Below are 144,179 nucleotides of genomic sequence, written 5' to 3' on the forward strand. Positions count from 1 at the left end.
ATAGACAAGATTCTTGTCCTCATTAGGCCTACCTTCTAATGTGAGAGGCAGACAATAAGTTGATATTTTATTCAGAATAGGCTAGATTGTTCTGCAATGATATAGAAGCCCCCAGATCTTAGTAGCTTAAAACAAAAGGTTTATTCCTCACTGAAGCTACATGCCTATCACAGGTTGAGAGGGGAATTCAGGAACTCAGGTTGAGGGTTGCCTATTGGAAAAAGTACATTGGAGGAGGTAAAAAAGGCATTTAAATGTTTAAATGTTCTGACCTAGAAGTGATTTAATAGCATTGATGTTCATAAGTCTTTTGCCAGAACTAGTCATATAGACCCACCTAACTACTAGGGGACCAGAGAGAGTTCCAAAGTGGGAAACATGAGCAGATGAGACTAGTGACAACAATCTGCCCTTCTGATCATTAGATATTAGGTTTATCTTTCTTCCCATTTGCAAAATATATGCATACCCTCTCCAGAGAAATAACCCTAAAAGTTCTATCACAGTGTCAAGCTCAAAGTCCAAGAAAAGTCCAATACTTAGGCTTAGATATATCTTCTCTTGATCTGGAGACATATGAATTAAATAAAATATCTGCACTATCCTCCCTACCTCTCCACCCAACTCCTAATATAAAATGGTAGAATACGAACAGGATAACTATCATAAATACTCCCATTTGAAAGGGAGAATAGTAGCCATTGTTGGTCCATGGCAACTGTGGAATCCTGCCAGGCAGACATTGAGGGTCTTAGACACTAGGGTGGGGAATGTTCCTTGGTTAAGTACCAATTCTGATTCATGGTAGGCTCTTCTCTCCCTCTGTATTGCTTTCTGTGGTCCTTAGCTCTACCTTCTACCTTCTAGAAGAGTTCATTTCCATTATCCTCCATGTCCTTGGATTAAGTGAGCATTGGAGAATATGTCCTTCTCAGTTTTTGAACAGCTTTCTCAGACTACTTTCTGCTCATCCTTACTCACAGAAAGTTGAGGCCCAAGGGTCATTTCAAGTCTCATTTACAGTTTCCTTTAGTACTCACTGCAAGATATTTTGGCACCACCCTAATAAATATAGCCAACTTCTTTTACATTTGAGTCAAGTCTGTTCCATGTGCCATAGGCACAGCCACTGTGCTTTCTGGGACACACATTTTTCTTTAATGTCTCTTGTGGGAAGCTTGAGCCCATCAGCTTTTGTTAGTGGGAAGCCCTGTATCATTTAATTCAACTGAAAGGATTTACTGGCACCACTTCACTCTACTCAGAGATTTTAGTCATGAATGTGGCTGTCATATCCTTGATTTGATCCTTTACACAAGGCTGAGTTCTAATCAGCCTTTCTGCTCATCTCGGTTATTGACGAGAATTGTTTATATCTTCCAATGATGTAAGTCTCCAAATCTCTGAACTTTCTATGATCACTTTTAATTCTAATTGCAAGCTGGACAATTATTTCTGTTTCATCTCTCCCTGTAGTATCTTATGTAATTAGTAGTTACCAACACCCAAATGGACATAACAGACACATACAGAACATCCCATCTGACAGCAGTAGGAGATATGTTCTTATCAAATGTACATGAAACATCTTTTAGGATAGATCATATGTCTCAACAAATTTAAGAAGACATAAATTATATGAAGTATCTTTTCCAACCATAGTGGTATGAAACTAGAAACAAAAGGAAAGCTGGAAAATCCACAAATCTATGGGAATTATACAATGCACTCTTGAACAACCAATGGATCAAAGAAGAAATCAAAAGAGAAATTTAAAAAAAACTTGAGACAGATGAAAATGGAAACAAAAATACCAAAACTTAAGAGATGCAGCAAAAGCAGTTCTAACAGGAAAATTTATGGCTATAGATGCATACGTTAAGAAGAAAGAAAGATCTCAAATAAACCTAATTACACCTCAAGGAACTAAAAAAGAAGAATAAACTAAGTTCAACATGAGAAGGAAGGAAATAATAAAAACTATAGCATAAATAGAGAACAAGAAAACATTAACAAAATAAGAGTTGACTCTTTGAAAAGATAAACAATCTTCACAAACCTTAGCCTGACTATCCAAGAAAAAAAAAAAAAGAGAACTCAAATAAATAAAATAGAAAGGGGAGAGGAAATGTTACAATAAATACCACACAAATACAAAGGGTCATAAGAGACTGCTATGAACAATTATATGCCTAGCTTGTTCTAGAATAACATAGAAAAATGGATAAATTCCTAGAAAAATACAACCTACCAAGAATAAATCATGAAGAAATAGAAAATCTAAATAGACCAATAATGAGTAAGAAAGTAAGAGACTGAATCAGTATTCAAAAAGCTCCCAACAAAGTCCAGGATTTTGGTTTCAGTTGTAAATTCTACCAAAATACTCAAAAGATTAATAACAATTCTTCTGAAACTTTTCTAAAACATTGAACAGGAGGGAATACTCCCAAACTCATTTTAAAAGGCCAGAATTACCTGGATGCCAAAGCCAAATAAGGATACTATTAGAAAAGAAAACTAATAAGTTTTCTATACTGATAAGTATATAAATATAGAAATACATATAAATATAAATAAATCTATAATATATAAAAATTCTCAACAAAATATTAGCAAGTTGATTCAATAGAACATTAAAAGGTTCATACACCATGATCAAATGTATTTATTCCTGGGATACAAGGATGGCTCAACATACACAAATCAATAAATGGGAAACATCACATTAAAAGAATGAAAGACAAAGATCATGATCACATTAATAGGTGAAGGTGAAGCATTCAACATCTTTTCATTACAAAACTCAACAACTGGGTGTTAAAAGAAGGTACCCCAATATAACAAAAGCTGTATATGACAAGTCCAGAGCTAACATCATAGTCAAAGATGAAAGATTGAAACTTTTCCTTTAAGCTCAGGAACAAAATAAGGATGTCCACTCTCACCACTCATTCACATAGTACTGGAAGTCCTAGACAAAATAATCAGACAAGAAAAAAAAAAGGCATCCAAATTTGAAAGGAAGAAGTAAAATTGTTTACAGATGACATAATCTTACATATGTAAAACCCTAAAAACTCTACCAAAAACTGTTAAAATTAATCTTTGAATTCAGTAAAGTTGCATGATACAAAATCAACATATAAAAATCAGTTGCATTTCTATACACTTAACAATGAACTATCTAAAAAACAAATAAAACAATCCCAATAACATCAAAAAATAATTTAATTAGGAATAAATTTAATCAAGAAGACAAAAGATCTGTACACTGAAAACTGTATGACACAGCAAAAGAAATTGAAGAGGATACAAACAAATGCAATGATATCCCATGTTCATGGATTGGAAAAATTAATATTGTCAAAATGTCTACCCTACCTAGAGCAATCTGTAGATTTAATGCAACCCCTATAAAAATTCCAACAGCATTTTTTACTGAAATAGATTAAAAAAAAAATCCTAAAATTAGTGTGGAACCACAAAAGACCTCAAATAGTCAAAGCAGTCCTCAGAAAGAACAAAGCTGGAGCCATCACTCTTCCTGATTTCAAAACATATTACAAAGCCATAGCAACCAAAACAAATTGTACTGGCATAAAGACAGACACATAGACCAATGCAACAAAATAGAGAGCCCAGAAATCAACCCACAAATGAACTAACATTTGAAAAGGAAGCCAAGGAGACTCAGTGGGGAAAATACAGTCTTTTCAATACATGGTACTGACAAAACTGGACAGCCACATGCAAAAGAATGAAATTAGACCAATATCTTGCACCACTTAAAAATTAACTTTGAGTAGATTAAAGACTTAAATGTAAGACTTGAAACCATAAAACTCCTAGAAGAAAACATAAGGAAAATGTTTCTTGACATTTGTCTTGATGATGAGTTTTTACATATGATGCCCAAAACACAGGGAACAAAAGTAAAAATAAACACATGGGAATGTATGAAACAAAAAGCTTCTGCACAGAAAAAGAAATAATCAACAAAATGAAAAGATAATCTACAGAATTAGAGAAAATATTTATAAATTATATATCTGATAAGGGGTTAATATCAAAGTATACGGAATTCATACAACTCTATAGCAAAATAACAAAGTATCCAATTTAAAAATGGGCAAAAGACTTGAAAAAACATTTTTCCAAAGAAAATATGCAAATGGCCAACAGTTACATGAAAAGGTGCTCAACACCATTAATCACCTGGGAAATGCTAGTCAAAACCACAGTGAGAGATCTCCTCACGCTGTTAGAATGGATATTATGAAAAAGCCAAGAGTTAATAAGTGTTGGAGAGGATGTGGACAAAAAGCCACCCTTGTGTACTGTTGATGGGAATGTGAATTGAGGCAGCCACTTGGAAAACAGTATGGAGGTTCCTCAAAAAAACTAAAAATAGAACAACAGTATGATCCAGCAGTTCCAATTCTGGCTATATATGCAAAGGAAATGAAACCACTATCCCAAACTGACATCTGCACCCCCATGTTCACTACAGCATTATTTACAATAGCCAAGAGATGAAAAACAGTTCAGTGTCCACTGACATGAATGGCTAAAGAAAATGTGGTACATACACACCATGGACTATTATTTAGGCATAAATAGGAAGGAAATCTAGCCATCTGAGACAACATGGATGAATTTCGAAGATATTATGCTAACTGAAAGAAGTCAGGCAGAGGAAGACAAAAACTCTATGATCTTGATCTTACTTATATGCAGAATCTAAAACACCAAACAGAAAAAGAGAATAGATTGGTGGTGGCCAGAGGTTAGGGGTTGGGAGAAATGGGTGAAAGTAGCCAAAGGGAACAAAATTCTGGTTATGAGGTGTTACATTCTGAGGATTTAATGTATAGCATATGACTACAGTACATACTGTATTATATACCTGAAAGGTGCTAAGAGAGTAGATCTTAAAAATTCTCACCACACACACACACACACACATCCTTACTAAGATAATCATTTTTGCAATATATGTATATATCATATCATCACCTCATATACCTTAAACTTTCACAATGTTATATGTCAACTATATCTCAGTTAAGCAGGGAAAAATAAATAAAAATATGCCCCCGCCCGACAAAAACATAGTTACCAACATGTGCAACCAGCTTTCCATTGTCCAGCCTCTTCCACTAGAGCTACAAATGTACAGGGTACATTATCTGCCTTCCAGACTTCACTATGCTACATGGGAGATTGTTTTTTTTTTTTAAAGATTTTTTATTTCTTTGACAGAGAGAGATCACAAGTAGACAGAGAGGCAGGCAGAGAGAGAGGGAGGGAAGCAGGCTCCCCGCCGAGCAGAGAGCCCGATGCGGAACTCGATCCCAGGACCCTGAGATCATGACCTGAGCCAAAGGCAGCGGCTTAACCCACTGAGCCACCCAGGCGCCCCTACATGGGAGATTGTTTTGCCAAACGTTTCACTCCTGTGAATATGAATCATCATCCTTATGGCTTCTAATATCACTTCCTTTATTGTGTACTGTTTAGTCCATAAGCCAAAGTCGTCTATTTAAGACTTTTGTTCTAGTAACAGCTCTCTTCTGACAATAATTTCTGCATCAGTCAGATTGGCTCAGTGTTACTCACTAATAAATATTAAAATCTCAGTGGCTGATAAGTTTGCTGCACATCCGTTGTGGAATGGTAGGGGAGCTTTGTTCAATAGAGTCACTCAGAAACTCAGGCTGATGATAGCTGTTGTCTTGAGTGTTGCTGGTGGCTGTAACAGAGGAAATCAAGAGCTCTGAAGGGTCTGGCATTGGCAAGACTGAAAGTGACTCATATTACTTCTGCTTATAACTAATAGGCCAAAATTAGTTACATGACATTATCCAACCACAAGGAAGCCAGGAAGAGCCATTCTCTCTTGTGCTTGGGATGGTAGACAAAAGAAAATAGTTTTTGAGCACCATGAATACCTAGCAAAGTAGGTCAACAAACAAAAAGAAATGAAAAATCTGTGATAAGTGAGGTAAAAGGGGAAAAAACTGGGCTATATGCTAGAAGTAATTGAGGGAGCTATTTAAAGTGGGTGGTCTGGGAGGTCTGATGATGTAACATTTGCATTGAGACCTTGAAGTTCAGAAGGAGTAAGCAAGAATGAAAAGAACATTCTTGTTAGGGAAAAAGCACATTAGCCCTTGGGTGGAATGAGATTGATTTTTCCTAAAACTGACAGAAGACAAGATTTTGAGGAACCCAAGAAGCAATGAGGATAGGAGCGTTGTGTCATAAGATGGGAGAGACGTCAGAATCAGATCACAGAAGACCTGAAGGCTGTAGAAAATAATTAGGATTTTATCCTAAATGCAATGGGCAGCCATTGAAAGGTCTTAGGGTGAAAAGAGCCTGTTTGATTTATGTTTGAAAAAGGTAACTCTGGCTATGTGAGGAATTACTAGGAAAAGAGAGGGAAATGGGAGACCAACTGGGAGGGTACTGTAGCCACGAAGACAGGTGGTGGGGTTGGGAAGGTTCATGGAAGGGGATCAGTAGTGAAGACCGTAAGTGGTGAACAATTTAAGATATATTTTGGAGGCTTTACTGTTGTATTAAGAGAGAAAGATCAGGAATGATAGGAGTTATTTATGACTTCCATTGTCAAAAATAAATAAATCCGGATACTAGTAAAGTGGTAGGAACAGATTTTTATTGGTAACAACTTGTTACAATAAAAAATGGAGACCAGCCTTGAAAAGTCCCTGAGCAGACAATACCAGTTCAGTCATACAAACAAAGATTAATTTAACTTATTTTGCAAGACTAACTTGACCTTGGTCATTTCTTACTTATGCCTCCGAAAATCACAAGTAAAGCTTGAACTGTTTCCCAAGGTTGATAAGAGCAGTGCCCTATCATTTAAGAGAATTCTAATATTATAACCAGCCACTGTGAAGAGTAGTCTGCTTTTCCACTACATACGCTGCTTTTATAGCAATATACCCCTGAGCCTCATTACTTGCTTTGGTTTGAGTGCTCCTGGTTTGCAACTGTCTTTTTGGTATGTGCACAATAAACTTTGACTAATTACTACTTCCGGTGATTCATTCGCTTTGCTTCTGTTATGTCTGAACTTCTGACAAACTATTACGTAGGTAAAAAGAATCCAATGTGAAATGAACTCAACTTTGATATGTACAGAGATGAATGGGTATTTTAAAGGAAGAATGAGAGGAAAGCGGAGGCAAGTGGGGGCTCAACTGAGTAAATGCAAGTAGGCCAGCTGTGTATGCTAGCTGGCGATCACTGAAGCTAGGGTTCTACCTTCCAACAGAGACTGGGAGACAGAGGCCCTAACCTCAGGTATCAGCTGAAATGAAAAGAAAAAAAAATTGGCAGCCTTGAGTTTTCTCAGGCAGACACTTTAAAGGGTCTGGGGTCATCTTAGGATGTGGCCTTGATCTGTTAGAAACTACATTAGTGTTGGTTCAAGTTTTTATACGTCAAGGTTGAGGCCCAGCTGAGAACAGGCTCTCAGAGGAGGCTGGCGTCAGTTTGGTCAAGGAGAGAATCTTTGTTTCTGATTCTAGTGACATGTGGTTGGTGATGTCATTCACAGAGAAGGGGAAGTCTACAGGGACAACTAGGTTTAGAATCTAGAGGAGACCAAATCCCATGTTAGTTTTGAAACATTTGAATGGCTAAGAAATTAAATATAAGAATGGTTCGTAGGGGCACCTGGGTGGCTCAGTGGGTTGGGCCACTGCCTTCGGCTCGGGTCGTGATCTCAGGGTCCTGGGATCGGGCCCCACATTCGGGCTCCCTGCTCAGCAGGGAGCCTGCTTCCCCCTTCCTCTCTGCTTACTTGTGATCTCTCTCTCTCTCTCTCTGTCAAATAAATAAATAAAATCTTTTTTTAAAATGTTTTAAAAAAGAAAAGAATGATTTATAGAAGTCTGAGCTAGAGATATAAACATAAATCAAGAGCTGTCATCATGATCTAACTCGAAGATCACACAGGTGGGAGTGGGAGATCAAGAAGATGTAGGGACTCTAGGATTTACCTTACAAATTATTCCTTGAGATTTTTTTTCCAGAAATGTATCACCATTAGGTTGATGGATCTGTGTTTTTGTCAGAAAGTCAAATTAACAGAACATCAATCAAGGTAGCTACTAAATATTTGATTTTTCTTTTGATTTGAAACCTATCTCCATTTACTATTTCTAAACCATAGCAAAAAAAAATTACATTTATTGAACATTATTGTTCACATTAAACATATGTAGCAAACTGAACAGAGAAGGGTTAAATAACTTTTGCCTTACAAAATTAGTAAGGATTGGGTCCTGTATACAAAACCAAGCAATCTGTTTCCAGAGGCTATGATCTGAACCCCTATACTATATGGCAAGCATAGTTAGTAGCTTGGCTTATTTACTTAGTGGGCCATAAATAATAGTCTTTTATATACATGTAATAGTTCCAGTAAGTTTTTATTGGATCTATGTTTATGTGTGCATGTCTGGGTCATAAGGGTTGGGCACAATTCACCTAGAGGCTATGCCCTATGGTAAAACACACCCAAACTCTAAGAAGAGTAGAACTGGCTTCACGAGAATGGCCCTGAAGCTTCAACCCATTAAAAACAAATGAACAAACAGAAAATAAAAAATAAATAAAAACGCAAATTGTACAGTTGGGTTTGCTTTATCCTAAGGCATCAAGCCGAATTCCTAGTCCTGGACGTAATTTGTTAGTCTGGGAGATGAGTAAAAATTTTCCCCCACCACACACTGAAGTTTTCTCTCTCCAAACAACATCATACATGGTTATTTTACTGAATTCACACGGTTATCTTAAGTATTGAAGAGGTCTTTGACGGCAGGCATTGGTTTATCCATCTTTCTTACTATACCTTCAGTGGCTAACAGTCTAGCATGAAGGAGGAGCCCAGGGATGCCTGACAGTGTAAGAAGAAAGAGAAGTAACAGAAAAGGAAGGAAAGAGGGTAAGAAAAAGGTAAAGGAGGGAACGAAAAGAGAAAGGAATTCAAATCCAACGTTCCTACAAGACACTTAGAATGTGAGCAAGGTGCCCTCCAAGGCTGTGTTTTAAAAAAGTTTTTCCCCACGTGTGTGGTGTGCAAAAAACATCCTGGTTCTACCTGAACTAGCCTAACCGGGCCTCCGCCCTGGGCCCTTGCAGCCCACGGACTCGCTTCACTGGCCTCTCAGTCCCGCCCACTCCCCCCCGGACCCGGTCCGTCAGCCTGCCTCGCCACTGCGCCTGCGCACGTGGAGCGCTCCGCCGCGGGCCGTCAGGGCGGGGTCCCGAGCGGGGCGTTCCGCCCAAGGGAAGAGGAAGAGGAAGTTGGGGGAGGATCCTAGCTGGGAGTGAACCGGAAGTGCAAACGCTCCTGCTTCTCTTCGGCCAGGCGGAACCTGCTTTGCTGGGCCCGGTGGCCGCAAAAGAACTTTCTTTCTCCCGCCCCAACGGTCGCCGCGGCCAACTGCCTCGCCCGCCTGGCAGCCTTCCCCGCCTTCTCTTCCCTTCTCCAGCTCCGCGCGGCCCTGTCTCCCTCTCGCCCCGCGGTATCCGCTTGCTGCTACCACCGCCTCCTCGTCTTCTACCCGGCCAGGCTGCTCGCCCCGCTGCAGTGATGTGCGACAAGGAGTTCATGTGGGCCCTGAAAAACGGAGACTTGGATGAGGTGAAAGACTATGTGGCCAAGGTAAGCGGCGACGAGTGGAGTGCGCGAGAGCACGGAGGTGGGATGCCGATGAGGCTCAGGAAGCGGACGGGAGCTGGGCCGGCGGGGGTGGGGGTTGGGGGAGGAGAGACAGCCTGGATGGAGGTGGCACCGAGGAGAGAGGGGAGCCTGGGAGCGTCTGAACTGAAGGAAGGGTCCGGATACCACGGTCGCGTTCTGTCAGGTAACTGGTTGGTGTGATACAGTCAGACTCTTCTTGTCCGCCTGCTCCCTGGGGGAGGGGAGGAGTGGTAACCCTCTTTGAGAGTCACTTCTGAGCCCTGGTCGAGTTTGGTCGTCTTCTATGGTGGAGTTACTTAAATCTTTCTTGAATGGAGGTAATTCTCCATCTTGGACCTGCCGGTTGCTGAATGAAGTAACTTAAGTGATTAGAATCAGAGGAACGTTTTCTTGAACTTTGAACCTGTTGAGAATTTGAAGGATACATTGACCCTGGAAAAGAGTGCCGAAAATAGCAATGGTTGAAATTTTGAAACTCGGTATCACTTCACTGTGAGGTCTTAACTTTGGGTGTGGCCTTTTTCCTCTCCCACACTACAACAAATAGGTATTTGCTTCAAGTGGTGAGGGTGTCAGTCAGCACCTGGCAGTGTTTAAGATAATCAGAATAGTTTTCAGTCAAGCACGTTGACTTTAGTTACTCCATGTTTATCCTCGATCCCATCTGAAATACTCAAACATGTAATAGATAGTATGCAGTGTAGTCACAGTGTGTTTAGGGGTAAAATCGTGATGAAGAAAGCTCATCTCAAACCTAAACTCAAAATAAGAAGTTGAATCTGCTTTGTGATGGAATGGTAAGCTTAGAATCCCAAGCTGACCTGCCTCTGGACCCTGAAACTGCCTTTTGTAATCGTTAGAGAGCTGACCTGCGATTATAATATGATGGTAATGTAAAAACAAATCTCCCAAAACAGAAGTATAACCTTATGACGTAACCGTGGAGGGTGTCTTCTGAAAAATATAATTTTATGACATAACCAAGGAGGACATCTTGCTCACCTTCTAAAAGTGTGAGAATTGGATCTGGATTTTAGTTCTTCAAAGGATATGACCACTGGTTGTTTTTGCTTCAGAGATCTGTGTTAGGAAGGAACTAAGCAGAAGCAGTGTTTCTTAAAACTTGCAGGATTGTGCAAGGCAAACCACTGCTAGTTTTTACTCATTTAATACCATTACAGTTTAGACTTTCGCATGCAGAATATGTGTTTTGTTGTTATTTGCAGTGGATTCGTAGGACACCATTTGCTGCCTTCTCAGTTAGTGGGAGTCTGAAACCTGACTTATTGGATGTTTCAATGTAAGATTGAAAGGAAAACATTACTGGGATACTTTAATCCATGGTACACTTTCCAGTGATGGGACACTACGGTACTCTGGAATCGAGTGGGCTTTTGTTTTTCTGTTATGGCAGAAGCTAGGTTATTTGATATACCTGAAATATGAAAAGTTGGTAAATATTAATGGAGCTTGCAGCTACAAAACAATACCATTTATGTGGTGTCTTCCTGATCCATTATTTTATATCATCCTTGTGAGTCTTGTGAAAGTCCTTTTATTAATCCCATTTTACAGATACATTTTACAGTACTGAGATGCAGGGTACTTAAAAATCCAAAGTTACAGAGATAACAGATAATGAAGCCAGAACTGCTGACTCCAAAACTTAGGCTCTTTTAACTGCTCCATGCAGTCTCTCCCAATATAAACTGTAATTGTGAAAGTATTTGATATCAAGATTCTAGTAGAACATTACCCAATTTTTTTTTAAGAGTATCAAAATCAGGTCATTATGTTCAGTTTGATTTTTGTTCTTTCCCTATTTACTACCCTACTGCCTATTCTTATCAAAAGAGAGATGCATGAGAGGGAGGCTAGGCCTTCAAAGAAAAGCAAAAGGAAGTATTAAGAACTGGCTTATCTGAAAAGTTTGACTATAATGTAATCCTATGAATCCCAAGCTTTTTCCTTAGTTTTATTGAGTAACTCGAGTCTCTTAAAATATCTTTTGTTAGTGAAAAATACCCCCAAAACCCAAAACCGCCAAAACCCACCACTCCAGTGTTTACTGACTGCGTTCCCTTACAGTGCTATTCATACTCTCAAGTGCTTATAACATGGTTTCTTCTGCTCAGCAGCCATCTTCCCTGCTTACTCATTGCCTCATCCTTTTCATCTACCAATTTATGAACACTCATTATGATACTGAGTTTATGTAATGTGCATTTATCTGAGTAAAAGTATGTAAACAAAATACATAAAGGAAGTTTGGACTCATCTAATTTTCCTTCTAAGTGGTGAGTCTTTAAAAATATTCTCCTCAGTACTCCTATGAAGATCTCTCACATTGTTGATACATAAGAATGAACCCTTAGGTGAAGTATTTTAGTATTTTCCCTTTTTAAAACTAATATTTTAAATAAATCAATAATCTGGGGACCCTGGGTGGCTTGGTCGGTTAAGCGTCTGCCTTTGGCTCAGGTCATGATTTCTGGGTCCTGAGATCGAGCCCCACATCAAGCTCCCAGAGCCTGTTTCTCCCTCTCCCACTCCCCCGGCTTGTGCTTTCTCTCTCTCTCTTTCAAATAAATAAAATCTTTTTTTTAAAAAAAACAATAATCTTACTTTTCTACCTGCTATTGACTTCTATACAGAAATCAGAAATAAGAATAGGCATAAATTACTGGTTTTGAGTGAGTTCTTAACTCTGAAAAGTAAATTCAGAGTCTCCAGATCATTGAAAAATCTATGTTACTAAATGTAAAAAGCAGCATATAAAGAAAATTTTAGGTTAATCTGTATTAAATGTTCATCTGGAACATTGAAAGAGTATCTAAGACACTGGCTTCTTGATTGACCTAAAGACTACTAATTAGGCATCTTTCAGGTCCCAAGCACTCTACTAGGTCTGGCCGGATAATGAAGAAGCTGGACACGGTGCTCAGTAGACTTAAGCATCTACATTCAGCAGACTTGTAGGGGGCAATTTTCATGCTTTTAAAGAAGTATGAAAACTATAAGTAACATCTCACTTACATAAAATTTAGTTTGTCCAGTTGGAAAACAAGCGAAAGCCAGAGAGTGAGATCTTCATGAGCCGCAGTAATAGATACTCGTAGCCCCATCCTCAATCTCTGTACTTGTTCTGGGTGACATTACCTTTGCCTCATCTGCCATTTCTACCTCTATGTCCATTTCTTCTGTCGCAGTTAATTCTGCTTTCACCTTAGCTCCCATCTGCCAAATGGACGCCTTTGTTCACATAAAATCCAGATTGAGCCCACACTGTCTTCTCAGAAACTTTTTCATTTTTGTTGTCTCCATTTTGACTAATGACCTCCTGACCCAGCAATTTGCCCAAATGAGAAATTGGGGGATTTTCCCCAACTACTCAGTGTTGTCAAGACTACCCGCTTCATCTCTCTCTTTACTACCATTCTTATCACTACTACTTGTGATTAATTGCTGCATCTTTCCCGCCTGAACTGTATTTTCCTTGGCTTTGGTAGTCCTCTCTTTCCTCGTCAGTTTGCACATCTTAGTTGGGGAGATCTCTCTGTATTGTGAATTCTGACCATGTTACCTTTTTCAGCCAACCACCTCCACTGTCCTTAAAATACTTTGTGATTCCCCATTATTATTTTTTCCCATTAATTAATTTTAAAAAGGGCCAGTTACTCCTTGGTTTGGAGGACTAGGCCATTATGATCTGGCCCATGCCTACCTTTCTAAACTCTTCTCTCTACAAACGCTCTGCTCCAGGCTGTGCCAGGCTGTTTCTTACTTGTACATCTTTACATGTGCTCTTTTTATCCTCCCGAACCAAGTCTGCGCACCTCAGTCCCTAACCCCCAACCTGGTGATCCCGTTTATCCTCTGAGCTTAAATTCCACTTCTTCCAGAAAAAAAAAAAATTTGACTTCAGATGGTGCACTGCTTCTTTTACCGTTTGACTTATCAAATTGCTGTGACTTTGTTTACATGTCAGTCTTTAATTAGGCTCTGAGCCTCTGGAGATTCGATACTATATTCTTTTTCATCTTTGTATCTCTAGTACAGTGCCAAGGAATTTCACACATTAAAAGCATATGTTCCAAGAAATTCTTTTTATTCTTGACTTAGCTACAGTTTCAATATACTTCATTAGCTATATAATAAAGATTACCATTAACAGAGTGATTTATATTGCCGGTTACGAGAAGACACTCTGCACGATCTTTACCTAAGTTTTCATTTGCTTTTTACGCCAGCATTTCAATATAGCTAATAGTATTCCCATTTTAAGGATGAGGAAATTGAAACTTAGAGAAGTTAAGCAACGTAACAAGGTCACAAAGTCAGTAGCATAAGGATTTAAACATAGAGCTGTCTGAATCTACCGCCCGTATTTTTTTCACTGTATCAGTCTGCCTTGAAATGGTTATCTGGTTTCTTAGCTCAGAGTAGCTTAGCATCAGCACCTTAAGAAAAAGAAAGGGGCTTGGGGCGCCTGGGTGGCTCAGTGGGTTAAGCCGCTGCCTTCGGCTCAGGTCATGATCTCAGGGTCCTGGGATCGAGTCCCGCATCGGGCTCCCTGCTGAGCAGAGAGCCTGCTTCCCTCCCTCCCCCCCTGCCTGCCTGTCTACTTGTGATCTCTCTCTGTCAAATAAACAAATAAAATCTTTAAAAAAAAAAAAAAAGAAAAAGAAAGGGGCTTGCAAGAAGGAGGCACAAGTCATCTCTGATTATGAATAAAGACATAGGAAAAATGGCTATAATTTTTGAAATTTTTAGCTGTAACAATATAGAAATAGCATAAAGACAGCATCTCTTATAACTTTAAATCTCCTCAGAGGCTCTCTTTGCTCAAGGTACTCTCTGAAGAAACTGATTATTTGATAGATTGTGGAAACTTTTGTATTTATAGTCACACGTTCTTTTTTTGGTTTTGTTTTGTTTTGTTTGTTTTGTTTTTAAATATCTACACCCAATGTGAGGCTTGAACCACAACCCTGATTCAGAGAGTTGCACACTCTACTGACTGAGCCAGCCAGGTGCCCCTGTAGTCATACAGTGTTATAATTTATATTCCTAGTGATGACCCTGTGCAGTGCAGAAAAGGTTAAATTGTGTCTGCGTTAAGAAACAAAGTAAACTAAAGTACTGAGATCTCTATTCAGAATGGTTTCAATTAACAAATAGCACTTTTTTCCCCAAAAAGTATGTTCTTAAAATTTTACTTGAGCACTGTCATGCCATGTATAAATATAATTTCATTTACTTATCATATCAACCCATGAGCATAGTTAATGGTGTTAAATCCCCATTTTAGAGATTAAGAGACTGAAGCAAAGATTAAATAGCTTGTCTAAGGTCATAAAGCTCTTGAGTAGTGAAGCTGAGATTTGAACTCTGACTTCATAGCTCCTTGCTATATACTTCAGCATACCATTGACCTTCATTTCTCAAGAATGCTGTGTAATTCAGGGGATACAGTTTTATGCAAGTCTTAAAAATAATCACAGCAGGGTGGTAATTATCCATTGAGACTACTTAGAGGTGAACTTTGTGGTAGATGTTGAGGATCCAACTATCCTAGGGGTGAACGTCTGTGAGTTGTATTACTGGTCCCTTATAACCTCCAGTAGGACTGATGTATGTACTCTCTTGTTTACATGTGCTTCTGTTTCACTTGCTGTGAAATACTATACATCAGGTCTCTAACTTCCCTTTCTCTATGGTTTCCTTTCCCTCTTCCAGCCCCCATTCTAATTACATCTACCTTTGACACTCTGATAGGTTTGAAAAGCCACAGTTGTGCACACTTTGAAAGGCTAGGATCTCTTGAACCTGAGAAAAGTATCAACTCTAATCTTTAGAAATTGCAAGACTTATTGGGATCGCTTTTCACTTTCCTAATAAAATAGGCGACTTAAAAGCTGTCTTATTTTAATCTGTCTTGCATTTATTTATTTTAGGCAGTTTCCAGTTTTTCCATTCCTTTTTTAAATTACCGGCTTCTTTCTTATAAAGATTTGTCACTGTATTCTGCCCTTTCTGCATCAGGGCTAGTGACTCAGTCAGAAAGCAGATATATCAGCTTGTATAAATAAATATAGGTACCCTCAGAAGATAGAGAAAATTTAGTGTAGATACACTTTTCTATTAGGCTTTTTTTTTTTAATGTAAAAGAAGATCTTTTTATATTGGAAGGCTAATGTTCACTCTGATATATATATATATATATATATATATATATATATATATATAGTTTGGTTTGAAATTGTAGACGTCGTCCTTACACTAGTGCAGGCAGTTAAAAATATATTAAAGCTGATTTGATTATAAAAATATAAGCTTTTACTATGTAAAAGATAACACTGCACTGAATAAAATAAATTGAAGCTAAGTGTCCCATTGCCCATTTCCCCTGCCCAAGTAGTTTCTTTTTTTTTTAAGATTTTATTTATTTATTTGACAGAGAGAGATCACAGTAGACAGAGGCAGGCAGAGAGAGAGAGAGGGAAGCAGGCTCCCTGCTGAGCAGAGAGCCCGGATGTGGGACTCGATCCCAGGACCCTGAGATCATGACCCGAGCCAAAGGCAGTGGCTTAACCCACTGAGCCACCCAGGCGCCCCCCAAGTAGTTTCTTAAATATGGGTTGTATTAGGTATTTTTAAGACAGAAAAGCATAAAAAAGACAAAAATTGCCCCATTATTCTACTACCTAGATAATTCCTTTTAACTTTAAAAAGTGAAATTAATTCAGGAACAGATTAAAAAATGCAGCAGCTCTGATTTCCTTCTCTGGTTTGTGTGAACAAAGTGAACCAACAGTTTCACGTAATTTCAGAAAAACACTGGGAATTCAGTTACTCGTCTATTTCCCCACTTAAAAACAATTCTGTACATACTTCTATACTTGTGTTTTTAAATTCCTTGATAATTTAAGTTCCACAGTGAAATCTACTCATTCCCCCCCCTTTTGTTCACTGGGGCATAGTATTCTATTTTATGGATATACCGTAATTTATTTGACTAGTGTTCTATGATAAATATTTTTTCCAGCTTATTTTTGTAAGTAAACAGTGCTATCATGATTACCTTTGTATACATACCTTGGCACCTTTTGAGGTTGTATCTGTATTACTCTCCTGATAAAGTTTTATAAACTTAGGCACACATCAGTAAGCACATTAGACTGATTATTCCGTGACAACATCAGCAGCATTGGGCATCATCACACTTTTAGTTTTTGCCATTTGAATAAGTTGCTTCAGATTCCATTTTTTAATGAGGAAATCAAACATCAAAACTTTATTAGCATTTGTGTTCTTTCCCCAAAATTTTTTGTTCATATCTTTTGTTCATTTTTCTATTAGGTAGTTGGTCTGTTTTTTATTGATTTGCATGAGCCCTTTATAAATTAAGGAAGTTTGTTTTCTCCCATACTTTGTAAATTTTTTTTCCATTTTATCTCTTGACTTCATCTATTTTGTTGTTGTTCTATAACAGTCCTTACTTTTTATGTGGTAAATATATCACTCTTTCCCCTTTTGTGACTTGAATATTGTCTCCTACTTACAGAGACCTCTTTCTTCTCTGTAAGATTATAGATAAATTTGGTCTTCTAAAACTTCTTTTTTCTTTCTTTTTTTGGTATTTTAGGCATTTGATCCTTCTGCTATTTACTTTAAAGTGTTTGTTTTTTTAACAGTTTGTTTCCATACCATTTATTGTGTAATTCTTCTATCCTTACTAATCTAAACTATTCATTGGCAGAATTCTGTGCTTGAATTTCTTGCTCTGGTTCTATCTATACTAAATTGTTTTAATTACTGTAGCTTCATAATATATTTTAGCATGGAATGAAGCCATTTTTCTCTTATATTCTCTTTAGAATTTTTGCATGAGGGTTCCTTTAAGATTTTTTTTCCTTTTTTCTGTTGTCTCAGGGAAAATATGAGCATTTTTGGAACTACCTCAAGTTTAACCCTTATGTCTCCATAAGCATTATACATTTTTTTCTTGCATGTTGACATCATGTAATGTGAAGAACATAATCTTTTAGGTAGGATCAGAGGGTATAGTACAGTGTGGGAATATTCTGTATGAAGTATTTGAAATAGTGAAGTTGTGTTGAGGTAATCCGATCATAGCTGAATTGATAATTTTAAGAGTTACTCTAGGTACCATAGCAAAGGCCAACTTGTAATGAGAAGTAAGACAAGAATTAATTTTTTTGCAGCTGTATCTTTACTATATTAATAGTTTTGATAGCTTGGAAGCTTGATTTTTTTTGCGGGGGGGGGGTGATCCACAGAACACTACCAGGGGTGGAGAGGAGCTGTGATTATTGAAAGCAATGAAAGAGGAAGCAAACGTAAGCTTACCCTAGAAAATGAAGGAGCAAAGAGTCATGTGACCTTAAAGTTCTAGAGGCCCATACAGTAATTAACATGTATGGATTTAACCTTGAGCTTCAAGAAAAGTTTAAATTTAGTCTACTTTTCTCTTACTTAAAAAGTCAGAGATGTGTAGGATATATTTTGGAAAGATTTCTATTTGACTGTACAAGATAATGAACATTATGATACTTAGGTCTAAATTCTTGACCTTCTGGGGGCACCTGGGTGGCTCAGTGGATTAAAGCCTCTGCCTTTGGCTCAGGTCATGGTCCCAGGATTCTGGGATCGAGCCCCGCATCAGGCTCTCTGCTCGGCAGGGAGCCTGCTTCCTCCTCTCTCTCTCTCTGCCTGCCTCTCTGCCTACTTGTGATCTCTATCTGTCAAATAAAATAAAATAAAAATCTAAAAAAAAAAAAATTTAAATTCTTGACCTTCTGAAAAATTTAGATATCAAAGAAAGGGGGTTGTAGATAATGAACACTTTACCCATAGTATAATAGAAGCAATAACAGTCTCCTTAGGGAATTTGAAATTTCATTGTTGGGTTAGCCGTAATGGCTTTGGAATTACACCCTCTTGGCTCTGCCTCTCTTAACTTACTGGATTGTGTTGAGCAAATTAGTTCCTCGCTCAGAACCTGGGTTTCCTCAACTGGGGAAAAATGAGGCTGTTAATAATACCTACTTGGTATATGTCAACTGTGTAACATTTTCCCTGGCATGTGGTGATTGTTAGCCAAGAAATGTTAGCCACTGTTACTCATAATAATAACCATAAATTTTTTTAGAAGCAGAACTATGTAAATATCATGTAGTCTTCCTCCCTTATTTTGTAGATGAGAAAAAATAAGTCATTAAAAGACTTGACCCAGATCATACTGCTATTTAGGATTAGGACTTTATGGCAGTTTTCTGGAACCAGAACAGGTGCTTCCACCCCGCCACCACCACCAAACTATGGTATTTTATAATAAAGTATTTTGTACTTTATACTAGTTACTACCTCTGTTGGAATGTTCTTTTTTGCCCCACCCTATCTGCGGAGTAAATTTCTACTTATTTTTAAAGTTCTTGTTCTGTATAGCACTCCCTATTTGTGCACTTAACTCCTCATTTATGCCAGTGTGTTATCTAACATAGAACTTTTTTAAGGTGTTTCTGCTATACTGCAGTTTCTATAACTGGAGAGCTATAGGCTCCTGATTTGACGGACAAGTCCCTGGACTTGAATTAGAAAAATAGTGGTTTAAGAAATTCAAATCTTGTTCTATGGAAGTCTTGCTCTTGTCTTTAAGTTTTGAATATTCAAAAAGAGTTTTGTGTTAATGACTGATTAAAAAAAAAAAAAAGTGCCATGTGGGAGTGGCTCATTTGTTACCATTTAGATGTTTGAATAGTTTGTCTCAAACTTGAGAACTCGGAGATCACCTCCCCCTGAATATTTCACATCTTGAATTAAGATACAGTGTTTGTAGTGGGGCTTTTATCTTTGGGGGGGTGGGGCTTCCCAGAATTTGAAGGCCCTTCCTGTGTTTGAGGAGTTCACTCTTATACGGTATGAATCTTGGTGAAATGCAAGACCTACCACACCAAAAGCCAAAAAATACAGATAAATTTCTTTTTCCTACCTGCACTTAAAAAATAGACCCCAAATTCATAATCCTTATTGGATGCTTTTTTCCTGGAGCTGATACAAAGATGCTGGCACTGTAAAGAATCTAGCAGCAGCAGTAAAATATGCAGTTTCCAAAAACAGAAGTCATGCTATGCCCATTGTGGTATCTTCAACGCAGGTGCTTCTTGTGACAGATTTTAGTTTTATTTCTTGTTTTGAAGCCTCCTTCATGCCTGCACATTTACTGAGCTTGGATCTTGCTTGATTTCCAAACTGTGGAATCTCAAGAGAAGGCTAGTTACTGCAGTTTTCATTGGTTCATTCATAATTCATTCAGCATATCATTTGGGCGCCTGTAATACCAGCCAGTGTATTTAGTAAGCCTAGGAATACAGTGATTGTTTCTGAGGATCCATTTTCTTTAGTAGGCTCAGTTAAAAGGGTATACACGACAAACAATAAATAAGATACTTATATGGGTTCTGAATAAATTATTTTCTTTCTTAAAACATGACATGAAAAACACTTAGAAAGCAAACATACAAATATATTAATGTTAGGGAATATACAACCATATAAAAATAATAGACTGCTATAAGAGCCAAGAAAAAGTCATATTTGATTACAGTATAGAGGAGAATCAATGCTATAGAACATCAGACTCAAAATGGAAGATAATGGGAACAGAATCCCTTCTCTTTGAGGGCTTTCTCTGTGTCAGGTATGGTCCTGCAGAATAAGGTAATATACATGTAGATAATGCATATAATTTAATCCGTATCTGCCCAGGTAGGCTTTATCTCCATTTTATAGGTAGAGAAATGAAAATTAAGTAACTTGCCTGAAATCCTACAGCTAATAAGTGGAAGGACAAGATTTGATCTCATTCTAAAAGAGTATTCTTTTCCATCATTTGCACTGAAAATTTTCAGAACTACAAATGGAATACATAGATGGAAAAAATTGAAGATTATTATGATATGTAAAGTGTTGAGATCGAACCAGCAAAAGATAGCATAAGCAAAAGAACATACAAGTTCGAACTGATAAATAGAAATACAGGTTTTCACAACTGAAAAGAACACCCACAATTGGAAATAGAGGGTCCCCACATTTTATTCAAAATCAGTAAGGAGCATAACACATCCTGACTAAAATGATTAACTTATGAAGGGTTTTTTTTGTTTTTTTTTTTTTTTAGTTTGTATGCTTATGGGCAAAATAATAACGTGGATTTTAAAGTTAAATTGTCTTACCTTTAGATTTTCTGTGATAGTACTGGAAAATAGTGAAACAAGCAGTTCTGTCAGGAATAAAACATATAATCAAGTTGTCACTCATATATGATCGTGACAGAAAAACAATCTTAAGAAAATATATACACCCCCTTCCCCACTCAGTAGATTTCTGCAGAGATCGTATTTAAAATTTTAGAAATTGAATTACTTTTCCCTTCTGTCTGTCTTCTCTCTTGCCCCCTCTTTTCCTTCCCTTTTCCCTCTTTCTCCCTATTGTGGTTTTATTTGCAGATATAAACTTTAGGAATGCAAACCATTGGATCCAGACACAAAGATATTTCCCAAGCTACGTAAGGTTTTAGGAATAAATTCCAGCTGTGGAGCCATGACTTAGTTTCCTGAAAATGAAGCTAATTTTTTATCATACTAAGCTTTCTAAATTGAGCTACCACCATAATATTTTGAATGGGTTTTTTTAATTTTGGTAGTCTTCATATAAATGCATGCATTCTGTTAAATTAAAATTTTAATTTTATACCACCAGTAAGAATTTTAATACTTCACTATTTCCATCTGAAAATTTCTAAATGTGACTGATTGCTTTAAAATCTTCCAAAGAAGAAAAATCAAGTTAGCTTTTAATAAGTAAATCAGCTATATAAAATTAATTTCAGTGCCAGAAGTAGTCATCTTGAAGAAAAAAAAAAAAATGAACCTTATGTTGAAAGTTCTGTGTAGTGTACAGATGAGGGATTATACCATAAGATTTGAGCTCTTAACTCTATGGGCTTTCATTTAAAAACTTTTTTGTTAGTAAAAAAAAGTAGATGCTTAATACTTATATTAGGTAAAAAAAAAAAAAAATACTTAAAAACAGTTATGCATTATGTTTGCACTTAAAATTTTTTCCAGTTCACATTTTGATTTTCATTAGTTTTGTGGGATACTAGTAAGTAAATTAATGAAAATGAATTATAATTTGAATGTATACTTCCAGAACCTTGAATAGTCCTAAATTAAGAGTCCTGGAGACAGAAAAACATAGTTATTTGCATAACTATTTTAAAAACACAGAACTTTGTTTTATTTTGTAGTTCTCATCTTTACATAAGGTATATGTGGTTTTTTTCTGCTAACAGTTTTTTTCAAAATTTCTTTGCCAGATTCTCAGGCATCCATTAGCCATTGAAATATGTTAAAAGTACTACCATTTGTAGTAATTTTGTCAATGAAAATAACCCACAGTTGGGAATGTGTCTGGGGTGACTGATCCTGGTAGATTTTAGAAGGTGATTATTTTGGTCAGAATCAGCATAGTAAGGATTTTAACTAGTAATAAAAAATTGTTCTTCAAAACAATTTAAAATGTTTTCTGTGGATGCATTATTGTTTATGTACTAAGTAGGTGCTCATTAAATGAATGCTTATTATGGGTGTTATTCCTGTTCATTACTTTGAAATGAGTTCATATTTATAATATTGAAAGTTTCATGCATTTGGTATGGCAGACCTTTACTGAAAACTGTAGAAAATATGTAGAATTAAGAGCAAGTGATTAAATATTTCTCAGACCATCTACCTTTCTCCTGTGCTGTCTGCCTGTGTTACCACCTTTTTTGTTTTCTTTGCTCCTCAGTGGTAAATTATACATTTGAATCCACTGCTATGTAATTTATAACTCTGGTACTTTTTATCCACTAATATCACTGGTGCAGTATTACATAATTTTTTTGGCAAAGTTGTATCCTGAGGCAAAGACTTGTACCCTCAAGGGGCAAGAGAGAGGACAGAGGGACAGTTGTAGGAAAGAAGAAGCCATAGCATTCATCCAGTTCTCAAAAGGCTCTGTCATTATGAAAATACTTAATACTACAGTCTTAAGGAAATTTTGAACTCTGAGTGGGGAAAGGTAATACTTAGCTGTAACTGAATTACCGGGTACATTGACTCAACTATATAGAATTTGTTAAATTTAATAGTTTTACTGCATTCTCCTGTCAGTCAGGTGTCCAGTATTAACTTACCTGCTGTGCTACAAAATGGTCACACAAATGCTAATTTAGTCTACTCTTTGTTGAGTAGCTTTTGAGGACACTGGTTTCCTGTGACAGTACAGTATGTTCTTATGCCGGTGGAACTCAATTGCAGTAACATCATAGGTATCTTGGAGATCAAAGGAAGCAAATTACCTGTGTATTTTCACCTGAAAAAAGTCCTTGAAAAGAGTTCTCTCCAAGAGTCAAATGACCATTTTATTTGGAAATACTGTAAAGAATGCTATCCCAGTCTGAATGTTTATTATTCAAATGAACCTAATGTGTTGTAGAGAGCTGCAGGAAGTACTGCATCTAATAAATACCACGTCCAAACCACAGTTCTGCAATGCATATAAAAGGTTTTGCCTTTGGGGCACCTAGGTGGCTCAGTCCAAGCATCTGCCTTCAGCTCAGGACATGATCCCAGGGTCCTAGGATCAAGCCCCACATTGGGCTCATCCTGCTCAGCAGGAAATTCATCTGGTCAAGTAACAGGTGTTACTTGACCTTCTCCCTCACACCCCACCCTCCTTGTGCTCACTCACTCATTCAGATAAATAAGTAAAATCTTTAAAAAAAAAAAAAGATTTTGTTGGGTTATGGACATTGGGGAGGGTAGATGATATGATGAGTACTGTGAAGTATGTAAGCCTGACGATTCACAGATCTGTACCCTGGGGCAAATAATATATTCTATGTTAATAGAAACAATTTTTAAAAATTAATAAAATTTAAAAAAGATTTTGCCATTAAGGAGAGGCAATCTGAAATTATTCAAAGTATGCACGTATTTGTAAATATGTTTTTATTCTATATTAAAACCATTTAGGAGAGTAGATAAGGAGAATATTGAAAAAAGCTGGGGAAATCTGGTGAGAGGAAAATATAGAAAAATAGAAATACAAAGTGAACTAGATTAGGTGAATGGACCTACTCTCTGTTTGGACTGTGAATGATAGAGATAGAGCACTTCATATCACAAAGCTCCTTGAAGTGATTTTTTTTTATTCACTATTGTACCTACCTTTTGCCTTAAACTTATTTGCCTTAAACTTCCAGAAGATATACTTAACAGTGAGGTAGTACTAGCACCCACCAGAAGAAAAATTACTCTCTGGACCATATAAGTGATTAAAATGACAATATCTTTAGAATATAGGTTTTAAGCAAACCAAAGACCTCATACTTGTTCTGTGTTACAAATAAATGTAATGATGTTCTAATAGCCACCATGTAATATTAAGTTATTTGCAGAGTGCTTTGTCTACATTTTCTTATTTAATTCTCATAACATTTGGTTTAAAAAAGACACCATGAAAGATTGTTTTGACAGATAAGGTAAATGAGAATTGAAGAAATTTAAGTAATGTGCCCAGGTTAACCAAGCTAGTAAATGGCAGAGCCAAGATTTGTCTCTGGGTGTTTGATTTCCTAAACCACTCTCATTCCATGTCATGAACAGGAGTATTTTTTTTTTTTTTTTTTTTGAAAGACTGAGGGGGTAGAGAAATGGAATTTCAATTTTTTTTTTTTAATGACTTAACACAAACCTGTTGTCAAAAGAGAAACTTGTAGAACCACAGTGACCATAGTCCAGCTCATGCTATGCAAATTACACCTGTTACTTGACCTGATGAATTTGTGTCTTTTTGTTCACTTCAGTACTTTTCTACCATGTAGAGTAATATCTCGCTCTTAGTGGGAGCATACAAATATTTGTTGGATAAATGACCAGATAAATGACTAAGGAATGAAAAAAAGTTTGAAGGTCTTATAAAAGATCTAGAGCTGTGCATGTGATGGTAAGAGTTTATATAGAAAGAGCTTGTAGTTATTCTCTCTCCAGAAGATGAAATCAAGATCAGATTAAGGATTATCAGCTTGAGCTGAAAGGCACTGGCAAGATTTGAGTCTCTAAATGGCAGGAAAAGAAGAGCATCCAAAATCTAGACAGGGAATAAAGTGTTAACAGACAGAAACCAGGTGAACCAGTTCCCCTTCATGTTGGCATTAGCAAACTGGCAGAAAAGGGGTCTGAATCATGGTGAGGGGGAGCTACAGTATTGTCTTGGGATTTAACTCTTGTCACCCAGTACATTATTAACTAGTTTCTAAGGTGTAACACAAAAGATAAGGAGATCAAAAGTTAGATGCCGGGCCACTTTGAGTTACTCATGTAAAAAGTCATTTAAATAAATGACATCTTTAGAGACAAGGACCATGAGAATGCGCTCTCGTTTTCTGAGAAAAAGCCGCCTGGGTGGTGGCTCAGTGGGTTGAAGCCTTCGGCTCTGGTCATGATCTTGGGGTTCTGGGATCTAGCCCCGTGTGGGGCTCTCTGCTCGGCAGGGAGCCTGCTTCCTTACCCCCTCTGCCTGCCTCTCTGCCTACTCGTGATCTCTGTCTGCCAAATAAATAAATGAAATCTTTAAAAAAAAAATCATTTATTTAGATCATTATAAGACTTCTTTACCTTTGATAGAGAACATTGCTCATTATTTTTTTTATAATTTGTTATTCAGGAAGAAACAATCATTATTCCACAGTACCACCAAAGCCAGGTATTTGTTTGCTGGTTTTGCTTAAAATAAATGATGAATTCAGCACCTCCTTTGGCTCCTAGAATTTGACTCAAAATATTAAGACTTCTTTAAAATAAGAGTTGGAGATTTTCTGCAGTTAGTCCTAAAACTGCTGTATGCTGTTAATTCTTGTTTTCATTCCAAATACTCATTTTTTATAAGGATATATTTTGACCAGATTTGTGGATAATTATTCTAAAGGAAATAGTGGACTGTGTGTGTGTGTGTGTGTGTGTGTATACACACATACATTATAAACACTGAGGGTTTTTTCCAAGCATTGAAAACTCTTAAATGCACTCTTATTACTGATATTTATGAAACTAGAAAAATAGATTTTTGAATTTGAAATCAGATGTTCTGAGGTTAATTTTCTTTGGAAGCAAGATGGATTGGATGATGTTTCTGTATAGGTTTTTCTAATGGATTTTTAAGTTTATAAAAATTGTCATTACCTTTTAGCTAATATGGAAAGTTACCAGAATTAGTATACTTAAAACTTTTGTTGTTGCGAGGTCTAGGCAAAATAATAAATGTTTTTAAAGTCTAATGTGAAAATAAAATTAAGATTTTAAAAAGCCTATAACTTAATATTAACACTCTTACAAAAGCTGTGGTTTTCCACAGTTTTGGGCCTAAAGGTAATATTCTTACCTTTAATATAATAATTTAATATTTTTATCTTTATTTTTAAATCAGTAATTTTCCAGTCTTGAGCTCTTCTTTGCTTCACCAGTAATTTAGGACATTCACTATTGGTTCCATTGTGTGTGTGCATGTTTATGTGTGTAAATTGGTGTGTTTTGTGTGTTATTTTGTTGCTTCTTCCTTCGGTGTTTTTTTGGTCCTGGTTTGTGTTTATGTTAAAGTTTTCGGTATTACTTTATAGTTTTATTGCAGTGGGGTTAGAGAATAGGTTCTATAAGATTTTCAACTTCAGGAGGTACTGAGGTTTTCTTTGGTCTATTACATTCAAGTTTTGTTAATCATTGTAAGTTAAAGGTGTAGTTTCCATAAAGTTTGAATTTCCACAAAATTCGATGTGTATTAATTCAGTCTTACTGATTGTTAATCATGCCTGCTATAGTCTTACCTGCCAAAGTCTGATAATATTATATTAGTCTCTCACTACGGCGCTATTTTGTCAGTTGTTTCTTGCTATTCTTTGGTAGATTCATGACTAACATACATAATTTTTAAATGTAAAATGAACATCTCTTTCACATATACTCTTTGCCTTGAATTCAACTTTGTCATGTATTAATATTACTCATTAATTTTTAGATATATGTGCCTGATATATTTTTGCCCATTTGTTTCTATTTTTCACATTTTCTCACAGTATTTTGTTTTTAGGTGTGTCTCTCATTGGATTTTTGTTTCCTTTTCTTTTACCAATGTTACTTAACAAAACCCAAATTCATTCTTCATGTTTAAATTTGATAATTAAACCTATTCACATTTGTTAACATAACTGATCAGTTTAAATGTTCTTTTTAGACTTTGAATTTATTTTGTTTAAACTTATTTTCATTTTTGCTTTTTTTTTTAAGCCATAGGAATTTATTTTCTTGGCTTCCTTTTCTTCCGTGACTTGAAAGATACTTTTTTTTTGGTTTTTTTGTTCTACTAGAACTTAAATTTCATCAGAAAGAAAGTGTTTCAGTCTAAATTTTGCTAAGCAATAGCCTTTTTTGTTTTTGTTTTTCAAAACAAAAATCTGTGTTGCTTTAATTGAGTAGAAAAGTAATGGATTTTTAAATTTTAAAAAATATAACATTATTACAACTCAGAAAATGAGAGTGTATTCTCATGGTCCTTGTCTCTAAAGATGACAACTAATAGATTTATTGTATATATTCTTTGAAATTTTTTATGATTATAGATAAACATTTTTCTGGGTTTTGAAGTAAGTGGGATCATTCCTTTATTCACTCAACAGACATGGTCATCTCTGCATGTCAGCAGTACAGATTACTTTCATTGTTCCTCAGTGTCCTTGTAAGGGAATAGTGGTACTAATTTCCTAAAGCTTTTGTAATAGTTAAGTGAATTAATACCTGGAATGTACTAGTAACAGTGCCTGGCCACATGGTAAGCATTCAAGAACTATGTTATTTTCATCTTAAATGATTCTGCATAGTATTTCATGGAGGATATGCCAGCATTTATTTTAAAGTCTTCCATGTACAGTATTTAGTTGTGATTGTGTCACTTAATAAGGCTCAAGTTGGATAGAATCTAGTCGATTTTTATTTCCTCATCTACTTTCTATTTTATATAAATGTGTGATTGTATGTGCATGTTAAATTAAATTCTGTCTTCTCTCTCGACTTCTTTTTGATATCTGTATTATCTAGTTTTTAACCATATTTGCTTAAGTAAGGACTTAATTGGTTTTTTTCATCATTAATTCTTTGATGCCCAAACTCCCTAATCTTGTGTTCTGACTTTGAATTCATTTCTATTTCCCTAAAGCAGCAGTTCTCAAAGTACTATAGTTCTCATAGATCTTGGCGGGGGGGTGGGGGTGGGCGGGCGTTGGGCCCCTCTTCAAGACATCCGTGAGGTCAGAATTATTTTCATAAGAATATTAAGACTTTCTTTGCTCTCTTCGCTATGCTGACACTTCTACTGACGGTGCAGAAGCAGAGGTAAGTAAAGCCGCTGTTAAAATCAAGGCAGCAGCGCCAAGCTGTATGGCTGCTAGTCATTGTGAACTTTACCCCAACACATGCACAATTACATATGTGCCAGTTTCCCTTCAGGATGCCCTTGATGAAATGCTAAACAGTGCACTTTCATTAGCTCTTGGTTGTGGTGTACACTTCCTTCATACTCTGCGTGAACAAGTGGGAAGTGTTCGTAAAGCACTTTTGCAGTTGGAGCTGCAACCTGAACTCGCTGCCTATTTGATGGAGCAAAACCCTGCAGATTATAAATTCGGTTATTCAGTCTTGGATATTTGGCAGGTATTTTCTTGAAAATGAAGTTAGTGAGCCGAAGAAAAAAGTCAAAATTTGGAACATTTGCATCTGCAATGAAGTTAGTGAGCCGAAGAAATAAGTCAAAATTTGGAACATTTGCATCTGCCATTTTGAGCTTGACAGCCTCCCAGTACTTAATGGCTTTACTGATGAGATTGGAAGTATAATCAATGAATGTGATTGTTTTGATATTGAGGAAAAGTGTGTCAGCATTTGGAAGATCTGTGAAACTCAGTAAACCCGTACTTTCTAAACGACCTATTCATTACAAAATCATGCATATTTATAAAAGATCCATTCAAAGTGTAAATAGACTGATGGGTTTTAATGTAACAGTATGAAGTTCATTGCTACAGTGAGATTCCACATTGTAAGTGATTTTTAACAAGCTACCACTTGTTGAGTTTTAGTGTAGAGTCAAAGAAAATCCATAATTAACTAAAAAGGCTGTTAAAAACATGTTAAATATGGAGTGCCTAGGTGGTTCAGATAGGTTAACTTTTGCCTTCAGTTCCTTCAGCTCAGGTCATGATCAGGATCCTGGGACTCAGACCCTACATCCTGCTCCTTGCTCAGCTGGGAGCCTGCTTCTCCCTCTCTGTCGCTCTCCCTGCTCGTTTTCGCACTCTCTCTCTCAAGTAAAATTTTTTAAAAAGTTATATTTTTTACTTGTTCAACTACATATCTGTGGGAGGCCAAATTTTCTTCATATATTTTGCCCAAAACAGTATGTCAGAACAAATTGAATGTGACAGCAGGTATGAGAAGTCAGCTGTCCCCTATTAAAGCAGACATTAAAAAGAATTGGAAAAAAAGAAGTGTAATGCAGGGTCACCCTTCACATTTTGGGGGAGAGGGGAAGAGAAATATATAGTTACTTTTCATTTTTAAAAATCCCATTTATGTTAACATGCAGTGTATTTCTTTTTGTGATTTCTAAATGAATTACTTTTTTTATTTTATTTTATTTATTTATTTGACAGAGAGACACGGCAAGAGAGGGAACAGAAGCAGGGGGAGTGGGAGAATGAGAAGCAGGTTTCCTGCCTAGTAGGGAGCCAGATGCGGGGCCCAATCCAGGACCCTGGGATCATGACCTGAGCCAAAGGCAGACGCTTAACGACTGAGCCACCCAGGACCCCTAATTAATAAATATTTAAAAGACTGTCTGCCTTAACAAATACCCATAGATAGAACCATTATAAACAGAAATAACTCTGGGATGCTGAGACTAAATGTTGGAGAATTTACTGCACTAGAAGTCCTAAGATACTGCTCACCTCCTCCTCCTCCCCTCATGGGAACATCAGTGGTGTATTTTCTGATTTGCTGGTGCCCAAGACTGCCTTTGCCTTTACACATGAATGTTGATTTGCTTGGTGTGGAATGCGTGAGTCATAATTTATTCTCTCTCAGCTGCAGACCAGAGGTTCTGTAGACCTTCTGCCTACCTCCAGCATATTTAAAGGCCACTCCTACATCCCCCAGTAGTGCCAGTGTCAGGAACTCTCCTCAGAGGCTTAGACCTGATCCCCAAGTCCTCTCCACAAAGCATTACTATAGATAGTTTCTGCCTCTTGTCCTCTGGAATTCAGTGTTGGAGAAAGAGACTGGGCTAATTTAATTTTCGTTAGAGTTAACATATCTTTTATTTTTTTATTTTTATCCTTGTAAAACAGAAATTGCAAAACTATACTAATGGGCACTGGGGGCAGGTGGTTCTGTTGAATTTTGCCAATGGGCTTTTAGGATCTGCAGGTTCAGGTCTTTTTTTTAACTCAAAAAGTTTACTTTTATAACTTTCAGTTCCCCTTGTTTTGACAATGTATTATTTATAGATTTTAGCTTTACTATCATTATATCATGTAAATCATTTTTATTTATCAGACCTCAGTATTCTGGGAGAATTTCTTAAGCTTATAGTCAATTCTTTATTTAAGTTTTCTTAATTTAGGCTTTTACCCAGCTCTGACTTTGGTGCAGATTTTAATCTTGCAATTTCAGTTTTAATTCTCCTGTCATACTTCACTTTCTCAACCAGTTTCCTATTCCCAAAAACCTGGATCTCTGTTTGTTCGCTTTGCATATTTGCTTATTTTCCTCTTAAGATACTTTTTTCATAGAAACCATGTCTTTTGGATTCCATCTTGATCACTCTCTGAATGCTTTCTAAAATTTTGAGTTTTCAGTATGATTTTTTTTCCCTTTGTTATAGTTTTCTTATAGTTTTCATACACCCTGATACTGTTTTTTTTTTTTTTCTCTAAGTTACCCTTTAAAGGGGAAAGCTGTCCAGATTGAGGGTATGCAAACATGCCCAGAGTGGAGCTTGACATGGGGCTTGATCTCATCACCCTGAGATCATGACCTGCACCGAAATCAAGAGTCACATGCTTAACCAACTGAGCCACCCAGGTGTCCCCATTCTGAGCTTTTTGAGTTGTCTTTTTCTGTTCATTTTCACAGAAGTTGAAGCAGACATATCAGGAATGTGACCTGGTGAATGTATCAGTTAACACTGGAAGACAGTTTGCTTTCTGTTTTAGTTTGTGGACACAGTTTAGATGAAGTGCGAACTTCTAAACATTTAGTATTAGCATTAGGATTTAATGTGTTCCTACTAGTTTTAATTTATTTAACATCTTTATTACATTATTAACATATGAAATACTCTGAACTAGAATTGATGGCACACTCACCCATTTCCCATGAGAATACTATGAGCAGATCTTGCCTTCAGTGAATTTTGCCATTTTCTCTTCCCCAACTTTTTTTTTCCTGTCTTGTAATCTGATTTCAGAGATGTTAAAATACAGGAAAATGCATGCTTTGGAATAAATGAAATATATGATAATAAAATAAGAACTTTAATGGTACAGGGTATTTGGTATTAAACTACATTTCCAGAATTAAAGTAATAAGGTAAACTATGGCACATCTGCTCGACAGCATATTCTGTAGCTGTCAAGAATGGTAGCAAGATAAGATACTTCAGGGTTAAATAAGTGTTATTTACTTCCATAGCAAAAAATTAAACAGAAGGACAGCAAAGTAGTAATAATTGTTGTGTTTCAGATGGCAGGACTCACTAGAAGAAAGATCGCTTCTCTCCAAATCTTACTTAATGAATGTGTTACTTTTTAAGTATTTTTGTGGTGGCTGTGGGGTTGTCTGTATCACTTACGAAGGGATCAGTTAGATTATTTATAGATTTTATTATTTATGCTATGCTAATTTCCCTTTTTTTGCAGTTCCTAGACTAATATTAGATAAAGGAAATCTCAGTCATTCCATTGAAATTTTTATGTTTTAATGTTATGCTTTGGGGAATGATGGTAAAGGATGGTGGGATAAGAATGTCATGAACTAAATTCAAGACTACTTGAATGGCCGTATCCAAATACTCTGCCTATTTCTTTATGTAGTAAGCTAAAGGAAGTTTCCTGAGTACTGGTGGGCCTCCTTCCTCATCTTTTCTCATTTTCGAATAAATGTCTTAGGTCACCATAATGAAGATAGGTGAGGTACAACTAGAGGGAGGTTGGGTATCAGAACTAACAAATTCCTTTTAATACGAACCTAGAAAGAACTTGGTAGCCTAGGAAAATAAAATGGCCATTTTAAGTTGAAATTTAATAGCAATTAATGTAATAGCCCAGCGTGTATGCTCAGAAAATCTGTAACTGAAGTTCAGGGTAACAGCAAATCATATAAAAAGATTTCATTTTAGTTATAATTTGATGTGGCTGGTAAACATAATGGGTAGTCTGACATGAAACCAGGGACTGCTTGTTCCATGTGTCCCCAAGGGGTAGAACCAGAACTGTAAAGTGGGAATGAGCTGATCAGTAAGATCTTGAGTTTCCTTTCATTAGAGAGGTTCAATTTTAGGTTGGACATAATACAAACACTGATTCAAACAGAGTGAGGAGTTGGGTTAGATGACATTCAGAGCCCTTTCTAACACTGAGACTCTGTGACTTTCAGACCCACTGATGATATTTTTAAACTACCTCTTTGGGGAGTAGAGTTGTTATGGTAAGCAGCGGGTTCCATAGTGTGACAAAGATGCTGTAAATGACTGCACTAATTCATTAAATTGGACTGTTGGCACAAGTCACCCATAGACGTTATAGGCAATATGTGTATAAGTAAGACACTCTCCTTTTTTTAATGGAGTTTTTATTGAAATACGTAAATAACAAATACCTAATTGAAAAAAGGTAAAATATAGTAAGAGACATAAACTAAAAACTGTGAGGATTAAAAGAAGGGAATTAGATATCAAGAGTATCAAGGGGGGTAAGAGTATCGGTAAAAGTTTTATGAGAGAAAATAGGACTCGAAAAGTAAGTGGAATTTCAGCAGATCAGGACATGAAAAGAAGTGTGGGTAACCCTGGCAAAGAAAGGCAACAACATGAAGTTTCCCAGAAGCAGGAGAGCACTGATGTGTTGGGAACGGTGTAGTATGAGGTAAAACGGCCAGAAAGGCAAGTTGGGGTTGAAGTGAAGAGGACTTGAATGTCATGATGAGGATTTTCTATTCAACAGAAGGTAGCAGTTGAAATTTTTTGAGTGAAGAAGCATGATTGGTCTTACTTTTTAGGAACATTGATGTGCTTGATTGACATTTGCTGAATTGTTGAAGGTGGAGAAATTGAGTGGAAAGGCATCAAATGAGAACCATTGAGGACTTTGTTAATAAAAGCGTTTGGCATTATTGAGTGCTCACTATGTGCCAGGCACCTTAACGTTATTTCAGTGCAACCTCACAACTATGTCGTGTGGTAGGTACTTTCCAAATAAACACTTCCTGGATTTCCAGGAGGAAATTCCTATGAGAAATCCATACACCATAATTAATTTCTGCAGGCATATTCTCTTATGTGCACGTATGCTGTGTTCACCCACACTCTCCAAATCACCTTAGTGAATACTGTTACGTCTTAGTATAGCATTTTATAACTGCTGTCATAACCAGCAATCACAAATTATTGAGGTTTAAAAGTACCATATTAGGTATTGTGGTAGTAATAAAAGAAGTACAAGATATAGTCTCTGACTTCTAAGGTAGGCACACCTACCTTAGGTATTTATGGTATAAATTTAGGTAAAAATTCTACTTTTTTGTACCATTCACATGCCCAGCACAACATGGCTGCTCAGTTAATAGTTGATTTATTGATATTAAAAGTAGAACTAGGCCATTACACCAATAATTTTCTAGTCAGATAAGAATTTATCAGTATGGCTCAGGCTCTTAGTTATTCAGAACAGTGATACTTGAGGGCGCCTGGGTGGCTCAGTGGGTTAAAGCCTCTGCCTTCGGCTCAGGTCATGATCCCCGGGTCCTGGGACTGAGCCCCACATCGGGCTCTCTGCTCGGCAGGGAACCTGCTTCCTCCTCTCTCTCTCTGCCTGCCTCTCTGCCTACCTGTGATCTCTATCTGTCAAATAAATAAAATCTTTAAAAAAAAAAAAAAAAAAAAAGAACAGTGATACTTGAGAAATGAAGCATGATTAGCCTTCACAAATGCCAGTAATGTTATTTAATTTTCAAAACCACCCACTGTCCAGCCCTAAAATGTCATGCTTCAACATAGGAATAAAGGATATTGCTTACAGTTTACTTGGTTCTCCTCTTAACATAGACCTCACTGATTTATTGATATAAACTAGTCATGCATTATCACATCTTTTTTTTTCTTTTTTTCTTTTAGTTCTATGAATAGTTTTGATTAGGACCAGGGAAGAATTGGAGCAGGTAGTCTGCAGTTGCTGGAATATGGAATAATCTTAGAACTCTTCTTGGGTTCCATTCAATTTGGAATGTCACATAGACTTTCTCCTCCCACCATAATCTAAACCCCCTTACTTGAGAGGCACCAGGAGTCAACCTATCCTAAAGCATTTCATAGTCACTGTAGTGCTTCTGGATAGAATGTATTTAATTTAAACTGCTCACCAGAAAATATTGTGAAGTTAATTATATCTGCCATATTACATATCTGGAATATGCCATGTTTAGAGAAAATAAGAATAGCTTAAAAACAACTTAGAAGAAAAATAAGTCAAAATATAATTGTAATAGAATAAAAATCTGTGTTGTATATTTAACAACCAACAGGCTTCCTGTTGGAATGAAAGAGTAAAATGAAACTGGATAGATTATTCTTATTAAAAGGGAAAGGAAAAGCTAGGCAAGCTTTGATGTGATTACAAATTAGGTATGTCAGTTTGCATTACTTCACCTGTGTATGAAGATGTGTGAAGAGTTGTGTGTGTGTGCAGAGCTGTTATTTGTGACCTGCATAATTACTTACACACGTATCCTGATGAGAAACAGTTTTATAATCACAGTGTTACTGCATGGTAAAGCCTTTAAACACATGTAAACTTTATCCCTAAGGAAGCATTTGTTATTCAAAAAAATTTCTAGTCAAAGTATTTTGATACAGATATTATTACAGGACTGTATAAGGATGGCTGAACTTAACAACTGTTTAAATTACATGTGATGAAAATCGGAAATTATAACCAAGATCCCCAAAATTTGTTTTAACCACCTGGTTGTCCTGGGTAAGTCAGGAGAGGTGACAGAGAAGCAGTAGTCAGTAATGTGGTGTAGCTGAAGCCAGGAGAGAGTGTGTTTAAAAAAGGAAGAAAGAGGGGCGCCTGGGTGGCTCAGTGGTTTAATCCGCTGCCTTCAGCTCAGGTCATGATCTCAGGGTCCTGGGATTGAGTCCCACATCGGGCTCTCTGCTCAGCAGGGAGCCTGTTTCTCTCCCTCTCTCTGCCTGCCTCTCTGTCTACTTGTGATCTCTCTCTGTCAAATAAATAAATAAAATCTTTAAAAAAAAAAAAGAAGAAAGATCAACTTTGTCACTTCTGTGAGGTCATTTAAGGTGAGGACTGAGATAACCTTTGCATTTTGCAACGTGGAAGTCATTGACCTCAGCGAAAATGGTTATGGTGTAGTGTTGAGGGTGGAAGTCAAATTAGAACAGAAGGTGAGAAGTTGGGGATAGCAAATATGGACCGTGTTTTTGGAAAGCTTAGCTGTGAGAGGGAGGAGGCGAACGGTAAGTGAAAGGTCTAAAGGAGGGTCTAAGGAGAGCTTATCGTGTTGTATTTTGCTTGTTTAGTGGAAGAGCTGTGGATGGCACATACTGATGAAAAGGAGACAGTCCAGCGGGAGAGGTTGAAAACACAGACAAGGGGCGCCTGGGTGGCTCAGTGGGTTAAAACCTCTGCCTTTGGCTCGGGTCATGATCTCAGGGTCCTGGGATCGAGCCCCCACATTGGGCTCTCTGCTCAGCGGAAAGCCTACTTCCCCATCTCTCTCTGCCTGCCTCTCTGCCTACTTGTGATCTCTTTCTCTGTGTAAAATAAATAAATAAAAATCTTTAAAAAGAAAGAAAGAAAAGAAAACACAGACAAGAAAAGGGATAAACAAGGGATTAAATTTTCTAAGAAAACAAGAAAGGTTAATATACAAAACACAGGTGAGAGTTTGGCTTCAGATAAGAGGAGAGATTTGTCAGTTGTAGGAAGGTGTGGTGGAGGGAAGTTCCTGAGGGAGTGGCTGTCTGAAGGTGTCTTCTGTGTACAGAGGGTGTGATGAGGTTATCTGCTGAGAATGAAAGGGAACGAGAAGATAGAGAAGTAGAAAGTCGATTAAAAAAAGTGGAAGAATGGGGCGCCTGGGTGGCTCAGTGGGTTAAGCCTCTGCCTTCGGCTCAGGTCATGATCCCAGGGTCCTGGGATCGAGCCCTGCATCGGGCTCTCTGCTCAGTGGGGAACCTGCTTCCTCCCTCTCTCTGCCTGCCTCTCTGCCTACTTGTGATCTCTGTCAAATTAATAAATAAAATCTTTAAAAAAAAAAAAAAGGTGGAAGAAACTTAGTCTCTGTGGAAAGTGGAAAAGCAAGAGAAAAAGGAAAACATGGTCAGATTGTCATTTAATGCTAAGGGACCCCTTGAGATAGGATATCTTTCTTTAATCCCAGAATCTGGGAGACTGAAAATTAGGGTTAGATTTTTCTTTGTAGCCAGCAATGTTTCATTAAGTTAGAATCAATATTACAGAACAGGTGTCTAACTTCCTTTCTGGTGATGTCACTAACGCCTAGAGCATGGGCAGAGGGTAGGAGAAAGGAACTAGATAGAGCACTGTCTTCCTTCCCGTATTTTTATCACCACTGCTGCAGTTAAACCTATCAGGACTGGGGGGGGGGGGTGAAATTCTCTCTACTTTGCTGAACACACCATTGATCTCAAGTTACTGCTGCTGTTACTAGATAGTTAGCTAATCCCTGTTTGCTTGAAATGGAAGGTGTCCTGTATGACCTGCTTCCAAATCTATTACTTGAGCAACCTCACCATTTCTTCAACCAGAAGCTTTATCATATCAATATTTACCATATGTCAGAAACTGTACTAGGCCTTGGAGATGCAAAAGTAAGTAATAGAGTCCAGGTACCTACCTGACCTGTGTTCATAGCGGATACTGATATAGGCAGTTTGAGCACAATGTGATAAATGTTAATGACAGAGAAATGCAAGGTGCTTTGGGCACACCTGTGAGGTTCACATTACTCAGAGCTGAGCTGAGGTGGTTAGAGATGACTTTCCACAGGAAGTTGTATTAAAGCCTGCTTCTAAAGGATTACTAGGAGTTAACAAAGGAGGGGAGGGGAGAGGAGTGGGGTGCTGGGGGAGGAATGCTGTGGGAATTGAAGTTGGAAGGGCAATCACCGGATAGATGACTCTAGATCTTCTAAACTGTGTTGTTTAGACATTATCCTCTAGGAGTGATGAATAGCCTTCAGAGGACTTTTCTTTTCTCTTTTTTTAAAATTTTTTTTAAGATTTTATTTATTTATTTGACAGACAGAGATTACAAGTAGGCAGAGAGGCAGTCAGAGAGAGGAGGAAGCAGGCTCCCTGCTAAGCAGAGAGCCCGACGACGACGACGACGACGACGTGGGGCTTGATCCCAGGACCCTGGGATCATGACGGGAGCCGAAGGCAGAGGCTTTAACCCACTGAGCCACCCAGGCGCCCCTCTTTTCTCTTTTCTTTTTAAATTAACATATAATGTATTATTTGTTTCAGGGGTACAGGTCTGTGATTCATTAGCCTTACACAATTCACAGCACTCACCATAGCACATACCCTCCCCAGTGACCATCACCCAGCCACCCTGTCCCTCCCCATCCTCCCCACCCCACCCCCAGGCCCAGCAGCCCTCAGTTTGTTTCCTGAGATTAAGAGTCTCTTACTGGTTGACTCCCTCTCCTCCCCCTTCCCATCTTGTTTCATTTTTTTCCCCCTTCCCTCCACAAATCTCTGCCCTGCCTCTCAAATTCGGAGGACTTTTTAAAAGGGAATGATGTGATCACATTTTGTGTTTAGCAGGTTCTCTGTAGTTGCAGAGTAAAGAATGGAGTAGGCAAAAGAGTGCTAGAAGTTGGGATCTTGATAAGGATGTTTTTTCCAGCAATTCAGACTATTGTTTTGATCTCTGAAGCCTACCCAACAGGTAGGGGTCACCTTGATCCTCTCTCATCACACTTTAAAACTGGTTCCATGTAGTTAGTTGAGGTATAGGATATAGAAGGCAAGAGGGAGCTGTGAAGGAGCTTGACTCAACTAGCTATTGCTCTTTAAGTCTCCCATGAAGATTGTTAGCCCTGCTCTCATCCTGTCTCAAATATTGCTTTGTTAGCCATTTTGTAGGAATAGAGCCACAGAGATTTGGTTTCAGGAAAATCTGTTATTGAGGTATAACTGAAAGTTTTGACATGTATATACCTGTGAAATCATCACCACAATGAAGATAATGAACAGATCTGTTACCCTGTGCTCTTTTGTAATCTCTCCCTCCTGTTGTCCCTTCCCTCCCTCCTCTTCCCTCAGGCAACCACTGATCCACTTGCTTTCACTATAGTGATAAAGGTTTATGTATTTTGGAGAGCCTGGGTGGCTCAGTGGGTTAAGCCCTCTGCCTTAGGCTTAAGTCATGATCTCAGGGTTGTGGAATCGAGTCCCACATGGCGCTCTCTGCTCAGCAGGGAGGCTGCTTCCCCCTCTCTCTCTGCCTGCCTCTCTGCCTACTTGTGAATTCTGTCAAATAAATAAAATCTTTTTTTAAAAAATTATAATTTTACGGCAATGCTGTACCTTCTTGATTACTTCAGTTTCTAATAATTCTTGAAGTCATGTAGTACTAGCCTTCCAAATTGTTCTTTTTAAAGTGGTTTTGGCTAGTCTAGATTCTCTACATTTTCAGATCAAATTTAGGTCAGTGTGTCAGTTTTCTAAAAAAGCCTGCTGTGGTTTTGACTGGTATTGCATTGAATCTATGCGTCACTTTGGGGAGAATCAACATCTTTACAGTCCTGAGTGTTCCAGCCAACAAACATGGTATATCTCTCCATATCTTTAGGCACTCTCTAATTTCAGCACTTTTTAGCAGTTTCGGTGTATAGGTATTTCACATTTTTGTTAATTTATCACTAAGTATTTTATATCTTTGGATTCTCTTGTAAATAATACTGATTTTAGTTTTGATTTACAGGTACTCATTGCTAGTATATAAAAATGCAGTGGTGTCCTGAAACACCACTAAAGTTACTTACTAATTCTAGTAGCCTTTTGGTAGCTTCCATAGAATTTTCTACATAAATGATCATGTCACCTCCAAATAGAGAGTCTCTTTCCTAATTGCACTGGTTATGTTGAGTAGAATTGGTAAGAACAGAGATGTCTTGTTCCTGATTTTTAGGGGCAAAGCATTGAATATGTCACCAATGAAGTGTGATCGTTGTAGTTTGTTTGTTTGTTTATTTATTTATGAAAGCCCCTTATTACACCAAGGAAGTTTTCTTCTTTTCCTAGTTTGCTGAGCTTTTATCAGGAAAGAGATTTAGGGTTTTGTCAGATACTTTCTCATTTACTAAGATGATCATATGCTTTTTCTTTTCTGGTTTGTTGAAATGATGAATTATGTTGACTGACTTTTCAGATATTTAACCAACTTTGTATTCCTGGGATAAACTCCTTTTGATCATGGTTATAGTCTTTTTTTTATATCTTTGGATTCAATTTGCTAAAATTTTGTTTAGAATTTGTGTTCATGAGGGATGAATTCCTGTAGCATTCTTTTGTTTTGTTTTGTTGTAGTGATCTTCTGTATCATCATTGTCGCATTTTGAAGAGTAATGCTGACCTCATAAAATGAGTGGAAATCTTCCCATCTTCTGGAAGAAGATTGGTATTACTCTTTTTCTTAAATGTTTGGTAGAATTTACCAGTGTAGCCCTCTAGGGCCTGGGAGTTTCTTTGTGGAAAGGTTATCAGTAAAGTCTGATATTAGCACTTTGTGTATTCACTTTTTTTTTTTTTTTTAAAGATTTATTTATTTGACAGAGAGAGACACAGTGAGAGAGGGAACACAAGCAAGGGGACTGGGAGAGGGAGAAGCAGGCTTCCTGTGCTGCTGGATCTCAGGACCCTGGGATGCTGACCTGAGCCCAAGGCACTTAATGACTGAGCCACCCGGGCACCCCCAGTCTTTATTTTTCTGATCACTCTGGTTAGATATGTATCAGTTATATTGATCTTAGAGAATCAGCTTTTGGTTTCTATTACTTTTTTGTTTTCTGTTTCGTTTGTTCCTGCTCTTTTATTTTTCCCTCTGGCTTACTTTGAATTTTCCTTTTTATAAAAATAAACTTTATTTTTTGGAGCATACTTAGGTTCACAGCAAAATTGAGCAGAAGGTACAGGGATTTCCATAAACCTTTTTTCTTCTCCCTAGTTTTAAGTTTTTATTTAAATTCTAGTTAACGTACAGTATAATATTAATTTCACATGTACTGTACGGTAATTCAGCATTTCCGTGAATCACCCTGTGCTCATTCCAAGTGTGGTTCTTAATCCCCATCACCTGTTTCACTCATTCCCCCCTACCTCTGCTCTGGTAACCATCAGTTTGTTCACTGTAGTTAAGTGTCCGTTTCTTGGTTTGCCCCCCCCCCTTTTTTAACCTGTGCTCATTGTTTGTTTGCTTGCTTGCTTGTTTGTTTCTTAAATTCCACAAATGAGTGAAATCATACGGTATTTTTCTTTCTCCAGCTAGTTTATTTCACTTAGCATAATACTCTCTAGGTTGGTTGTGTGTGTGTGTGTGTGTGTGTGTGTGTGTGTGTGTGTGTGTGTAATACTCCTCTAGTTTCTTAAGGTGAAAGTACAAAAATCATTATTTTGAGGCCTTCCTACTTTTCCAGTACAGATCTTTTAGTGTTACAAATTTCTCTGTGAGTACAGCTTTTGCTAAGGCTCCACAGAAGAGGATCCTTTTTTTCCTGTCCGTCATACAAAAGTCTTTCTGATACTGTCATCTTTTATCTGCTAAAATAAGAGTTGTAAAGATATGTCTGCAGGGATAAAGGATAAAGTTTAAACTTACAACTCCATTTCATGTGCATTTCCATACTTAGACTAAGTGGGAAGATGCCACTTACTTTGATTCAAGAATGTATCTTTTTGATGAAGTCATCTTATTGATTACCTACTACAAGCAGTACTTTCTTTTCATGAAAAAAGCACCTATCCAGTTAATGCTCTCTAGCTAATATTAGTAATGGAAAGGAAATACTAATAAGGAAAAATATATTTGAGAATCACTGAAGCAGTATTTCCGTTTGCCTCAAAGCCTCTCATTTGTGCAGTTGTGAGTAAAGGCTAAGGCGGCATATCAAGTTGCCCTTACTATTTAAATTTGTTTCCAAATAGCAAGTATATTATATTAAGTCATACCTTTAAATCTCAAGCATTATGCAGAAACCTGCCTGTACTCAGTTTGGATAGTCTTTTAGTGCTAGTATAAACCAACATCAGGGTCCACAGAAATAGTAGCTGACCTTAATTAAACATTTTATACTGTGTCAGAAACTATGTTAAATTGCATGGAGTGGCTTAATGATGCACTAAAACCTTGTGAGGTCTAAGCATTTTTATTCCCATTTTACAGATAAGGAAACGGATTTGGAAAATAACCAGTCTAAGGTCCCATACTACAAATAAATAGAGTTGAAGCTTCAACCCCATCTCCAGTGACTTTAAGCATGTTGTACACCTTTCTTCTGTACCCATATAGAGTGTGTTTGAAAGAACAGCTTGTAATGGCCATGGAATGATAGGGTTCTGAACATCTTGATTCAGAATATGGTTTGATAAGTAGTTGACCAAACCAGGGTAAGTTGAGAAAATAAATTCCTTCGGACATGTTGCTACTCTGAAAATCTGAACTTTGCTTAAGAAAGATGGGCAGATACTGAGTTGGAGGCAACATGAGTTTAGATCTCACTTGTTAACTAAGCCACAGTAAATTAATTAGTTAACCTAATTTAGCTTCAGGCTTTTCATTTATTAGATAGAGACTTTCTCCTTTAAGGTTGGTTTAAAGATTAGAGATTATGTGTCTAGCACAGTACCAAACCCATAGTAGCTGGTCAGCAAAGAGGCTGGTTGTATTTGTTACTCTTAGAATCTTCTCAGTGAATGAAAAGTTTTTTTGAGGCCTTAAGTTCATTCTCCAACATGACCCACTCCCCATCCATCACCAAGATTAAGTCCTGGTCTTCTTCTTTTTTTTTTTTTTAATTTAATTTTTTCAGTGTTCCAGGATTCATTGTTTATGCACCACACTCAGGGCTCCATGCGATACGTGCCCTCCTTAATGCCCACCACCAGGCTCACCTAACTCCCCCACACCCCTCCCCTCCAAAACTCTCAGTTTGTGTCTCAGAGTCCACAGTCTCTTCATGGTTTGTCTCTCCCTCCGATTTCCCCCAACTCCCTTCTCCTCTTCTTCACCCAGTCCTCTGTGTTATTCCTTACGCTCCACAAATAAGTGAAACCATATGATAATTGACTCTCTCTGCTTGACTTATTTCACTCAGCATAATCTCCAGTCCCATCCATGTTGATAAAGTTGGGTATTCATTATTACTAATGGAGGCATAATATTCCATTGTATATATGGACCATATCTTCTTTATCCATTTGTCTGTTGAAGGGCATCTTGGCTCTTCCCACAGTTTGGTGACTGTGGTCATTGCTGCTATGAACATTGGGGTACAGATGGCCCTTCTTTTCACTACATCTGTATCTTTGGGGTAGATACCCAGTAGTGCAATAGCAGGGTCATAGGGTAGCTCTATTTTTAATTTCTTAAGGAATCTCCACACTATTTTCCAAAGTAGCTGCACCAACTTGCATTCCCACCAACAGTGTAAGAGGGTTTCCCTTTCTCCACATCCTCTCTAACACTTGTTGTTTACTGTCTTGTTAATTTTGACCATTCTGACTGATGTAAGGTGGTATCTCAGTGTGGTTTTGATTTGAATCTCCCTGATGGCTAATGATGATGAACATTTTTTCATGTGTCTGTTAGCCATTTGTATGTCTTCTTTGGAGAAGTGTCTGTTCACGTCTTCTGCCCATTTTTTGACGTGATTATCTGTTTTGTGTGTGTTGAATTTGAGGAGTTCTTTATAGATCTCGGGTATCACCCTTTGTACTGTCATTTTTTAATATCTTCTCCCATTCCATTGGTTGCCTCTTTGTTTTGTTGACTGTTTCCTTTGCTGTGCAGAAGCTTGTGATCTCGTTGAAGTCCCAAAAGTTCATTTTCGCTTTTGTTTCCTTTGCCTTTGGAGATGCGTCTTGAAAGAAGTTGCTGTTGCTGATGTTGAAGAGGTTACTGCCTATGTCCTCCTCTAGGGTTTTGATAGATTCCTGCCTCACGTTGAGTTCTTTTACCCATTTCAAGTTTATCTTTGTATATATGGTGTAAGAGAATGGTCAAATTTCATTCTTCTATACGTAGCTGTCCAATTTTCCCAACACCATTTATTGAAGAGACTTTGTTTCCACTGTATATTTTTTCCTGCTTTGTCAAAGATTAGTTGACCACAGAGTTGCGGGTCCATATCTGGGCTCTCTACTCTGTTCCACTGGTCTATGTGTCTGTTTTTGTGCCAGTACCATGCTGTCTTGGTGATCACAGCTTTGTAGTAAAGCTTGAAATCAGGCAATGTGATGCCCCCAGTTTTTTTTTCAACATTTCCGTAGCAATTTGGGGTCTCTTCTGGTTCCATACAAATTTTAGGATTGTTTGTTCCAGCTCTTTGAAAAATGCCAATGGAATTTTGATTGGGATGGCATTGAAAGTATAGATTGCTATAGGCAGTATAGACATTTTAACAATGTTTATTCTTCCGATCCATGAGCATGGAATGTTTTTCCATCTTTTTGTGTCTTCTTCAATTTCTTTCATGAGTGTTCTGTAGTTCCTCGAGTACAGATCCTTTACCTCTTTGGTTAGGTTTATTCCCAGGTATCTTATGGTTCTTGGTGCTATAGTAAATGGAATCGATTCTCTCATTTACCTTTCTATATTTTCATTGTTAGTGTATAAGAAAGCAACTGATTTCTGTACATTGATTTTGTATCCTGCCACGTTACTGAATTGCTGCATGAGTTCGAGTAGTTTGGGGTGGAGTCTGTGTCCTGTTCTTCTGATAGTATTTGTGCAGCACTGAGTTCCTTTCCTTTATATTTTGATTTTTTTTTTTTTTTTTTGGTGTAAGTATTTTGTGTGTGGTCTTTTTTTTTTTTTTTTTGTTAACATTGTTTAATTATGTGACTATTTGATTAATATCTTCCTCCCCACACAAGATGGTTAGTTCCATCCAATCAGAAGCCATGTCTGATTTTGTTTACCTTTGTCTCTGTGCACGGTGCCTGCCACATAGTGGGGCTTTAGTAAATGTTAAATGAAGGAAATGATTCTTAGTAGCAATACTAACTACTTGTGATAATGATGTCCGCTTCCTTCAAAGTCATGATGCTTTTCCTTGAATTATAATACATGTCCTGTGATAGCATAAACTCTCAGTATTTGAACTTACCAGTCTTCTGTGGTCACATCTTGACATAATGCTGACTGAACTCCTTAGAGTACAATAAAGTATTTCATGACAGTTAGCATTATTGTCTGTTGTTTTCAGTTTGGCTAGACATGATTGAATTACCTTCATACTGTATGAATGTAGTGCTACTACGCAGAATTTAATTTCAACTTCTTGGTCACTTATTTCACCTCGCAAAAAATGTAATTGTTTCATGAAATTCTTATGACTTAAGAAGGGAAGAATACCGGGTATTTTCATGTTCTATCTTCAGTCTACCATCCATCTAAATATCATTTTCATTTGGCTTCTCTTATAAGGGAGAAGATGTCAACCGGACACTAGAAGGTGGAAGGAAGCCTCTTCATTATGCAGCAGACTGTGGGCAGCTTGAAATCCTGGAATTTCTGCTGCTGAAAGGAGCAGATATTAATGTATGTAAAGAACAGTGTCATTTTAGGAAAAAAATTTTGTTGTATGCCTTGAATAATTATTTTCTATAGGCTTGTAAAATAAGAATAAAGTCTAAAATTATACCGAATTTCCTGTAACTTAGAATTTTTTAAAAAATAAGCAGCACAGACGGACTTTTAAAACTACAGGTAGCAAATGGCTATCATGCAGTGGAGGACTCTGCAGTCCTAGGATAAATCCAGATTGGAGTTTTGGACAAAGGTCAATAGGCAGAAGTTCAGACGAGAGCAATCCTCTCCCGGCTCTTGCCTTTTATAGCTTAAGTAACCATGATAACAAGTGAGATACACTTTATACATTTCAGGGGACACCGTGTCACTTGGCCCCATTGTGTCAGTCTTTTACCTCTTTAGCAGCTAATTTCTACCCACCTCTTCCCTTCCTGGACCTCACTGGCATTCCTACAATAGTGAGGACTTGGGGCTCAAAGAGGTTAAATAATCAATACAGTAAGTAGCAGAGTCAAGGTCTGAGTTGAGGTCAAAACCCTGTGCCCTATACTTCACTGCACTGATACCCAAGGAGATATTTCTTATGGGCTTGGGCCTTGGCCGCTGTCTAAATAGCGGAAAACTTGTAGCTATGAAGCAATTTTGTGTAACAAGGCAAATAGGAAAACATTGAGAGTTCTCTAAATAAATCTAGAAGGAAGGGAGAAATGAAAAATAAAGTTTTTTATCTCATTATTTCATAGGCTCCAGATAAACATCATATTACCCCTCTTCTGTCTGCTGTCTATGAAGGTCATGTTTCCTGTGTGAAATTGCTTCTGTCAAAGGTGAGGTCAATTGCTAATTGTTTTTAAGTTTTTATTTAAAATTCCACTTAGTTGATGTACAGTGTAGTATTAGCTTCAAGTGTACAATATAGCAATTCAGTACTTGCATACAACACATGGTGCTCGCCACAAGTGTGCTCCTTTATCCCTATCACCTATGTCCCCCATCCCAGAACCCTCCTCCCTTCTGGTAACGCAGCAGTTTGTTCTCTGTAGTGAGGAGTCTACTTCTTGGTTTGCCGCTCTTTTTTCTCCTCTTTGCTCGTTTGTTTTTGTTTCTTAAATTCCACAAATGAGTGAAATCATGGTATTTGTCTTTCTCTGACTCATTTTGCTTAGCATAATACTAACACCATCTGTATTGTTGCAAATGGCAAGATTTCATTCTTCTCATGGCTGAGTAATATTCCACTGTGTATATGTGTGTTTATGTAGACATCTTCCTTATCCGTTCTTCAGTTGATGGACACTTGGCCTGTTTCCATAATTCGGCTATCGTAGATAATGCCACTGTAAACATTGGGTGTGTATATCGCTTTGAATTAGTATTTTTGTATTCTTTGGGTAAATACCTAGTAGTCAATTTGCTGAATCATAGGGTAGTTGTATTTTTAACTTATGAGGAACCTCCATACCATTTTCCAGCGTGGCTGCACCAGTTTGTTTTCCCACTAACAGCGTGCAAGGATTCCCCTTTCTCCACATCCTCGCCAACACCTGTTGTTTCTTGTGTTGTTGGTTTTAGCCATTCTGACAGGTATAAGGTGATATCTCATTGTAACTTTGATTTGCATTTCCCTGATGAAAAGACGTTTAACATCACCTGTCATGTGTCTGTTGGCCATCTGGATGTTGTCTTTGGAAAAATGTTAGCTCGTATCTTCTGCCCATTTTTAGTCAGATTATTCGTTTCTGGGTTTTAGGTTTTGTAAGTTCTTTATCTTCTCCCATCCTGTAGGCTGCCTTTTAGCGCTGTTGATCATTTCCTTTGCTGTGCAGAACCTTTTTAGTTTAATGTAGTCGCATGGGTTTATTTTTGCTTTTGTTTCCCTTCCCTCAGGAGACATATCTAGAAAGTTGCTATGGCCAGTGTCAAATTACTGCCTGTGTTCTCTTTTAGGATTATTATGGTTTCAGGTCTCACATTTAGGTCTCTCATCCATTTTGAATTGATTTTTATGTATGGTATAATAAAGTGGTCCAGTTTCTTTCTTTTGGATGTTACTGTCCAGTTTTCCCAACATTGTGTGTTGAAGACACTGTCTTTTTTCCCATTGGGTATTCTCTCTTGCTTTGTCGAAGATTAATTGTCCATATAGTTGTGGGTTCATTTCTGGGTATTCTGTTCTGTTCCATTGATCTGTGTGTCTATTTTTGGGCCAGCACCATACTGTTTTGGTTACTGCAGCTTTGTAATATAACTTGAAGTCTGGATTTGTGGTTGCCCCCAGCTTTGTTTTTCTTTTTCGGTGCTGCTTTGGCTATTCGGGGTCTTTCATGGTTCCATACAAATTATTAGGATTCTTTGTTCTAGCTCTGTGAATAATGCTGTTGATACTTTGATAGGGATTGCATTGAATGGGTATAATGTTTTGGGTAGTATAGGCATTTCAACAAATATTTGTTCTTCTAATCCATGAGCATGATGGGATGTCTTGTCATTTCTTTGTGTCATCTTTGGTTTCTTTCATCGGTTTTTGTAGCTTTCAGAGTACAGGTCTTTCACCTCTTCGGTGAGGTTTATTCCTAGGTGTCCTATTATTTTTTATCTCAGTTGCTAATTTTTATTGTTTTTTTCAATTACTTTTTGACTGTTTAGGCTAAGTATATGGTTGGTCAGTTAAATTGTGTGTGGCATCAGGGATAGAAAACTAGAGGCAGTATTTAAAATTGAGGTATAGAACAAGTGTTATTCCAAATAGCTGGTCCACAAACTGTTAACCAGTTCATGATGGATAAGGAGCTTGGGCTAAACTCTAAATCAGTCCAGTCTCCTTCATCAAGAATATCTTGCTATGAAAAAACCAAGTTAGCTGAACTAAGCATTATACTTAGTGATGTAGATAATGTCCTAGACTACTAAGTTTGCAGACTGGTGCCAAGTTCACAAACTGCACTTTGAGTAGCCCTGGTATGAAATGTGTAAGCTTCATTTTCTGTTGTACATACCGAGTAAGATTATTAGGGGCAGTTTGCTATAAATAAGGGCCCTCCACGTCATCTGGTGTCTTGGTATGCTTGCGGTCCTGGTAAGTTTGGAATTTTCCAGTGTTAACTCTAAGATGGAGTTCAAATTCCATTCTCAACAAACCAGTCAGTTGCAAATGATGGAAGACAAGATCTTTATAAAACAGGGCACCAGTATTAATCCCAAGCTTATCATTTTATGGCATACTCCAGAAAATACTGTTTGTAGCATTTCACTTGGGATTTTAAAGTAAGTCCTGCTAAAGGAAGAAAGATACCGAAATTAAATGAGTAAATAAATGTATATAAAGTATTTTGCCACAGTACCTGACAAACGATCAATAAATAGTAGCTCCTATTTTAACTAAGACTGAAGAGGATTTTATGCTTCATAGATTTAAAAAAATTAGGAAAGAAGGCTAGCACATTTGTCTCTTAACTCTTGATAATTTTTTGAAGATTTTAAGGATTTAAACTGTTCTGAATGCAGTTAATTCAAGTTCTCTAAAATTAGGGTTTTTTTCCCCATAGCTGCATGTTAAACACCATTACTAAATTTCATTAAGCGTGTGGTTGTTACTGGCTTGGGGTTGGGTTTTTATTTTGACAGAAGGGGTATAAATCAAGAGTAATTTTTAGATACTACACATTATACTGATATGAATGATGTGGTTTTCCCAAAGCCAAACAAATGAAAATATCATTCTTGGTCACTGCAGTTGATCCAGAATCTGTGGTAGGATATGCTCACAGAGATTTCTAGTCATTCTGTCTTCCTCCTCCCTGTCCATTCCTCCCTCACACCCATGGAAAGATTCTTTTGAAAGCTGACAGCTTCCGAAAGTCTTCCTTTTATCAGTACTCGGTGAAGCGTATCACTTGCCCCACCTGCCTTTGAGTCTGCCAAAATGCAAGGCTTGGTGGCTGACTCCCTTGCTATGGGAAGCACAGAATAAAAATACCTTATTTTTCTCCTCAAAAAAAAAAAAAGTACCTTTGAAAACTACTGGACCATTTCATCCCTGGGAAAATATTTTTGCTTACCATATTCAGAACTGTTTGTCACAGGCTACAAGTATTGATTTACAATTTCTTAAAGATTTATCTAATTCCAGTATTTTATTAGTTAGAATTCTTTATATTGCACGTAACTAAATCCAGCTCAGATAGGCTGAAAACAGTAAAAAGATCCTGTTGACTCATATACCTACAGTTGAGGCACACAGCCTGACCCTGGGGCTTAAGCCATATTACCAGGATCTGATTTCTCTTTGCTTCTCAGCTCTGTTCCTCAGCATGGACTTAATTTAATTCCCTTGGCCTCAACCTGTCTGCTACGTGTATAGTAAAAGAAACAGTAATAATACTGTCTTATAAATTTGAAAATTACTAAGTAAATCTTAAAGTTCTCATCACAAGAAAAAAAACTATGTGAGGAGGTGATAGATGTTAACTCAACTTTAGTGTAATAATCATTTCGCAATATATGTATCAAAGCAAACTAATACAACTTTAATACAAATGTTATATGTCAATTACAGCCCAAAATACAGATTCATAAGTCAGAATAAAAGATAAAACAAGATTTCTATCCCCCCTCCTTTGTCTCTCTTTTCCTGATATTTTTTGATACAGCTCAGGTTTTGTTCTCTGAAAATAAAAACGCCCTAATAGGGGCGCCTGAGTGGCTCAGTGGGTTAAGCCGCTGCCTTCGGCTCAGGTCATGATCTCGGGGTCCTGGGATCGAGCCCCGCATCGGGCTCTCTGCTCAGCAGGGAGCCTGCTTCCTCCTCTCTCTCTGCCTGCCTCTCTGCCTACTTGTGATCTCTCTCTGTCAGATAAATAAATAAAATCTTTAAAAAAAAAAAAAAAAAAAACGCCCTAATAAAAACCTAATTTAAAAAACTAAAAAGGGATCATTTTTAGCTTAGGCTCTGTGATCATTTAATGAGATGCTCCTAAGCATGCTCTTTCTTTTTAGCCATATCTCATACTCTGTTTCTTTTTGATAAGCCACTCTTTCTCCACGGGAGAAACAAAACAGTTATTGTTTTGCTAGAGAAGTCCCAAACCATCATTGGTATTCCTTATTTCCAAAGCATGATGCTCCAGGTCATTGAGACATTGCTACAAGATTCCATTTTCTGCCTTGATTTGCATGTACATTAGGCCTTAATATGTTTTCTTAGAAGGGTCTCTGTAATTATATACAATGTTGCTACATTATTGATTGTAAGTTGGTTGTTTCACTTTTAACTAGCTTATTTTTTCTTTCACTTGTGACTCTAATACTGTTCTTTTGTTTGTGTCTGAGCCTTGATTTTTGAAGGTAAGTGACGTTCAGAGACGGCTCTGTTAATGGCAGATGAATTGTACCCATGCAGAGAGCTGTTATTTTAGATGAAAGGGTTTTTTTTTTTTTTTAACCTTTAAGAGCATAGTAAAATTCAGTTCTGCTTTTTCAAAATTACTTTGATTTTTTATTATTGCATAAGCTTCTTTAATGGATACCCTATAGTTTTGTTAGCCAAATACTTTTTTGGAAATTGACTGTGCTCTTTCAAAAATCCTTCGTTGCTAAAATAAGGCTATTCCAGAGCACTTTTTTTATTGTTAAAATCAATGTTTCTATTACGAAATCTGGTTCTGCCTTTTGTCAAAAGTTTGAATCCTTATCGATTATTATGAATTCATTTTAAAAGTACTTAGTTTGAAAAGTTTACCAAATTAACATTTATAATAATTATCCCGCTGGTATATCATTAGTATAGAAAAAAAGCCAAAGTAAACGAAGTTGAAAACTTAGTATGATTACAACCAATAGGGGTAAAAAGAAAGAAAAACCACAAAAACAAAAGAAAGAGGTTTAGTAGAACATTCAAAATCAAACTATGGGATATGCTAGATCACTTACTGGACAAGTTTTTTTGTTTCTAATTTAATGCAATGGAAGATGAAGTTTATGACCCATGTGGGAATTAGAAACATTTACTTCTTGATTGTCCATATAACAAAAGAAGAAGCTAACATCTGTGGAGAACATAATATGTACAAGCAATTTGTTTATGTTATCACCTTTAATTTCTGTCAACCCAAATATATAGGTATAATCATCTCCATATTGTGGATAAGGAAACCATTTGGCTCACGACGGTTAAGTATCTACCCAATGTTAAACAAAATATAATGGAATTAAGATTTGTTCCAGGATTGGGACGCCTGGGTGGCTCAGTGGGTTAAGCTGCTGCCTTCGGCTCAGGTCATGATCCCAGCGTCCTGGGATCGAGTCCCGCATCGGGCTCCTTGCTCAGCGGGGAGCCTGCTTCTCCCTCTGCCTCTGCCTGCCACTCTATCTGCTTGTGCTCACTCTTGCTCTCTCTCTCTGACAAATAAATAAATAAAATCTTTAAAAAAAAAAAAAAAAAAAAGATTTGTTCCAGGATTATGACTCAGAAGTCCATGTTCTTTCCCTATCAGAATTACAGGCAGGGACAGTTACAAGAATGAAACACATTTATTTCTGTAGATAAAGTTATTTGGCCCAATCTTTTATTTTTGAACTAGTAATAATTTTTTAAAAAATCAATACATGTGGAACTTCCACTTCAAGATTGAGGTACAAGCACATGCCATGGTATCCCCTTTTTCCCTCCTATGACAGAAAAGTGGTTTTTAAAATGAATCAGTATTTGCTTTGGAACATAAGCAGGGCTCCATTAGAGAAGTTATAATGAATCCTTGAGACACAGAAAGCAGAGGGGTTGGAGTTGAAGAAGAAAACGTTCCCTGAAATGAACAAGAGAGTATTGCAAGAGAGTATTGAAAAGGTAGGAGCTGATCCAAGACTGCTGTAAGCCCAGAAGTGGTGAGCATCCTGAGTAACAAATAAGTGAAGATTTGGATGCACTTCAGGAAGAAACAGATTTCAACCCAAGAGAAAAACTGAGATGCAAGAAGGATCAGAATCAAGAAATTAATCTGTGAATAAATCTAAATGAATATGAAAATACAAAGCAAACACTGAAGTTAAAAAAATAAGCTACTATAGAATTATTAAATAACAACCTATAAGATGGAAAGGAGTACATGAAAAACATTATATAAAACTGGGGAGAAGAGACCAGGGAAAAGACACAGGTGAAACAGGTTAAAATGCAGGCTCAAGAGGCATCCTGGGAAATGTAGCAGTAGCAGAGGAGGAAGCAGCCCAAGCAAGAGTGTGAAACAAACTTCTGCGTAGAACCAGCAGCAGCCAGACAGCACAGCAGTCCGTGAAAAGGCCAAGCCTAATCGACGTCCCCTTGTTTTTATCAAAGCAAAACAGACTGTTGAAGTATATATTATTTTGAATTGTAATTTTCTCAGTTGAATAAGGTTTTTTGTTTGGTTGGGTTTTTGCCCTAAAAGATCTCAACCAGGAAATGTGAGGAGTAAAAGGGATATTTAAAAGGTGATAAAAAAAAAATCTATCCTATAGTCTAGAGGTTGGCACACGTTTTATTACAGTCATGTATGACTTTGTGGACGATGTGGTCACTGGAGCTCTAACGCAGCCATGGACAAACTAAAACAAGTACAGGAGTTTGTATGGAATCACAGAAAACCTGAATAGCAAGGCATTCTTGAGAAAGAACAAAGCTGGAGGCGTCATAACCCCTGATTCCAAGATAAATACTCCAAAGCTATAATGAAACACTATGGTACTGTCACAGAAATACACATTCTGTTCAGTGGAACAGAATAGAGTCCAGAAACAAACCCGTGCTTAATATGGTCAATAAACCTATGACTGAGGAGGCAAAATATACAATGAGGAAAAGAAAGTCTCCAAAACATGATGCTGGGAAAACTGCACAATTACAGAAGAGTAAAACTGGACTACTTTCTTACATCAAGTGCACAAAGTAAACCCAAAATGGAGTAAAGACCTGTAAATGGGACTTGAAATTTCCCAGAAAAAAACGTAGTAATCTTTTTTTTTTTTTTTTTTTTTTCTCAAGATTTTATTTGTTTATTTGAGAGAAAGAGAGAGAACATGAGAAGGGAGAGGGTCAGAGGGAGAAGCAGACTCCCTGCCAAGCAGGGAGCCCGATGCGGGACTCGATCCCGGGACTCCAGGATCATGACCTGAGCCGAAGGCAGTCGCTTAACCAACTGAGCTACCCAGGTGCCCTGTAGTAATCTTTTTGACATTGGCCTTAGCAACATTTTTCTAAGGCGAGGGAAACAAAAATAAACTCTTGGAACTACACCAAAATAAAAAGCCTTTGCACAGTCAAAGGCACTATTAACAAAATGAGAAGGCAACCTACCGAAAGAGAGATTTAAAAATTATATATTCAATAAGGGGTTAATATCCAAATTATATAAACATACAGCTTAACACCAAAAACACCCAAATAATCAAATAGACATTTTTCCAAAGAATGCATGTAGATGGCCAGCGGACACATGAAAGGAAGCTCAGTATCACTAATCATTAGAGAAATGTAAAATCAAAACCTCAATGAGATAACAATACCTTATACCAGTCAGAATGGCTAGTATCAGAAAGATAAGGAATAACAAGTGTTGTCAAGGACATGGAAAGAAAATAACTTTTGTGCACCATTGGTGGAAACATAAATTGGTACGGCTATTGTGGAAAATAATATGGAGGTTTCTTAGAAAAATTAAAAATAGAAATACCATATGATCCAATAATTCCACTACTGGGTATTTACCCAGAGGAGACTCAAACATTAATACAGAAAGGTATATGCACTCCTGTGTTTATGACAGCATTATTTACAGTAGCCAAGATATGGAAGCAGTCTACTGTCCATACAGAGATGAATGAATAAAGGATACACACACACACAATGGAATATTAGCCATAAAAAAGAAAGGAATCTTGCCATTTGCAACATGGACAGATGTAGAGGGTATTAATGCTAAGTGAAATCATAGACAAATACCATATGATTTCACTTATATGTGGAATCTAAGAAGCAAAACAAAGCATAAACAGAGCCATAATTACAGAGAACAAACTGGTGGTTGTCAGAGGGGATGGGGCAGGAGGATGGGCAAAATGGGTGAAGGGGAATGGGGGGGTGAGTATAGGCTTCCGGCTATGGAATATATATGTCAGGGGGATGAAAGGTACAGCATAGGAATATCGTATAGAGTTGTCCAGTCACTATGTTGTGTACCTGAAACTTATGTAACATTGTGTGTCAACTGTAGTTGTAAAAAAGCTGCTATGGAGAAAGGACAGGCATGGCTGCATTCCAGTAAAACTTTACTTACAAAAGCAAGCATCTGGGTCATAGTTTGCACACTCCTGTTCTAGCTCACGAATAGTTTGGAATTTATAGCACACATCATTTTAAAACACCAACCCTCAGTGGGAAAGTGATCTTTCCTAAGTGATACAAGTTGAGAATGTTATCTATCATTCTGGGTGCTTTTATTCACCTGTGTTAATACCTATTTGTTGAAAAGTTTTATTATCAGTTAATGGAGCCAAATAAGAGCTTATAAGACAGTGATCTGGAATTTTCCTTGTTTATTACTGATCTTCCTGACTAAAATCTCATCAATAGCATTGTTTCATGAAGACGTTAGTTAGAAGAGAGTTAATCATGAAATGATACTCTTGAATTTTATTATTAGCCAGTGGACTCTCATAAGTCCAAAATTCATTTCTTTCCCACAGCTACATATATTTTAGTATCTTAATTTTCTGAGAGAAAGTTTGCCTGTAGCATTAATACACTGTCATGTTAGGCATTTCCTATAATATTGTTATGATATATATTATCTAAAATATAGCAACATTTCTATATTAATACTAAAATTCCTTATAATTTATGTAATATCTTATAATTTATATAATTGATAATTGGATTTTAAGAAGTATCCTTGTTTCCTAATCCTAAGGAAAACCACTTCTAAATAAACCAGTGTGGTGAAAAGGGAAATATTTAAATGTTTACTTCTATTCCTCTTTCAAAGATGTTGAGTTTACTCTAATTTTGTAGATAGGTAAGCTGAGTCATCTACCCTGGTGTGTGTTCCTTTTTTGTCCCCATGTAAGTACACATCGCTATTAAAAATGACCACTCAGCTTCCTGTGAAAATAAGGATTCTTTTAAATAAACAGAAAAAGTTGTACCCTAGCACGTGAGAATGAAGATCTTGTAAATTGAAGATGTAATCCAAGTTTTTAAAACATGGTAATTACTGTTTTCCTAGATTAACAAACCTACAGCATATTTCAGTTGTTATTATACACGATCATTTGTTACTAGTGGTAATTAGCACCGTAAGCTGTATCTGAGAGGAAGAAAGCCAAAGAAACTGGGCTTTTTTTGTTTTCCATGATTTCTCGGCTTCACTGTGTCAACAAAGTTCCCTCCTTAGCAGGACATGTCTGCTATAACCAAATGACAGATAGGTGACCGCTGGTTGTGCAACACTAATTGTAGTGACTCCTAGCTGTTGCAGACAACTAAGTTGTCTGCTCCTGTTTGAGTAGGACAAATGAGATACCTTCCTCTTATAAAGAGGAAATGAAGCTATTAGTGTTTTATGTACAGTTGGTCTAAAGAGTAAAAAATACTAAACATCAGTTTAAGAAAATTTAGAAGACCATCTTATAACATTGTTTTTGCTAAACATATTGGCATTGTATTTTTAAAATGCAGCAGCCAGTTAATGATAAAAACTGAATACCCCTCTCGAATACCCCTCTCAAATACCAGCATTGTCAAATTTTCAAAGTGTCCGTCGTACAGATTTTGCTGCTGAACGGAGAATCTAATGGATAAGAGCCAAAGATTGGGAAGTCCCCCTTCTCAGCAGAGACAAGTCCGTGCTTGCAGGTAGAACCATTTTTCACTCTAATTACTCCTTGCTCCACCCCCAGTAAAACCTAGACAGCTTTACATACCCTCAAGCACAGATTCTCTGATTGCTCAGAACCCCCGAGTTCTCTTCCATTTCACAGGGGCAAGTCTGGCTTTAAAAATGCTTTAGGACAGATGACTCTCAAAGAATCCAGCAATGCCTTTCTGAATTGCCAGAATTAATACAGCCACAAATTTTACTGCCTCAAATGAAGAAATCAGTTGTTACACTGTTTAATGTTTCCTGAGTCTCATACACAGATATGTCATGGTAAGCTCGTTTTTTTCCCATTTAGATCTTTTAGTCTGGAGTCATTATTGAATAGTTTTTGTCAGGGGTGTATACTGGGGCTCAGCTGCTTCCACACCAAAACCCCCCTACCCCGCCCCACCCAGTTTAGCTCTCAGTTCTGCTTCTTAATAGCTTTTGTGGTTTTGAGCAAGTTCCTTCACATGTAAGCCTGGTGAATGTTCTCTCCCGCAGCACGGAGCCAGCACAGTAGTTCCCCCCACCCCCCCTTCCAGAGTTTCACTTTTCACAGTTTCAGTTACCCTCGCTCAGCCACAGTCCAGATTCAGATGATCCTCCTCCTGACTGTCCGCAGAAGGTCAGTAGTAGCCTGATGCTGTGGCCATGCTGACATCGTTCACCCCTTGCACCTCATTATGTAGGCCCCGATCATCTCATACCACCACCTTTCAAATGAGCAACATGCACCTAACTGTTGCTTTCACTTGAACCCTTAGAGGCACTGTAGGGTTATTAATTGGCTTAATATCATACTGTGTCTCAGGGAATAGGGAGGCTGGAGGAGAGGGAGACAGGGGAAGTGGCCAGTCAGTGGAAATGTCAGAGTGCACACACCGGGTATCGATTAAGTTCCTCATCTGCTATGGGCACAATTCATGGTGCCCCAAAACAGTTACAGTGGGAACATCAGAGATCACAGATCACTCACAGATCACCAAAATAGAAAATGAAAAAAGTTTGAAATATCGCAAGAATTACCAAAATGTGACACAGAGATGTGAAATGAACTAATGCTATTGGAAAAATGGCACTGATAGACTTGTTTGATCCAGGGTTTCCACAAACCTCCCATTTGTTTAAAAAAAAAAAAAAGTATCTGAAGTGCAATAAAGCAAAGCACATTAAAATGAGGTATGCCTGTCCTTGCCACAGAGTAATGTTTTGCATACGTGAGCCTTTCCTTTGTCCTCTCCAGGTTGTGAAAATATGCAGAGAACTGGCTTCTTGTTCTCTTGAATGCCCCAGAATAGGAGTTGACAACCATTTTCTGTAAAAGACCAAATAACAAATATCTTGGGCTTTGCAGGGCACATGGTCTCTGTTACAGCTGCTCAGCTCTGCTGTTGTAGCATGAAAGCAGCCATAAGCAATGTCAAGGGGTGGGGGGGAGGAATGAGATGTCTGTGCTCTGGTAAAATGTTACCAAAACTATGTCTAGCAACAAATGGAATACTTCATAAATATATGTTGAATAGTCTTAGGAATTGGTTATCTATAACAATGTTTTTAGCTTGAAAGTGTTCAACAGTTAACATACTGTATACATAATTGTATAAGGTTCTTCATTTTCCTGTAGGAGGCACAAAAATACTTAAAGTTAATAAATTCTTGAATCTGGGTCTACCCTGATGTTTTTTAGGAGAAAAGCCATAGGTCATTTTTAACTAAAGATAGCATGGAACACAAAATGTATAATCAGAAAGCTCTAGTTTAACTTGCTAACTGACTTTGGGCAAGTTCCTTAACCTCTCTGAGCTTAGAGTTAAATCTCTTATTAAAAAGAGAGAATGGGGCGCCGGCGTGACTCGGTTCCATGTCTGCCTTTGGCTTATGTCATGATCCAGGGTCCTGGGATCAAGTCCTGCATTAGGCTTCCTGCTTGGTAGGGAGTGTGCTTCTCCCCCATTTCTCCTCGCTCTCTCACTCTCTCTTTCTCTCAAAAATAAGTAAATAAAATCTTCAAAATAAAAAAAGAACAGTACCTACTTTACAGGGCTGCTGTGAAGAAAAAATGAGATGATGTATCTGTAGTATTAGATAAAAACTCAAAACTGCTACAAAGAAACCTAACATTCGGTGCATTGAGTATTACATTAGATTCTTTGGGGTACCCAGAAATATTCTTCACTCTATCTCCTGTGTCATTATGTAAATTAAATGTGCTATTAAATCCTATACCAGTAAATAACATTATACAACATGTGTAAATGTAGATATTTGAATAATTTTTTTAATGTTACCGTTTTTAGTAGATTTCAAAATTGAATTGTGTAAGTTCTGTGGTAATGGTAATATTTAAGTGTGTACTCAAACAATTGAAAGTTCCCAGATTCTGAGCACTTTATCATACTACTATGGAACTATAAAGAAATGCCCCAAATCATGAGATAAGGGAGTTCTTAATGAGCAGTTTCTCAAGACTGTTCTAAAATGCATATGAATTAATCCAAAATAAATATTTTGCAGTTAACAGTGATTTGGTATGTATATACATAAGATGGTAGAAAGGTCTTTTTCCTTTTAATGTGATGGGTATATATGATCACTAAGGGTAAGATTGATGTTACTAATATTCCCTTGCACTGTGACCCACGTATGCATTTTTGTTGAGCAACTGTTACACACCAAGCATCATTCTAGGTGTTAAAAGTACAGAGGTGAATATAACAAGACCCCTGCCCTCCTGGAGCCCAGCCTAATTTGGGGGAGACAAGTCTTTTAATATAATTAGACTGGTAACTGCCTAAAGAGAAGTAGAGTTTATCTGTAACAAAAACTCCTCCTACAGTGATTCAACCAAGAAAGTAACTCACAACAAGATGTCTGAGGTTTGTAGTCCAAGGCTGGGCAGCCGGATGTGCTGCGTCATCAACGTCCCACACTCCCTTCTCCATCTTCCCCAGACCTTATGGTCACAAGAGGCCTGCTGAACCTCCAGGCATTGTGTCTGTGTTTTGGGTAGGAACAAGAGGAAAGAGCTAAGAACTCTGTCCTCCTGGGGCTTTACTGAAGAAGGAAAGGCCTCCATGGGAGAGGCCAAATTTGTGTCAGATGGCCATCGGTAGCTCTGTAGGCATCTGGGGATTCAGTTTCTTTCAACCTCTGAAGCAGGGGAGAGCAAAGTCTAGTCTAATAGAGGGAGACAAATACAGAAAGCCAGTGCATTAAAGTGTTGTGATTGCTGTGGCAGTAGTTTCTATGTGACATAGTAAGGATTTGAAGGAAGAAGAGGTCAAGTGTGGTCCTGGAGGTCAAGGGCATGATGTTATAAATAAGGATGCCATTACAACTTCAGGCACCACAATTCATAAAGCAGTTGATACCTGAGCTGAATCTTAGAAACTTGTGTCCAGGAATCTAACAGAATTGTGGGACCATTCTAAACAGAAGCAACAATGATAGAAAAGTCACAGGGACAAAGGCCTTGATGCATTAGGGTAAGATAAAAAATTATTCACAGCTACAACATACACTAGGAAGGATTTAGCAAGAAATATGGCTAGACAGGTAAATAGCAAATTATGCCTCATTTGTCATATTATTTATCTCTATTCTCTTCTGTTAGGATACCATTAAGGTTTTTTGGTAGGTGGGTAGTATGATCAGACTTGGATTTTAACAGACATCACCCAAATAAGTGTACAGAATCTGAACCGAAATGGTGTAAGAAGTGAAAAAAGAGGGGTGCCTGGGTGGCTCAGTCAAATGTCTGCCTTTGGCTGAAGTCATGATCCCAGAATCCTGGGATCAGGCCTGGCATCCGGCTCCCCTCTTAGTAGGGAGTCTGCTTCTCCCTTTGCCCCTCCCCCCACTCTGTGCTCTCTCTTTGCCTAATAAATATTTTTAAAAAGTGAGAAATGATAGGAAATTATTGAATTAGGATTTCTGTATAAAAATCCTGAACTAAGAAAGTAAATGGTAGCAAGGACAGCTGAGAAATGTTAAGAATAGTCTGTTCTAAAGACTTGGTGACTGATTATGTGGGAAGTAAACAAAATTATATGATGTCTGCACATTTCCTGGAAGATAGTGGTATTCTTTACCATGATAGAAAAAAACTGAAAAATGAACACATCTGTAGGAAAAGATTATGGAGGAAGCACATGTAGAGGTGAGCCAGCTTGAGCCAGACGATGAGAACAATAACATAGGAAAAGGGGCCTATTCCCTAAATGGCCTTATGGGATGGAACCACCCTACCAATCTTAATACTCTTGGCACTAGACTATTTGAGAGAATAATTTATATTGTTAGAATGCACATAATTACCCCAAATAATCGACTGTCAGTGCAGTCCCTATCAAAATTCCAGTGGCATTCTCACAGATACAGAAGAAAAAATTCCCAACTTCATATGTGGAACCACAGAAGATTCCAAATAGCCAAAGCAGTCTTGAGAAAGAAAAACAAATTTGGTGGCATCATACTTCATAATTTCAAAACCTAAAGCTTATAGTAATCAAAACAGTAATGTGTTAGCATAAAAACAGACACACACAGGAAATAAATGGGATAGCAGAGAGCACCCAGAAATAAACCCACATGTATATGGTCAACTAGTTTCCTATACAGGAACCAAGAACATACAGTCAGAAAACGGCAGTCTCTTCAATAAATGGTGTTGGGAAAACTGGACAGCTGTCTTACACCTTACATAAAAATCAACTAAAAATGGATTAAAGACTTAAACATAAAACTTGAAAACTGTAGGGGCACCTGGGTGGCTCAGTGGGTTAAAGCCTCTGCCTTCAGCTCGGGTCATGGTCTCAGGGTCCTGGGATCGAGCCCCGCGTCGGGCTCTCTGCTCAGCGGGGAGTTCCCCCCGCCCCTCTGCCTGCCTCTCTGCCTACTTGTGATCGCTCTCTCTCTCTCTCTCTCTGTAAAAAAAAAAAAAAAAAAAAAAAAAACTTGAAAACTGTAATATTCCTAGAAGAAAACGTAGGGGTTAAACTCCTTAACATCTGTGTTGGCTCTGTTTTTTTTAACTTGACACCAAAAGCAAAGGCAAAAAAAGCAAAACTAAGTAGGTGGGACTACCTCAAACAAAAAGCCTTCTGTACAGCAAAGGAAATAACAAAATGAAAAGACAACCAATGGAATGAGAGAAAAGATTTGCAAATCTAGTATATAAGGGGTTAATATCCAAAAATATATAAAGAATTACAACTCAATTGAAGAAGAAACACAATCTGATTAAAATATGGGTAGAGGGGTGAACATTTTTCCAAAGACGACATACAGATGGCCAGCAGGAACGGGTAAAGGTGCTTCCCCAGTCATCAGGGAAATGCAAATCAGAACCACAATGAAATCTCACTTCTCACCTGTTAGAATGGCTATCATCAAAAAGACAAGATACAACAAATGTCGGCAAGGATAGGAAGAAAAGGGAACCCTGTTGGTGAGAATTTAAATTGGTGTAACCACCATGGAAAACAGTATGGAGTTTCCTCAAAAAAATTAAAATAACTTCCGTATGACCCAGCAATTCCACTTCTGGGTATTTATCTGAAGAAAATGAGATCACCATCTTGAGAAGATATCTGCAGCCCCCATGTTCACTGCTGCATTTATTGACAGTAGCCAAAACATCCAAACAACCTAAGTGTCCATCAACAAATGGATAAAGAAAATGTGGTGTATAATACACAATCACGTGTGCACACACACACACACAGGAATATTATTCAGCCATTAAGGAAATTCCGCCATTTGCAGCAACATACATGGATCTTCAGGGCATAGTAAAATAGTGAAATAAGTCCGAGACCAGTACTATATAATCACTTATATGTGGAGTCTTTAAACACACACACACACACACACACCCAGACTCATAGAGTGAGCTGATTGATGGTTGTCAGAAGTGGGGTGTTGGGGAATGGACAAAATGAATGAAGGTGGTCAAAAGATACACACTTACCAGTTGAAAGAGGGAGTTCTGGGGATGTAATACACACCATGGTGACTATAAGAGGTAAAAAAGAATCAAAAGTGTTCTTACAGAACAATATAAAAGTTGATCTTGACAAAATAGAAAAGCTTAAGTGAAGAAGTACAGGGAATGATGGGAAAGTAGAGAAAATATAAAGTAGAGGGATGAGATACTGTCAGAACTGATGGAACAAGAAATATAAATTTAAATGCTAGTTATTTAAACCTCTAAAGAAACAAACGGATATTTTAAATATAAGAAATAGGACAGTCTGGGGAAGAAGGTGGTGGTGAGCTAAAGCCTCATCCATGTGGCAGGAAGTAAGAAGATAATATCCAAAGTTAATAATGCAAATAAACAGGAGTATTATTTAGAGCTATGAAAATAATCACTAGAATTAAAAACAAATGATTAAAAATGCTTTCCTCAAGGAAGGGGTGCAGTCAAATATACTAACTTACATAAGTTTGCTAGTAATTACATTAAGCACTAAAAATCACTTTAATATTCTTATCCACATTAATAAAATTGGTTCATCATTTTCAGAATTGGTTTGACTTTGTTAGATTTATTTCTACATATTTTATTGTTTTTAATGCTATTACAAATGGAACTGTTTTCTCAGTTTCATTTTTGAAATTTGAATATTGAACCTTTTGTCTTATGAAATGCCCCTCTTGGTAGTAATACTGGTTTATCTTTTCTGTTGTCTGAGATAAAGTCACTCTAGTTCTCCTAGGGTTATTAATTTATTTTTAAAAGAAATACCTATATATGCACATTTAGAACAAAAGAGTAGATAAACACTAAAAAAGTATGTGACCTATAGAATTAAGAGTTTTGTGGAGTTCTTTTGTATTTTGAGTTCTGTGGTGTGTCTATTAAAATTAGGGAGAAAAAGTGACTTATGTAAATGAGCTAGATTTTTGTTATTGTTGCTACAAAAGGCAGCAATGACTCTACCAGGTAGAAAAAGCAATTTTTGAAGATATTGGACTAGTCGTAGAACCAACAGGATCGCTGGAGGACTAGGCTCAGAAGAGGGAGGAGCTCCGGCAGCTCCGGGTCTCTAGGTAGCAGAAACTCCTCGGCCATCTCCTCTGGGTCATGCCACAGGAATAAATGAACTGGATTTTTTTCCTTAGTAAGATTCAAAATCCAGAAGTGAGAGTCCTGACTAGGTCAAATAAATCTTTGACACGTTACTGAGGAAAATACATGGCTCTTTCAGTTACATAGTCCTAGGACTCCACACAGTAGGGTCCAAAGAACCCTCAAAATGAAATTAGGATGCTGTTATCAAAAGAAGGGAAATGCATTCTGGCAGCTAAAAAGCAAGCGATCTTCGCTGAAATCTTTAACTTTTTTGTTAGTGCAGAATTATAGTTTCTAATGCTAGTCGTTGTAAAAAGCAGGGATCGAATAAATGGTTTTGAATACAGTGATCCCAGTTACTGTCCCACAGCCCATAGAGGACTTACCCACTGAAGTTCTCTCAGATTTCCACTTGACTAGGATTTCCATGTGTTCCATGAAGCAGTTATATTCAGTAAGAAAATGAGGAAATAAAGGTTTTTATAATCCTATTGAAGAGGACTTTGTAATAATGGAACACTTCCTAAGGTGTCCTCTTCTTGGTTTACCTGATCAGTTTGGTCTTATTCATCAAGACCCAGCTCAAGCACTGCCTCGTTAGAAGCCTTTCTCCCTGACACCCTCCTCTCACACCCCGGTTTGGCTAACAGAGCTCTCATGCATGTGCGTAACACTAGGATTCTCGTCCACCTCTGTCGTATTGGTTCCTTTGTCTCCCACGCTAGCCAGACTTGCAGACTATCTTGTTTTTCTTGGATTTTCCAGCTCCTTACACAGTGTCTACACGTTCACTAAATACTTGTTGAATGAATGACTCTCCCGGAGCACAGGGGTAAGGCATTCTCTGTCTAGAACCCGGCGTGTATAACGACATGGCACATGGCATGTGAGCATGATGAGAAGTTCCATAGGTTAATGGGAGAGTTACACAGCGTTCTTTAGGAACGTGTCTCAAGTAAATGGTTTGTAAGCTCTGAATTGTAGAAATAGACATGTAGTATTTATGCACTCTCCACAAGGTGTTGCAAAGAAGTAATTTTGTCACAGTAATCCTTCCTTTAGCCAAAGTGATTTTCCCCATATTGCACCTAGGGAAACTCTTTTCTAAAGCTTAGTGAATGCATGATAGTAGAAATGAAAGGCAGTCGTTGCCTGTATTATTGGCAAGTTATGTTTGTAGCTTACAGTTTCTGGTGCCTGAAAAATAATCTGGTATTTTCACCACTTAGTCTACAAACTTGCCAGATGTTTGGGGTTTCTTTTCAGTAGAAGGGACCCCATTAGTATAGAGATTCTTGATTCTTGATCTACACATTAGCCTATGCAGATGATGGAGTCTCCGCGTTCCGGCAGACTCATTCAGTATTAATGGCCATTTCCTCTCTTTTCAGGGTGCTGATAAGACCGTGAAAGGTCCAGACGGACTAACTGCCTTTGAAGCCACGGACAACCAGGCGATCAAAGCCCTTCTTCAGTGACGGACGGATGGGCTGACAGCTCTGGAAGAAGGGCTCTCCTGTGGCCTCACACTGCTGCCTGTCTGTCTGTCACTCTCTATCTGCCAGCTTCTTCAGCTAAATACTTTAAGAGGGGTGAGGGGAGAGAGAAATTCATAACAAATCAGACTACCAGAAAAAAACAGTGTTTGGGAAGAGAGGAAAAAAACCGTGATCAGGCTTTTACTCGGATTCCTGATCAAGTCCGCCTCTTTTCCATTTCCAACAAAACATACAGCTTATGCCCAAGGGAGAGCAAAGACAAAACCTACCAGTACCATTTGACCCTTTCAGCTCCCTAGTTAGTTTATTCATGAGATGGTGTCGAGGGTCTGATCCTACCAAGGCCAGCTCTCCGTGCGGGGTAGCCGAAACTGCGCGAGCAGCGGCGGCTGCTGGGACCGAACTCCGGGTGCTGAGATAAGCAATCAGCTCTAGCCTTCTGCCTTAAGACGCACTCTACTGGGGGCCTCCTGGCGTAGTTAAGAGCGCTGCCCGTGGTCGGCGACCAAATCTTCCCTCAGCGACTTTCAGCTTTACATGGGAGCTCAGTTAAGGTGAGGGGGCACACTCCTAAATTCCCGGATGACTCAACTTTGGATTTCCTCTCCCCTTTCACATGGATTTCATGTATCTTTAGATAAAACTGACTAGTTTTATTTATAAAATCTTAAATTTTGGAAGCCTAAAGGAGAATCATTCCAGTGTGCATATTTTTTTCTCCTCTAGATTCAGACGTTTATATAACATTGAAACACTTTCATCCACCTGCTGGTAGTAAAAGGGGATTTAAACTTAGAATCATAGCCATAGCTTGTTAGTATCCTATAGAGAACGGTTGTCTTAGTACCTCTGGATTTTCTTTATTTCTCTTTGAATGGATTGGCCTCGGTTATGTTTGGAGAATCAAGGAACATTCTTTGGAAATCCTCTCTCAGACCCACCTTGGATGCGGATTACTGCATCAGAGCGGTCATTGGGGTGAGATTTACGATCTGGACAAACTGAGCCCTGTCCCTTCAAAAGTATGCTCATTACCAGGTTTCCCCACCTTGTCAGTCGGCTTCTGCTGAACATATGCCAGCCCACCTGCATAACAGATCCTTTGTTTCTTTACTAAACCATGCATCGCATTTAATGTGACCCCTTCAAAACGTATTCTGTGTTCCTAAAAATACAGGGCCCTACAGTGGGTGTTCCGACCTGCAGGAAATACTCAGACACGTGTTCAGATGTTCATTTCGTGAGCAGTACAACGAATTAAAACATACACCCTTAAATTTGCTATCTCGCATTTGAAATATTGACTCCTTTGACTTGCCATCCATAAAAGCTTGCTAAAAATGTTAGGGTTTTTCCTTAGCCAAATCATGCAATAATTGAATGTACCTCAAATTTTTAAAGGGGGGGGTTGGGTTAGGGGCTTGTATTCAGATTATGGATAACAAAGAATTATGATTTTGTAAGGCAATGTAGCATTCTAAAGCAGGGTTAAACTAGTATCAAGAGTAGCCAGCTAATAACAAATTTGAGTGATTGGTTGCTGATCGGTTGTTAGGGTGGGTGTGTGCGTGTGTGCGCGCGTGTGTGCATGTGTATTTTTCCCCATGAAACTTTTTTTTTTTTAAATCTTGTGGCTTTTTGCTTACAGCTAGCCTAACCCTGTAATTTTCCTGCATCCAAGAAAAGAATCCTAAAATAGCGGCTTAAATACTTCGATATATTTGGCTAATTCTGCTGTCTTAATACAGCTTATTAGAGTTGGATTAGAAGTCTGCAAACGGACTTCATCACACGACTGAATGGAAGAGCGATCCTCATGAAGATGGAGGGCATTTTATCGGTCTGTACTTTGGGAGCAACAAGGTGTTTCAGTACCTTCGTTTTCACCTCTTGGCATAATGCTGTTGACAAGGCTTGGGTTTTACCCGCTCTGGTTGTTACCTTTCCTTTCTAGCCGCTGTGCTGCGGGTGGCTGTTGCAGAGAGTGCGCGGTGCCCGTCATTCCTAAACCTGGTCTGCTTTGCTCAGTCACCCAGCGTAGAAAGCACGTGGTTCTTTGTACAGTTCATCCTGCTGTTCGTGTCGCAGTAGGGGCTCCTTCGCCTTCCCTCTTCTTTCTCAGCCATTTCGTAAGCCCCGTAACCCCGGGGCGACTGCTTGAGAAAATAACGGAAACATAGAATAGACTGGCCGACGTGGTTTACACTTTTTTTTTTAACTAGGTTATTTATAATGTATTTCTGAACCACTTGGCAGAGAAATTCGCAACACTTAATGTTCATTTTTTGAGTAAAGGAAGCTAAAAACAGGTCTGCTTTTGGTACTACGTGCATTAGTGAAAGGTTAAGTAAGTTTTGTTCTCCGCTGAATATTTAACATCTCAGAAGAAATCTTGCATGTTCTGTAGTTTTTGTATTAAGTCAGTCATTTTGTATGCACTATATCAAGTAAAAACAGGTGGTTTACCTGTTTACATTAGTATCCTAACAAACTCCCCTCCCTGCCTTGCAGCTTCAGACTGGTATCTAAGTAGACTTAGAGTTCAAACACAGCACCCGACAATACCCAAGTCACCCTTCTATGCGTAGCTCACCTTCTACACCCAGCGGGGCACAAAGGAGAGGTAGGCGGGTACAGTGTGTGCAGGCTGCAAGTAAGGCCCTTTACTCGTTGATTTCTTTCCCCCCAAATAATGGATCTTAAATCTAGATGTACCGACTTTTTTTTTTTCCTAAAACTTCAACTGAGCTGCTCTTTACTTCCTTGCAATATTGTGTACTCGGTTGTGTATAGAAGAAGCTGGTGAGAGTGCCCTCCTACCTAAGCAATTGCAGTGTTTTGCATGCAAAATTTTAAGAATTTAAATTGTCCTGATTCTATTTCGTAAATGGAGAAACAATCATATCTTTCTAAGCAGTACTGAAGGAAGACTAGTGCTTTGTGCATTTTGATATATTTGAGTTCATTTTTCCCATCATGTAATACTTTTGACACAGTTGGGTTTCTCATATGATCCTAGTTCATGTACATCCGAATGCTAAATAATACTGTGTTTCAGTTTTGTGTTGCAAGAACAAATGGAATAAACTTGAATTGTGCTACAAGGAACGAGTTGGCAGCTTTTCCTCCCTCAGCTCGGGGCCTTCCTTTCCAAGCCCTCCTCTCACCCTCAACCCAGCCTGTGATTGAGTCCAACTTTGGTATCATCCATATTCCCCCTCGTAACCCCCTGATGCTAGAAAAAAGTGGAAAGAAATAAGACAGGAAAGATTTAATTGAAATAAACTGCTCTTCCGCATCTGGAAGCTTTGGTCCTGTAGCAGTCTCCTGACGCAGACTGGCTCACTTACAAAATGTTCGGCAACCCTGACTAGCCAGCATGTCCTCGAGCATCCGGGCCAGAGTCATGGGCAGCCGCTCAGATCTTTCCTGTGCTCACGGAGGTTGCCACACATCCCAGGGTTTGCCAGACCTACTTGACCATGAGCGCTCTCTTAGCATATACTCCTCAGAACAAATGGTCTGATTTAACATTAAATCACTTTGAACCTCAAAATCTGAACAAGATTATATTCAGCTTGGTTCTGTTGTAATCTTGTCAACAACCTAAGACGACCGTGTATTTTTCCTTTGAAATCGCCAGTGAATAATAACAATAAGTGCAGGTGCTCAAAGGCAGCAAACGCCATCTTCCAGGACCTTCCTCTTGCCAACTGAGGTGTAAGCATGGGACACCCTGTAGGGGTAGATGTGAGCATTCACAGATTTTTTGATCAATGAAACCTTAAGCATCAGGGGTGCCTGGATGGCTTACTTCGTAAGTGTCTGACTCTTGGTTTCAGCTCAGGTCATGACCTCAGGGGCCTGGGATCCAGCCCACATCCAGCTCCACACTCACTGGGGAGTCAGCTTGAGATTCTCACCCTCTCCCTCTGCCCCTTGCCCCTGCTTGCACGCACTCTAAGATAAATGTTAAAAAAAAAAAGAAGTGGGGTCCATCTAAGTGTTTAAATCTAGTTAAATATGTGTAAAAGGGAACAGGGCATCTTCTGTAATCACTGAAGAACAGACCAGCATTAGTCAAGGGAAGCGTACATCTAGACAAAAAGCACTTAAGAGTTACTGTGAAAACCTGCAGTTAGACACCAGCAACCACAGGACTGCGATGCAACAGAGTAGATGAGATGGTTACAGGATTCTTTTTTTCCTTCTATGAGACCAGGGGTTCCTAAAATGTCCCTGGCCTAGCCACGTCACTGCCACCTGAGGACTTGATTGAGGTGCCCCATCCAGGCCAACCAAATCGCAACGTGGGCTGAGCCCATGAGCCCACGGTGTAACTAACCCTCTGGGACATTCTGATGCACACTCGAGTTTGAGGACTACTGTGAGAGACCATTAGAGTCTAAAAACCTGCAAATGGGACATCATCGAGGTTGGCTTCCTAGAGATGAAGTAAAGGGAAGCCTTTAACACGGGAGATGCCGCAAAATTGAACACCCAAGAAAATCTTAAGATGAGCCTCAAAGTTAGGCACTGGGCAAAAGAAGCGAAGGGAAGATGTAACAACTGGTCCAAAGAGACAATGCTTGTGAGAATGACCCTTTGTTATTAGGGGTTTTTCCCTGCAGGATGTCCTGTCAAATGCTGTGGGTAGTATTTCCACAGGAGCCTAGGGTTAGGTCCCCATGGCCAAGTTGCTTGAGCCCTTCCCAAGTCCTTTCCTTGAATCCCACAGGGGTGAGGAGGCATGCGAGGAATTTGGGAAGATAGGACATGAGTCTTCTTATCTTGTGCCTGACTCATTGCAGATCACTGGGATTGCTCCAGTCACTTACCTGGATCCCTGCTGGTTTCTGCCTGTCCATCCTACAGCAGGAGAGAGCCACACTGGGAGGCCAGTTCCTGCTGTCTCCACTGCCCACCCCCCAACCCCGTGCTGGTGTTAGTGCTGTGAATGTGGATCCTTCTCTGCGGTGGGACCACCATGGGCTCAGAAACTGCCACCTGCCTGTCACCTCACCGTGCTCTGTTTAGGATCAACTCTTCTGCCCAGATAATAGCCCGATCATCACATATCAGCCATAGGATACTTCCCTCCAAGGCTCTTATTTCATTGAAATAATAACTAACTGCTTGAGAATAAAATACATCAGCAGCTTTTATAGTACCTGCCCCTTGGTGGACATTCACCATATTTGTTCAAATAGGACAGAAGCTTTGTTTTCCGTAAATCAGGATAAAGGATCGCTGTTACGTCCATGGGACTACACCTGTCACTGTACACAAACGGCCCTGTAGCATTGTAAGTACTACTGGGACCACAAACCCCAATCAATGAAGTAAAGACAAATACCACAGTCACAATGTCGCATGGAGGAGTGCTGACCATGGGGTCAAATGCAGGCCACCGAGCCATTGTGGCATATACCAAACACAGCTCTCAATAGAGCAGCAAAACAAAGCACATTCTGGCCACCCTGGCAACTTCTGAGCCTTCAGCAGCTGCCGCGGCAGGGACGACCTTATCTACACAGTTGATCTAGAACGACGGGTCACATGTCTAGCGACATCCACAGTCACACCTCTTAGGACACAAAGGAAAATAATGCATCGACAATTCCTGATCACTGGGTGCTGGTTTTGAGGATACTACTAGATCACTAGAATCTTTTTTTGTTTAAGCCACGATGTTTTCCTAAGCTTTTAGTAACAAATCTGATGATGTGTTACGTAGCTGTAGGTCCCTGGCTGACCTCTAATACTGTTCCATCTCCGGTGGCTGGCTACCAAGTCGCTCTGTGTACTCAGAGCGAGGCTACCTTTACCACTGAATTTCTTAATTAACACTTACTGGGTGCAAGTTAGGAGCTAGGCATTGTGCCGAGGACTTTTTACCACAGGACCTTATCCAATATTCACAATCATCGTTTTAAAAAGGGAGACGAAGAAATGTTCAAGAACTTGCTCACAGCCAGTCAGTAGCTCAGAGCAGTAAAAGTTAGTTCTGATCTGAGTGTCCCAACTCCTTCAAATTAAGTGAAAGTAAAAGGTGTTCTCACCCAGACACCCAAAACCAATGCTCAGACCTACTGCCTTGGCAGAACACTGCCCTGGTCCATGGAGGACACTGTGTGGCACTGGCGCGGTCATTCTCAACAGTGGGTGTCCAGAACTAACTTCACATGACCGAAGAAGCATTGCCCCGTCCCCCAGCCCTGGGCACCTGCCACTCTGCTCTCTGCTCCTGGGAGTCTACTTGAGTTTCCACATACGAGTGAGGCCATGCAGTATTTGTCCTTTGTCTGGCTTAATTCACTTAGCAGGATACTCTAAAGGCCTAGTGATGTTGGTGCATATGGTGCGATTTCCTATTCCAAGGCTGAATAATAGGACATCATAGGTCTATAACATTTTCTTTATCTGTGCATCGACATTTAAGAGGTTTCCCTATGCCGGCTCCTGGGAATAACACTGAAGTGAACACGAGAATGCAGACAGATCTCTTTAAGATCTAGATCTCAACTCCTTTGGATATACACCCAGAAATAGGATTGCCAGTGTCCCAAGCCCACCTTAGAGGCGTACGTCAGTGGTGTCTTTCCACAAGGTCAGCTTTATTCAATCATAAAGGTTGACTATAATTATCAAACAGGTTTAGGATTCTAAACTCAATAACCTACAACTTGGCTTCATACATGTCACACAAAGCACAATACAAAGTCACACAACGAAGAAGGTAACAGGGAGGTATAAGAAGTGAAAGCAGCAAACTCCCAAGTCCGTCCACGAGCGGGCAGTTGAGAGGAGAACTCGGTCCAGTCTCTGGAGAACTCGTCAGCTCTCAGCACTGACGGCTAATTCCGTCCAACAGTGGAGGACCTTTCTTTTCTTTTCTTTTTTTAAGATTTTATTTATTTGACAGAGATCACAAGTAGGCAGAGAGGCAGGCAGAGAGAGAGAGGAGGAAGCAGGCTCCCTGCCAAGCAGAGAGCCCAATGCGGGGCTTGATCCCAGGACCCTGAGATCATGACCTGAGCCGAAGGCAGAGGCTGAACCCACTGAGCCACTCCGGCGCCCCTGGAGGACATGTCTTTATCATGGTCAGGACCTACTGGGCAGAGCCCTAAGTAGCAGCTGCCTTTTCAGTGTGGTCAGATATGGGAGAGTCTGAGTCGAGAGTCTGACAGTCTGACAATATGTTACTTCGGCTGCAAAAGTCATCCCTTTTTAAGGGCGTTTCATCAGTCTTGGGCCTTCGCAGGTCTCTTCTGGTTCTCTCGATCACCAGCTCTCAGTTCTTCTAAGCTGTCTTGGCTTGGATGCCTATACCCGTTCTGGCAGCCATCAGCCTCTGCAGGTTTCCGTGATAACTGGTCTAGCTGCTCTGGCCCTGGCTGCTTCCATCACTGCTTGACAAGAATCACCGCCTGACATGAGTGACTCCATCTTGCTCTCTCTGGATGGATTAAACATTAACTCTAGTTTTGGTGTTTTGAGAAACCTCCCTGTTGTTTTCCATAGTGGCCACACTAATTTACATCCCCACCAACAACTTGGACAACACAAGCTCCCTTTTCTCCACTTCCTTGCCAACACTTCTCCATTGTTGTTGGTTTTTTGTTTGTTTTTTTTGTTTGTTTAAATAAGAGCCAACCTAACATATAGGAGGCAATAATTCATTGTGATTCAGGTTTGCATTTCCCTGAGGATTAGTGATATCGAACATGTTTCCATATCCCTGATGGCTATTGGTAGGTCTTCTTGGAAAGGAAGGTCTTTTGGGCTGTTGAGTTATAGGAGTTCATTATGTTTTGGATATTAACTCCTTATCAGATAAATGGTCTGCAAATATTTTCTCCCATTCCATAGGTTGCCTTTTCATTTTGTTGACAATTACCTTTGCTGTGCAGAAACTTTTTAGTTTGATGTGATCCCACTTTATTTTTGCTTATGTCTACACGTTTGGTGTCCAATCCAATATCAGCAGCTTTTCCCTGTTTTTGTCTATGGGTTTTATTGTTTCAGGGTTTATATTTAAGTCTTTAATCCATTTTGAATCAATTTTTCAATAACGGTCTAATTTCATTATTTTTCATGTGGATATCCAATTTTCCCAATACCTTTTAACAAAGAGACATTTATCCCCATTGAGTATTCTTGGCCCCTTTGTCAATATTAATTGACTGTATACGTGAGGGTTATTTCTGGCTCTCTGTTCTGTTCCACCGGTCTGTATGTTATTATACCAATATCATAATGCTGATTGCTATAGCTTTGCAATATCTCTTAAAATCAGGGAGTATGATACCTCCAGTTTTGTTTTTCTTACTCAAAACTGTTTTGGCTGTACAGGGTCTTTGGTGGCTCCCAGTGAATTTTAGAGTGTTTTCCTATTTCTACAAAAAGATCATTGGGATTTTGTTAAGCATTGCATTGAGTCTATGTACCGCTTTGAGAAACATAGTCCCCATTTTAACAATATTAATTCTTCTAATCCATGAACATGAGATGTCCTTCCATTTGTGTTATTTTTTCTGTCAATTTCTTATATTTTTTAGTAGACAACTCTGTCACCTCCTTGGTTAAGTATCATCTTCCTTTGATACTATTGTAAATGGATTTGTTTTCAGTTTTCTCTTTGCAGAGTTGTTAGAAATGCAACTGATTTTTGTATCCAGGGACTTACTGAGTTTTAGGTCTAACAAGTTCTTATAACTATACCGCAACACTATGAACCTGGAAACTGTCCTATACCTATGCTTATCAAAAAAAATTACCATTTAAGGGAGTTAGGGTTTCAGGATATTTTGATATTTCAGCATTTTAACTGAGCATTTACTATGATCTGGGCACCATTCTAAGTATTTTCGTGGACCACAATGTTTAATCTTCCTAAAAACCCTATGAAGTAGGACTATCATCATCCCTATTGTCAGATGAAAAAACTAAAGCTCAGAGAAGTTAAGTAATTTTACTATGGTCCCACAGCCAGTGAGTGTTAGAGCAGGGCTTCAACTCAGGCAGTCGGACTGAAGTCTGTACTCGATACCTTATTATGTTGCCTCTCCAACTTTCACTGAACCAAATCATGACATTTTAGTCAATTAACACAGTTCTTAAAAAGATACATAGAAAACAGTTTATGGATTTAGGATTTTAAACAATCAGGTAGAAAATATTATGTAACATGCACTCATCAATAACTTTTCATGATGAAATCAAATTCTACAAAGATGACATTTAATTTTCAAGTTTGAGAAGCAGCGATATTTGAGTGTAACATACATGAAATACATATTGAGTATAACATACATTTTTGGGGGGGGGCAGTCTAAGAGATTAGGATACAGAACAAGAGTCAGCAACCTACAGTCCATAGCCAAACCTAGCCCACCACCTGTTTTTGTAGATAAAGTTTTCTTGGAGCGTAGCCATTCCTGTTCATTTGCTTATCACATATGGCTGCCTCCACACTTCAAGGACGGAGCACAGCAGCTGCAGAGCCTATATGACTACAAAGCCTAAAATATTTACTCTATGGTCCTTCACAGAAAATATTTGCCAACGCCGGTCATAGAGGTTTAAGTGACCTAGATTGAGAAACACCCACGGTGAAAACACCTTTGGACCTAGTTCTAGAGTGATGAGCAGAGTCAGGAGGGAATGTAATGTGTTTGTTGAAGCAAATGAAAAGCTGAGCCCATCAGTAAGGCACCTCATTACAGCTGTGGGGAGACGGTTACGGTAACCACGCCCAGTGACTCACGCCTCCCAGTATGGGTGCTCTAGGGTAACCCATCTCTGCACAGGGTCTTGAGCTTGGCCATGTGACTTGCTGGGGCCAAATGGGCCAAATGTGAAACCAACAGAAGTTAAACATGTACTTCCTCATCGGGGTTTGGATCTCAGCAGGAGAAAGATGAACTCTTCAGGAGAGGCCACATGGAGAACAGATGTATCCCAGCCTGCAGGCCCAGCTAACCACCGCCCGTGACTGAGGCCATCTGGGCCGCCACCTCCATTAGGAGTGATACCAGGGGAGACCAGCAAAACCCCGCTAGCTAAACCCAGTCCAAGCTGCAGAACTGTGAACAAACAGTGGTGCTTTTAACCCATTAGGTTCTGGGTGTTGTTGAGTTTTTTGGTTTGTTTGGTGTTTTGTTTTTTTTTTAACGCAGAGTACATACTGGCAATAACACCCTAGCCGAAGGGCATCAGGAACCAGTGGCGTCCCCTAGGGATGAGAAATTACGTCTGAAAATCAAAGGGAAAGTGATCATACACTCATACACACACTCATACACACACACACACACACACACACGAAATATCAAACGCCATTAAGGACCCAAGATTGCCTTTTCTTTCAAACCCCTGAAATGAAGGAGAATAGATTAAAAGACAAAAATCTTTGCCTTTTTAGGGAAGGTTAGATGCTGTAAATAATAAACTCTCCTCTTTCTAGAGAATCTTTATTCCCTTCTGTCTTCGGAGACAGAAAAGGAATCGCTCCCATCCCTGCAGGGCGTCTTTTCACCTTTCGGAGGAGTCAAAGCCTAGTGGGGATTTACAGGTATGAGCCAGATCCCCGAGCCAAATTAGGCACAGCAAGGCGGAGAAGCAAGCTGTGGTTTAAGTAGTGTGTGGGGGAAGGGGCACCAGGCGGGCAGGGGGAGGCTGGAAAGACAGGGCAGCGCAGAACAAAGGGGAGCCACAAGGGCAAAGACCCTCACCAGAGATTCCCCTGGCAAACTGCAGGGTGAGCCAGCCCTGGCTTCCTGCCCCAGATGAAGGCCAGGAGGGCCCTCAGTGCTGGCCAGCGGCGGGGGGCGGGGGGGGGGGGGGCTGCTGACGCCTGCACCCGGGGCAGGAGCCTCTCACACTTCAGACTTCCACTTCATGCAAGCACGCGCTCTCAACCAAGACCTGGGAAATCCTGTGAAAGCAGCCCTCCCGAGATACATGCCAGCCTCGAGCCCAAAACTGCCTCGGAGAACTCTAGAAGCTAAAGAGTGCCTCTGAAGGGAGGGGAAGGTTGCAGGTCTGAAGAAGGAGGGACAAGGTCACGTGGGATGTAACTAACAAAGGAGACAAAACGTCCACTACAAAAGCAACTGGGGCCATTTCAGCTCAGAATGAAATTCATGAAGGGAGGTAGTGAGGCTCGTTCTCCAAACTGTGAGCTCATTCATTCAGTCAACAAGTATTTATAGCCTCAAGGTGTGCGGCACTGTTGTGGGCCCTGCAGACAGGACAGGACTCCTGCCCAACTAGGGCTTACAGCCCGTGAGGGGAGAAAAACCAAACAGTAACAAGAACGTGAAGTCTAGGGGCGCCTGGGTGGCTCAATCATTGGGTGTTTGCCTTTGGCTCAGGTCATGATCCCAGGGTCCAGGGATCAAGCCCCACATCGGGCTCCCTGCTGGGTGGGAAGCCTGCTTCCCCCTCTCCCACTCCCCCTGCTTATGTTCCCTCTATCCCTATGTCTTTCTCTGTCAAATAAATAAATAAAATCTTAAAAAAAATAAAAAATAACGCGAAGTCTACTCCTAACAAGATCATGACATGTCCTGATGGGTGCCGGAAGGAAAGAAGCAAGCGGGCTGAGAGCACATATGGGGTGTGGGGGAGATCAGGAGGGGGCCTCCTTGCTCCGGCGGGGCAAGCACCTGTGTCGTGCTCAGGTCTGTGTCCCTCCCAGCGTTTGTGCATTTGAGTGAAGTGTTTTGGCTTCGGGTCAGCAAAGCTCCACGCTGTTAGACTTCTCCCACTTTTCACTCTATGGTCTTGTGTGACGCTGATGCAGGCTAAGACATGGTGGGGGAGGGGCACCCGCAGCATGGAGACCAGAGTAGATGCTGAGCAGGCCCTCCAGGGGACTCACCGGGTTCCCTGCTAAGGACTCGGCAGGCAGGGACAAGGAACAATGCTCCAATGCCATCTCAGCATAGGAATATTTCCTACCCTAGAGCCAGCAGCCTGGTCCCCCATACACTGAAGGGTTCTGCTCCAGAGTGCCCTAGATCAGCCTAATGGGACCACTCAGGAGACAGAGCCCGGCTTTCTCTGTAAGGAGCTAATAATGCTGGCCATTTCTGGGGGAGGACGACCAGGCTTTGCTCACTTTACAAAGCAGGAACATGGTCCCTAGGCTTTATCACCCCGAGGAGGATGGGGTTTATCACCCCGAGGAGGATTGGGGTTTCTAACATCTGCTCCTCACACGAAGCAGAGAAGCTCTGGAGATTTGCTTTTCATCTTTTTCTTACTCTCCCTTTTTTCCTGAGTGTACCATTACATAACAGCACTAGATCATCTCCGTTCAGTAGCTAGGAGTTTAAATCTTGTTTCATGTCATTATTAGCAATTCTTTTCATAATGATAGCAATGCATAAAAACCCCAATTGAAACCTGGACATCAGACACCCAGTTGCCACAAGTAAATGAACTGTTTGCTCCAAACGTTTCACTGTGGTTTGATGGCACAGAGGGGGGGGGGGGGGAAGAGGAGTCCCTCTCTGAGGATAACCAGACCCGACACAAATGTTTTGGTTGTGTGCCCCTGTGGATTATCTTTTTAAAGTTTAAACTCCCTCATTTCAGAATGTGCAAAGGGTAGGACTTTAAAGGGCATCTTCCTGATCAAATCTAATACCTTTGGCCCAGAACTTTCATTTGATTAAATTTCACTTCTTGAGATACTGACTCCTGAGTGTCAAATACATGATTTAATATGCTTGCTAAATTATGGAGTGTTGAACAAAGGGAAAGGATTTTTTTTTTTTCTCTTGCCACCGTTATTTATTTGGGTTAAAGTTTGCCTTCTGCTTCCTGGTGTATGTTAAGAAATAATTATGTGAGAGTTGTGTCACATCATGAATCAACCTGACCGTCTTTTCCGCCAAAACTTGCACCTCTACTTTTGGCGTCCCTCTCTTTGAGGTTGTCCTCTCTTTGCTAAGAAGAAATAGATGCTTTCATAAGCCTGTGGGCTAATTTTGTCAAGGGGAAGGTGAGGAAGCAGGTTCCTAATATAGGTTCAGGGGCTGCACAAGGTTGAACTTAAGCTGACCACGGGAGAGTAGCACTTCCTTTTTTCTCATTGTGTTCCGTTCTGCCTGCACTGAGAGACAGTAGTTCTGAGCCTTCAGGTAAACTTGTACTCTAGATGAATTTGTCCAAGTTTCTTGTGTCCACATTTGCCTGAGCTGAAATTTTTTCCCAGGATCCAGAAACACTTCTGACACTAACCACCAATCTCTTGTATCCATAAGTCAGTCCATCCAATGAAAATTGAATTAAAGGGTCCTCATTGCTCCCTCTGCTTCCTCCCCCAATGCTTAACCATCTCATAAGATTCAATTAAGACCTCCCCGGCCTCCCCCAACCAATGCAGCAGCACAGGAGAGCCAGATTTAAACCAGGTTGACTAATGGAGTCAAAAACACCAATGGGTAATCAGGCCAGAAGAAAAGCATGGAGAACACAGATACAGCACCAATATTGCAACACAAAGCGGTTATGAAATGATTCAAGTATTTGAAGACAGACATTGTTCTAAGCAAGCAGTAGTTCTGGGTATTAGATCAGAAAACATCCTGCTTCCAGTCCCAACTGGGAGGCTTCCAGAAGTATGGCGGCACGAACAAGATACTGTGGAACTAAGAGTTTTAGCCCAGCTTGGTGGAGTCCTTCTGTATCCTGACTCCTTAAGCAGATTTATCTCCTACTTGAGAATTATCCCAAAAAGCCCAGCACGCCATCAACACAAGGGGCCTCGGATTTCTTTATTACCACAGGGCTCTTGATGGTATTGGAGACAGGAGTTGCACACAACCAGAATTCCCAACACAGATGCTCAACATCAGAACAAGAACAAAAGTGGGTCAGGGGTACAGGCAGTAAAGTCAAGGGCACCAGGAGCGGCCCCCCCCCGCCCATCCCCCACCCCCGCGGGGAAAGGACTCCCAGATCCACACCTTTCCTGAAACCTCATTCAAACCCTGAGTCCTTCTCTCCAACTACCTTCTGCACCCAAAACTAAACCCACCATCTGCACTGCCCACCCACCTCCACAAAGAAAACATTTCTTTCCTTCCAAATATAAAGTGCATTACAATGGATTAATTGAACATATGCCACAACACCATTCTTTCAATCATGGAGATTTGAAACCCAGTCAGACTTGCTGGGTTACACACTGTTTCATCCTCTCCTGCTGTCATTTCTTCTATTAAAAGCCTCCTTGGCCAAGCTGGACCCTCCATTCACACTACTGCCCCCCGTTACGGATTGAATCATGTCCCCAAAGAGGTATCTCAAAGTGCTAACCCCCCAGTACCTCAGAATGTGACTTTCTCTGGAAATAGGATTGCAGATGCCAGTAGTTCAGAGGAGGTCATACTGGAGTAAAAATGGGCCCTTGATGTCACATAGCCGGTGTCCTTAGAATGTGAGGACAGAGGCAGAGATCAGAGTGACACAACACCAAGCCACAAAGTGCCAAGGACAGATGGCCACCAACCGAAGCTCAGAAGAGGCAAGGAGGGTTCCACCCAGAGTCTCAGAGAGCATGTGGCCCCACGGACACCTCGATGGCTGACCTCCATCTCCAGAGCCCTGAGACAATGAATGTCCATTAAGGGATCCAGTGTGTGGTACTTTGTTAGCCCTTAGAAACAAACAAAACCTCCTTCCCTTCTAGGAACCTCCCATGGATTTCTGTTTCCTCATCATCTCAAGTTCTACTCTTTGGCCAGCTCCTGAGGCCTACACCGGCCCAGCCCATCCTCCCTTTACAAATGTACCTCCCACCATTTCTTTGTGACTTCTCTGAATTACAACCTACATCGACCTCTCCCATCTTCAATGTCTTGCTACTCCTGTTTCCACTAAAATATTCTTTCCCTCCACCAACTGTCTTGATTTCTGCCTTCCCTATCAGTCCACAGCCCCTTGAGAAATGGGCTAGGACTTATTTTCTTTTGCATCTCCCCTGAGCACCCAAATATGCCAGAACTTGTGGCAGATGAACAGATCTAGTCACCTTGACACAGGCTTTACCCTTGACCTGGAACATCGGGCAGGCCATAGGCTACAGACCAGGGACCGCAGTTTTACTTTTTGTGTCCCCAGTGCCTAGCCCAGTGTCTGACATTTCGTAGACTTTCAATAATTGTTTATTCCAGGTCCATCCCAGGTAGACCAGCATCCCCCTTCTTTTAAAGGACTCACTAATTAAATAGCTTGAAGTTCTTCGGACAAAAGTGGCTGGACAGGGAGGAAATGCCATTCTCTTTCTCTGGTAACCCCACTAATAGGTCATTAAAAGGGCCCCAGCTTGGAACCCCAGGAAGCCTCATTAGTCCCCACGACCCATCAGGGAAGGCAGCCTTCCTCCCAATTATCAGGCTTCCTGTTTATTAATACATGACAAGCCTTGTCCTTCCAGCCCATTGTTACCTGTGTTTCCAGAGCCCTTTGAAAGCATAAATAAATGATAGCTGGCGGGTCTCCTTTCCCCAGGATGTTGTCAGTGTTGAGAATCCTGACAGTTTTCCAAGACATGATTTGCCACTACAAATGCCAAGTGCTCCTGTCCTCTCCTATTTATAGAGATGCTTGATAATCCAAGGTGCCAACTCCTTCCAACAGAGACAGACCTGCATAAGTCTGCAGGTCACAGAGCCGTGCACCTGGCTTTTCAGAGAGCCCAAGGCCTGGCAGTGGAGAACCCGTCTGCTCAGCAGGTCAGCCATTCAGATCCCCAAGATGCCAGACCCAGAGAGCCTGCAGGGGCCGCAGGGTGACTCTGGGAAGGGCAGAGTTCCGAGGAAGGTTATTGTTGTTCCAACTCTGTCTGTCATTGCCCCTTTCCACCCCCAACCTCATCTCTCTGATCCACAGTTCCCAAAACATTTGAACTAACCTCTCGGATACTTTTTCCCATGGCCTGGACGTTGTCCCTCAAGATACAAATCCCCTGGCCATCCATTGGATTTTCAAGGTCAGGATGGGGAGGAGAGTTGCAGTGGGGGGGCGGGGGAGGGGTGGGTGTTGGAGAGTGGGAAGGAGGGGGTCCAAACCCGGAAGGTAGTTAGAAGCCAAAGAAAGAAGAGGACGTTCAGTTTCTAGTTCCATGTGGAAGGAGCTCAGGACTCCCCACTCGGTCTAGACAACAAGTAAAAAGCTGAACACACTGAACAACCAAAAATTCTTCTTGGGTTGGAGACATGAGGACACGGAGCAAACCACTGCCCCTGAGCCTGGAGAGAAAAGCGAGCGGTCACGGAGAGTCGTGACTTACCAGAGAGAGGAGGCACTTCCGAGGGAACCCGTGCCGGGCGGGAAATCCTCAGCTGTGATGAACAAACTGGTAGGGGCTCGGTGTGGACAAATCTGAGAGTTGAAAACTCTGGGGGGGTGGTATCCAGTCATAGGAAACCCCCCACATACTGTGAGATTTACTTCCAGGAGCTCCAGCAGATTCCCACAGTAAGTATCTGAGGACAAACGCCCTCAAGTTTCCAGCAGGGGTTGGGGGAAGGAACCATTTTAAACACACCAGAGCATGTTGTTCTCAATTAGGGCTGCCCTCAGGTGAATGGGAGGCTAGGGTATTTCAGGGCCTAATTGACTGGGGGGTTGGGAAATACCCAACTCCAGCTGGCTCTCGCCATCTCGTCCCACCTAAGGGAGGAGAAAGAGCTAAGAAACACCAAGAAACTCACAACACTGAGGCACAGCCTCACGGAAAGGCTGAGACTGTGGCACACTCCGCCTTTCCCACACCTCACCAACACATGACTAGAGACCTACTTACGGCAGTCCCTCTTACCTGATAAGTTATGTCCAGCTAGCCAGAGAAAATTACAAGGCCACACCAAAAGACAAAAAAACACAATTTAAAAAGAGCCAACACAGGGCGCCTGGGTGGCTCAGTGGGTTAAAGCCTCTGCCTTCGGCTCAGGTCATGATCCCAGTGTCCTGGGATCGAGCCCCGTATTGGGCTCCTTGCTCAGCGGGGAGCCTGCTTCCTCTCTCTCTGCCTGCCTCTCTGCCTACTTGTGATCTGTCTGTCAAATAAATAAATAAAATCTTAAAAAATAAAAAAATTAAAAGAGCCAACATCAGAACCAGACAAAGAAGGATGTTAGAATTATCAGACTAAGAACTTTACACAACTATGACAATATGCTAAGGGCTCTAGGGGTGCCTGGGTGACTCAATCAGTTTAGCACCCAACTCTTGATTTCAGCTCAAGTCATGATCTCAGGGTTGTAGGATTGAGCCCCAAGTCAGGCTTCATGTTCAGTGAGGAATCTGCTTCTCTCTGTCTCCCTCTGCCCCCCAACCACTCACACACATGCACATACTCTAATAAACAAATCAATCTTTTAAAAAATATATGCTAAGGGCTCTAACGGATAAAGTAGACAGCACATAGGAATCAATGGTCAATGTAAACAGAAGAATATCCTAAGAAGAAAAAAAAAAAAAGCTAGATTAAAAAAACACTATAACAGAAACGAAGAATGTCTTTGATGAGTTCATTAGCCAATTGGATGTGGCTGAGGAAAGATTCTCTGATCTAGAGAATATATCTGTATTATCCTCAAAACCATAAAAAAGAAAATAAAGACTGGGGGGAAAAAGCAGAGTATCCAAGTTCCATGGGACACCTGCAAAAGGTATAATATATGCATAATATGGATATCAGAAAAAGAAAAAAGAAGAAACACTTGAAACAACAAGGACTATTTTCCCAAATTAATATTAGATATTAAACAGTGGATCCAGGAAGCCCAGCACTCATGTGGGATAAATGCCCCCAGAAAAGTACATCTGGGCATATCATTTTTAATTACAGTAAATCAAACACAAAGAAAAATTTTGGAAAAAAAGCCAGAGGAAAAGAAACACGTTACCTACAGAGGGACAAAGATAAGAATTACATCTGAGTTCTTCTCAGAAACCATGCATGCAAGAAGAGAGTTAAGTAGGATATTTTAAATGTTGAGAGAAAAAACACCCACCAAACTGGAATTTTGAACTTATTGAAAAATTGAACTTATTGAACTTATTGAAGAAATTATCCTTCAAAACTGACAAAGAAATAAAGACTCTCTCAAACAAAAGAAAATTGAGGGAATTTGTTGGTGTGACTGGGTAGCTCAGTTGGTTAAGTGGCTGCCTTCAGCTCAGGTCATGATCTCTAGGTTCTGGGATCATGCCCCACACTAGGATCCCTGATTAGCAGGGAGTCTATGTTTCTCTAGCTCTCCCTCTGCCCCTCCCCACTGCTCATCCTCTCTCTGTGTCTCAAATGAATAAAATCTTAAAAAAAAAAAAAAATTGAAGGAATTTGTTGCCAGTAGATCTGTCTTACAAGAAATATTGAAATAAATTCTTTAGGAAGAAGGAAAATAATATAGGTCAAACCTTGGATCCACATAAAGAAAAGAAGAGCATTAAAGAAGGAATAAGTGAAGGCAAAATAATAACCTTCTTTTCTTATTCTTCATAGATCTGACAGAAAACTGTTCATAATAATAGTAACAATATATTCAATTGGGTATTCTTATGTATATAACTTATATCTTATATGCTTATGTCTTTATATACTTATGTATATATCTTATATATATTTATGTATGCTTATGTATAAGTGAAATGAATGGCAGCAATGATAGGAGGAAGCAATTAGGGTTATTTTGTTATTATAAGATGCTCACACTATCCATGAATTGGCATAGTGTTATTTGAAAGTGGACTTGGATTAGTTGTAAATGTATATAATAAACTCTAGGGCAACTACTAAAAAGGTAAAAAAAAAAAAGTTTAAGTGATATGCTAAGAAAGGAGAGAAAGTGGGATCATATAAAATGCTCATTTAAAACTACATAAAGCAGAAAAGAATTGAAGACAAAAATAGTAACAGAGAACAAGGGCAACAAACAGAAAACAGTAATGAATATGTTAGATATTAATCCAGGTATGTCAGTAATCCCTTTGAACGTCTAGAGTCCAAATGCATTGATTAAAGGGCAGAGATTGTCAGAGTAGATCAAAAAACAAGATCCAACTATATGTTGTCTTCATGAAATCCACTTTAACTATAACGACACAAATAGATTAAAAGTAGATGGATGGAGAAAACTGCACCATGCTAACACTAAGAAGAAAGGAAGTGTAGATTATCAGAAGAGTTTATAGTTGATCAAATGCATTTTCAAAAGAAGAAAGGAGCCAAGATCAATTAAAGAATCAGAATTATATGAGGAGGGCAATTAAGGAACAAAATTTTTCAAGGGAACACATTTAGAAAGTGGATATCTAGGCTTATGGTGTCTTGAAATAAGTTACTGAGGTTATTCCCTAAGTATTTTTGCCAGTTCTCAGTAACTTTCTGACCCCCAATACTCAAAATACTGTGTACATTCCCAAAATAGAGTGAAGGAGTCCCACTCGCTGTTTAAGAAATGTAAAAAATGTAAAATGCAGCATAGGTCTGGCCTTACGGATGTGTATGAGTGAGCTGTAACATCAGGAGGTGAACACCCACCTTCTCTTCAGTGTCCCTCCCTGTCAGTGGTGTCATGGCTGTCCTCACCTATGGGCTATTCCTGGGCCTCCTTCACAAGGAGCCCCCTTTTATCTCATGTTACATCATCACATTATCTTACAATCCAGAAATGTTTGCATCTTAACTGCACACTGAACAACCTTCGAGACCCACTGTCTCTCTCTGAGGTAGCTGAAGTGTAGCAGGATGACTTATTTTCAATCACGCAGTTTTCTAGAAGTCTCAAAACTCCAGGCGCTATGGCAAATGGGAGCAAAGAAAATTATGTTTGGAAGGAAAAATGTCCCTTTATTATTGGCAACCCAGTGGCAACAAGCACACCCATGACCCAGATCATGGTTTCTAAATACCATCCTCCAGCAAAAGGAACCAGGGCTCCTTGAAGAAGCAGTTGATTCTACATCCAGGCAAGAAAAGTACTAGATGATCCTGGGGCATTTTATGATGCCAGAAAGTAGGAAGGACTCAAAAAGGATGAGGGCTTCCTGAAGGAATATAGAAACCAACCAGAGTTCCCAGAGACCAAAGCTGGAACAAATTGAGCAATAAGCAAAAAATATTTAATTGCGATCCGTAGAATAAAGTAAACATGCATGAATCTATCCTGACATTTAGAAATAGTTGAACAGGGGCGCCTGGGTGGCTCAGTAGGTTGAGCCTCTGCCTTCGGCTCAGGTCATGGTCTCGGGGTCCTGGGATCAAGCCCCGCATCAGGCTCTCTGCTCGGCAGGGAGCCTGCTTCCCCCCACCCTCAACTCTGCCTGACTTTCTGCCTACTTGTGATCTCTCTGTGTCAAGTAAATAAATAAAATTTTAAAAAATAAAAATAAAAATAGTTGAGCAAATAAGGACACTGGCAATAAGGCATAGCTCATCCTTACAAAAGAATTTAAATTAATAAGTGTGGAAGGAAAGAAAGAGATATCAAATCACCATTAGAACTCCACAGTAACAATTCCTGTGGGAAAAATAATCCACCCATGGCTGCTAAAATTAGTGGTTGAGAGTTTGAGGAAAAGCAGAGTATTGCTATAATCTAAAAGCTCCTCCCCAAGATAGGTATTAATTGTAAAAGGAAACACAGTAACTTTACATTCCATCCCTTCAGACACACCTTAGCTGAATAACAGAGGGAAAAGCACCAGTAATAAGAACTACTGATATCATGTACCCCTGGTATCAGATCAGGACCCACTTAGGACCTCATTTAACGTTAACCACCTTTTTAAAGACCTCATCTCCAAGGACAGTCACATTGGGGTTTAGGGTTCCATCATATGAATTTGGAAGGGGAAACAATTCAATTTGTAGCACTTGCGAACCACAATTTAATCATGAAAATACATTAGATAAACCCAAATGATCCATGAAACAACTTATAAGCGCTCTTCAACAGTGTCAAGGTCATAAAAGACCAAGAAAGACTAAGGAACTATCTTGGGCTGAAGGCTATTAGGAGACATGATGATTAAATGCAACATGGGATGTGGGATTGATTCCTGGGACAGAAAAAGGACATGAATGGAGAAATGGACTTGATCTGAATAAAGTCTCCAGTTTAGTTACTATTATTGTATCCACGTTAATTTCTTGGTTTTGATCACTGTATGATGGTTATATAAAATGTTAACATTACGGCAGCTGGGTGAGGGGTATACTGAAATGCTTTGTGCTCTTTTTACAACTTTACTCTAAAATTATTTCAGAATAAAAAGGGTTTTTTTAAAAATGTCCCTTCACGTCACACTCTTCACAATGTGGTGGGAGTACAGAACAGACCCTGGAAAATCTCTCTTTTGTGGGGGAAGTGTGGGGAGACAGTGCAGAAAACTGCACAATTTCCCCCCACCCTCCAGGATGTAAGAGAGAGCGGGAGATGGGAAGAGTCGAAGTGAAAGACAGATTTTAAAAGCCGGTTTCATGAAGGCAGACGTGGAGCATGGCATCTACCATAAGAGAGATGGGGGCTGGCCTCCTTCCAGGGGTCCAGTTCAGAGACCCATCACGCACCTTTATTTTAAGACTGTCAGCTGTTTGTGTCCACAAAAGAGAAAGAGAGGACTCTGTTTCCACACAAACAGCCCAGTGGACATGGACCACTGGCTACTCTCCCTCCCAGCTGGTTGATTCTCTGGCTCTGAGAGCCCCGAGGCTGATTATTGTAGGGATTAGCACCTGACAGCCTGTGCAACCCAGATAATTCCTTTTATTTAGGACAATCCACAATAAAGTGGATGGCCAACCCCTCACCCACTTCCTACTCTCCCTGCCATCTTTCAGCTTTGTGGTTCTAAGCATTTTTGTTCTCATTCATTTTGCAAAGGTTTTTTGGGTTGTTTTTTTTTTCCCCGAGTACCTACCTTGTTTAAGGCATCAATAAGCCCTGAAGATAGAAAATAACTCTTAGATAAGAATGGAGTGCTAACACGTAGTAGGTTTGCCATCAAGAGTTTGCTGAATTGACTTGAATGCCCTCTGTGGATTATATCTAGAAAGCTTTTCTATACTTAGATTGTGGTATTTCTGGCCATAATCTCTCCTATGCACAGTGGCCGGAAAAGAATATAAATTGCTGGGCCGAGGTGTAGTTGCGAAAGTTTCTAAAGATATACCGTTTAACACAATGACTCCTCTATATAAGATGCACCCATGAACCCTGGATAAAAGATAAAAATAGAAATAATAATGAGAGTGGTCAGCTATCATCAAGTGTTTACCATGTGCCATGTATGTAAAGCTCCCGGCCACAAACCTAGTATGTAGGAGCTAGTACAAGTTTGCAGATGGCTAGTAAAGAAGAGGCAGAGCCTAGACACAAGCCAAGCACCTGAACTGGAGTCCATGCTCTAAACCAGCGGGCTCCGCTTCCCTTCCCATTCCTCAGTTCTGTTCTAGCCTTACTGCGGGACTTTGAGCAAATCTTTACAATTCTCTGGGCCCCTGATTGCCTGCCTATAATACGGGAATAATCATCCCATCTTGCCTACTTTGAAGGGTCAATTACATAAGGGTCAACACAACAAACGTTGAAGTCACAGTAGACGAAGGGGATCAACAGGACACTTACTGTGACAAGCACTGAGAAATGGAAAGAATTGTTCAATCATTATATTGTACACCTGAAACTAATGTAAGACTGGATGTTAATTGTGCTTGAGGTTTTTTTAAAAGATTTTATTTATTTATTTGACAGACAGAGATCACTAGTAGGCAGAGAGGCAGGCAGAGAGAGAGGGGGAAGCAGGCTCCCCACTGAGCAGAGAGCCAGATGCAGGGCTCAATCCCAGGACCCTGGGATCATGACCAGAGCTGAAGGCAGAGGCTTTAACCCACTGAGGCCACCCAGGTGCCCCAAATTTTTTTTTTAAAGTTGTCTAAAATGTCTAGGACTCTGGGGCACCTGGGTGGCTCAGTCAGTTAAGCATCCAACTCTTGATTTTGGCTCAGGTAGTGATCTCAGGGTGGTGAGATCCAACCCCTGGTTGGGCTCCACATTCAGCGGGAAGTCTGCTTGAGATTCTCTCTCCCTCTCCCCCTGCCCCTCCCTCTTGCACGCTCTCTCTCTCTCTCAAATAAATAAATAAATAAATAAATAAATAAATAAATAAAATCTTTTAAAAATAAAACAGGGGCACCTGGATGGCTCAGTCAATTAGGCATCAGCCTTTGGCTCCAGTTGTGACCCCGGAGTTCTGGGATTGGGCCCCACATCCGGCTCCCTGCTCAGCATTGAATCTGCTTCTCCTGCTCCCTCTGCCTCTCTCTCCCAATTCTCTCTCTCTCTCAATGAATAAATGAAAATCTCTTAAAAAATAAAATAAAATAAAATTTCTAGGACTCTATAGAGAGACCACATCCTTGGCTATAATGCAATTATGAAATCAGCTATAGAAAATATACTTCAGGGGCACCTGGGTGGCTCAGTCAGATAAGCATCTGCCTTCAGCTCAGGTCATGATCTCAGAGTCCTGGGATAGAGTCCCGCATCAGGCTCTCTGCTCAGTGGAAATCCTGCTTCTCCCTCTCACATTCCCCTTGCTTATACTCCCTCTCTCGCTGTCTCTCTCTCTCTGTCAAATAATCAATAAAATCTTAAAAAGAAGAAAAAGAAAAAGAAAAAAGAAGGTACTTGAAATTTATTTTAAACTAATGTGTTCATAAATAAGTCACAGGTTAAAGAAATTAAGTATCATTAAAATAACAAATTTAAAAAACAAAAGATATAAATCCACAAAATCGAATTCCTAAGTTGCAATGAGGAAAACTGAGAGGCAGCCTATTTTTCCCCTTCAGAACTCCCGAAAGATCTGGACATTTTAGGAATCAGGAAGCTCTGGAAGCAAGGATGGAGAAAGGTCTGAAAATAGACGGACCGGCTGGAAATGAGTGTGGGAAGCACTGAGAAGACTCAAGGTGACTTCCCTCGGCACAGCCCAAATGACAACCTCTTTATACACTTGCCAGAGAGAGTAAGGCGGGGGTCCCTGGTCCGGCACACACCAGGCATGGCTGAATTTTGTTGTTGTTGCTGTTGGTTTTGTTTTGTTTTTTTTTGTTTGGTTTGTTGTTTTGTTTTTAAGATTTTATTTATTTGACAGACAGAGATCACAAGCAGGCAGAGAGACAGGCAGAGAGAGAGGAGGAAGCAGGCTCCCTGCTGAGCAGATAGCCTGAGCGGGGCTCCATGCCAGGACCCCGGGATCATGACCTGAGCCGAAGGCAGAGGCTTTAACCCACTGTGCCACCCAGGGGCCCCTGTTTTGTTCTGTTTTCAGTAGGCTCCACACCCAGCACAGGGCCCAACACAGGATTCAAATGCACGACCCTGAGGTCAAGACCTGAGCCAAGATCAAGAGCATAAGCCCAACCCACTGAGCACCCAGGCACCCCACAGCTGAAGTTTTTAGCCGTCCTCACAAAAACAGCTGAATCTTCAGTGGGAACTCTTCCTGAATACTGACACTCTCTCCTCCCAGCCTTCTTCCCTGACTTACTGCCACTCCAGCAGCCAGGACTGTAAGCCTCAGGCCCGACCTTGAGAGAAGCTTCTCTGCGGGATCTCAGGATTCTGAAATCCAGGGTCCCTCAGGATCTGGTCTAGCCAGACTCCTTTCAGGGACACTCACAGCCCATCAGCCCTACCAGTGGGCTCAGGGCTGCCAATCACTTTTTTCCCTATTGTGGTAAAATACGTGTCACATAAAATATGCCATCTTGGCCATTTATAATTTCACAGTTCGGTGGCATTAAGCCCATTCACAATGTTGTGCAAGCACCACCTCCTTCTATTTCCACAACTTTTCATCACCCCAAACAGAAACTCTTTACCCATTAAGCAGTAACTCTCACTCCATCTCCCTCCAGCCCCTGGCAACCTCTGTTCTACTTTCTGTCTCCGTGAATTAGCCTACTCAAGATATTTCAGGTAAGTGGAATCACGCAATATTTGTATTCTTTAGTGTTTGGCTCATCTCACTTTTATAATGCTTTCAAGATTCAATCATATAGTAGCATGTACCATAATTTCATTCCTTTATAGCTGGATAATATTCCCTTCATTCACCCACACCTCTGCTGATGGACACTGAGATTGTTACCACCTTTTGGCCACTGGGACTGATGCTGCTGTGAACACCAACGGCACAATATCTGAGTCCCTCTTCTCAATTCTTTTGGGTATTCTCTCTTCCCATCACTTTTTAATTCCTTGTCATCATAAAGTGACAAACCAGGGATCCCCTGACATTTGAGGAAAGCATTTATGATGAAAAACAGAACACGAACAGGAAAAAAAAAAATTGTTTTTCAACTTAGAGGAAACAAAGACTCTACAGAGAGAAGAAAACAATGCAAAACAAAACAAAACAAAAATGTGTATCCTAAGAAAGATAAAAAGCAGATACAGCATCTAGGAAATGAGAGTATGCTTTAAAAATAAAACTTGCAGAGAACAGAAATGTTCTTTGTAAATAAATGTCTGAGAGCAAAAATAAAAAGCTAGAACTACCATATGCTGTCCAGCAATCCCACTGCTGGGTCTGTCTCCAAAGGAGATGAAAACAGAGAACCGAGAGACATATGGGCTCCCATGCCCATCACCACACTATTCACAACAGCCAAGATATGGAAACCACCTATGTGTCCATCAGCAGATGGACATTGGCTAAAGAAGAGGTGGTGCATATATATAGTGGAACACTACTCAGCCTCAAGAGAAAGGGAAGTGCTGCCATGTTCAACAACATGGATAAATCTTGAGCATATTATGCTAAGAGAGGTAAATTAGAGAAAGACAAATGCTGCATGGTATCCCTTATATGTGGAATCTTCAAAAACAAAAAACAAAACAAAACAAAATTGTAAAAGTAAAATGGTGATTCCCAGGGATTGAGGGGTGGGTGAATGGGAGCGATATTTAAGGGTACAAACCAGGAACTAATAAATAATTAAGACCTGGAGACCTAAAATAGAGTACAGTGATTATAGATAATACAACTATTATAATCATTAAATTTGCTAAGAAGTTAGATCTTAACTGTCACCAATGGACGAAGTGATCATTATGTGACATCACAGAGATGTTTACTAACGCTACAATGACAATCATACTACAACATAAAATGTACCAAATCGGTATGTTGTACACCTTAAACTTACACAGTGTGGTATGTCAAATATATCTCAATTTTTTAAAAAGAAAAGAAAAGAAAATATCCCAGAGCTAATACACATCAGAAAAAGCCCACCATGTGTCCAGCACACAGGATAAAAACTGGCCCATGCCAACACACATCATCATGGAACTCTGGAGTTCTGAGGATTAACAGAAGACCCTAGAAGTGTCCAGAGAGAGAAAAACATAAGCATGTATGAAGGGTCTAAGGTCAAGATGATTTCTGACATCTCCCCAGCACATGAGAAGCTAAAAGGCAATGGAGTAATGTCTTCAAAATGCTTAGGAACAAAGATTTCTGACCTAGAAATCTCTATTTTAAGTTCACTTGTGGTCCATACACCCAGATATGAGCTTTCACTTTGGCAGCATTTTTCCCAAACTTCAAAAATTCACGTACTATCTTCTTGACTTTTGCCCTAATCCCAACGACTTCTACTATTATTATTTTCTTCTTAAATGGAGTCATTTTTTTTTTTTACTTAAAAATTTATGGAATTTGTTATGGAAAACCAGTTATCACTTATGATGAATAAAAAGCACATATGGAAATAAAGACAATCAAAGCAATGATTTCAAGTTCTAACTGGCTTCCCAGGGCTCAGCCTGGTGCCCTTCTCTGCTTGAGAAAGGAGAATTAACAAGAGTAAGAGAAATGTTAAAGACCTATACACTGCCTGATAGGTCTTTTGATGTAATCAAAAGGACCAAAAGAGATTTGAAAGGACTAATTGGCTGTATGCATCAACCTTCTATAACACCACCTCATGCACCTCCTATACCCCCATGCCCCCAACCATTCCACCAGCACCTCGTCTTGGAAATACTGCACTGAAAGGACACACAGAGGCCATTTCCCACTCACTGGCAAGTCTCAGAGCTGACAAGGTGGCCTGTGTCTCCACAGAGAAAAGCAGGAAGGGCCTTGAGACCCCATCAGGCTCAACGGCTAAGATCAGACAAGAACACTAAACCCTGTTTTGATTTTAAAACCTGTCTGTCTCTGCTCTTCAAAGCTCAGAAACCAAAGGGGGCCTGCCTGCAAAAGGGCAGGTCTCATCTGTGAGCTCAAACCAAGTCTTGCTTTAACCAACCCCCCACTCCGCATCTCCAAGTTTGCTTAAATCATCTCAATTTGCCATTTCACAGCAGAGTGGTTTCTGCAGGCAGTCTACCCCCCATCCCACCCCCACAGGGTTGGGCTATGTGTGAATGGCAGCTTTATGGTCTTCTCCAGGCCTTGGGTAATGTTTGTGGTTTTCCTCTGTGTTCACACAACCACTGAGGCTGGGCTCCAGAGATGTAAAGACTTGCTGGTCCCTGACTGAGATGGGCAGCTTCATAAGTACATGGGCAAAGTGTGCTCAGCACACTCTCTGGCAAGACCAAGCCAGGTCTCAGACTCCAAGACTCTATGTGGCCAGCACCGTCTACCTTCCATTACCCACTTCAGCATGAGACGAGTAGGAGCAAAGTCCAGTAGTCAGAGACCAAGCAGAAGTTCTAGCAGTTGCAGTTACAACCAGTCAACAAGAAACCAAAACATTGCTCCTGCCCTGACTAATAACAATAACCACCTCAATTCAAGATTATACTTTGCCGGCCCATGTGGAGTGTGACCCCCAGGGCCCCTTTTCATCTGGATTTTTTTCTGTAAATGTTGGAGAAGCCCAGAGTTCCTCCTTAGACAGTCTCTCACTTTTTCCATATGTCCTCTCTCCCTTGTCATATCATCCAAGCTCATGGTTCAAATAAAATCTATATGCCGATGGCCCCCAAACTCATATCTGCATACCAGAACTTCTCACCTGACATCCGGACTTGTATATTCCTATGCTTACTCCATTTAGAATTTTTATAGGCATCTAGAATGCAACATATCCCAGATTGAGTTCCTCATGTTCTCCCAAAGAACCGTCTCCCCTCCAATCTTCCCATCTCAATTTAGGTGGCCACTCCTTGGTTCCATTTGTTAACCTTGGCGTTAGCTTTAGGATTTTTTTGCTCTCACACTCTCTCCACCATCTTGTGAGTTCTACCTCCAGAATATGTCCAGAGTGTAACCACTTCTTACCACCCTCACTGCTCTCACCCTGGTCCCTGTGGTTATGGCAGTGGCCTCTGCTTTCGCCCTAACCCCAGTCTATTTCAGTGCAGTGGTCAGAGTTCTCCTATAAGACAGACCACATTACTCCTGTGGCTTCCATCCCCCTAGGAGAAGATAGAATATTCACCACAACAGTCCCATACAATCTGCCCTGTTACCTCTATGACTTCTTCTCCTTCTCCTCTCCTCCTTTTCACTTGACTCCAGCCACACTGCCTTCCTTTCTGTTTGCGAAATAAACCAGGTATGTTTCTACCTCAGGGCCTTTGCACCTGCTGTTCCCTTGACCTGGAATACTCTTTCCTCAGACAGTCACATGCTGGCTCCTTCACCTCCTTCAAGTCTTTATTCAACAGTGACCCTCAGTAAGGCTTTTCCTTGCCACCTATTATGGGCTGAATTGTGTCCCCACCTCCCCACCCTTCCTGACAAATTCATATGCTAAAGCCCTAATGAACACAGAGGAGCTCAGAATGTGACTGCATTTGGACATAGCATCTTTAAAGAGGTGATTAAGTTTAAGTGAGGTCATTCAGGTAGGCTCTAATCCAATAGGACTGGTATGCCTAGAAGAGGAGGAGATTGGCACAGAGGGAAGACCATGAGAAGACACAGGGAGAAGGGCCCCATCTACAAGCAAAGAGAGAAGTCTCAGAAGAACCCCCTCTGGGACACCCTAACCTCAGAGTTCTAGCCTCCAGAATTGTGAGGAAATTAATTTCTGCGATTTAAGCCACCCAGTCTGTGGCACTTTAGCAAACTAATACATCACCCCATCTACAATGCCCAACGCCCTCCTCCAACACTTCATATTCCCCTTCTGTGCTTGCTTCGTTCTCCCCAGCATTTGCCACTGGTAAATATGCTATAGATCTTTATTATTTCATTTATTATGTGTTCTCACATTACAATGTGGTTACCTCCAGGAAGATGGAGACTTTTATGTTTTCACCCAGAAGTAGAATGGAACCCAGCACACAGTAGGCACTCTGTAATCATTGCTGACAGTGAATCTTCCTGCTCGCTGCAGACTATGAACGTGAGCTTGCATTTACGTGCAGAATCATGGGTGTGGGGGAGGGCTAGGTCACCCTGTGTGCATTCAACAAGGTTTGAGGAGCACCCACTTTCTAGAAGATGGACATTTTAAACACTGAAGTAGAAGGTGGTCACAGTAAGATGAGGAAGATGAGAGGATATCAAGCAATTATTGATATAGACACAAATAGTTTGGTCTCTGGTCCTGATGGGATCCTAAAACCTTGCTGGAGAGCTTACTACACTCTGCCATACACTAGGCTGCATGCTTGACCTTCTCTCAATCCCCCCCAATCACTTAATAAAACAAATATTATTCTTATTATTCCCTTTTTACACAGGAGACACCAGGCTCAGAGAAGAAGGTTGAGTGGCTCAATCAAGTTCACCTATTGACAAAATGGCCACACGCTACGAGGCCATTTGGTGTCATGGCCACGTGCTACTGGAGTCCATTTGGTGTCAAAGTCTATGCTCTTAACCACTATTCCAGAAAGACATAACTGAGTCTTTGGGGTATTACATCAATCCAGGGTTGCCAACCCACTGGGCTGCCCTTGGGTATTCTGCTCTGATGAACTCTTTTGACCTTCCCAGCCCAACAAGGAGAAGATCCTGCTGAGCTTCAACTCCAGAATCGTAGCCTCTCCTACTCATTAGCCTTCACATTCTAGGTCCCTGCACTGGGTGAGAAGCATTGCTGCTGCCAGTCCTCACCCCCCAGCAGGCAAGGGCCAGTGAGCTCTGGCTTCAGAGTCTAGAACAGCCATCTCGTCCCAAGGGTGTGCTGGCACTGAGAGTCAACAGCAGGAGACTGACCACTGGAGACTGACTGAGGTCAGGAGTAGATACATTCAAGGATTTCACAGTAACTCTGGGGGAGGAGGCCCCAGTTATCTTGAAATAATCTTTGGTGACATCTATGGCTAAACCCAAGTGTCACAGTGAGGAGTGCCAGTCACCAAAACGTGTCTGGATTTTCAGAGCTAGTGAGGTCTGTTGTTTGACACCTTCTGTGTCTTGGTCAACAGGGACATGAGTCATGATCGGGTACAGGAAGCAATGCAGAGTACCAGATATACATTTAATCTCTGTGACTCCTAAAATTTCAAATGAAACTTATGTTTAATGGGGACCTATTATATGCCAGGGACCATATTGGTGCACTTCATCCCCAAAACCTGTGAGATAGGGATTGATATCCTCATTTTGCAAATGAGAAAACAAGGCTCAGAGAGCTTGCAAGTGGTGAGGTCCAGCTTAAAATAGAGCCTGTCCGTATCCAAAGCTCAGTGTGAACTTCCTGCTACCAAATTTGCCTTATAGAAGAGAAGAGTCCTTTCTCTCTAGAAGGACTTTATATCTCAGGAAAGTAACATCTTTCTAACCAGATGTGCCCACAGCATTATCCAAGTTCCAGAACAACAACAATAAAACAACTTACCTAACTGGAAAAAAAGGAGTTTTCATTGAAGAGCTCTGAACTTGGAGCAGAAGAATGGCCCGAGAAAGGGTAGGGGGTACACATAAGCAAGAAAATCCCTCTCCACTCTAGGAAGCTGCTCCTAATTGTCTTTCTCTACACCCAGAAGGTGTTCCTTTGGGTTAAGATGTTTATGACTATAAGAGTCCCTGCAAAGTTCATCTGCTAGCCTGACTGACCCCTGGGCAGAAATTAATTCATCTGCCTCCTAACTGCTATGGCTGCTGGTAAGAACTAGGGCAGTGACAAGAATGGGGGGAATGTATCTTGAGGAGATCTGAAGCAGTCGTCAAAATTGGTTTTGTCCTACCTCATACATTTTCCTGTTCACAGCTCTGCCAATAATTCACTGTGTCACATTTACATCTCAGTGAGTGCTATGTCTCAGAACCATCATCTCTAGGTGGAAGAAGCCTCCAGAAGCAATCCACTTCATCCCCCAACTCCAGGGGCCACCACCACTCTCTGCATGGTTAAACAGGGATCCATTCTTGAAGGTAGTTTCTCGGTTCTGCTGTAAGTACCTCCCAGGGACTAATCATCCCACAAAGAAGTTCTTCTTTATACCTGGTTTCAGTTTCTCCAAGGAAATTCCAGCTCCTTTTGTTCTCTTTGAAGATGAAAAGCCCTTTTCATGACAGATTTAAATATATTCAAAAAACATGGGGCACCTGGGTGGCTCAGTAGGTTAAGTGTCTGCCTTTGGCTCAGGTCATGATCTTGGAGTCCTGGGATTGAGCCCTTCGTCAGGCTCCTTGCTCCAGGGGGAGTCTGCTTCTCCTTCTGCTTCTGCCACTCTCCCCCCGCATTTTCTCTCTCTCTTTCTCTCTCAAACAAATAAATAAATAAATTTAGAAAACATTTAAATATAATTAAACATTACAAAAATCAGCAAAATTTGTAAAATATTCAGTCATAATCCTGCCAGCTTACCTTAATTTTTATTTCTCTGTATCCCTTTCCAAAGTTTATCCTTACAAATATTTCCAGTAATTATAATCCTAACATAGGCACCATTTTGTAGATTCATCTTCTCATTAAAATACTTCTTCACATACTACCTAATTTTCATCCCCTTCTTGCAAAAGGAGGGTCATTAGTGTGCTGTCTTTCCTACACAGATTATTCCTGGAGTCCTCACCTATACTCCAAAAAAGATAGAATGATTGTTTCTACTTGAGGGGTGTGTATGTCTGCCCATTAATAAGATGGGACTCACTGAGCCAGTTTACCTAATCTTGCCATATCTCCCTTGAGCCCAATAATATTCATATATGAGAGGGATGGTTGAGGGCTTCAAGGCTTTGTCAAGGTTTTCTTACATTAGCATAAGTGTTCCTATTTCTTGACTCCTTGTTATAGACCTATAATTCACCTGCTTAGTTTCCAATGACTGTGAACCTTAATGGCTGATCCATGCTGTTCCGCAAAAGGGTCAAAAAACTACAGACAATATATTATACCAGACCTCCTCCCCAGTCTTCACCAAAACAGTTAGTGCTTGGCGTCTGAAACAGCTCTCTCTTAACATTACAAGTCTGCTAAGCTCTGGGTCTATTGGTGCTTCAGCTTCACCGAGGACCGGACCTTACCTGACACCGATGTCCCCTTGAGGAGGCAGAATATGTACAAAACACCCTTGGTACTTCAAGTTCTCACAGTCAAACAGCACATAGTCTATAGCCAGGAGACGAGATTGTTCTGAGTATAACTCACTGGCTGCTACAGAATGGAACATATGACCTTCCATTGTGCTTTCAATTATAGTTAACTAAGAGTGAAATATGAGTCCCTACCCGAGCATATCTCAGGAACAATTTTTTTTAACAAAGGCAAAAAAACATTAGAGTACTAGCCCTCAGAAATAGGAACAAGAGATGAATGCATACCTGTAGGAAAAAGATGCCAGTCCAGAATTGAAAGCTGACTTCAGTTAATGAGCAGAAGACTAAATGCCACTGATCATCCTACAGAACCCCACCTCACTCCCGAACTTCCTTCCATCTGGCACATGGGAAAAGACTCCATCTCTCTACTTGGAACAATTCTTATTGGAATCCAGTTTCTGAGGGCCATTGTGTGCCCTTCTGCAAGCTTAAGAGCATGATGACTTTCTGGCAGAAGGCCCTGGGAGAGTTGTCAGACATCCTGATAAACAGGAAGCATTCCTATTCTCAGCGTTTGACCACATATTTCACTGCCAATCTTCCACAATTGTCTCGTGTCTACACTGACTTTTCCCAATAGCCAGGCAAGGAGCCAAGAAAATGAGTGAGCATCTCTGCCCCTGACCGTGTAAGTCCTGCTTCTCTCAGAATAATGGACAAGGAGGCTTATTCATAAGGGCGTGGAGCCAACTCATAGCAGGTCATGAGAGAGGACTATTACGTTTTCAGGAATTTTGTGAACAGGTGGACACCAACTCAAAGGCTGGAAATCAGCCATGGTGAGAAGATGTATACCACAGAAATTGGCAAATACTACAAATCATCAGTGCCAGTTGTTAAACACTGACCAGCACACCATTGCTCATTATTGAATCTTTGGGATTTTATAGACATTCAGAAAGGGTCAGAACTTGAGCTATTTGATTTTTTTGATTCTCCCCAGAAAAGACCAAGAAAGATAGACACAGAGAGTCAAAAAAATGTTGGGATGAGAAAGGGATGATAGAGATCACCTGGTGAAAACACTGTGATCAAATGACAAGAGTGTCACACTGCTGGGTTCCAGACAAAAGACAAGACCCAGATCCCTGTGTCCCCATCAGTGTTCTTTGGAACATCCCACCCAGATGCTACAATAACAGCAAACTAATACTTGCTTTCACCCCATCATTCTGGGAGCAAATTTTCCCACCCTGAAAACAGAGCATGATTTTCACCATGACATTCCTTGACCTGAGAAGCAGGTGGGCCAAGCACTTCCCAAGCGTTTTATGGAAAAGAATCACTTCCTGCTTCACTTGAGATTTCAGTCAGGGAGTGAGAGCAATTCTGAGCAGGTGCACTATCTGCCTCTGGGCGATGGTCATAGTCAGTAGGGTCACTGTGACAAAGGAGCATGGACTGAGTGACTTATAAACTACAACCATTTCTTTTCTGAAGTTCTAGACATTGGAAATCTGAGATCAGGGGGCCACCCCAGTTGGGTTCTGGTAAAGACTCTCTCTAGGTTGCAAACTGTTGACTTCCCATCATCTCTTCACATGGTGAAAGAGAACTGTCTGGGGTCATTTTTATGAAGGCACCCATCTCTTTCATAAGAGCTCCACCCTCATGGCCTCATCAGCTCCCAAAGTCCCCACCTCCAAACATCACAGTGGGAGTTAGGATTTCAACACATGAATTTGGGGAGGACACAAACATTCCGTCTCTTGGAGGGCTAGTTAAGGTTGCTGGCACCTGAAGCAAGCAACCAAAGAGACACCAAAGAGACATCTCTGAGTTCAAGCATCATGGAATTCCCTGAGTTCCTAGCCATGCTGAGGACACACGGTCCCTGCCCCTTCCTTTACTGCAAGCTGAGCTGGCATAGCCACCCTCCAGCTCTGGTGAGGACCATGGATGCCTGGGACCCAGAATGACCAGACTACCAGGACCTGGAAAGCATGTCAGAACTCCTGTCTGTGAGAGCCCCAGATCTTCATCAGCCTGAGGACCAGAGAAGCCTGGAAGTTGAATGGGCCATTATTCCCACTTAATGGTTTGGGACAGAAGAGGCACAGCCCCTGAACTTGTGTGAGTTCATAAAATACAAGGCAAAACTGGGAACTTTTGACCTTATGGGTTTATTTTGGCTAAAAAATAACTGAGAGCATCTCAAAGGAGAAGAGTGAAGTGTTAATGAACTAATTAGCACTTGTGCATTGGTTGCTAGCAGTTCATGCATGGACACAGTACCTGCCTTTGGTACTAAGAAGTTTGTTCTCGACACTTAATTAGAAGATTACCTATTCAAAGGGAAAAAGTTAGGTGTTAGATTATATGGGTGACTTTACAAAAAATTACAGAGTATTCTATTTGAAAAGTATTTTTTAGTCAGTTCAGTCTGAAATTGCTGATATTCTAGCTCCTAGGCTGGAAGTAATTGTAACCACTGGTCCTGTGTTACTTGAAACAGATGTCACCAGCCAGGCAAGGGACAGACACGTTCACCGCATCCATAACCTCCAGTAGGGTTTGCTCTACTGCCATGAACCTGACTTTGTGACTTTGGTCTATTTCGACAAAAGGAAATCACTGTTGCACTCTGAGGAGTCTGGACTGGGTTGCTGGTCCTGTTCAACATTCAGTGAGAACCTATTGCCCACAGGACACAGGCCAGCTTCTCAAACAGTAAGATGCATAGGAGTCCCCTGGGGGACCTGCCTGCTAAAATGCGGATTCAAACAGCCTCCCAGGTGATGCTTATGCTGCTGGTCCAAGGCCCAAATTTCCACTGGCATAGCGCTAGACAATGGAAACAGAATGATCAACAAGACAAAGCCTCTGCATCTTAGGACCCTATAGACACGTACACAGGTGATTTCAATACCTCGTAGCACCATGATAGAGATGCCACATGCCCACGTGCTGGGGCAGAACAAGGGGGCATCTAACTGCTAGGAAAGTCTTCTGGTGAGAAAAACAGAAACAAACCACGGATGGCCTTGCATCTATGGCTACAATTGTTTAGAACTGTTGGATACCCAGGGAGGAACTATGGACGGTTCTTCAACAGTGGAAGCAAGGATGCTTGAGCTATGTTTAGAAAATCAATCTGGAGCCACTGAAGGAGGCTGGAGAAGACATCCCGATTCTTTTCAAGTCCTAGGAATTCTGTATCCAGATGATATCACAATTCCATCCGCTCCTTTCCATCTCCACTGCTGCCCCATTGGGCCAGCATCACCATTTCTTTTCTGGAATAATACAGTCACCTCCTAACTACTTCCAGCTGTGCTCCTACAACCTATTTTCCATGCAGCCGCCAGAGTGCTCTGCTTTGGAGGTGCACCAGACCATATCACCTGCCAGGAAAAATCCTCCCATGGCTTCCTATCACACTCTAGATTCCCAAACTCGTCCCATGGCCTATAAGGCTTAACACAATCCTACCTCAGCTGATACCTTCCAAACATGCACCTACTCAGAGCCCTTCTACATGCTGTTCTCCCCACCCTGAATGCTCTTCTTCATCATTCAGATCTCTGCTCAAATGTCACCTTATCAAAGAGGCCTACTTTGAACATCCAAATTTAATCCACTCCATCAGTCAGCGCCTATCCTTTTATCTTGTCTTCGGAGCACTTAAGGGTATCTGGAATTATATAATGTGGATTAAAACACACACACACACACACACACACACACACACTACCACACTACCACAGTATAAGCGTAGTGACAGTAAAGGACATAACAATCCTCCTTAACACTATATCCCCTGCCCCCAGATCAGTGCCTATAGTAGGTGCTCTCTAAATATGTGTTGAGCAAATGGGTTTGTGGGAAGTAAAATGGGTGTCAGGGACACTTGTTAGGAAGCCTTTGGAGTCATCCAGGCAAAAATCAAGGAAGCCTAAAAGAAGATATTGGTAAAAAAAAAAAAAAAAAAAAAAAGTTAGATAGCAGCTTGAAGAGTATTTACGAAGTAGAATCACTAGGACTTGGTGATCAAAGAGAGATGGAACATGTGAATGAAGGAAGAAATAAAGATAATTTGAAGACTTTGATCTTCCGTGTCTAGTGAGTGGCAGTGACACTCAATGAGATAGACAGCCCCAGAAGTAGAAAATGATGAATTCAGTTATGGATGTAATAAACTGGAGGTTCTTCTGGTACATCCAGATGGAGAGGAATATATGGGTCTGGAGCTTGGGACAGATGTCCGTACTGAAGATAGAAACTGAGAAGTTACTGGTATCCAGATAGTGCTGCTCAGAGAGAACATGCAGAATAAGTCAATGAATACATGGTAGGCAAAATCTTGGGGTACTCCAACAGTCAGATGGTGGGTGAAGAAAGAGGAGCCCATGTGGGACAGAGATAAGGAGAACTAGAGCATTTTTCTGTGTCATGGAAGCCAAGGGAAAGTTCCCAGGAAGCAGGAGTGATTAATGGTGTTAGATGTAGCAGACAGGTCAGGGAAGACAATAGAAAAAAGTGCCCATTGGATTTGCAATTAGGTGTTCGTAGGCGCCTCCCATTCAATAGAACTGTGTAGGTGGAAGTCAAATTGCAGAATAATGAAGACGGAACCAGAGGTGAGGAGATGATTAAAAACAAATCTTTCAAGAAGTTTGAATGAGAGTGGAAGGAGAAAGACCAGCAGCTACGGAGGTCACAGGAAAGTTCTGCTGAACATTTTTTAAGGGTGGGAGAGACGATATGTTTGTGTGCTAAGGGTAAGAAGGGGGAGGGTGAACACAGGAGGAGAGAGGGAAGTGATGGGCAAGCCCCTGGGGATGAGATCCAGGACACAGGTTGTGGCATCAGCCTTTAGCAGAAAGAGGGCTACTTTATTCTCTGAGGCAAGAGAGAATAAGGGAAATGTGGAGCAAGGTTAAGTCCATGAGATTACGTGAATATAATGGCCTCAATTTCTCAATAAAACAGGCGATAGAGAGGCAGGTTCATTGTTTTTTTAACACAAACAGCAGTATTAAAAAAAAAAAATGGGATCCAAGATCATGAACTGACAGCCTGTGCATAACATATTGTCTCAAGTGGGATGGAGGCAGGGAGGCCGGAGAGGAGGCTGTTTCACACCAGCATGAACAGACATAAATAAGAACCAAGACAACTCATGATATGTGGGAGGCAGAGTGTGACACACATCCCATCACCCCACAGGGGCATGTATACTGCGGTGTCATGAAGACTCAAAATTCATACAAGATCCAGAATCACCCTTGCCTTTATGTCCTGCCCTGTCATGCCTTTTCCCTTGTTTGGATGTCTCAAAGTATGGGTATGTGTAGAAAACAGTTAACATACCAGGTCTGAGACTGCTACCCTTAGAAAGGTCTGCTTGCATGGTTGGCATCTGAGAACCAGACACTCAGAAGGTTCCCTGGATGATAAGGGAGGTTTACAGTGCCTGGACTATTTGTGCAAACAATGTGGTTTATGCTAAACACCTTCTTTCCTTCTGGGAGCCTGGAATTTTGGTACTAGCTATGTAATCGGTGCCTACATGGCCAGCCCCCAAGAAAAACCTTGAGCCCTGAGTGTCTAATAGAATTCCCTAGGCAGAAACATCAGACACATGGAAAGGAGTGAGCATTTGGTGACCTCCCCCGCTCACGGGAGGGATAGAGCATAAGAAAGTCTGCATGTGGATTCCTCCAGACTCTGCCTGTGCCTTTTTCCCTTATGATTAGGCGTACACCCTTATTGCATTGCTGCAATAAATCTTAGCAATGAGTACAATTATCAGCCAAGTTTGGGAATTCTTCTAACATATCACTGAACATGGAGGACCTTGGGGATGCCTGACACATGGGCCATACTTGCCACCCACTCTGTTGTCCCCTCCCACTTACTCTGCCACCAAACACGATCCAGCTTCTACATATAACACATTACAGAATCAGGGCATTGGACTGGGCCCATCTCCAGTAAAAAACACTACAGGACACCGGGGTACCATAGACATATGAGCATCAGGGTGGTGAGTTCCAGCATGGCTTTCCAAACTTCCGGACGTTATACTTTCTTGTATGATTCAAAACATGTCTCAAGCAATTTCTTCAGAAGCCCAGATGGTTTTATCAGTCCCATTACCTAAAGGCTAAAGTGTAGCTCCCAATACTTCAGTGAATGCTGGCTAATAGATTCAACCCTAGAGCAGGAGTTTGCAAGCTATAGCCCAGAAGCCAAATTCAGTCCAGTGTTTGTTCCTGTAAATAAAGTATTATTGGAACACAGCCATGCCCATGTGTTTACATGGCATCAATGGCTGATTGGACACCACAACAGCCATTTGAGTAGTTTCAAAAGGGACCCAGTTGCCCTAAAATATTTACTACCTGAACCTTTATGAAAAATACTTGCTGACTCTCGCATTAGATGAATAAAGTCCAGCAGAAAGAACAGGAAAAAAAAGAGGAGAAGTTAAAGCCAAATTTTCCCATTGGCAAGTTTGCCTCAGCCTGGATTTTGAGTCTTTCCTAAAGTTTCTGGAATATTTGGCCCACAAAATGTGACCTTAAGAAAGAGAAGTCACAGATATTGGGAGAAGTCTCTTCATTTGTTTGGGGAAAAGGTCTTGCTCCAAGAAGTAAGAACGGCCACGTTTAAAAAAAAAAAAAAATTTTTTTTTTACTACATGTATTTATTTTTAATTTTTCCAAAAATTTGATTCTATTAAAGTTTTAGAAATATACTTGCACAGTGTATAACATAATAAAAAATAACTAAAATTCTCTGTATGTGCCTTTTTAAAAATTGTTTTTTGAAGTTTTTATTTTAATTTCAATTAGTTAACATACAGTCTAATATTAGTTTCATGTGTATAATATAATGATTCAACACTTCCACACACCTGGTGGTCATCACAGCTAGTGCCCTCCTTCATTCCCATCACCAACCCATCGGCCCACCTACCTCCCCTCTGGTAACCATCAGATTGTTCTCTGTATTTAAGAGTCTGTTTTTTATTTTTCTTTCTATTTTTTTCTGCTTTTCTCACTTGTTTTGTTCCTTAATTTCCACATGGTATTTGTCTTTCTCTGACTTGTTTCACTTAACATTAAACGCTCTAGCTCCATCCATGTCATCGCAAATGGTAAGATTTCATTCGTTTTTTTATGGCTGACTATTTCATTGTGTGTATGTCTATCACTTCTTTATCCATTTATCAATTGATGGACACTTGGGCTGCTTCCATAATTTAGCTATTGTAAATAAAGCTGCTTGAAACATAGGGGGGCATATACCCCTTCAAGCTAGTGTTTTTGTGTTCTTTGGGTAAATACCCAGGAGTGCGGCTGCTGGAGCCACATTCTAAATTTATTGATTCAGTAATGTCTACAGAGCAGCAAGTTTGTATATGTTTTGCAAATATCTCCCTGTGTAGGACCCAGCATTTTCACTGTCATAGCGATGACTTTAAAAAACGTTTGTTGAGCATGTTCAATTAACTCGTTTTTTAATTTGTGTCCTATTTTAGAATCTTCATTAAATTTAAGGTTGCTAAGATCTTCTCATACATTTTCTGCTGGAAACTTCATAGTTTCATTTCTTCTATGTTGGTTTCTGCTGCACATCAAGTTACTTTTTATAGGTTATGTGAGGCAAAGGTTAAGGTACTTTCCGATGGTTTGGTTTTTGTTTTTTACGTCTGGCCATCCAGTTTTCCCAGTACTTTCTGTCGCAAAGATTATTCTTTCCCAGTTGAATTGTCTTGGCACCAGTATTGAAGACCAATTGACATATAGGTGGAGGTCAATTTCTGGATTTCTGATTATGTTCCATAGGTCTGTCTTTATGCCAGTACCACACTGTCCTTATGACTATACTTTTTAATCTTGAAGTCAAGCAGCGTTAAGTCTTCCCATTTTGTCCTTCTTTGTAAAAGTTGTTTGGACTGTCTATAGTCTTTGAATTTCCTGGTAAGTTTTGAATTGGCTTGTCAATTTCTAGCAAAAAAAAAAAAGTTCTGCTAGGATTTTAATTAGGTTTGCTTTGATCTATAGATCAACTTCAGGAGAACAGATATCTTAACATCAGTTCTTCTAATCCATGAACATGACATCTCTCTCCATTTATTTAGGGGTTCTTTAATTTTTCACAGCTATGTTTTATAGTTTTCAGTGTATAGGTCTTTCATGTCTTTTGTCAAATTTGCTCCTAAATGTTTCCTATTTGGGGGACAGTTGTCAGGGGTACTTTTCATGGCAATGTCTACCTGCTAGTGTATAGAAATACAATTACTTTATGCATTGGTCTTGTATCCTGCAAATACAAGATCTTAGTCCTGGGAGCTCTTTTGGTAGATGGTTGGGGTTTCCTACATAGAAGATCATGTCATCTGGGTATAAAGACAATTTTACTTCATCTAATCTGTGTGCCTTTTATTTCTTTTATGTGCCTTATTGTACCAACTAACCTCCAGTACATTGTTGAATAGGAATGTTGAGCAGACATTCTTGCCTCATTCCCTATCTTAAGGAGAAAGCATTCAGTCTTTCACCAGTAAGTATGATTTTAGCTATAGGTTTTTTGTTGGTTATAGGTTTGTTTTAGGCTTAAGAAGTTTCTTTTTGTTCCTGGTTTGCTCAGAGTTTTTATTTTAATGGGTATTTGTTTCATGAATCTATTATTTTATCCTTATGTATTTGTGATTTCCATTGATAAACGACCATAAAAACTTTTTCATTTGAAAGTAATTTCTGTTACTCATAAAAGATACTTAATTTTCAATATTGTCAGTATTATTTTCACAGTTTAAGGCAAGCAGACAAGCCAAATGGGAATTTTAAATCATAACTTAGCCTCCATATATTTGATTTTATGTGATTGACTGCTGTGTTGTCTGTTTGAGTCATAAGCATTTTTAAAACTTCGTATAGCATTCTGATAAACGATGGTTTATTAAATACCAATTTTGATCCTTGAAAGAAAGGATTCTAATAAGAGAGAAATAGGAAAAGAACACAATCAAATATATAGAGCTTAGGAGTTATTGCCCATTAAACTGCACTGGTTTGGGGCACCTGGGTGGCTCAGTGGGTTAAGCCTCTGCCTTTGGCTCAGGTCATGATCCCAGGGTCCTGGGATTGAGCCCCACATCGGGCTCTCTGCTCAGCGGGGAGCCTGCTTCCCCCTCTCTCTCTGCCTCTCTGCCTGCTTGTGATCTCTCTCTCTCTCAGATAAATAAATAAAACTCTTAAAAAAAAAACTGCACCGGTCTTTAAGTTTCTGGACTGTATGAGAGTCTCAACCGTATATCAAGTACTACTCTCTCTCACTTCCTGCTAGTTCACAGAAATTTTAATTCTCAAAGCTCTACTATACCTAAAAACTCACCTGGGTAAGACCCAAACCTTGAATACCTTATATAAATCTTTCAGATTCGTTTTCTTTAGAAGAGAGAGATTGTCTGGGGTCAAGAGTAAAATTAATTTGATCCTCAAAATTTTAAAATTTATTCTATCATCTAAACAGCATACAGAGATCTGGCAAGATGCCTCCTTGTCTTGCTGGGGACTCAATCTACAGCAATAAAATAAAAATGATTCATACTCATAAGCATTCAGGAACCTGCAGAGAGTTGCCACGACAGCAAATAAATGAAATGTCCATTTCCCGCAGCTGGGTGGGTATGTGAATGCACAAAACAAAAGCCTTGGTCTCGCCATCCCTTCTTTCCTCTCCTCTAGATAACACCAGCCATCTTCAAGGCTCAGCCTTCACTTGCCTAGGGAAGATGAAATAAAACCCTGGGGAGGAATCTGTCCCTACTCCAAAAATTTACTCCACCCACAAGATGTCCTCTGGGATTTCACTCGTGGATCGCTTTGATTATTTGGTCTGGAATCCCTTTGACAGCCGTCCTTCTGACAGCCTACTGCATCTTTGGGCAGTTCTGATTCAAAGAAGAGCCATCTTGGGGCTCCTGGCCTGCTCAGCCAGTAGAGCATGTGACTCTTGATCTTGGGGTCGTGAATTCAAGCCCCACATTGGGTGTACAGCTTACTTTATAACAAAGCAAAACCTCCACGTACATTTCACCCAGTGGTCCTAGTTCCACCCTTGGCAATAAGATATTGAACAAATCTACCCCCTTCCTAGAAGACATCCTTCATGAGGTAGAGCATAGCTCTCCAGGCCTTGCTAAACCTGCTCTTTACTCCTTACTAACCCAAATGTATCCCATTATGTCCATGTGTTTCTTCAAGCTAGGAGTCCAAAACTATATGTGAAAACTCCAAGAGAAATCTGATGCCCATAGAGTCAGATTGGAATTTATATGTCTTCATGCTTCATTTTGTGTTCACATTAACATAGCCTTCTTGGGACAGTCACATCATATCATTATTTTTTTCTTAGCATAGGATAGCCCAACTAAATATATCATTCCCTTAAAAAGCCATTCTTCTAAAATGCAATGTCTCAGGAAGAGTTTGCAAAGAACACTATAGAAAGAAACATGTTATGAATTGATTTCTCAGACCTATTTCCTCTGTGGGAAGTCTGACAATCGGTCACCAAGAGAATACTCTATTTGAGGGAAGAAGAGGTAAATTTATGAGAACTGAGGAAGGCAGGCCTGGGGGTGCCACAGCGGCCAAATGAATGGGAGGGGAGAGAGAACACAAAAAGAGGAGGTGGGATTCTGTGAAAGATCAAGTCCAACAGTTTTATAGTTTTTCCAGGATTTAGAATTGCCAAAAACTGCAAGCCCGCTCTTTCCCCTTTCCTTCCAGTGAATTCTCTAAGAACAGAAATCCTGTCAGTCAGCCTTCTCACATGGGGAAGGGATCATTCCCATTGCTGTGCTCAGCAATTTCAAGTTCTTCACCCTCCTCTGGCACGTTCTAGTACCCCCCGCCCCAACTTTCCCTTTAAAGTTTTTTATATTGATCTCTTCTTTTCCCCCAGCCAATATATTCATAAATGACTGCATGGCTCTTTAGCCAAGGAAGTGATTGTGCCAAGGGTAGGGGTCGTGGGACAAACCCAACAGACCACCCAAATAACAGCTGTGATATCACAGTCAGAGCATTATGGAAATAAAAGAATATCTGAGTCCTCTAACGAAGGATTCACGTTTTACACGGACACCTAGGAGCAGAGGGCAGTGGGCTGGGACAACTTTGGAGAGAGCTGGCAACCAGTGACTGTGGAATCAGGGAGGGAGGGAAGAAAGGTACTCAAGAGATACCTCCAGACACAGGTTGGGGGTTTCACCCACACTTAACCACCCACGCCAACCTTGGGGAGTACGTATTACAATGTTCTCTCTGTAGGTGAACGCACAGAGGTTAAGCTCTCAGAACTTGCCCAAGGCCACACAGCTCATGGATAGATGACTAAGATCTGGGCCACACAAAGTCCATTGTATCTCCACCTTCCTACACAGCCCTCTGGACCTCAAGAGAAGTGCTTCTGAAACCACGTGTCCCACTTAATTCTTGGCTTTCGAACTTGAATGCTACATGCTGGAAACACAGATACAACTATGTGATCCTGGAACACTGGGAAAGAAACAGGTTCGAGTTCAGAGGAGGCACCCCCAGTGGATGAGCAGGGGGAGGGGACCCACAGTTATGTATCACAAACAGATGCGTCTATCTGCCCTGTGTGGGCCCCATCTGTACTACCATCTCTCACTTCAAAAAGCAGTGATGTTAAGTCAACAGATACTAGCATTCACAAACAATGCATCACTGTAACTTGGTTTCCCAACCTGAATGTAATTTAGGTCCATAAAAAAAGATGCAACTTTGCCATTGTTGCCTGGGAGGGTCACCCTGGGAGTTGGTAGTAATGTGGAAAGAGAAACACGAGGAGCTGGAGTGAGCTGTGGGTGGAGAGATGACACGATCTGTAGATGGGGGATGAAGAAAGGCAAAGGAGTGGCTGACAGCCTCCTCCAGGATGATCTGCTTAAATACTGATCCATAGCAGATCTTGGAATAATTAGTAACTATGTAGTAGCCAGTTGATTCCAAATGCTGTGCTCACAAGAAAAAAAAAAGCATTTCAGTAGGGCCGCTGAATCTTTGATTTCTAGGGCAAAATTAAACAGCACATCTCTCTCCGTGGGATTCTTTCTTACTAGAAATCACAAAAGATCTTAAAGAGTGTGCACACATTTGATGTACTCCCTAGCTCACCTCACAGTAGATAAAATATGTCTAAAAAAAAAAAGAAATGTTAAAAGTCATAGTTGTACTCAAAAATAAAATAAACATCCCTGTGGAGGAGCTGAAAAGGGAGATGAACCACGAAAGACTGTGGACTCTGAGAAACAAACTGAGGGTTTGGGAGGGAAGGAGGGTAGGAGGTTGGGTGGGCCTGGTGGTGGGTATTAGGGAAGGCATGTATTGCATGGAGCACTGGGTGTGGTGCATAAACAATGAATCTTGGAACACTGAAAAGAAGTTAAATTAAATTAAATAAAAATTTTTTAAAAAGGCAAAGTGATCAGGACTGGTGATGCGGTACAGGCTACTGAGCCCCAAAGCAGACAGAGGCAACAATGGTTTGGTCACCCTGAAGGAAGGTATGTTAGGTCTCCTCGGGCTATCATAACACAATACCAGAGACCAGGTGGCCTGAACAAGACTTATTTTCTTACAGTTCTAGAAGTTGGAAGTCCCACATCGAGGTCCAAAGTGTTCAGTTTCTGGAGAGAGGTCTCTTCTAACTTATGGATGCTCACCTTCTCAGCATGTCCTCATATAGCCTTTCCTCTGTCGTACGCAGAGTGGGGTAAGAAGGGAGGGAGGGAATTCTCCCCTGTTCCTTCATATAAGGGCCCCACCCTCACCACCTCATTTAACCTACTTCCTCAGAGGCCCCATCTCCAAATACAGCCATGCTGGGGGTTAAACTTCAACATAGGGATTTGGAAAGGACCACCAACATTCAGTCCATAACAAGGGAATTAGCCTCGGATTGACTGTTGGAGGCCACCATCGGGAGGTGACAGGGGGACAGGCAAGATGAGCATTTCTTGCCTCATGGAAAACAGCTGAGAACCAGGCTGTGGACCTGAGAGGAGCCTCCTGATCAGGAATTAAGCTACTGGTCTGTATCTTCCCGGCATTTCCATGGAGCAGGAGCCCCAAAACACCATCATAGGACTTGATCCTGGACTAAGAGTCTGAGAGGCCAAATGGAAGCATTGACAAAAGTCATAAAACTCTAGATATGAAGACAGAAAAGAGACACCAATTTCCATTGAAGGTGACCCTGTCAGCATCTTTATGGGTATTTATATTTGATTTTTTGCCACCACTGCTGTTTCTACCTTCTTGAAATGGGTGCTTAGCTTATTGATTTTCAGCATTCTTTTTAATTATGTACATTTAAATATGTGCTGTAAGTTTCCCTTTAAGCAAGTCCAAAATTGCATCCACAAGTTTTCGTCTGCCATAGTTTAATTATGATTCAGTTCAAAACATTTTAACATTTTTACTGTGTTTTTTTTTTCTCTGATGCATAAGTTATTTATGAGAGTATTTCTAAATTTCCAAATATAAAGGACTTTAAGTCTTTTGGTGGTGGCGGTGTGATTTTTAGCTTAATTGCACTGGATTAGAAAGCACATTCTATATGATCTCAATATTCTTAAATGTGCCGAGATTTCTTTTAAGGCCCATGATAAAGATCTAACAAACAACAGCTCATATGTTTGAAACTTAAAATGTACTCTTAAATCATGCTCAGATTCAAGAGATAATCCTCAGTGAAATTGCAAAATATTTTGACCTGAACTACAATGAAACCGATGCATATTTAAATTTCTGGGTGAAGTTTAGATTGTAGTTAGCAATTCGGAGCTTTAAAGAAAGTTTTCAAAATTACAAATTTAAAAAAACATTGCAAAAGAAAAAATTCAACTCAAGGAACTAGAAGAAGAATGCCAGAACAAGATTTTAAGAAGTAGAAGAAAATATAACAAACACAAACAGATACATATAGTAATGTTTGCTGCAAGATTCTTCTATAAAAGATCCCCTCCCCAAAAAGTAACTTTTGATTACCAGATACCAGATTCAGAATTGACAGCTGAAAATGGTTTCCCTTTAGTTATATAAGTTGTGGTATGTCCTTTCACTGGAATATTATGCAGCCATTATACATACATCTCTGACTCTTCATTTATTGACCTTAGGAAATGCACAAGACACATCATATAGAAGACAAGGTTAGAGAGCAGTAAATATGGTATCCACGAAGTTTCTTCAGGTTGTAAAGAAGAATTGCTTCTGGCTGGAGTAGGAGAAACAGAAGGAGAAAGAGGAAGAAAGGGAGGAAGGGAGGGCATGGCTTCACTAGAAAGATGTTGGAAAATTTCATGGGATTAAAGAATAAAACAACTAAGAATGAGGAAAGGGCCAAAACCAGCATAGTTTCATGGATCTCAGTAGAAAAAAAAAAATTCCAAAGTACATATTTTTAGTTGGTTTAGATTAATCTAGGTTGGATCCAACGTCTACACCAAAGCCAAGCAGCTTTGGTTTATCAAATAATGTAAACCCTGATTATTAGGATGGTCACAGAGTAAGAAAAATGCTTGTACATGTACCCAAGAAGTGTCTATCACCAGTAGGATCCCCCACTGTGTGGGTATGTGTGTGTGTGTGTACATGATATGGTAATGGAATAGCGAGTGATAGTCACTCCCTTCGAACTTTTCAATATACCTCAATGACTATGTTTTATTTTTATATTTTTTTAAATGCAATTTTCTGTTTAGGAAAGAAAAACTCACTTCAGAATGTGCTAGCATATTTTATGAGACTCTGGACAGACCTGACAGCCACAGGGTGCAAAGCTATCATCACATATTCCTAAGAAAGCACAGTGACCACCAGCTCCATCTTCCTCTCAGCTGTCTGCCCACCTCTGTTTCCTTGTCACTCACCCAAATCTGTTCCCTGATTCAAGAACAAGAAAGAAAAGGTTATTAGCCTGTAGGATGTAGGGCAAAAGCAAGGACAATAGACCCAAATCATCCCAACAGAAGAAAACAGTTTTCAGCTGTCAATTCTGAGATCATCATCTGGTAATTTCATGCTCTGCAAAATCTGGAGTCTTTAACGGAGTCTGCATCTTTTTCTGCTACTGATTCACAGAGGATGGGCTTTTGGTTGCTCTTTCCTCTCTTCTTCCTTTACACATACACAGGAGGAGGAAATATAGACTTATAGGAGGAAAAAAAATGCAGGTATTCTTTTAAGATCTTTTCAGCAACTCTCGTGTCTCCACCACTGCCTGTCTGGGCATTTCCACGAGCATCTCATGAATGAATATTCATCCGACATGCAACAACCAACATCTCCTCAAGACAGAACAACTCAGCCTTTGGCATCAGCATGCCCTGGGTTTGAATTTTGGCTTTTTTTTTCTCTTGCTATTTGCATGTCTGAAAGAAATCATAGGACTGCCATAAGCCTTTACTTCCTAACCTGTGAAATGCTTCTGTGAGGAGTAACTGAGACAGAGCATCCTAGCTTCTGACTCACACCTGTCTAAAGCACCCTCTAGACTATCCAGTTAAGGGAAAGAATTACAGCTTCTTCACCTTTGTTTGCTGAGACATAGCACAGTGCACACAGAAACAAGGACTACCACCATTAGGCGTGGCACTAAACATACACCCTTATCAAATCCTTTTACTTCTCTGTGCCCCAAACCGTATCCCAACCATGTTATAGCAATCTCCTATACATTTTGTGTTCCTAGAATGGTGCCAGATGCTTTAGTGGGACTCCCATAATCATTTGTAGAATTAAGGCATGCAGCCAGCCAGTCAAACACCCTCATATTTAATCAACATCTCCTCATATCAAAGGTGCTCTTCCGGATAGAGACAAAGGCAGCAAGAAGTCGCACGTCAGTGTTGAACCATTAAGGAAACTGAGGCACAAAGATATTAGCTCACCCGCAGCCAAGTCAATAGTACAATATCATTCTATGTTCCCATATCCAGTCCCTACTCAGTGTGCAAGTAAGAAAAGAACAGAAAGTCCCTGGGTGTGAGACAAGGAGTAAACAGATAGCTCCCACACCTGAGAATGAGCATAAGCACAAAGGAGGCCATTCACCAACCTTCACACAACATAGCGCTTCAAGGTGAGAAAAGAAACCTTCCAAAATGGGGGTGGAAATCACTGCTCAGGAATCCCATATTTAACCTAAAAAGCCAAAGAGTGAATTGTCCTGTTGGGGAGAGATCCCAAGAAGGGAGTGGTGAGCATCTGCCTGAGGCCTCCCAAACATGTCCCTCCTCAAAGGCACCTTCTGCTCCCAGAGGGTGACCACCATGGGCTTCAGCAAGCTGTTGCACTTTCCTCTTGGGTACAACAAATAGAACTGTTTTTCCTTCTCAGATGATCCTGTTTCTGTTATTCCAGAATGTGCTCAGACTGCCCAAGGGTGTCACGTCAGAATGCAGGTCATGTTTGATTCCACGTTTGCTTTTCTTTTTACAAAGTCTAAAAATAAAATAAAAAATAAAGATGGCAGAAAGTGATCAAAATCTTGTTGGCTCCTTTGACAGAAGAAAAACTCACTCGAAAAGTAAGAAACCCAAGGGGACGGTGTAGAAGAAAGTGCTGCTGATGAAATTCAGAATCATGGGTACTCAGAACAATGAGCATCCCATCAGAACAGTATGTTGGTCACAGATTGTACCCCAACCCTGATGGCTCCTTCCCCAATCTCACCAGTATCACAACGCAGCAGGCAGGCCTGTGTTATCTGGCCTCACACTGGAAAAACAACCCAAAGTATCTTCCCAAATAAGGGCAAAACATAAATAATGGGTCAGCTAAGGGGACCTCCCATGGTTCTGGCAAAGAGCTCTGTGGCTCCATTTGTTGCCATGTATGAAGCCCTGGGCATCAGGGATTGTGTTCCAGAGCTAGGACAATGTTGCAACAAGTCCTGAGAAGTTTGGTACTTAAGGTAAATAATATTCAAATGCAATATTTTTTTTAAAAATTAAAATTAATGCAAAAGCTGCTATAGAAAACAGTCGGAAGCTTCCTCAAAAAATCAAATATACAATTACCATATGACCCAGCAATTCCACTTCTGGGTGTGTACCCAAAAAGAATTGAAACAGAGACCTCAACAGTTATTTCTATCCCCGTATCCATCACAGCCTTACATTAGCCAGGAAGTAGAAACAACCGAAATTCCATCGATGGATGAATGAATAAGCAAGATGTATTGTATACCTACAATAGAATATTATTCAGCCTTTAAAAAGAAGGAAATTCTGACGCATGCTACATCATGGATGGACCTAAGGGCTCCTGGGTGGCTCAGTTGGTTAAGCATCTGACTCTTAGTTTTGGCTCAGGTCATGATCTCAGGGTTGTGAGATCAAGCCCTGAGTCAGGCTCTGTGCTCAGGATGGAGCCTGCTTAAGATTCTCTCTGTCCCTCTCTCTCTGTCCTTCTCCAGCCCCCACTCACACACTCTCTCTTTCTTTCTCTAGAAAACAAGACAAAACAAACAAGCAAGCAAGCAATAAAACCATGGATGGACCTTGAGGACATTCTGCTAAGTGAAATAGACCAGTTGCAAAAAGGCAAATACAGTACGATTGACTCCACTTACAGGAGAAGCCAAAGCAGTCAAATTCACAGAAACACACTGTAGAACAGCAGTTGCCAGGGGCTGGGAGAGAGGTGGATGGACAGTCAGTGTTTCATGGGGACAGACTTTCAGCTGGGGAAGAGGAAAGGACTTCCGGAAATGGATGGTGGTGACGGATGTCTAACAGAGTGAACACACTTAATGCTTCTCAACTGTGCACTTGAAAATAGTTAAAATGATAACTTTTGTGTTATGTAAACCTCACCACAATAGAAAATGGGAAAAAATGGGGAAAGCTTCATGATGAACAAAATGCAAACGTTTTAAATAAAGTTGTGATCAATACTACTGATTTCTCCTTTTGCCTGAGGTTCCAATATGACTCCACATGGCCAGTATCCAGGTTGGTATCTTGTTCACTACAGATTATTTTTTAATTGTGATTTCTGCAAATATTGCCTTGAAGCATTGCTCACCTTGATTTCTGAGATCTGGAGCTCCCCATTAAATTTTGTGACCCAGGAAAGGGCCTCCCTCTCCTCCCCTGCCTCTCCCTGGGCCCCGTATCTTTCCATTGCTTTCCTTTGACATCCTAAGACCTCTACATTTCCATTTAGTCTGCAGTCTCTCTCTGTTGTGTCTGGAGAAAGAGAAAGGACCCAGAAACCAGTGCCTCTGGATCATCGAAGTCATGTTTTCGTCTGCGAACCTTCCTGATGCTCCCTGGGCTCCTCACTGACTCTAATTTGGGCTTATTCACATGCCAGGTCCCTCCTGCCCTAATCCTATCATCACCTGGAAACTTTCAGCCTGTGACCCTGCATTACCTTTAGCAGAAGGCCCTGAAGAGCTCCTGTGCCAGCTGTTTTTTTCCTCTTCTGGAGGAATTGATTCCTCGTGATCCTCTGAGCCGTAATCTCATCGGGCTGGAATAACTTGACACTCCCATTTGTCTGAAACAGAAGTCATTTGTCTTCCAAACCTCAGATCTGGGCTTGTTGTGAATTCCACCCCCTGGCCTCCTCTTAGGGGACTGTGACCACTTCATCAGCCGCTTTTGCCTTGCCTCTGAGAGATGCAGGGCTAGCAAGGACGAGAACATTCCTGAGCAGCAGGGAGCGAGAGCTGCAGGCAAAGACCGTTCTGGGTGAAAGCACCTCACCCACTTAAGAGGGAGCCTGTTCACACAGCCTGGTCTGGTGGTCTGGACAGAGCTCAGACATGGGTCGGCAAACTCCACAGGAGGCACAATTGTCCACCCCAAGGCTGGATCCTGGGTGAATTCTTCTTCATAGCAACAGTCCATGGAACACCAAGAGAGAGGTAAGGGGAGCTACGGCCAAGGCCAACCGTGCCCCTTAGCAGCTGTGTGACCTCAGGCCCTTTGGGTCTCAGGGGCTTGACTCCACGGTGGGGATAAAAATGGCCCAGGCTATTTCAGAGGGAGGCCAACACAATAAAATCGGTTCCTCATTGTGGAGATGTTTGAAAACACTCTAGTGCCAAACAAATATAATATGTTGTTTTGATAGTGATCTAACCAAAAGCAATGACTAAGCACTTTTCAAAAAGAAATCCAAAACAAGGAATTGAGCCCTTGTGATACACCAGGCAACATGGGCCAGGGTTTTGAGAGGACTCGTGCTGGGGCTGTGGAGACCTTGGGAAACATGAGTAAGGCCCCAGCCCCTTGTGTCTTATACCCCTTTGTTTCATGGGACTGCAGACCAGCTATGGGCTGTGTAGGGGGAGACCTGAGGGGCAGGAGAAGCATCACAACCCAGAGCACCCTGGAGGAGCCTGGGATACTGTCCCGAGGACAGCCAAGAGAGCATGCGATGGAAACAAGACTGACCCAGCATCTCTTCCAGACTCCTCCCGAAGCCTGCGGAAGAGAGGAGGGCCCGAGAATATCCCAGTCAGAGTCGAGGCGGTACAGTGAGTAGTGGTCCCATGGAGCCAAATCTGACCAGAAAGTTCCCACATACCTGGGCCCAACCCAGGTGATGTGTGAGAGCGTATACATCTGCAGAGCGTGTGTCCAAGAGTCATAGACATTTTTGTTTTTTGGTTACTCAGCACTGAGTATCCTCCCTTTGTTTCTAGCACATTCCCCTGGTGCTTCTCTGTAGAAAGCAGAGCCTTCTTCCCACTAGAGATCCTGAAAAAAGCCAAAGACTCTTCTTCCCAGGCTCCCTTGCAGCTCAGTGAAGGTGAAAGCCAGGACTTTGAGTCAGGCCCCCTGGTACAACACGCAGAGACAGAGCATCCTTCCGGCAGTGCAGCAGCGGCCATGACAGCAGCTTGGCATTTCCAGGGTCAGGAATGTCCAGTGCCCTGGGCCAGCAGCAGAGGTGATGTAAGCGGACATGCCCAGTGCTCAGGGAGGACAAAAGCAGGATCTTGGGTGGAGGCTTCGTCATAGCAGCTTCTCCCCTGCTGTAGTTTGGAATGTGACTGGGGTTGTGGTCCTCATTGATGCCCCATCTTTTGTTTATGCCTGCTTTCCAAACCTAGCTCTAGAACCTTTCCTATAGGTTCTTTGGCCTATCTAATCACTGGTCAATAAATCTCTTTACCATTATGTAAACAGAAGTAGTGTCTCTTGCTTACCTTCATGAGTTCTGGGTGATAACACCGAGTAAAACAAGTATCACAGGCCAACCCCTGCCAACCCCTGACACATGCTGGGAACACCCCGGGCAGCCCACAGCTTCTCAGGGACCCTGAAATGATGACCCAGGGCACTGGTGCAAGGAATGTGCCCCGCTGCCCAAGTCACATAGGGCAAGATGAAAACCTCCCTCAGATGAGGAGCAAAATCACAAATATTTAGTTCATGTCAAAAGTTTAAAGAAATTTCATATTTTTGATCTTCCGTTTCAGTGGGTTTTATCTTAATAACAGAATTCTTCTCTGTAGTGACTTTGGCCAGAACCTGGATTAAGAGAACTTTTAGAAGTTAGAATGTATTCCTGGCACCGGCTACCTTAGAGTGAATAAGTGAGGACTTGGCTTGCTAAATCAGGAGGGTTGCCAATTCCTGAGCTAGAAAAATGCCAAAATCTTCTGGCCATTGCACAGAAAGAAGGTTCAGCAGAAAAGGCCTGGCTCCACCTCCTCAGTGCTAGGTCTACACCTCGACTTAGTCATCAGTGACACACTGAACTCCAGGTCCGTACAGACACCCCAGGCCCCACCTTTAGTCCTCAAGAAAGGAGGCAAATGGCATCTTCACCATCTCTTAGTCCCTCTGTACAGAATGTGGACCAAGGAAAACGGCATGATTCCTTTTGTGATAACAGCATAAAATCTAGCATAGTCGCAGAATTCCAAAGCTGGAGGGGCGCCTGGGTGGCTCAGTGGGTTAAAGCCTCTGACTTCAGCTCAGGTCATGATCTCAGGGTCATGGGATCAAGCTCCGCATTGGGCTCTATGCTCAGCAGGGAGCCTGCTTCCCTCTTTCTCTGTCTGCCTCTCTGTCTACTTGTGATCTCTCTCTCTCTCTCTCTCTCTCTCTCTGTCAAGTAAATAAATAAATAAATCTTTAAAAATTAAAAAAAAAAAAAAAAAAAAAAAAAAGAATTCCAAAGCTGGAGATGGTGTGTACAGGTAAATACTTAACAACCAACTCTCCAAAAGGAAAAAAATGGACAAATGGGTGAATGCACGTATAAGGATACTGTAGACTTTGCTGATATAACGTGCATTTATAATACACAGTTTCTAGATTGTAATGAAATACCCCACAGTCCTTACTGCAGATTCCATAGTGAATTTTTGCAGAGCCCTTGTACTCACGGTCAAACTATGGCCATGATTCCACAGCGACCTGACAAATAGAGTCGCACATCAGACTGCTAAGTCTCCTCCCAATAAATGTATATATAGGATGAGATGCACCCATTTAGTCACTTTTGTACAAATTATGTTCATTGAATTAAGACCTCACTCTCCTTCAGCTCTGGTCATGACAGACTTTAAAGTCTAACGTGCATTATTAATATTTTCTCCTTTACTTTCAGTCTAGAATACAATAAATCAAGCACGGATTTATCCTTCGTGTAAATACTGCCATCACGGTCAATGTCAGGCAGCCATGGGCTATCACGAACCACTGAGTTGAGAAGAGATGGCCAGTCGCTCACCATTTTGGAGTATTTCCACGATACAGGTAACAATGGATGTAAAAAACTCCAAGGCATGAATAAGATGTACTGTCATAATTAGGCAGGAATGTGTTTTGAATATTTATTACCTTTGTTTTTAGTAAAGATATGATTTTTAAATTCATATAATTCTCAATAATGGCTATAGTTAACAACCAGCTCACTAAATTCCTGAAAACCCAATCAGCCTTCGAACGCTGGTACAAGCCGACTCCAACACGCCCCTCACTGAAGCAGACCCAGAGAGATCCCTGTCTACACCTGTTTCTCCACATATGCAGAATATCAGGAGATGGGAGGTAGGGAAGCAGAATAATAAATACTGTGATCAGGAAATCAGACTGCCCAGAGATGTTCTTTGTGTCCGTTCGTAAGAAATCCTGGATGTTCAAAGGGCGGAGTCTGGATTCTGGCTGCCCTGGCATGAAACTTCCAGCTCCTCAATGCCTTTTCAGATCTGACCTATTTTCAAACAAACAAAAAAAAAAAGATTTATTCTCCAGTTGCCAACTTTGGCTACTGGTTGCACAGACCTTGCTCTATCCGTGCAGACACACCCTCAGTTTTGACAGCATTTCCCGTAACTCTGCAGGTCCAGAAGAATGACACAGCTGGAGATGATTTTGAAGACAATTAAAGCTAACGAGCTGACCCAGCAAAAGCCGCAAGGGAGGCAGGAAATGGCTCTGGCTGGAGGAGAGTTTTGCCAGATCTCGGGGAAGAGACCAGTTAGGAAGTAAAATGGGAGAGGATCTGCTTTACCCACAAAGATTAGGATTTGCTTAACCAAACCTTGAGCGTCGTTGAGCCGGACGCTCAGGGATATGCACTGCAACACGGTTTCAGTGAATAATGACACCAGGTTAGAAACAAACTCAAAGTCTATTAACAGGTGGGCTGCTAAATGTATAAATGACAGTAAATCCAGGTAGAGGAATACTATACAACCACTAAAAAGGATAGGGCAACTTATCACCTGTTGAATGATCAGAAATAATGCTGTTAATTAAAAAAAAAAGGGAGGCGCACCAGATGCTACCATTTGGATGTTTTAAATAATTATTTGTACATTTAAAGGAGCATAAAACATCTTTGGAAGGATACACAAAGAACCTGGGCACAGTTTGCCACTGAAGAAGAGAATGGACAGAGGCTGAGTGGTGAAAGACTTACCCTACAGCATGTTTTAATTTTATGTCATGGATGATCCCTTTTTTAAAATTATTTTTTAATTTTACTTCCAATATAATTACCACAGCATTAGTTGCAAGTGTACAACATAGTGATTCAACAATTGTGTAATCACTCAGTGTTCACTGTGGTAAATGTACTCTTAATCCCCTTCGCCTGTTTCACCCACCCTCCACCCTCTCATTTTTCTAACCAAATAAATAATAAAATGTGTGGCTATTTTTAAAACAGCAAGAGTAGCTACTCTTCGATGGGTCTTAACCACTGTCCTGAGCTCCCTTGAGTTTTGTTTAAGTCACCTTGTAAAGTCACATTCCACAGTCTGCCTGGCCCCTCCTGGTCCTAGCACAGGAAGTCCCCTGTCCTGGGAAACCTGCAGCCCTGGGGGAACTAGGATGGTTGGTCATGCTGTTCCCGTCCTGCACCCACGTGGTCCCTCAGGTGAGCCGTCCACGGTGTCCACCCCAATGGGCCTCTTCTCCCTGTCTCCCACCAGTGCTTCCTGATGGCCAAGTCCAGCCAGAAGCCAGTGGGCAGGGAGCCGATGGCTGTAGTCCAAGCAGGTCAGCCTCCTGGGCCCCGAGCAGGGGGCAGGCTCGGGAAGAGGCCTGGAGGGGTCTGGCCTCTCCAAGAGTTCGCACTTTGGTGACCTGGGAACAAGAACAAGTAGGGACTAAAACATGGGTTCTAGTTTCAAATCTTTTTTTTTTTTTTTTTAAGATTTTCTTTCTTTCTTTCTTTGCAAGCGATCGGGGGAGGGGCAAAGGGAGAGAGACTCAGACTCTCCGCTGGGCAGGACGCTCATCACAGCCCAATCCCAGGATGATCATGACCTGAGCAGAAGACAGATGCTTAACCGACTCAGCCACCCAAGTGCCCCTAGTGACCTTCAGTCACCTTCCAGGGTCTTAATGGTCTCATTCGTAAAACGAGGGGGAAAGTGGGCCCCCACCATGGCCTTGGCCACACACCTGCCTGACCTCTCAGCTCCACGTGCAGGGTCTCAGTGCCCAGAGGGCAATGATATGCGCGCTCCCTCATGTTCCACGTTCTCCCACAGAATAACGGAAGCCTCAGGACTCTCCGTTCAGACCGCCTTCACAGACAGGAACCGGAAGTTTCTACCCAGAAAAGTGACCCATGGTCCTTCAGGATCCAGTGGAAAGTTGCCTTCTCTCAAAGTAGCATTTCTTCGTTCAAAATGTCAACCCAAAGTCCCCACCCCCGGAGACTGAGTCGGAGGGTCTAGGGTAGGAGGCCAAGCGAGGTTTTCCTTGTACCACACTTGGAAACCCACGGTCTTCAGGAACAGTGCTGCATCATCGAGTAGGAATTGCCAAGTTCATTTCCCTTTCAGTGAAAACAAGCTATTATTCTGTAATGGTTATTTTTTCAAAACAACAATAAGAGCTTGGGGACAACCAATCCACTTAATGCTTTGCAGCATGGATGTGCGCGCTAAATAGTAAAATTACATTTCAAAACATGATCAAACATCAGCCTAATCAGCCAGGTGTTAGACACTCAATCACAAGCCTCAAAACACATCATCAAGGATCAGTAAGCAGGTGTTTTAAGTGAAGATTGAGATAAACAGTTTCCTTTGTGAGTATTTAGGAGGTTTTGCAACATTAAAATGGAGCACCTCGCACTCCAGCCAGCAGACGTCAGAAGCTTCGCGGCTGAATAAAACCCAGGCAATAATTAGCCTTGGAGATTTTCACTGGATTGCAATCAGAAGTTCTGAGTCTTACTGAGGAAATCTGTGTCCTTCCTTTATTTCCACCGTCTGTAAGGTGTCGCCCTTGTGGGTGGAGACGCTTTTAACAATCACGAGGACACATTTTGCTTTGTTGGGACTGAAGATTTTGATCCCGTTAGGAGAGTGTGCAGATCACACACACACACACACACACACACACACACACACTCAGTGACTTGGACCCATCCCACCTGTTTCTCCAATGTGGCAAGTTTAAGCCAGGGAGGTCGGAAGAAACAGCAAAGTTTCTCTCTAGAAGTTAATTTTTGTTTTCACACACATTCCATATGGCTTCCCAGTGGCCCCACAGCTAGTCCAACATAGCCTCCCGAAAATCACTGGGGACAATTTCAAGTGACTCACCGTCCTCGGTTGAAGCACCATTTTAAGAACCATTATTAATAAGACCAGCTTGTCACGTAACCATAGTAGTTTGTCCCTGAGGGGTTTTTTTGTTTTGGTTTGTTTTTTTGTTTTTTGTTTTTTGTTTTTTTGGAAATGCCAAGCAGGGGGTGCAGTCATTAAGTGTCTGCCTTCAGTTCAGGTCATGATCCCAGGGTCTTAGGATCGAGTCCCGCATCAAGCTCCCTGCTCAGTGGGGAGTCTGTTTCTCCCTCTCCCTCTGCCTGTCATTCTGCCTACTTGCTCTCTCTCTCTCTCTGTCAAATAAGTAAATAAAATCTTGAGGGGAAAAAAAAAAAAGGAAATGCCAAGCAGGAGTACCTGCTTAAAAACAGGGACAAACTAACTACTATTCTTTTCTGGTAAAAGTAAACTTCATCTATGTACTGCCTCAACAGGAACACAGTTGTGTTGTTTTGTAATGGTCTTTACTTGGCTATATATATTTTTAAAGATGTTATTTATTTGAGAGCGAGAGAGGGGGAAAAAGGGAGAAGCAGGCTCCCTGCCAAGCAGAGAGCCCGATTCAGGACTCGATCCCAGGACCCTGCAATCATGACCTGAGCCAAAGGCAGACACTTAGCCCACCGAGCCACCCAGACATCCCTGAGAGAATTGTTTAAGCTTCGTTTTTCTATTTCTTTTCTCTCTTCCCAGGCCTTGAATTCCCACCAAAATAATAGTTTCAGTTGTTACCATTTTACCTCCTACAGTTGAAGGAGCCGTAGATCCATGTTGGGTCGTCCAGGACACCAACTTAACCAAGTCACCATCATCCTCACCAGTCCGCAGAGATAAAAGTGAGACATCACAACGTTTCACAGTCGATCCCAGACATCAACGCATTGCTCTGAAACAAAATCGAGTTTTGTCAGGGGTTTTGAGACTGTGGATTCAGAGTCTGAATGAGCCCAAAGAACTTCATTCTTACCTCCCACCAGTTCCCAAAAACCGTCGGTAATTGCCGACCACATTATGGCTGGTCTTTCATATCCTCGTCCTCTTCCGAGCTGTCGGATTCAGCGGGGTGCTGGTTAGTGGACAGCTGGGGCTTCTGTGACTCAGGACATCCAATCCTGAACTGTGAGTCTATTTGCAAAGATAAAAAGTTTCCTCTGTAAACCAGGGAGTCTGGCTATCTTTGGGCTTTTCTGGCGCCCTTTTGTCCTGTGATCTGTACTCTCTTTGGTGTATGTACTCTGTCATCTCTCCTCTCCCAACGGTGCCAGCCCGGGGCATATTAACCTCCACTTACCTGAAGGGAAGAGGAGCTCATTGGCCCTGGCAGCCTCCTGAGCCAGCAGGAGGGGTTATAACTTTAAGCTGGCCTGGAAATTCCCTCAGAAGTCCTGAGGGAATCACACAAATGATTCAGACCACTTCAATCATGGTTTTTCCTCTTCTCTGTCCTTCAATAAACCTCTGGCCTCCTATTTCATGGAGCAACTAGAAATCATTGACTGGAAGCCCCATTGATTCCTTGCCGGACTCCTCCCATCTAAGAACTGCCCTCTCCTGTCCCTCCTGTCTCCTCCTTTCCGCCCCCCCAGACCCTTTCCCCACGAAAGCTTTGGACCCCAACTCTATCAACTGCTCTCCTTGTCTTTGGCTCCTGATCTCAGGATCCTGAGTCCTCTGTTGAAGCCCTGGCCCATCACCATTTGTACATAACAAAACAGTAAATTGGAAGTTAGGACCGAAGCACCGAGATAGAATAAAGATTATATTCCAAGGTCTGCACTAGACCCAACGCAAAACCTCAAAGCAAGATAACCAAGAACCGGTGTTTTGACTTTTAAATTCCCTCACTCACATGGAGGATAAAAAGAGTCAGAGGAGGGAGAATTGCAAGGATTTTAGAGCAGGGCCGGTAGAAAGCTATGGTTCTCATTCCTCAAAGAGAGAAGGATGAAGGGGATGTCTGCCTTCTCCTCAAGCCCAGTGAGAGAGCTTTAATAGAACCCCTTGGAGAAATTAATGTGTGTTCTCTGGAGCTGGGGGGCTGGAGGGACTGGGGTCTAGCTCATGCCTGAGGGAGTCAGACCAGGACCATGTCAGCAGGCAGAAGCCCGGATCTAAGGAGGAAGTTCGCTCCTGGAGACCAAACAGACAAATCCGGCTGGAAAAGAGGGCCCTAGAAGTAAGAGGCAGAGCAGTAGTGGGGTGGGTAGATGGGGTTTGAGAGTGAACCAAGTGGACAAGACCAGCAAAAGTGTTGCCACTGGAAAGTCCTACCAGGTGAGATTTAAAAAAAAAAAAAAAAAACATGGAAATGCCCAGTGAGTGTCCATGATGCACTCAGAAGAGACAGACAGGGCAAAGCCGTCTCACCTCTTGTCCTCCTGGCTCTGGCCCTGACGCCCTCGTTAGCAGTTGGTTATCAGCTTGGAGCAGACGTTCTAAATGAACTAACATGACTCAGAACCTTCTTTTACATAAGAGGAACCAGAGAAATGACCAGTGCCTGAAACAGATTTAAAGGGGCAGGGGAAGGGGCACGTGAGTGGTTCAGTTGGTTAAGCGGCTGACTCTTGATCTCAGGGTCCTGAGTTCGAGCCCCACGTTGGGCTCCACAGTGAGCACGGAGCCTACTTTTAAAAAAAAAAGAGGACAGTGGAAGACAAAAATAAGACTGCTTCGGGAAAACTCAGCCCGCAGGCTGATATTCCACACATACAGACAGATAGACTCCTTAGAAGAGAAAGCACAAACCTCCCCTTGACTCTACAACAACTTTTAGCCTTGCCCATCCTTTCCCTCCCCCACCCCTGAGGTTATTCAAGGAAAGTTGCTCTCCCCCCACCTCACGCATCACATCCACAGCCAATCTGCTTCTGCCTTTTTATTACTCCTCGGAGACATCTCTTGGATAAGGTCACCATTCATATCTTTTTATTTTTTTCTTATTTTCTCAAAATAAATTTTTTCTTACTGTAAAAGCAAATATGAAATATTGCAGAAAAATCAGAAACTTTAAGTACCTAAAATGATCATTAAAAATAAAATCGGGGCACCTGGGTGGCTCAGTCAGTTAAGCGTCTGCCTTTGGCTCGGGTCATGATCCCAGGGTCCTGGAATCAAGTCCCACATCGGGCTCTGCTCAGCAGGGAGCCTGCTTCTCTCTCTGGCTCTGCTTGCCTTTCCCCATGCTTGTGCTCACTCGTGCTCTCTTTCTCAAATAAAATCTTAAAAAATAAAAAAAAATGTTTTAAGTAAATAAAATCCATAACCCCATCCATCCCAAGTCAACCACTGTTAATGGGTTGATGCAGATCCTAGACTATTCTGTGCATACAGACATTGTGTAGATACACACACACACACACACACACACACACAAACTGAGTTGTTTCAAGTGTTTTATGATAGCCATGATGATTTAAATGAGCTTGAATGCATACATAGACATACATGCTACTTAAAACATGTGTATGTACATGCACAAATTTGAGATGTATTTTTTAAGTATTTAGCAGGTTCAAATGGAAGTCTTACACACAAGCAAAAACAGGATTATGGGAGATGCAAATAATTTACACAGGTACATTCCTTACCCCGAAATATCTTTTTACATAGTGAGCTTGTAAAATAGGAGAGTCTACAGCTGCGTTTCCTTCACTCAGTCTCTTGTTCTTCTCTGTGTATCTTATGTAAATCAAAACTGTCCTATTCTTTCTGCTGCTTCTGTGTTTTCCAAAGATTTATGAAGACGTTGGCTTTTATTAAAGCAAGGACTCTGGGACAAGTTGGCACTTCCATTTACATCAGAAAACAGTGGGAGGTAATGGATGTGCTTTTAATGCTTTATCCAATAGTAAGACATCATTTCACTTATTTCTCCTTTTTTTCTTTTTTTTAAGATTTTATTTATTTATTTGACAGAGAGAGATCACAAGCAGGCAGAGAGGCAGGCAGAGAGAGAGGGGGAAGCAGGCTCCCTGCAGAGCAGAGAGCCTGATGCAGGGCTCGATCCCAGAACCCTGAGATCATGACCTGAGCCGAAGGCAGAAGCTTAACCCACTGAGCCACCCAGGTGTCCCTTATTTTTCAATTATATGTAATGTGATATTAAGATAGGAAAAGACAATGGTGGAAAGTCTGAGCGGATGATTTTTTTTAAAGCTGTACTTTTATTTTGTTTTTTAAGTACACTCTGTCCCCCAATGTGGAGCTCAAAGTCATGACCCCAAGATCAAGAGCTGCATGCTCTACTGACTGAGACAGCCAGGTGTTTCACAGGCAGATGGTTCTGACATAGGAAATATCTTTCACACATATAATCATGTGAGGTCCACTTCTGCCAATATATAATTTATACTAGTATTTATTCAAGTATTTATATACACATACCACTTTGTTGTTTAGACACATTCCACTATGTTAAAAATAAACGCTAAAGATTTAAAAATCACATCTAGGGGCATCTGGGTGGCTCAGTGGGTTAAGCTTCTGCCTTCGGCTCAGGTCATGATCTCAGGGTCCTGGGATCGAGCCCCATGTCGGGCTCTCTGCTCAGCGGGGAGCCTGCTTCCCTTCCTCTCTCTCTGCCTACCTGTGATCTCTGTCAAATGAATAAATAAAATCTTTAAAAAATTTTTAAAAATAAAATAAATAAATAAATAATAAAAAATAAAAATCCCACTCTGTGGAAAAGACAACATTGAAGAATGTTGTGTAAGACTTTCAAACCTATTCCTAAACAAATATACCTCTGTAAACCTCCCTTCTTTTTAGAAAGAGAGAGAGAGTGGGTACACACATATGAGTGAGTGGGGGGCAGGCAAAAGAAGAGGGAGAGAGGGAGAGAATCTCAAGCAGACTCCGTGCTGAGACTGGAACCTGCTGTAGGGCTCGATCTCACAACCCTGAGATCATGACCTGAGCTGAAATCAAGAGTTGGACACTCAACTGACTGAGCCACCCAGGCACCCCACCATAACCCATTTTATTTTGTTATTTTTACAAAATAAGAGATCATGCAGACTTGCATGCAGATCCTACAACTTGCTTCTTTTACTTAACCTGCCATGAACATTTTTTTCAAATCTAGACATCCAGACTGACCTCATGCCTTTTACCAATTGCGTATTGTTCTGCTGCATGTTATGGCCCATGATTTATTTAAGCACATCCTTGTGGAGTAACGTTTATTTCAGAGAATTTATTATCACAGATAGTGCAGCTCTGCCCACCAAGTACCTTTATCTCCAAACAGTTGTCTAATCCTCTAGGTAGGCTCAGTAGTCAAGGTGAACTTGCTTGGTCAAAAAAAAAAGCACATCCAAATAAAAAGCACATTCAAATTTCAATTTGAAATGTAGATTTGATGCAGATTTGAAAATGAGAATGCACTCATACTCTAGAAAGACTGCACCACTTTACTCTCCCTTGAGCTCTTCAAAAATGAGTATTATTGGGACACCTGGGTGGCTCAGTGGGTTAAGCCACTGCCTTCGGCTCAGGTCATGATCCCAGGGTCCTGGGATCGAGTCCCACATCGGGCTCCTTGCTCAGTGGGGAGCCTGCTTCTCTCTCTCTGCCTCTGCCTGCCACTCTGCCTGCTTGTGTTCTCCCGCTCGCTCTCTCTCTCTCTCTCTCTCTCTCTGACAAATAAATAAATAAATAAAATCTTTAAAAAAATGAGTATTATTGATCTTTCTTTTTGCCAAGGTGATAGGTATAAATGAACACATTGTTTCCATTAGCATTTTTTTTCATAGTCAAGGAGACTGTACTTCTCATCCTTGATTGGCTATCTTATTTCTCCCAGGAATTGCTGATTCTGGTCTTTTTCCATCTTTCTGCTGGGTTATTTGTCTTTTCTAGCAATTTATAAAATTTCTTCGGCTAATAGAGATATTAACTCTATCGCGCTGATTGCCAACAATTTTTCCCAGTTCTTCTCTTGGCCATTGTCTGAGGGATTCCCCCCTACGAGAAATGTAACTTTTTCTACAATCGAGTATACCCACCTTTTCCTCATGGTTTCTGGTTTTAATATCATGTTGCACAGGGTCTCACTACTCTACTCTTCTAAGAATAGTCACCCATTTTTTCTTCTAGTATTTCTAGAATTTTGCTTCTACACTTGTTACTTCATAGAGTATATGTTTGGGTATAAACAGTGCAATTAGAATCCAACAGTATCATCCTCTGCATATTTTGACATCCTTTTTTCACTTATTGCATTGTGATCGTATTTCCATGTTCACAGATTTATTCTGTAATATTATTCCATACTGGTTCCATAACTTATTTAATTTTATTTAATTGGATAATTACGGTGTTTGCAATTATTTAAAACAGCTGGGTGATAAACATGCCAGATGCTAAGCCCTTATCCATCACCTAACAGGCTCCTTAGTATTTCAAACTCTTTAGATCTTAAGCTTTGCCCTGCCTTTATACCACAATGAACTGTACCTCCACCCAGCCTATTGCTCAAACCAAAATCTTAGAAGTGACTTTTGTATCCTCACTTTCTCTTCACCTTCAAACTCAATGCATCAGAAAAATCCCACCAGCGCTATCTAATTGTCCACCTGTCCCCTGTTCTCCTCCTCACCTGGATGACTATGATGGCCCCTCTGTTCTCACTCCTGCCCATTGCAATCCTGTCTCTGGACAGCAGCCATAGCATCCTTTTAGAATGGAAATTGGATCAAGCCACTTCCCTGCTTAATCTCTCTAACGGCTTCCCATTGCATCACGAAGGAAAATATAAACCCCTTACCAGGCCCTGGAAGGCCTCTGTCATCTGTCCCTCCCAGGCTGCCTCTCTGACTCAGGTCCTACCACCCACCCCCAGACACTGAGCTTTCTGCTCTTTTTTTTTCCTTTTTTTTTTTTTTTTTTTTAAAGTAGGCTCCACACCCAGCATGGAACCCAGCACAGGGCTTGAACTCATGACCCTGAGATCAAAACCTAAGATCAAGAGTTAGATGCTTAACTGATAGCCACCCAGGCTGTCCCCCACCTTCTGCTCTTTATTTTTTTTTAAAGATTTTATTTATTTATTTGACAGACAGAGATCACAAGTAGGCAGAGAGGCAAGCAGAGAGAGGGGGAAGCAGACTCCCTGCAGAGCAGAGAGCCCGATGCTGGGCTTGATCCCAGGACCCTGAGATCATGACCTGAGCCGAAAGGCAGAGGCTTTAACCCACTGAGCCACCCAGGTGACCCCCCCACCTTCTGCTCTTTAAATGGACCAGACTTGTTCCTGATTTGAGGCAGGGTTTCTTACCCTCAGCACTGGTGACATGTGGAACCAGATGATTCTTTGTTGCTGGGGACTGTCCTGTACATGGCAGGGTGTTTGCTAGCATCCCTGGCCTCTATCCCCTAGATGCCTGTAGCACTCCCCACCCCTCCTGATTTGTGAGGACCAAAAATGTCTCCAGACCCTGCCAAGTGTACCCTGGAGGGCACAATTACCCCCAGTTGAGAATCCCTGTTTTAGGGCCTTTGCATAAGCTGTTCCCTCTACTAGAACAGTCTGCCCCCTGGATCTTTATGCAAATGTTTCTTCTCATTCAGTATTCCAGTCAAATGTTACCTCCTCAGAAAGTCTTTTCCTGTCCATCCAATCTGAATGCACTCCCACCCATCACCAGGTGCCCCTGTCACGCCCCTCTGTTTTGTTTTTTAATTGCTCTTACCTCTGAAAAAGCCTTGTCCAGGTTTTGGTTTGTCTGCTTGTCTCTCCTACTAGACTGTAAGCCTCAGGCCAAGAGCAGGCCCTTGTGTGAGTAAGCAGATGTTCAGGGGATATTTGTTGATTGAAAAAAAATAATAAATTCCCAAAAGTGGACACCGAAGTTCTCTTTGCTGCTAAATCCGGCAGGTACTTTGAAGTTTATCTATGAATTCTCTCCAACATTGGACATTCCTGATGACCTGTTCTTTTTTTTTTTTTTTTAAGATTTTATTTATTTATTTGACAGAGAGAGACATCACAAGTAGGCAGAGAGGCAGGCAGAGAGAGAGGAGGAAGCAGGCTCCCTGCTGAGCAGAGAGCCCGATGCAGGGCTCGATCCTAGGACCCTGAGATCATGACCTGAGTCGAAGGCAGAGGCCTAACCCACTGAGCCACCCAGGCACCCCTGATGAACTGTTAGTTAACTCATCAATTCCCTTGGCTTCCGTGAACCTGTGCTGCCCTAATGGACCCTCGTCTCTTGGATTCTTCTTTCTAATTTCCTTCAAGGGTTCCTCTTCCTCAGGGCATCCCCGAGATACTGCTGATCAGGGAGATCCATCCTGGGGAGCCTTCTCGTCCACCTCCTTATCTTCTAGCAAGGAGACCTCAGCACTCCTGTGCACGTCTCATCAATTACCATCTATTTATCCATGACTCCCAAATTCACTTCTACCCTACATGCATGAGGCCACTGGGACATCCCACGGGCCCTTCAATATTTCCCAGCCAAAGGCAGCACTCTACCAACTCCAATCCCCCCAACTCAACAATCCCCACTGTTGGACAAAGCTTAGCCAGCTGCTCCTGAAGCTCTCGTTCCCACGGTGGAATTATTCTGCTGGATTGCTGCCAGGCCCTCGAACAGCCTCCGGACCATCGGCCCTGCTCCCAGGCAACACATGCTCCTTGCTTTGCTATTCGAGACTCTCAATGGCTTCTGATTGCCCTAAGCCTAAGATACAATTCCTCCCCATACCTTTCTCTCTCTTTTTTTAAAAGATTTTTATTTATTTGAGAGAGAGAGAGTGAGAATGAGTGAGAGATAGAAAACATGAGCAGGGGGAAGGGGCAGAGACAGAGGGAGAAGCAGACTCCCCGTTGAGCAGGGAGTCAGACTTGGGGACTCCATCCCAGGAGCCCAGGATCATGACCTAAGCCCAAGGCAGACGCTTAACCAACTAAGCCACCCAGGTGCCCCCTTCCCATTCAAGAACCTCTGTAAACTGGCTGTTCCACCACCCCAACCACTTAAACCGTCCTCTCCCGTCACCTCTGGGGCTACAGAAGTGCTTCTTCCTAAGTCAGAAACACTTGCCTCCACCTCTCTGTGCCAGGATCCATATGATATTCATAAAATCAACAGGCAATTTCCATTCTCCCTGTTCTTGAGTCATTATGTGTTTGGTCTGGGTCTCATGAGCCTTTGAACCTCCTTTAAAAATAGACCTGAATACTCTTTCCTCTATTGCTAGTCCCCCAATGGTCTTTGCTTCAAATGACCTCAAGACACCTCTTTGAAATCACCTGTGGGGTTTCTATATCCTATCTATCTTACTTCCCAGACCCTAATCCTAATTTTTAATGTCACTCCCTCTGCTCTGCACAGCAAGAGACATCCTAACAACTTCTGTGAGGGTCTGGGTTAATGAGTAACTAGAACTTGCATCATCCAGCTAAGAATCTAGCCCAAGATGTACACGTTGCTGCCACTGTGCACTTGGTAACAGTGAGCAAGCATTTTGTCAGCTCTTCAATTGTATAAGAGAAATTCAGAGATAACATAATCGATTATCGAGAACTAATGAGAAAGCAACATGCTATAAATAAAATGCGGATTAAGAAGTCACATATTAAGACCAGCATGCAAAACCAACAGCAAACTGCTCTCTGTTCAGAGTTGTCCCTGTTCAGCCTCTCAATCTGTCCCTGTCCTGTTGGCTCCTGGGCTTCAACCTGATGTTCTTCGTGAATGAACTCCGGGCTGGGCCTCTTTAAAGGAAGAAGGACCCACAGCTGTCAGGCTACCCAACTTCCCCATCAGGCCAACCTGAGACACATCCCCAAAGGATCGTATTCCTCTCACCTTACCCTAATTATTACTATCAGGGTTCGTGAAGGGATCCTGGGATCCAACAAGGACCACGGGCTCTTGCCTGTGGTCTGTACTGTTTTTCCCAGCTGTGCAGGTACAGGAGAAGAGCGGCAACACGTGACAGTACCCAGACCATGTCTGCACCAGGCCATCTCCTAGGGGAGGGAGCAGGGAATCTGCCTTGTAGGATAGTGACAACTGGTACTCACTGGGAACACACTGGCAGGGAGGAGCTTGCCCCCCTCCACAGGGAACCATAGGAGCCCACATGATGTGACCCGAACTGCAGTTTTGAGAACACATGGCCAAACACATAGCCACTCATCTGGGTTGGGTGACATGGGACTCTCTTGGTGTTAAGAGCCCATCATGCCCAATTTCTCAAGGCTGTGCCACAGAGAGGCATTGAGAGACCAGAGTGAATCTGAGAGTGACCTTGGAAGCCAGAGAGAAACAGGTTCCCAAAGCTGGGGAAGGAGTCTCCTAATGATTGCCAACAACGAAATGTTTTCGTGTTGCAATGTATTAAAATAAGCCATCTAGTCCTAGCGCTTGAGCCCATGCTCCGCGCAATGAGGAAATTACAAAAGGGAAATCCCTAGAGACCGCTGTGGCCTACGTAAGGAAGAGAGATCTCTGCATGCAAAAAAATACCTTATGTTGGGGCTCCTGGCCCTCCTGGCTCCTGACCCCAGTTATACTCAATAGGTCAGGGAACTTTTAAAATTCCTTTTAAAATCAAAAGAAAAAAGTGAGTGTAATCCAATCTGGATTGCATTCACCTTTATACCACTGCAATCATAAAACATCAACTTTCCTATTTTTTAAGGCAGAGGGAGGCACCTGCCAGGCCAAACAGTTTCAGAGGCTCCTGGAAGTCATCACGCAGACCTGAGCAGAAGGGATACCCAACAAGCAGCCGCACAAAATGCCCGGTTCCTATGCTGCCCTTGCACCTGCGGACTGAGCGAGAAACCTGCAAATCCTCTCTGCGCCTCTCCCTAGAGCCCCAGAGCAAGTCCTGAGTAGCTGTTCTGCTCACAGGCATGCGGGCCCTGCCCTCAACTGAGAACTGCGGTCGGGATCGGAACAATGATGGTGATACCAGCGGCGCCCATTACCATGTGTCTGTAGGCATCAGCTTCAGGGCTACGGGCTTCCCAGGCTTGCTCGCATTTCCTCACCACTGCAGCCTTGGAAGGCAAATAACATTCCCGACATTTTATAGATCAAGAAGCCACAACCTGAAGAACCTAAGTAACAAGTTCTGGCCACAGGCTCTGCCTTGACCTTGCCAAGAGGATGCCATCCACTTTATAGTCCCCGTTAAAGATGGCCCCAGGAGTTAGGTGATGGGCCAGCATCGGCCAAGGTCACCCGTGTGCTTTGAATCTTCACTCCACTGCCTCTAGAATTACAGAGTTTTCCCAAGCCAAAAGCACACCCCAGACCAAACAAGGAGAGAGAACAAGAGACACAACAGTGGTCCTAAAGCCCAAATTGCCCTACACCTACAAGCCCAAGATTTCTCTCCAGCACCGCACACCTCAGGACCTCACAGAACCAAAGGGCCCCTCATGGCCCAGGCCCCAGAGTTTGCTAATCTTGAGGGTGTGGGTGCTGTGTCCACAGCTGCCCCAGGGGTGGACGGGGTAGGAAGTTGGTACCATCTACCCCACGTGCCGGACTATCCTTACCCCTGGTTTTCCCACCTCATGGTTGTTGCTCTCTGACATGTCTTTGCCAGTTTCTTTCAGATGTTTCCAAAGCCTGCCTTGAAAGCATGTCTGATGAGGGAGATCATTCTTGTCTATGTATTTCCCATAAACCATTGCAAATCTCACAGGGACTAGGGGGAGTCTTGATACCCTGACAGAAATTGTGCAGTACTCTGTTATTCAACACATGGTGCCCAGACCAGCAGCACCAGCACTGCCTGGGAGCTTGCTAGAAATGTAGAACCTGGGCCTCACAGATGCTTTGATGACTGTCGCACACTTCAAGTTTGACAAGCATGAGCGGAGAGCAAGAGATGAGGTCACTGCCAAGTTTTGGCTCTCCACTGACTCACTGGGCACTTTAAATGATTCTGACACACGCATTCCATGCCAGAGGCTCTTCCATGACTCTAGCGGAGGACAGCCTGTGCACTGGGGAGATTTTAAAAATCCCAAAGTGATTCTAATACCCAGCCAAGTTGGCGAATGTCTTGAGTACATGATGGCAGTGTGGCAGAAGAATTTGGCAAGGAGGCCTGGCAGGTAAGGAAAGCAGCGTGAGCAGACCTGGGGAGGCAGGCGTGAGCATGTGTGTCCACGCATTAGGGAGAAGGCCTGTCTGAAGAGAGTGGAGGTCTTGTCTGGGGGGTGGGTGGGGACAGGGGCACTTTTGGGGAGAGTTTAGGGTCATGGAATGCATCCTTGAAGTAGTAAGAAATGGGGGACGGCAGGAATGAAAGCCACTCAGCAACACTGGCTCTGCCTACGGATTTGCCCAACAGGCTGGGTAGGAAGGAGCCTGGAGTCAGGGAGACCAGCTGTCCGCGGGAACCCAAGAGACCTGAGGAGACTGGAGAGGCAAGAGGACAATGAGAAGCAGCGAAGACAACAGATGTGTTATATTTGTTTGCCAGGGCTGGTGTAAATGCACCAGAAACTGGAGGACAGAGACAATCAAAGTTCATGGTCTCCCAGTTCTGGAGACTAGGAGTCTGAGAGCAAGGTGTCTGTGGTGCTGGTGTCTTCTGAGCTGTGAGGGAGAATCTGTCCCCTACCTGATGGTTTGCTAACAGTCTTTAGGGTTCCTTGGTGTATGGCAGCATCACCCTGATCCTGCCTTCATGCTCTCATGGCATTCTCCCTGCGTATGTGTCTGTGTCCAAATCTCCCCCTTTAGAAGGTCCTCGCACTAAGGTCCACCCTAATGATCTCCTTTTACCTTCACCAAACCCTATCTGCAAATACAGTCACAGAGTACTGGGGTTTAGGGCTTGACATGTGAATTTGGGGATGGGGAGCACATATTCGATCCATAAGACACACCAAAGGGGGGGAAAATCTCTAAGAGATCAGTTTTTCTTCCTCACACTCTAAACGCCTGAAGTCAGCTCAGTGAGATCTCCACTCATGTCTTCTGAGGTTGATGATGGTTGCAGTTTACTGGAGGCAGAAGCAGTTAATTGTGAGATGAAAGAGGACTTTCCTTGGCAAGGAATGCTGGCCGAAATACGATTTTTACATCCAGCTTTTCTTATATCATAGCAATGACAGTTGGTTTAAATGTATCAGTTTGTAGAGTTGGAATTTATAGGCCATGGTATAATACTAAAAAAGCAAATGTCATCTTTTGTGCATAGAAATAACTGTCAGAAGTCAAATTCTCACTCTTCACAGAGGACATGATACTTGATGTGGAAAACTCAAAAGACTCCACCCCCAAACTACTAGAACTTAAACAGTGATTCAGTAATATGGCAGGATATAAAAATCAATGCACAGAAGTCAGGTGCATTTCTATACACTAACAATGAGACAGAAGAGAAATTAAGGAATCAATCCAATTTACAACTGCACCAAAAACCATACGATACCTAGGAATAAACCTAACCAAAGAGGAAAAGGATCTGTACTCAAAAAACTATTGAACACTCATGAAAGAAATCAAGAAAGTCACAAAGAAATGGAGAAATGTTCCATGCTGATGGATTGGAAGAACAAATATTGTTAAAATGTCTATGCTACCCAGAGCAGTCGACACATTCAATGCAATCCCTATCAAAATACCATTAACATTTTTCATACTGCTGGAACAAACAATCTTAAAATTTGTAAGGAACCAGAAAAGACACTGAATAGCCAGAGGAATGCTGAAAAAGAAAACCAAAGCTGGTAGCGTCCCATGCCAGACTTCAAGCTCTATTACAAAGCTATAATCATCAAGACAGTATGGTACTGGCACAAAACAGACACACAGATCAATAGAACAGAACAGAGACCACAGAAATGGACCCTCAATGCAATGGTCAACTAATCTTCAGTAAAGCAGAAAAGAATGTCCAATGGAAAAAAGACAGTCTTTTCAACAAATGGTGCTGGGAAAATTGGACAGCCACATGCAGAAGAATGAAACTGGACCATTTTCTCACACAATGCACTAAAATAAACTCTAAAAGGATGAAAGACCTAAATGTGAGACAGGAATCCATCAAAATCCTTGAGAAGAACACAGGCAGCAACCTCTTTAGCCTTGGCCACAGCAACTTCTTGCTTGACGTGTCTCCAAAGGCAAGAGAAACAAAAGCAAAAATGAACTATTGGGACTTCATCAAGATAAAAAGCTTCTGCAGACCAAAGGAAGCAGTCAACAAAACTAAAAGGCAAACTACAGAATGGGAGATATTTGCAAACAACATATCAGATAAAGGGCTAGTATCCAAGATCTGTAAAGAACTTATCAAACCCAACACCCAAAAAACAAATAATCCAGTCAAGAAATGAGCAGGAGACATGAACAGATATTTCTCCAAAGAAGACATATAAATGGCCAAAAGACACATGAAAAAATGCCCCACATCCCTTAGCCTCAGGGAAATACAAATCCAACCCACAATGAGATACCGCCTCATACCTGCTAGAATGCTTAAAATTAACAACTCAGGAACCAACAGATGCTGGCAAGGATGTGGAGGAAGGGGAGCCGTCTTACACTGTTGGTGGGTATGCAAGCTGGTAGAGCCACTCTGGAAAATAGAATGGAGGTTGCTCAAGAAGTTAAAAATAGAGCTGCCCTATGAACCAGCAATTGCACTATTAGGCATTTACCCCAAAGATACAAAAATGTAGTGATCCAAAGGGGCATCTGCACCCCGATGTTCATAGAAACAATGTCCATAATAGCCAAATTGTGAAAAGAACCAAGATGTCCATTGACAGGTGAATGGATAAAGAAGATGTGGTATATCTAGACACAATGGAATATCACTCAGCCATCAAAAAAGGATGAAATCTCACCATTTACATCAACATGGATGGAACTGGAAGGTATTATGCTGAATGAAATACATCAATCAGAAAAAGAAAATTGCCTTAAGGTTTCACTCCTATGTGGAATATAAGAAACAGCACAGAAGATCATAGAGGAAGGGAGGAAAAACAGAATGGTAAGTCATCAGAAAGGGAGAAAACCATGAGAGACTCTTAACTGTAGGAAACAAACTGAGAGTTGCTGGAGGGGAAGTGAGTGGGGGGATGTGGTAACTGGATGATAGGCATTAAGGAGGGCATGTGATGTGATGAGCACTGGGTGTTTTACACAACTGAGAAGTTATTGAACACTACATCTGAAACTAAGTATGTACTTTATGTTGGCTGATTGATTTTAAATTAAAAAAGAAAGAAAACTCTTAGAGATCCCAGCAGATCCAGCAGGAGAGGAAGCAGAGACAAGATTCTATGACACTAATGAACTATAGCCAACACCAACAAATGGACTGCCATTTCATATTCAACTAACTCATGTTCAAGAAGACAGGGGATTTCCAGGGTCAAGAGCAAAGGCCTCAGAGGTTAAGGCAGCCAAGGGGTGAAGTCGTGATGGTGAGATTATTGTCAAGACATACCCTAACCTGCTGTATTCCTCTGGTGACTCAGTCCCATGACAGAGGTGTACGTGTGGTAGGAGAGACTGTGACCCAGGTTCGAAGATCCTAGGGGACAAATAGTCAAGGCAAAGGTGTGCACTTACATGACTCTGCTGCTCCTCACCCAACATTAGCTCAATATTCCTTTTTGTTTTCTTGTAATAGAGATAAGCTTTAAGACTTTAGTATACACTGGAGCCACTGAAGGACTTGTTAAAACATAGATTTCCTGAACCCACCCCCAGAGCTCCCAATCCAATAGATCTGTGGTGGGACCTGAGACTTTCCATTTCCAACATTCTTCCAAGAAATGCTGAGCCATGGACCATACTTTGAAAACCACTCTGCAGAGTTATGCACACTCTCACTTCCTCCTCTTCATGACCAACGATAAATATTCGAGGAGCAATGAGCCAAGGTTCATGGTACAGTCTGTGACCACTGCCTGTAATTGTCCTTGCAACTGTTTGTTGAGGATTTAGTTCAAGATCTCTTGGCCTCATTAGCTTCATACTATAATCAATTGAATTAAGTGGACTCCATTTTTTAATTCTTCTAGGATCTTAATCCATAAAGTCATAAAATACTTACCCAAGGATTCTGACAAGGTGAGGGTTATTTGATTTTTATGGGTGGTCATTTGAAACTAGCTCTCAAACTTTGGCACAGAGGCCCACTCAGAAGCCCCATAAACTCAATTTAATGAGCAAATGAGCAAGACATGGAGGCAACATCATGAAGGAAAGAGCATGTGGTATTGGATCAAGGGACTTGCATTGAAGTTGCCACTCTGTTATGAAGCAGCTATGTAACTGCAGTTTTCTCATCTGAAGAACACAGAAAACTGTTAGAATTATAACTCAACAAGGGTATTATATAGTCTATTGATTTCCCCCTTCCATCCAAAGATCCTTCTCCACTACCCCTTACCTCTCAGGGTTTTTGAGTATAAAATGGGATAAAATGTGGGGAAATGCTTCCTTTGACCCAAAAGTACAACCTCAAGGTATTATAGAAAAAGTCCCACATGAACACAAAGAATCGTGTTCATTGTAATATTGACTCTGAAGAGTCAAAGTTGGAAAACATCGAAAGGACCATCAATTATAGTACATCCATACTAAATAATGCTACACAAGGATTTTAAAGATGGGAAAATCTACAGGGTATATAAAGAGAAAAGAAGGAAATTGCAAAATAATACCTACCAAATTATCTAGTTCGTGTTTTTTAAAAGCCATGTAGATATGTGTACAATGCATAGAAAGGGTCTGGAATAATGCACATGAAGCTCTTAAGAGAAGTTCTTTCTGGGGAGGGGAGATAAATGGGACAAGGCTTATCTCAGTTGCCCATACAAACAAGAGGCAGCTTTTGGCTCCTGACAAGGCAGAAAGTATGGGGCTTGGCTGAACCCATAGAGGTTCTGGGGTCCCCAGCTGCTGCCAAAGGAATCTGGGGATGCAACCTGGGTATAAACTTCAACTGATAACAGACCAGAGAGGATGAGTCCCTTTGGATGTAATGGTTTACTTGATGGTGTCCCATATGACCAAAACCATCTGATTTTCCTCATTTTCTTGGCCAACTTAGTGATACCTGCCTTGTGTTACCTTCCTCCTTCCTGGCCTGCTGTCCCTGTCTCCCTCAAATCTTGATTCCCTGGGATTCTGGCCCCCAACCCCCAAGTACTAGCCCAGGAAGCTTGGCATCCACCTCATTTTTCTAGGGAGTCTGGACTAAGAGAGTTTTGTGTTTACACAGTGATAATATATTCAGATAGTACTTACAGAAGAATACAAGATTAAAAGCTCTTATTGTAAAGAGCCACATGAAGGTCATGGTAATTCAAGGCGTTTGGTTGGAAAGAAGGCTGGGGGGAGGTTGTGTTGGTATCATCCTCTTCCAGGTCTTTCCAGAGGAGCTTGGGAACCAAATGTTCCTGCTTGACGGGCAATGTTTTCCTTGCCCTTCCCGGAGCCCCACTGCTCTTCCAGCTGGCCGCTGGGTCAACCAAGTTGTACCCTCCAGGTATTATCCCCTCTCCAAAACCTCAGAACCAGCCCCCTTGCCTCCTCAGCCTTCCTTCCCTGTTTGTGAAAATGACGTGTGTGTGTGTGTGTGTGTGTGTGTGTGTGTGTTGCTTAGTTTGTTTCAAATCAATTGAACTGAGGGTTCAAGGAGTACTACCTATCAGCACACTTTTTTTGTTTTGTTTTGTTTTTGCTCAGCCCTCAAGAGAAACCGGGGATCTTTCGGATTTGAGAAACAGAATGGGAGCAGGAGAGGGAGAAAGCCAGATGTGCAGTTTCGTGGAACCTACCTGCCCCTCATCTCCCCCACATCAAATGCCCTGGAAGCAGAAGACACTAGAGGTCAAGATGTCCAGATTATACAGGAGTGGGAGTTAGGGGAAGTTTCCCCCAAAATCCATTAACAATCAAGTTCATAGACTTTAGTGCCCCAAGAAAATTGGTTTCCAGGAGTCAGACTTTAAGCACAAGAAGGAGCCATTAACAAAGTTCTGCTGGTTCTCCGCATGCACCTGCTTTGGAGGATGGGGGCGGGGGCTTAATGCTGACCTGAGGGGAGGGGGACTGGAGCCTCAGTTTGCCTTGGGTAAGTTGTGCTGGGTACAATTAAAGAACTTTAACCTGCACGGCCATACCTGGGGAGGCTTTGCAAGCGATACAGAAGAATGGAGCTTTTCTCTGGCATTGTTCGTTTTGTCCCAGAAAAATCACCCTTTATTCTGAGTCTGGAATTGTCTGAAAAGACAAAACAAACTAGAGGCTGAGGGTAACAGAGTCCTGCCTTATAGGTGAGAGAGGTTTCGGTCTCTCTGACACCAGAATCCTGAGAGTCAAGTACTCTACGACCAGACAGGTTTGCCTTAGGAATTTCACTGGGATTCGCTGAAGGGCAAGGTTTACCCAAAAGAAGTGAAAACAAGAAAAAGCTGTGGGCTTTGATATAAAATGGTAGAGATCCAGATGAGCAGCTCTAAAATGGAGGTTCTTTCCTTAAAGCCAGCCCTGACTGGCTCAGTGGGAAGAACGTGCGACTCTTGATCTCAGGCTCGTGAGTTCGAGCTTCACGTTGGGTGCAGAGATGACTAAAAATGAACAAACTTTAAAGCCAGCCCTGATTGCGGGTGTGGAACGCACTAAGAACTGAGAGTTGCCCTCCCCACCGGGATCAGAAGAGGCAGCCCACTGGGCCTCCCCTTTGTCTGATGTGACCCTAATCCTGTTAACAACTCTTACCAAGTCAAGGTTTTCCTGGGTATCATCAGGCCTGCCCAGAGAGTCTGTGCTTACCAACTCCTCATTCCACTCAAGCAAACCCGAGGAAGAACATCCCATCCTGCAACAGTATTGTTCTGGACACAGTATTTACAACTCTTCCTGTATTTTCTATGGGTTTGCCCAGGAACTTGACAAGTGCTCCACTGGAAAGCTTTTTTTTTTTTTTTTAAAGATTTTATTTATTTATTTGACAGACAGAGATCACAGGCAGGCAGAGAGGCAGGCAGAGAGAGAGAGGAGGAGGAAGCAGGCTTCCTGCTAAGCAGAGAGCCCGATGCGGGGCTCGATCCCAGAACCCTGGGATCATGACCTGAGCCGAAGGCAGAGGCTTTAACCCACTGAGCCACCCAGGCGCCCCTGGAAAACTTTTCCTTAAAATCTCTTATGCTCAATTCCAAGGTCACCCTCCTCCTGCTGATATCTGGCACCCTCCTCCCTCCCCCCACTGCTCGATCCTACCTACCGGTGCCCTTCCCCCAGCAGGCTCAGCCTCACTGGGTCGGGGGCCTTTCCCGACCAAGGCAGGAAAGAGATGCTGAGCCCCAGACCCACAGAAGACGGAACCTAGAACCTCGTGCCCGCCCCAGGGAGGCCTGACTCTCCTCATACTTACCAGGTCATAACCTTCTACCGAGCCTCGCCGAACACCTGGTTCCCATCATAAGCACTGAGGCCCCAATACCTAGCCTGCTCATGACATCTTCTCCTCAGGGGGAATGGAACAGACCCTGTACCCCCAGTCAGGGCTTGGGAGGCTTTTCATGGAACAGAGCATCCAGACACCACAAGAACCCCCCACTGCCGCGGTGGCTGACAGCAAGCTCGCCCTCCAGCCACCTTTGGACAGCCCCTCCCGCTGCACCACGCCAAGCACCCCCAGCTCGGGGGCTCTCCAGCTCCAGGGCCATAAGAATATCCGGGAGACCGTTACCGAGAAGTCCTAAACCATCACTGGAGATTCGGATCCAGGTGCCCGGCCCTCTGCTCATCCCCTGTCCTGCGTGATTCCAGCGGGAGATCTCTGTGAGCCCCGTGTTGTAGAAGGCTGCTGAGGGCAAACCAAACCCCTAGCCCAAGTCCCACACAGCTCTGGAAGCCTGCCCTCTGCGGACGGCCACCGGCCCCACTTCTTCATCTCCCCGCCTCCCCCTCCTGTCCACCTGTGTTACGTGGCCTGGAAGCATCGTGCCATGATGGGACAGCTGTTCCCCTCAAGCCAGCAAGGCTGCAGATGGCACCCTGACTTCTCAGCCCGATGCCTAGGCTCCAACCTTCCTTGAACATTTAATAAATCCTCCATCGGGCAGGGACGAGAAGGTCCTCTGAGGGCTCTACGTTATTACAGAGAAATGTGTGTTGATATTTCAAGAACAATGAATCTTTAATGAACTGTGGTCCCACAGAGATGGACAGATTAACCCGAAAAGGTTAAACACTTTTCTGCTTGTTCCATTTTGGTCTATCTTCATCCTTCTTCTGTCGCAGCAGAATACATTTTGATCTGACACCAGGAGGAACTTTCCATCGTGGCTCAGTTTCAGAAGGCTGCCTGCAGAACTGTCACCCCGTCTTGTGGGTAGAGAGCTATTTGGAGAACCACTGTCTTCCCCCGTAGCCACCCTGCAGGCATCCCCAGGGAGTCAGCCAACCCTGGGAGGGTCCGAGCTCAACTCCCTTCTTCGGTGGGAGGGGCCCCGGGCCTGGGGCTCCCCAACCCCTTCCCCCAGCCCCTGCTGTGCTCCCTTTCCTCCTTTGTCACCTTGACTCAACAAGACACAGCCCTGGAGCCCACATTAGCATAAGGAGTGACAGCAAGTAATAAAGTCTGTGGGAAGAGCCTTCCGCTTTCCTTCTCTGCAATTACCACTCCACTGCTTCAGTCAACAACAGAATGGCTCCCCACATACCCCATTACCATTTACAAGATTAAACCTCCCCAGTCGGGAGGTTACAGAGGTAAACACAGGTTACTTTGAGATTTTGAGAGGCACTGCTTTCCCTGGCTAAGCCCTCCCCCAACCCCTTCTTTCCTGAAGAAAACTGAGGAGAGGCCTGGGAGAAGTTAGCATCTCCCTACTTACACAGGAGAAGATTTTAGAAAGAGACAAAATGAACAGACAACAGTGGCCAGCACGGGCCCCTGTCTCAGAGGCTCTGGGCTCACAGATGATGGTCTCCTGGCCCTCTGCACACCTTCCCGGGCATCTGCCACTTGATACCTCCCCCTCCTCGAGCAGGAGGCTTCTGTGTTCTATCTGCAGGTCCCACCACTCAAGTTCCAGAAAAGGAGACCTAGACGAGCAGCCTCATATTTCTCTGTTCAGAGCACAGTCTTGATTTTGGTTGTCCACTCCTTGAGCAGGAAGATGTGGCGTAACCAGACCCAAGTGATAAAGTTTTGATCCAACCGACTAGGGGTAAACCTCACAGACGCTTGCCCCCCACAGGGGCTCCCTGCACACCGCACACCACGTGCACCAGGCCCTGGGGTTGAGTGACACCGTAAAAGTCCCCAGTGGCATGGAAGATTGCTTTCCGGCTCTCTGATAACGAGAGGCTCTTTCAGATGAAGAGAGATTTTTCCATGATCTCAAAATGTGTCCTGAAAGGGCTCGCAAGGATCAGTCATGACCGGATTTAGTGATGCAGACGTTGCCCTACCCAACATAAAGCTCCCAGGATGGACAAGATCAGGTGACAAGGGCCAGGAAGGTGACATTATGTGAGTCAGGGCCTAACTAAAGGCACATGCCACCTGAAGGCCTTCAAGTTCAAGTCTAAAAAATGTGCTCAAACGAAATACACGTGGAGACCAGGTTCAGTGTCCTGGCCTCCAGCCTGCCATTCCTGGATTAGGAAAAAACAAAAACAAAAAACAAAAAACAGGAGATCAGAATAAACATGATCAAAATATTTGCCTCCCCCTTTCTAGCAGCCCGCATGCATTCTAGCAGCCCGCTGCATAACTGTGCAATGTCATCCAGACTATGGAAAGTGATCTTCAAAGAACATGCTCTCCAGGGATGTTTTTCTAGGAATCAGGATGGATTCTACCATCCAGGCTGTCCCCTCTCTATTCTCATCTCTTCTGAGACCGGGGCACATTTGTAATGTCACAAAGAAATCTATGTCCACAGGATGGAGGGTTTTCTTCTAACTGAAACTAATTAGGACTGGCCAGGATAAAAACTCCACGACCTTGACCTTGTCAGCATGGTGTTCTAACGACAGCACTGGCCAGCTCGGTCCTCTGGTATCGCTGAAGATAGGAATGTCGAGACACCTGACAA

At 41.3% G+C, this 144,179-nt stretch overlaps 1 protein-coding gene and 1 long non-coding RNA gene across 3 annotated transcripts; one reads left to right on the forward strand and one right to left on the reverse strand.

The window, feature by feature from the left end:
• Nucleotides 1–9,363: 9,363 nt before the first annotated feature.
• Nucleotides 9,364–67,572, forward strand: LOC111151923 (myotrophin). Its single transcript, XM_022510129.1, has 4 exons — nucleotides 9,364–9,709; nucleotides 44,898–45,011; nucleotides 45,746–45,829; nucleotides 64,361–67,572. The coding sequence occupies exons 1-4, from the start codon at nucleotides 9,638–9,640 to the stop codon at nucleotides 64,445–64,447; spliced, it is 357 nt and encodes a 118-aa protein (XP_022365837.1). The 5' UTR covers nucleotides 9,364–9,637; the 3' UTR covers nucleotides 64,448–67,572.
• Nucleotides 67,573–118,890: 51,318 nt separating this feature from the next.
• LOC111152042 lies at nucleotides 118,891–124,541 on the reverse strand. Of its 2 annotated transcripts, none has more exons than XR_002640899.1 (4): nucleotides 124,484–124,541; nucleotides 123,084–123,241; nucleotides 122,857–123,002; nucleotides 118,891–119,259 (listed from the first exon to the last, which is right to left on the reverse strand). It is a non-coding gene; the product is annotated as an uncharacterized LOC111152042 (long non-coding RNA). The 2 variants fall into 2 exon arrangements; XR_002640898.1 differs by lacking the exon at nucleotides 118,891–119,259 and adding an exon at nucleotides 120,222–120,638.
• Nucleotides 124,542–144,179: the final 19,638 nt, after the last annotated feature.

This window comes from Enhydra lutris, unplaced genomic scaffold (assembly GCF_002288905.1).
Source record: "Enhydra lutris kenyoni isolate GAN:26980312 unplaced genomic scaffold, ASM228890v2 scaffoldscaffold27, whole genome shotgun sequence".
NCBI lineage: Eukaryota > Metazoa > Chordata > Mammalia > Carnivora > Mustelidae > Enhydra > Enhydra lutris.

Excerpts from the sequence above, each read along its gene's own strand:
- LOC111151923 (XM_022510129.1), top strand. The coding sequence starts at position 9,638 with ATGTGCGACAAGGAGTTCATGTGGGCCCTGAAAAACGGAGACTTGGAT. Across the intron at positions 9,710-44,897 it reads TGAAAGACTATGTGGCCAAG|GGAGAAGATGTCAACCGGAC; the intron begins GTAAGCGGCGAC and ends TTCTCTTATAAG. Across the intron at positions 45,012-45,745 it reads TGAAAGGAGCAGATATTAAT|GCTCCAGATAAACATCATAT; the intron begins GTATGTAAAGAA and ends ATTATTTCATAG.